Source organism: Struthio camelus, chromosome 21 (assembly GCF_040807025.1).
Source record: "Struthio camelus isolate bStrCam1 chromosome 21, bStrCam1.hap1, whole genome shotgun sequence".
In the NCBI taxonomy this organism is placed as follows: Eukaryota; Metazoa; Chordata; class Aves; order Struthioniformes; family Struthionidae; genus Struthio; species Struthio camelus.
In genome coordinates, this window is record NC_090962.1 from 12530733 (window position 1) to 12652628 (window position 121896).

Below are 121896 nucleotides of genomic sequence, written 5' to 3' on the forward strand. Positions count from 1 at the left end.
CGCTAAGCCCATATTCACAAATCCAGAACAGACGGAGAAACCCATGCTACCCTGGGGCACCCTCCATCTCAACCCTGAAGATTTCAGGCTCGTGTGCCCAAAAGCTCCTGCTCCTTTTCCAGCCACACCAGCTGGCTTAATCGCAGAATCACAGAATCACCAAGTTTGGGAGGGATCTCTGGAGATCATCTAGTCCAACCTCCCTGCTCAAGCAGGGTCCTCTAGAGTACATTGTCCAGGATCACATCCAGACGGGTTTTGAATATCTCCAGCAAAGGAGACTCCACCACCTCTCTGGGCAACCTGTTCCAGTGCTCTGTCACCCTCACAGTCAAGATGTTTTTCCTCATGTTCAGATGGAACTGCCTGTGGTTCAGTTTGTGCCCGTTGCCTCTTGTCCTGTTGCTGGGCACCACGGAGAAGAGACTGGCCCCATGCTTTTGACACCCTCTCTTCAGATATTTGTATACACTGATGAGATCGCCTCTCAGTCTTCTCTTCTCCAGGCTGAACAGGCCCAGCTCTCGCAGCCTTTCTTCACAGGAGACATGCTCCAGTCCCCTCATCATCTTCATAGCCCTCCGCTGGACTCTCTCCAGTAGTGCCATGTCTCTCTTGTACTGGGGAGCCCAGAACTGGACACAGTACTCCAGGTGAGGCCTCCCCAGGGCTGAGGAGAGGGGCAGGATCACCTCCCTCCACCTGCTGGCAACACTCTGCCTAATGCAGCCCAGGAGACCATTGGCCTTCTTGGCCACAAGCCCACATTGCTGGCTCATGCTTAACTTGTTGCCCACCAGCACTCCCAGGTCCTTCTCTGCAGAGCTACTTTCCAGCAGGTCAACCCCCAGCCTTGTCCTGCTGCGTGGGGTTCTTCCTCCCTAGGTGCAGGACCCTGCACTTGCCTTTGTTGAACTTCAGGAGGTTCCTCTCCGCCCACCTCTCCAGCCTGTCCAGGTCCCCCTGAATGGCAGCACAGCCTTCTGCTGTGTCAGCCACTCCTCCCAGTTTAGTATCATCAGCGAACTTGCTGAGAGTGCACTCTGTCCCTTCCTCCAGGTCATCAAGGAATACTTTGAACAAGACTGGACCTAGCATCAACCCCTGGGGGACACCGCTAGCTACAGGCCTCCAACTAGACTCTGCGCCACTGACCACAACCCTCTGAGCTCGGCCATCCAGCCAGTTCTCAAGCCACCTCACCATCCACTCATCTAGCCCACACTTCCTGAGCTTACCTAGGAGGATGTGATGGGAGACAGTGTCAAAAGCCTTGCTGAAGTCCAGGGAGACAACATCCACTGCTCTCCTCTCATCTACCCAACCAGTCAGTGCAGCAGAGAAGGCTATCAGATTGGTCAAGCATGATTTCCCTTTGGTGAATCCCTGCTGACTACTCCTGATCACCTTCTTGTCCTCCACATGCTTAGTGATGACTTCCAAGATGAGCTGTTCCATCACCTTTCCAGGGGTGGAGGGGAGGCTGACAGGCCTGAGTTTCCTGGCTCCTCCTTCTGGCCCTTTTTGAAGACTGGCGTGGCATTGGCTTTCTTCCAGTCGTCAGGTACCTCTCCTGTTCTCCAGGACCTTTCCAAGATGATGGAGAGTGGCCTAGCAATAACATCCGCCAGCTCCCTCAGCACTCCTTGGTGCATCCCAGCGGGGCCCATGGATTTGTAGATGTCAGGTTTGCCCAAATGATCTCTAACCCGATCCTCCTCCACTCTTCTTCCTTTCTCCAGCCTTCCTCTCTTGTCCCCAGGGTGTGGAATTCCCAAGGGCTGGCCTTAGCAGTAAAGACTGAAGCAAAGAAGGCATTCAGCAACTCTGCCTTCTCTGTATCCTTTGTCACCAGGGCACCCGCCCCATTCAGCAGGGGGCCCACATTCTCCCCAGTCTTACTTTTGCTACTGATGTATTTGGAGAAGCTCTTCCTGTTGTCCTTGACATCCCTCGCCAGATTTAATTCCAAATGGGCCTTAGCCTTCCTTGTCGCATCCCTGCACACTCTGACAACGTCCCTGTATTCCTCCCAAGTGGCCTATCCCCTTTTCCACATTCTGTAGACTTCCTTCTTCTGTTGGGAGTTTGGCCAGGAGTTCCTTGCTCATCCATGCAGGTCTCCTGCCCGCTTTGCTGGACTTCTTACTCAGAGGGATGCACCTGTCTGGAGCCTGAAGTGATGCTTGAATATTAACCAGCTCTGCTGGATCCCCCTTCCTTCTAGGGCCCTAACCCATGTGATTCCTCCAAGTAGGTCCCTGAAGAGGCCAAAGTTAGCTCTCCTGAAGTCCAGGGTTTTGATCCTACTCATTGCCCTGCTTCCTCCTCGCAGGATCCTGAACTCCACCATCTCATGGTCACTGCAGCCAAGGCTGCCCCCAACTTTCACATCTCCAGCCAGACCTTCTTTGTTTGTCAGTAAAAGGTCCAGCAGCACACCTCTCCTCGTTGGCTTCTCTACCACCTGTGTCAAAAAGTTATCAATGCTCTGCAAGAACCTCCTGGACTGTTTGTGCCTAGCTGTGTTCTCTTTCCAGCAGAAGTCAGGGTGGTTGAAGTCCCCCATGAAGTCCCGCTCTTCATCCACCCCGAGGCAGAGCTCCATACATTCTAGTTGCTCCCTCACGCAGAGAGCAACTCTACCACCTCGCCTTCCTGGCCTGTCTTTCCTAAAAAGCACATAGCCATCCATGACAGCATTCCAACCATGCGAGCTATCCCACCATGTCTCTGTAATTGCAATGAGATCATGGCCCTGCGACCGCACACAGAGCTCTAATTCTTCCTGCTTATTCCCCATGCTGCATGCATTGGGTGTATATATATATATAAAAAAATACTAGCTTCATCCACACATTGTGTGACTTCTATCCATCACACAATGGCTACAGCATTGCCATCATCAGAACAAGCCCTGGGACCTGCACTCTCCAGTGAGCAGACTGTGTGTACCCCCTTGGGAGGCTGCTGCTTATTGGGCCAAGCTAACATCTCATGTGTTGCCAGAGGCCCAGCCTTCGTTGTCTGGAGGGAAACATGACTTCTCCACACTCTTCCTGCCTCCATATTCCTACATCACACACCCCTGAACAGGATTACTGTGCTGCTTTAAACATATAACCAGTGGAGCCACTATTGGAAGGAAACACTGGAGTATGGCCACAGAAAGGTGAAAGTCTCAGCTTTGGGGCTGTAAATACCAACAGCATGCAGATCTCCATCGCCTGAGAAAATGAATAGGGCTGTAAAGTATGCTACAGCCAGTTAGACTAGTTCCTTTTGCATATGACAACCACTGTACAAACCAGGAACCAAAACCCTCATGACTGGTCACCCCTCTCACCTGCCTTATCATCCCCAGGTGCCCAGATGGTCTCATAGAGGTACATGCAGCCTTTGCCAGCACAGGGCCACTGCTCACCAAGCGGGCGTTCGACAGGACTGTGACTTCTTGACAACACCATAACCAAAGAGACCTTGAGCTTCTCCAGTCCCCATTCTTTGGCCTGCAAGATGACTTTAATTAGAAGTATGTACAATTAACCTATTGCCTTGCTGGTCCAGAAACGAGAGATGCACAGTCTGCTCCTACCACATCTTGAAGGACTGTCAGAGCAATCGCAGTGGCCAGGAAGGTATGCAGCACATTGAAAGTCCTACTGCATCTTCCCCCTCATCTATGGTTTCCACCAAAGAAACTCAAGAGAATCAGCATCTGACAACAGGTGCCATTTACAGACTCAAAGCATCAACTCTTCTGAAGGAGAGAAACTTGGTACATGGAAGTTTATCAGCGAACAACTCCTGAACCCAAGAACTAGAAATTTAAAAGGGAATTTTCAGGCTGCCTCTGAAAAGGACAGCTCAGGCACCTGGTTGCACTGCAAAAAGTTGTTTGCTGAGCTACTGTCCAGGAAGTCGTGCAGAAAATTAAATGTGGCAGGATTAGAGACGCCTTCAAACTTGAAACTTGGCTATAAAACAAGATGTCCAAGAGAGACCACAGAAATATAAAACATGTTCAGAGCAGTGTCGGGGGTCAAGGCACTGTGGTTTGTATGTAGCTCAGTTGGAAAAGTGAAAAAATCCAGAGTGCTGAAAAAAAAAAAGGAACATCAGCATTCATGTTGCCTCACAGAATTACCAGGGAGAACAGACCTCGCACAGACAAATTATCTGAGGCCAAGCATAGGGTGACCCTCAACTTGCAGCCACCTCCCAGGGCACCATGAAGATCTTCTGGAGTGTCTACCTGCAACAGGATAATTTAGCTTTTTCTTGCACAGTAGCACTCCTGGCTCACAGAGGCCTGCAGGAAATACATCTCAGAAGGCTTCACGGAGGAACAAAGTTCTCTCCCTGAACATCACAGGCAAGTAAATTCAAGTACTTCATCTTTTGCTTCACGAGCAATGAGAAATGCTTCCCTCCACCCGGTTTGCTTCATCTTGGAGAAAAAAAAAAACAATTGTTCCAAGCCCATTGGTAGATATCACTAGATTTGCAGCAATAAAGACAAACAGAGAATGAGCATGAAAGAGGAGGTTTTGCAGCTGCAGTGCTGTGTCCTGCATACAAGCAGCCTGTTGTGATATGGCTGTGTCTTTGCCATTTCATCACAGCTGGGAGAAGAAAGACATCAGGTCTGGATAGAAAGTAGGATGAACGAGTGACCAATGAAGCTAAAAAAGGAAGAAAAGAATCAACCTACTACATGACAGGAAAATGCAAATTCCCAAGGGGACTGGAACCACAAGCGGGGAGAGTGGGACAGACAGGACTCACAGGGTGCTATTAAGAAAGATGAGTTTGGGGATGAAAATGGGGATTGGCAGAATGGCCGTGGTAGAGCAGAAGCAGTGGAAGCCCTGCAGATATGTCATTTGGGACTCAGCCTGGTGGAAGTGCTCTGCTGTCCATGGCCAGCTGGAAAATCTGCAGACATTTCATTTCCACCAAGAAACACAGAACATCTGGGAGGGCCTCAGGGATGAATTAGATGTAAAATAAATCAGTCCTTTGTGTCATCTTTTTCAATAAAGTCACTTTGCCATCTCAGTTTCACATGTGTTGCAGCTCAGACAAGTCAGGCTGATCAACAAGCACACCAGGATGACAGTACACCTCACAGTCCTTGCTCTGGGCTGCCTGCAGATTCAGGAAGGCAATGCTTCAATTACACTCTGCTCTTAGGCTCTTTTCTTTTACAGTCTCCTAGTTAAAGGAGGCTGAGAGATCAGTGTACCTCCAAACCAGACAGAGGCTTGAAAACAATCCTGGGCTCCTTGGCCAGTATCGAGGGCACTGGTCACTGACCACATGAGCCCTGATAAGAGGGGACAGTCCTGCAGTGGGAGGGGATCCCCCAGCACCATGCCAGGCCCTAAAAGCTTCAGCAAGTGAAGATGTTGGAGGCCACAACATACCATGTAGAGGAGTAGAAGTCAGGACAGAGATGTGGTTGGAGAGGTGAATGGAAACAGCAGGAGTTTTTGGAGCTGGAGAGCCTGTCTGGGCAGGAGGTTCAGGGCAGAGGCAGTGGTGAAGGTGCTGTGAATTGTTCACACCCTCCCCAGGCTTCTCACCAGCATTCACTGGAAACCTCCCAGAAGTGGGCAAACAGCCCAGGAAGCGCTGAGCTCCATACTAGCAAGGATGGTGCCTTGAGAGCAGATGAAGCTGAGGCTCTAAAAGCCAGTTAAGAGTGAGGGTAGTGGGGCAAAGCACGTGATCTTTAAAATCTACCCAAAATCTTCCTGTACAGCTGCACCACAGTTTTCAGAACAGCCATATGGAGGTACTACCCCTGCTGCCCAAGCACCCTGCTCCCCCAGGAAAGCAGTACTCCACTTCCCAGCCGCATCCTCTGCCTCTTCCGATGGTGCCAAGACCCGGCTGCCCGTGTACTTCCCCATGAAGGAGAAGGTTTCCCAGTGCCATGGAGGCAACAGCAGAAGCAGATGGTCACTTGGGTAGGTGGAAAACAGTTGTTTATCACTGCCAGAAAACACTCAGCATAATGGAGATTCGGAAAGAGCCCGATTCTGCCAGGTGCTGAGCACCCGCAGACCCAGAGCACTGAAGGAGAAAGGGAAGGATCTTGGCGCTTGGTCAGGGACGGCACTGGGAGTTTCACAGGTCATCTGAGCACAAAGGATGTTCTCGGACACAGTTACAGACTCTGCCGATGTTTTTCCAACCATACGCAGCTCGGGAGGGTCTGTTGCACCCTGACATAGCAGAGGCCCTGAGCTTAATTCTGAAAGTACAATAAAAATCCCCTTTAATAAACAAATTCACAATGGTCCTAATAATGCCAACCCCTTTTTTTTTTCCTTTGTAACAACCAATGGGAAAGACACGTCAAGCTGTTTTTTCCCCATCCTATTTCTGTCTCCATCTCCCATTTCCTTCTATCCAATATTACCTTCCAAATTCCTGCTCTGATCCTTGGATAATTCAAACATATTGCATTGCTTTACAAACTGTGTTATTTTATCCCTTTCACCTGCCACTTTTCTTTTAGATAAACACTCATAACTCCCGACATATCACTTTAACTCTTTGATCGTCACTGGAAATTGAACCAGCCGAGACTTTCACAGAGGAAATTCTTTCCTCTTCTTTTCTTCTCTGCTTTGTGCATTGAGCCAAGCAAAATCTCACCTGCCTTAGCACTATCTTCAGATCATTTTACTTAAGCTCTGTCTAATAATTTCACCAAATTCAGGGGTTATTGTAAATGTCCAGGCCAGACCTGTGGTGTAAATCTGTCTTAATCACAGCTTCTTGTTGAGGGCTAGTTATTTCTCTAATACTTCCTGCCCCAATGATCACCTCTCAAGATTGGCCTCTTACACCTTGTAGGATCTGCGTCCTGAGCTGTGTGCAGTATCCTTCATTTAGATGCAGGCACGCTCCCAGCAAAGTAGGGGGTCGACAGATCTCATACCCTTCTCCCATCCCAATGGGATGGGCACAGACAGCACCATGAGCAGCAGCTGAGCAAAGGGCACCCAAAAGAGGAGCGCTTTCCTGGCGCTTCACCTGTGTCTCACCCAAAGTCCAGCCATGCCTTGTCCTCAACTGTCAGATCTGAGTTAGGAGCTGCCCCAGCATCGCCTCTGTTATCAGTGGCTTCCCAGCGAGCCAGGACAAGCTGCGGTGGAGCTGGAGAGCAACACAAACATGGGACAAAGGAAAAAGTTTCCAAGCTAGATATCCCCTTCTGGGCTGTGCCTGCCATGCATAGGACCCAAATCGACCTCCTATAAACACAGAATCAGCTAAATTGGTCACTGTCCTTCAAAACAGCTCGTCCCCTCAGACTTCCCAATCTCAAGCACCTTAAGGTCTGCTGTTTTTCCCCAAATCTGGTCCTTTAGGGCCTGGAACAAAGTGGGTTTTGGTCAGAGCGTGGTAAGGCCAGGAAGATTTTGCCAGGAAGTCAGCTACCTCACGCCGAGTCCTTGCATGGGTGGGAGCCAACATTAGCTGTTCAGATAGGCTGCCTGGAGGCCAGAATCAAACATCTCCCTCCTTACCCTATGACAGCTGGACCACTGAGCCCTAGTGAAAAGTCCACCTTGGCCAATCATTGCTTACTGCTGGGAGGGCCGTGATGCCCTAAAAAGACCCTCCAGTGGGTGAATATCAAGGAGGTAGGCAGCCATAAGGTGGGAGGCAGCTCCAGATTCGACTGGGCATAGCATCTCTCCAGCCCCCATGGCTGGCAGCCTGGTCCTCTGCTTCCCACACCACCAACGTGGCATTGGGTTGGGTGTCATCTCAGTCCAGAGGGGCCACGGAAACCCACCACACCTGTGGGGCAGGTGAGATGCTGCAGAGAGAAGCTACTTGGAGCACAATGCTCTTGCTCTTGCATGAAGGCACCTCCTGGTACTTGCCAGTAGATGGAGTGCTTTCTGTCACCTTCCTCCATCTCCTCCTGAAGCCACGCTTAAGCCATCCTTCAGCCACTGTTTTGGGGGCAAAAAAAAGCCCCAACATCTGGGTCTGGGAGGTGACGCACTATCACATCATGTGCCAGCATGTTTCACCCCCATCCTGCCGACGCAGCCCAAACCAAACTCAAGAGACTATGTGGGACCAGACAGGATAAAAGCTTCACGTCGAGCTCAGGCATGAGAAGGAGGGCATGAGAGAGCCAACCAGCCTGGGCTCTCTGCAGAGCCACACGGCCAGTCAGAAACACTTCATGGTCCATGGGGACCCCATAGCCCTGAGAAACCTGCTGCTGTTACCCTCTTTGCCCGGAGCCTCAAAAGGCTGCCGGGAGGCGCCTGGGTTAACAGGGCTGCTTGGTGGAGATCCACCCGGTTAGCCCGGGGTCACAGCCGATCTGTGTCGCAATGTCTCTCTGAGTCATCCATTTCCTCCCAGTCACCGAAATGGCCTCAAAGTTTGCACAGATGGTGCTTAATCCCCGTTTGGACAATGGGTGTTTGGGCTTTTTACGACAATTTCTAAACGAAAGTAGGGGGAGGGAGGGGAGGCAGTGAGGGGTGGGAGAGGGCAGAGGCAGGACTGCAGGATGGAGGGCAGCAGTGCAGCTAGCTGGGCAGAACGAGCCCGAGAGGGCGTACAACAAGCCTGTTTTATCCCAGAGGCTCAAAGCAACAGGCAGCACGTCCACACTACATCCCAGAGAGATGAGGACCAGGCACTAAATGCCCCCCACAGAGATCTAGCTCCCCCCCCCCATCCCTGCAGGGCTTTCCATGTTTGACCTTCTTCTCCCTGCCCATCACCCCAGGGTAGGCATCCTGGGTCAAACAGCGCAGCAGCGGCTGCAGAAAAGGCAGCAGGCTGGTGCACAGTCCCGTTGCAAAGCCCATTCCCAAGGCTGAGACTGCATCTGGCAGCTGCTCCTCCTGTCCCGGCTCCTCCTAGCTCCAAGAAGGGACAGGTCTCCATCATCCCCTCCCCCAAGGATGGATGGCCAATGCACCAGGGTGAGTTTGGCCTCCTCGAAGGGGGATGATGCTGAAGGATGCTGCATCCAGCCTGCAAAGGGCAGCACTCAGTGCCACACAGCACGTTAGTTGTGTGGCTGGAGGTCTCAGAAATGCTCTGTTCGATACCTGCAGCTGCGCTTTCAAGGCCTCTCCTGCCCCCGCTCAGCCGGTCTCACATCAAGGAGATCGGACCCTCTTGTGCCATGGCAGGACCGGGGTAGAGCAATGTGATGGGCCCAGGACTGCTCTCCCACTGCAAAGATGGCGTCCATCCACGCTTGTGCAAAGGGGAAGCCCTTCTGTGGGGCAAATTCCTCCTCTCCCACCCTCTCCTTACCCTCCAAGCCATCAGTCCTGCGAGTCTGCAAAATGCTGGCGCATGGGGGATTTAAAAACGAGTGTGCAAGCAAACCAGGCCCAGAGACAGGGAAGGGAGAGAGAGCAGGTCTCAGCACAGAGATTTAGGGCAGGTGGTGGGGAAAAGCCTTCCAGCAGGAGGAGTAACAAAGCAGAGGGGTAAACGGCCTGGAGAGAGCACGGAGGATCGCCAGAGGATTTAAGGACAGGTCCAACAGATATCCATCTGCAGCGATGCAGGCCTGACATCAGCATCCTATTACTCCTTTTCTGACTTCCCTGCCAAATCCCCCTCCCCAGCCCAGAAAACCTGCGGAGGGGCAGGAGATGCGAAGGGAAGGGGGTTGCTCTTTCTCCACCTAAAGCAGACCATCACGGCTCGGCTCCGGAGCAGCCGGGTCGCAGCTGAGAAATTTCCACTCCCTGCAGGTTAAACGGGGCTGGGAGAAGGGAGATAACGAGATCTCGAGAAACCCAAGCGAAGCGGCACGGGGCCGGCATGTGCCCGTGGCGCGGTCGCCTCCGTTCGACAAGAGAGCCGCACTTCAGAAGCAATTAGCAGCCGAGTTGAACTAATTCCCCGCGCGGCGGGTCCAACACAAACAGCGCGCGCTGGCCCCGCGCCCCACACCTCCGCGCACATTCACCTCTGTGTTTCAGCGGGCCGAGGCTTCCCTGCCAAGAACAACACAAATAACCCGCCGCTTCTCCAGGTTAAGAGGCAGCCCTGGAGGCCTGGAGCTTGGTGGCCGGGCCGCGCGCGCTGGAGCCGGCTCAGCAGCCGGCAGAAAGGCGGCCTCTGTTAACGGCCCGGGTCAAGACCGAGGCAGGCAACAAGGATTCGTGTATTCAGCGCCCGTCCCCGGGGGCCGGGGCGGGAGAGAAACGCAAGGCCTGGAGGGAGGGGGGGGCAGGCGGCGGAGTCCCGAGCCGCGGTCTCCGCGCGCCGGGGCGCTCCGGGGGCCGTGCCGAGCGGAGAGGAGAAGGCGCTCGCGGGCAGCACCTGCGGGGTGTTTGTCAGCCCCGCGCAGGCACAGCCAACGCCGCCGAGGCTCCAGCAGCTGAAATAACAACCGGGTGGGGAGGAACGTTGCTGGGCTCTTGGGGCTCTGGGGCTGGTCCCAGCCACCAGGGACATGGGGTCACCAGGGTGTCCTGAGGCTCACAGGATCCCACCTGGAGCCAGCGATGTTCATGAGCTTGGTGATGGCCCCTGCTGGGGTTTTGGGACGAATCCAGTGACTCCTCCTCCTTTTGGAGCCTCGTGATGGTGTCACGCATATGGGGCTGCTGGTCACCTCCCAGGCACGTCGTGATTTGCGTGCAATAAGTTTGCCAAGTGAAAAAGTCCCCGTTCACCCCTGTCCCTTGCAGACACCACCCTGGTTTGGACGGACCCGACCCCATTTTACAGCATCCTCCTGCGCCAAGGCCCAACGGCCCCTGGCGACACACACGTAGGACGGAGGCCCCATCTTCTAAAGCGCTTGGAGTGTGGCACCTCCGTCCCAGCCAAGCCCAGGGCCATGATACGTTCACTCCTGAGATGCCTGGCAGCAAATCTGCCCTCAGGAGCTGCAGCAAACAGGGGGTCAGGGAAAGAGGGCCGATATATCAGAGCGGGACATTGCACGGACAGCGTTGGCACACACGTGCAAGCACATAGTGCCAGCCAGGGAGGAAGATGGTCTTCATGGCAAGCTTCGGCTCCAAGGAGAGGATGCAAGAGATGTCGCGTGACAACTGAGGATCCACAGACAGGCTGGTCCCCAGGAGACAAGCCTGTTGATGGCTGAAGATTGGAGCGGAGACGGCAGCCAATCCTGCCCCCAGCACTCCAACCCACACCGGGCCGCCTCTGCTTGGGGCCCTTTGGCACAGGGCACTGAGCTGCCATTGCCAGGCCAGGATGAAACCCACGCAGCCCCAAACAGGTCAGGGCCGGCCGTCTTGTGCAGACAGGCAGAGACGTCCCCAGGGCAGCAGCCGAGCACTGATCAGAGCTGGTGCACGAGGAGGCATGCCGAGAGCAGCTGTCAGAGCGCAGCCGGCAGGGTTATAGTGGTGCCAAGCGCCATGTCTCACCTGGGATCAGCATGTGCTGCGGATCCCAGGTGGTATCAGAAAGGCTGCGTCCCGGTGTGCCAGGTCCTCCTCGTTTACGGCTCCAGTAGCCGGGGCCAGGTTGGAAGATGAGGAAACAGCAACGTTTTCTCCCCACGGTGCACACCAGGACGTGGCTGCGTTCATGCCTGCTAGAGGAGAGGAGACCAGACTTGCTCTGCAAGGCATTCGCCCGGCACTAGCCCCAAATCCCCATCGCGTGGCCAGGGACAAATCCCTGACTCCATGGGGTCTCTTCAAGCACACTTGGACAGGCAGGAGGTTGATCACCCGTTCTGCTCGTGCTCCCCCAACTAGCCCCACTGCTCAGCAGATGGGTAACTGCATCCACCCCGAAGAAGCCAGGGGCATGCGTCCTGTCTAGACACGGGGACAGACATCTGCAAGAGGCACGGGTGCACAGACAAGGCCCTTGGCCTCCGGCTCTTCACTGTCACGAGCAGAGCTGTGCCCAGTTCCTGTCGCAATGCACCCCTGGAGATCTACCCCAGCACAGCGATGCCTGGCTCCAGCCACATTCCCACATGCGCTTCAAAATCAATCCGTGTGTCTCTAGGGAAGCCCACAGCAGCTGCCCCGAGCAGGCGATGGAGAGGTCCTGGGGTCAAGCTATTAAGCTTCCTATCTGTTTAAACCCTTAAGCTGTCCTGTGATCTTGGCCAGGCATCCCTGTGCAGGAGCCCTCAGCAGGGAGGGTGACGGGCTTTCAGCAAACCTTCCCGTTCCCTTACGTTGCTTCGTCCACTCGTTCCAGCAGCTCCCCGAGGAGCCAAGGTCTGGGGCTGCCAGGACCGAGGGGAGTGGTGGGAGGTGGAGAGCTTGGGGGGCTGCCAGCAGGCCGCGAAGGTCTGTGGCACAAAGCAGCCCCTTTTCCATCTCTGCCCAGCCCTTGGGCTCTTTTCCACCATGCCTGCGTGTGCCCAGCAGTTTCCAGGCCCTAAGCGCTTCCCTGAACGCACCTGCAAAGCCACAGGAGAGGAGAGAGAGAGAGAGGGGGGGGGGGGGGGGACCAGGGCAGAGGCCGGTGCACGGGGTGGATGCATGCACGTTTTGGCCTCGCCAGGAGAGCCAGCTGTACCTGGCAGGACCAGGCTGTACTTACAGTGGGCACCTACCCAAAGCCGCAGGGCTTGGGTCACTGTGCAGCGTCTCCTCGATAAAAAGAGCCACATGTTTTTCATTGCTCCAGTGCACCCAGTGGCTGAGGATCAGCCGCTGCCACATCTGCCCAGGGTCTGATCCTCAGTGGGGTGGGTGAAAGGAGGGAAGAAGAGGCCGTAAAACGTGGAACGTGCACTGAGCTCGGTGGCTGTGGAGGCAGGAGCACTCCTGGGAGACCTGCCCACTAAATCCGCACCCTGTCGCCCCAGCCCCACAGAAGGTCTTTCGGTGCAAAGAGGGAGCCGGGGCTGTAGAGGAACAAACCACTAAGCCCCACAGATAGACCCTGTCCTCCCGCAAGCCCTGGGCTGGCAAGGGACTGAGTCAGTACTCTCTGCCGCACACAGTGCTGTCGAGCGGACTTCCACCCCGGCATCACTAAAAGCTGCAGACTCCACTCAGCTGAACAGGGAGCCATCCAGTCTTGCTGTCACACAACTGCTCCAGCCACCGCCTCGGCTCTGGAAAGCTCAGATAAAACAATTTTTATGCTTTGCCTTGCTTTCCCAGCTGCCAACACCTCCCCAAGAAGAGGAAATCTTCCCAGCCAGCCCTACTGAGATCCCAGTATACAGGCATGCAGTGGACATGCAGCTGGGCCAGGACTTGGTCTCCAAAGTTGGCTACGGTGCAGGTCTCTGGTCCTTTGAGCTCTGATAGCCCCCAGAATGACCGAAACGACCCTATTTGCCATTGCTGTGACACTACAACAGATAAATTAGTGCGCTCTCCATCCATTTCAAACCTTCTGTGCCTCCAAAATGGTCTTTGGGAGGGAATCAGGCAAGGAAGCAGAGCTAGCTGAGGCAAGCAGGTTCAGGGGCTTTTTGGACAGGATGGTGTCACAAAACCAACAGACCCAGCCACATATCAGAGCCCTGGTTCTCTGAGCTGCTCTCAGAAATGAAATGATGGTGACACCGACCTTCCTAAACGAATTAAACTCTGTCCTGAGACATCCCCATGGGCTCATCAAAGCCAGCAGAAGCTCCTCTGAGCATGGCTTGTTTTCACGTTCCTCCCTTCAGATCAGTCTCTTACTGTTCCCCAGTCTCCAGCACCCCAGGACCTGCTAGATACAAGCATCACCCATAGTCTTGCCAACAGAGAAAGCTGCAGGATCGCCTGGGTACACCCCAAGCAGGGGACATCCACCCCAGCAAGGAGCCCTGATCCCCCTGGCTTTCTCTGGGCACCTGGTAGGGACCATTGCCTGTCTGGACATGAGAGGAGGGGGTCTGGCAATGAACGTGCGGCACCCCCCACAGCACGTGGGGCCTCCCCTGCAACTCTGGACCCAGCAAGATCCCGCAGGACGCACTGTGCTCCCTCCAGCCAGACGTTTGCTAACTCCACCCAAGACAGTAATAAAACGCATCTGGCGCAGATGGGGAATAACGAGGCTGCAGCTCTCAGGCAGGCTTCGTTATCTGTACACGATTAGATCTTCCCCCCCAAGGCACGGGGCAAGCAAGGAAGGAACTGGAAACCCGGCTTCATTAAGGGCACCTGCACGGAGCAAGTCTGGATCAAGTCCCCGGCTCTCAGGTTGGGCTGCGGTTCCTCCCCAGGCAAGGCAAGGCCGGGGCAGCGCAGCTGCACCGAGTCGCACAAGCCAGGCAGCCGGCGCCTCCGGCAAGCCGGGGTGCCGCAGGGCCTCAGCCGTGCTCTGAGCAAAGGGGCGCACAGCCCCAGCATCGCCCCCACCTCCTGCCGAAGCGTGGCATGGGGAGGACCCCTTCCACCCGCACAGGTCCTTTTGCGGACGGAGAGCTGGGGAAGGGTGACGCACCTCCCCGTACCCCACACGGCAGGCACATCCGCCATCGCGTCCCCTGCTCCCCTTCGCAAGCTGACTCCCGCACGTGACGTTAGTAGCAGGTTGAACGAGCGATACGTTTCATTTTGCCGCGTGCCAATTTTTAAATCCCACAAGAGTAAATTGAAGCTTTTCCGGAGATGGAGTCTACCGTGTTAACTCAGTTATCTTTAGCAACCAAACCTGTAATCTCCCCAAAGAATGAAATCAGCTCTGTTAGACAAGAACTATTGTTCTCCCACCCAAACTGCCGTCAGCCGAGGGACAGGGAGAGATCTGAGATGGTTTATTGTCTGGGTGGGTTTGTTAAAATCAGTATGACAGATTAACCCATGCTGGAGCCAGGCTAAAGCCAAATCAGAGTGAAACAAGAAGGGAGCAGAGACTGCAAACGCCTGGGTTTGGGGCAGGAGTCAAAATCGAGGTGTTCCTGCCCTGCAGATCCTGCGCAGAGGCAGAGCCGGGACATGCCTGCATGATGCAGTGGGGCAAGGACCCTGGTGCCGGGGGCAGAGGAAGGACCTGGGAGAGAAGTAAATCCCTATCTGCATCCACAGCAGAGCTCATTTTTAAAGGGCAAAGCAAACACCGCATCTGCCAGCTCTGTCCCTGCCCCACGGGCAGTGTGGACACATCCCGTAGCCCAGATCCTTTCCCATTCCCCTCCAAGTTCAGACGTGCATCTGAAGCATCCGCCTCAGCCAGAGATACAACCCTCTGCAGCACCGCAGCCAGCAGAGACAGGCAGCCCCGGGGCGACTCATCCCCCATCATGTCTCCAGACAGGGCTTGGGAGCAGGATGGGCTGGAGCAGGGCACGAAAGCTCACATTTCCAAAAGCCCCCTCGAGCAACACAGTCCGCCCTTCAAAAGTGATACTGCTTTCTAGGCACGGCGGCTGGATTCTGGCCAGACACCATGGCCAGATTTTCAAAGATATTTCAGCCCCTCAAGATACAGATTAAGGTCTGGAGAGATTTTCAGAGGCAGCTCTCTAGGCTCCCAAATACCTGCATCCATTAAGCTCCTGAATTACTCTGGCGACTTGAAAAGGCTCCTGCTCTGCTGCAGAGACAGCCACGTCCCCAGGTTCCCTGGGCAACATTTGTGACCGTTTGGAGCCGGTAGCAGCTCTTCCACGTCACAGAAGAGACACGAGCCTGGCGGGTGCCTGCTTCCTTGCTCTCAGGAGGCAAAAAGATGCTGAGCCCTCTAAAGTTTTGCTGAGCCCTCTAAAGTCTCAGCCCACAAATCTGAGTGGCATCTTTCCCTCCTGCGAGAAAGTCCAGAAGCCGGAGATAGAGGCACCAGTCTAGCGGCAGTGCCCTCCCTGGGACAAACTTGTCCCATCCACTTTAGTCATTTCTTTCACCAAAGAGGCCAAACCCTCCTAGCAAAAGCACCGCAGCTGGGACACCAGTAGATCCCAGAGGCAGACAGTAGATACCAGAGGTTTGCTACAACAAACCTGTGCTGTCATCAGAGGGGGCACCCAGGCAGCATCAGAGCTGGTATAAGCAACTACAAAAACACCGTTGGGGTACCCGAGAGGGGTGCACCGCCTTCTGCCTACCCTCTGACCCCACACAGACCCTTACCGCACAGGGGCATGGTTTCAGGGCAAAGGGGCATTTTTGGGAAGCGGGGAGAGGAGCCAGCTTAGCAAGCAGGGAGATGCAGGGAAACCCAGGTGGCTCAGCACAGCCTGTCAGTGGAAACAAACTCCCCTGCTAAACCCCCTCGCTTCACTCCTCTTCCTCCTTATCCTCTCGAAACCGGGGCCGGGTTCAGCCAGGGGAAGCCAAAAACAACAGAGCCTACGCTGCTCTCTGCAGTTCGGCAGCAGTCTGAGCCCAGCTGGACGCTGCTAATTCAGGCGCTCTCTGTTGACTGCGGAGCCCCGGCGCAGTTGTAAACAGCTCAGCAGTTTGTACACTCTCCAGTATTGATGTTATACAAAGGAGCTGGAAATGTAAATGATTGCACTAGACCTACAGCCGGTGGCTGCTGGTGCAGACAGCCTCCAGCAAAAAAAAATAAAAATAAAAATAAAAATAAAAACCCAACCCACTCCTTGGCACTGCAAACAGGGCCTGACTCCAGCCAGGAGCATGAAAGCAAAGCTTTTACATGTTTGCCATCTAGCGGGCTTGGGAAAGCCTGCATAGAGGTGCTGCCCAGCGACGCAAAGCCCCGCGGGGTGCAGGACTGGCACAAAACCTTTGTGGTTTGGCCAAGACAGGCCTGTTTTGTCACCCTTCATCCCACCGACACTTTGCAATGAAGGCAAGGGGGGTTTTGGACCATGACCTGGCAGAACATCCTGCTGATGCGACCCCAGACACACCCTCAGTTGGGACATGTCACGCTCCTTCCACAGCGCACCAAAGCATGAACTGGGGATGTGACCCAGAGGAGAACCAGAGCCCCAAGGGCCCTGAGCAAAATCTCCTACCCCAAATACAGGCCACAGAGACACAGCACAGATACTTCAATTTGAGGCAGATCTGCCCCTGATCCACCTCCCCGGCAGTTTTTTTGCTAGGGCCCAATTTTTCTGAGTTTTCTTTTGGCTACCTTTAGTCCTCCAGAACAGCTCAAAAGGAAAGGGGCACTTTTAGGGTGCAGATGTCCCGGCCTCTTTCAGATGCTGACGTTAGGGTGAAAAAAGGCCATTTTTTCTTCCCTGACTAAAAAAGGACCAGGTGAAGAGGTCCATATCTATGTGCTAGGAGCCTGAAAATCCACCCCTGGATAGTTAAGGTGGCCACACAAGACAGCAAGGATGCCACCTGCGCTACATCTGCTTTCCTGGTTTACAGGAGAGGTTAAATGCTATTTTTACAAATAATATTTTCATTTTTAAATCAGCTGTTTCAGGGGAAAGGGGCTTAACGTTTCCACCACATTCCCAGCCAACTTGGCTGCTAGCTAAATTAATAATCATTTGGGCTGTATGGACCTACAAAGCCCTGCTGCCCTCACTGTTAGCCTGCTAGAGCGTTTTTAGGATCGTAAAGAAAAGGAGACATAAAAAGGAAAGAAAGAAAAACACACGATACCATGCAACGGCACTAACAAGTAAACTGTTTTAATTTTCACCCGCATAATAATTCCTAAGGAGGAAAAACAAAGTTTGTTCAGCTGTAGTTAAGGCTGAGCAAACATGACTCTAATCGCTTTTGCTTCGCCTTCTAGAAAAGGCTCTAGAAGAGCGTTGCAGTTTAAAATAAGCCAACAGTACCAACTCTCAGCCCCTGGGAAAGCGCTGAAGAGCTGGTGCCACTTCGCCCCCACCGAGAGAGGGGTGTAAAAGTCTTGCCGTGTCTTGGGGCGACAGCCAGGCAGCCCAGCTCTCCCCACGGCCTCCTCATCCCTGCTCAGACCTGGCCTGCCCAGCTTCAGCAGGATGTTTTCACCATCTCAGAGACTTTGCATGGTCAATACCCAGCCCCACACAAAGGGGAAGGCAGCGAAAGCTTCGTGATCGTTTCCAGTGCCTTCACATGGCACAACTTTTTGCAGATCCCAGCCCGCTCTGGGCCACCTGCAAGGAAGCTGGAGTCTGTGAGATTGTAGTTACGGCCATGTCTCCTTAAATCACTTGCCTGTTATTTCTCCTCGCTGCTCCCTAAATAAAACGGCAGCAGGTCCCACCACGGGGCAACTCGATCCAACCAGGGCGACGGAGGGACTCCCAGCAAGGGTCAAAGTCTTCGGACAACAGAGGGCCTAAGACGACGCAGCTAAAAATGTCAAAATGCCATCTTTGGGGAGGGAAGAGAGGAAGCTGTGGAGTGAGGGACAGATGGCGACAAAAGGAGAACAGCAGAGGACGTGAGGTAAGTGCAAGCGGTTAGAGGAACAAGGAAGAGGAACTGGTCAGAAAACACTGGGAAGGCAAAGGAGCAACCAAGACATGGCAAAAGACAAGGGAAACCTACAGGAACCATCTCCTGCTTTCCTCCACCCTCCCAGGGACAGGCTCGTTACAGTGCAGGCCTGGTGTGGGATTAATTGAAGCAAAACCACCCCAAGAAGGAGGAATCTTGTCCCCTGCCTGCAACCCCATAACTCACCCAAGTAGGGGTCACCGCCTCCCCCAGGCCCTCGCTGCTGCCCACGTCCCTTTTAGCTCCAGCAGATCCCCTTGCTACTGCAGCCACCCTGCGTGGGGAAGGGACACAAGCAAGCGGGAAGGCTGAGAAAAATCTGTTCTGTCCCAGATGCTGGATTTGATCCCAGAAAAAGCAGCCATAAACACAGAGGAAGTGACAATATCAAGGTCGACAGGACGCCACAGCGAGATTAGTTGCAAGGGTACTAACGACCCCATGTGCCGAGCAGCAGTGAGAAATCCCAGATTATTCCTTGCAGCCGACTTCGTCCCTGCACGTTCCCCCACTGCTAAGTAAGTGACAAATTACCGTCTTTGTTATTCAAGCACATACCAAATCGGGGTGATCAGTATTTGTCAAATACGGGAAGAGAAATATATTGCGCAAAACATTTCAAGGTTTATTTTAATAGGCCTTTAAAAATCAGTCAGTGCCAGGCTCATAAGCACCTCTTGGGACCGTTTGCCCTGGCTTGCAATAATAGAGATTTATTTCCCCCCCCCCTTTTTTTTAATTGAAGGCAAGCAAAAAGAAAAAGTCTTCTGCCTCCTGGAGCGGCAATAAGGATGCTGTCCCATTAGAGGACCGACGCTGCGCTAAGCAGTGCCAGTTCTATAGTAATGATTTATTTACGCTCAGTCTGTGCTGTTTGCTGCCGTACCCCTTGCTTCAGCGAGGGCTCGATACAGCAAAGGCTAAATTCACACCCGTGCAGGGAAGGCAACGTTTCAGCTTCACAATCCTCAGGCAGCAACGGGGCTGGCCTTGCTTTACCATGCACCAGCAGCCAGAGTTCCCAAAAGAGATGCGAGTTGACACAGCAGAGGTGTGGAGCACTGCTCTGCCCCTCTTCAACACTGGCCACGACTGCCAAAAACACCAGCCTGACAAAAGCATCACAACTGCCAAAAATCCTCACCTATGTCTCCGCATCAGTCAGAGGTGTGCTCACCATGGGCGCACTCCGCAGCATTCATCCATCAAGCTCGCGTATCGACGGCAGACCCAACACAGCGGCCCAGATTTAACTGCTCAGATAAATACCCAGATTCCCCGTGCTGAGGCACGAGCCTCTGCGCTGCGTTGAGTCACCTCGCTTGAATTTGGCGGGGAGACCTCAGAGAGCAGCGCAGACCAGGTCTTCCTCTCGTGAGGTGTCTACAGGCACAGCGATGAAAAGGGCACACTGCAGCGAGCCCCAATAACAGCAGGACACCCGCGCACTGCCAGGAAACGAGGCCGTTTCTCTCACCAGGAACGACAGCTCAGGGACTGCATCCTGAAGGAATCCTTGCAAAAGTGCTGAGGCATGAGAAAACATCCCTCTCGCTTCAGGTCGTCTCTGGAGATGCCTCCTGCTTCGCCACCAGCCCCAACTCCCCCGATGACTGCATTTCTGCAGATAGCTTGCCGTAACGCTTATCATAGCGAAGGCAGTTTAGCCTGGCCATCCTCAGGAAAGGGCCCATTTCCTTGCCCTCAACCCAAAAATGCTGCAAGTGCCTCCCGCCAGTCCTTTAAAAACCTTGCCTATGGCAAGTGATCTGTCTGGTTTACCCTCCAGAGCTCCACTCATGGTGCAGAACAGGAGCAAGGGTGTACGCCACGGAAATGGTGTTTTCTTGTCTTTTTCTTGTGTTTCTTGTGCCAGATCTTCAGCTGCTAGAAAGCAGCTATTGCTGCTATCTGCCCTGGATGAATTAGGCTGAATGAACGTAACATCCTCTGCAGGATAGACCTCAGAACTACCCACAGATGAACCCTGACAGCAAGCAAAGGGTTCAGGGCCACACCACGATGCCCGGGAGATCTCTGGTTTGCTCTACAGAAGTCACAACATCCAGCTCCTGCTGCACAGTGAAACTTCTTTCTCTGTAGAACAGAGCAAACCCCATCTTCCCCCAACATCTGAGCCAGGACAAGTTCATAGCCAATGAGCCAACCGTCAGCTCATTTCACTCATGAATGTTTGTTAGCCCACCCTTCGCCGGCGCAGAAAGCTCCAATGTCTGTCTACGCAGGGCTGAGCACCTCCAGGGATCAGCCACGGCCCATCTAGCCACCTCCTGAGTTGCTAAGCATCCCCCCTGCTCATCCTCATGCCCAAACTCTCAGTGGCAACCTCAGCAGGCACCCGCCTGTCACGCGACTGCCACCGCCGCCAGGGACGCAGGACGCCAGGGTGGAGCAGCCGATGCTTCTGAAAACCAAACCGCAGATAAAAACAAACAGCAGCGTAGGAGCAAGCTTCTTCCTCGTGGGAGCAAGGGGAAGAGGAACTCGGTCCTCTCGCCAGCCCATCTGCGTGGGAAACAGGGCAGAGACCATTCACAGCAAGGGAGCTTCAGAAGCCAAAGGAAACAACCTGCCTGGCCGCACCCTGCCATCCAGCGCAAGGGATGCCGTCATGACAAAAGAAAACGTTTTCAGAGCTACGTTTGGAGGGCACAGGGTGAGAGCAGCAACCACCCAACCATAGCCCAGGCCCACCTCATCTATCAGCCCTTCCTCCTCTTCCCACTTCCGCTTTTACAGAGAGCCCGATTTCTTTCCCCCTCTACACAACACAACAGGAGCCACACTGCTTGGACGCAGGCAGAGCTCCCCGTCAGCGAAGGAGCGCGCCAGAGACTCGGCCCTCGCGTTTCATCGCAGGAAACGAGCAACAGCCTCTTGGCTGCCAGGGCGATTCCTCAGCAGTTTCTAAAAGCAGTGCCTGAGTCAGACACTCCCCAGAAGATAGAAAGGAAGAAGCCGTAGCATGTTTACAGGGCAAATCTTGCACACACAGTTAACGCTGACAGGCATTCAAGCGCACCCTCTATACCAGCGAAGCCCTGCCTCTCTCGCACCGCCGCTGCGTGCATACAGACCACGCCGGGCTTGAGGCACAGCGTGCTGCGATAACAGCCGGTTTGTGGGCATGCACCTGGAACAGCCTTAGTTGCACAGAGGGAAAGAAATCAGATGGCACCTAGACCTCTCTTTAGAGAGTTGTTATCACTGCCCTGCAGGCCCTCTCTGTACCCCCTGCTATTGTCACCCTCCCTCAGGTTTCCACATCTTGCACCAGCTCTCAGAGGACAAGGCATTTCCTAAAGGGGACATAAATGGGTTCAAGAGGTACGAGGGAGCCTGACGTGGAAGAGCTGAGACAGCAGCAGGCTGAGCGCAGGCTGCGCGGCTGGGATGCTCGTATGCCCAGCCAATGCATCGGGCAGGCCATCGGGCAGCAGGGGGACCCGGACCGCTCTGTCACCTCGAGGGGCGAGAGGTGTGCAGGGACAGCATGATGAGAGGAGAGCTGACTGCACTGACAGGCCACGGATGAGAAGGATGAAGCACTCCTATAGGGCCAAAGAGGCCACTCACCTCGCTGGATGACATCAATTTGCAGTTCAGGCACAGAAATGCTCCTTGTAAACTCCCAACAGCCATTTGTGGTTTCTGCTTTTGTATGGGTAAACCCCGCTCTGTGCTCACAGCGGCGTTTTAAAACAAATTGCGTATCGCTCTGTACCAGCCCTTCTGAACTGAAGAAGGGACAGAGGCCAGAATTGGGATAGACAGGTGAAAGGCAGCAAGGCAAAAAAAAATCTGGAAACCATCAAGGCACAGGAGACCCACTTCTTGCTGAGAGCTCTGGGAAGTATACTGTACTACGCTGGCATCTCAAGCTCCACTTAGCTATCTTGGGTACCAAGTTGTAAAGAGAGGGAGGTAGAATTGGGAGACAAACGACCTGCACCAGGACTAGCCAGAGAGCAGGGGTGCAGGACTTCTTGGAAGTCTTCCATCTGATGGGAAGAAGAAGAGACAAACAGCTTCAACCAAGCAGAGCGTCACGAAGGAGGGGCAAGACACCTACCTGCTTCATCGCTGCCGGAATCCACGGCGAAGGAACCTCCCCACCTACCTGATGCTCCCAGAGCGCTCAGGGAAGGTCAAGAGGTGCGAGTTTCTCCTCGGTGAGCCTTTGGGCTCTGTCTGGTTGTAACCATGTTTTTGGGTAACCGCTCCCTTCTTCATGCGTGTGACAGAAACTCCCTCCCCCTCTCATGCAAACACAGGTACACTTTAGTGGGCATCATCACCCCAAAATAAGAGGCGCTCGTGTCCTCCCACGCATTGAGCATTGTCTGTTGTCAGCGTCCTGGACCTGTACAGAAGCCTCTTATGCAGGAAACAGGGGAGCTGGACTGAACAGAGAATAGCAACTTTTGGTAACTGACTCAGTAGCAACATTTGTGCCTCCCTCCGCTGCCGGGTTTCGGCAAGGTGCCTGCAGATGTCTTTTTTTTTTTTTTTAAATATACAGCTTGTACAAAACACCACGAATGGGGAACAACTACCCCATCAGGTAACAGGAAGGAGCATCCTGGATCAGCCCAGTAGGAATAAACTACACAGACCTACACAAAACGTTAGTCCAAACCTTACCCGTATTCTCTAGTAAACACACAGATGGGACCACGAAACTCACTGCACGCTTCACTGCGTTAGGTTTTTTGCTTGCACACTTACAACTACAGCTGTCTCCTACGTGGAGAGAAATACTCTGAGAAAAGCAGCAAGCAGAGGCACAGGGAGCAATGAGCAAAAACACACATAGCCCTATAGCCCCAGGCCAGGCAACACAACCCAGGCCAGGCAACACAACCCTCAGCAGGGCCTTGACCAAAACAAAAAGAGTCAGAAATTCAAAACTAACAAAAAGAAGTATGTTCACACATGCATAAAGCTTGAAGTCAGGAACTCCAGATTTAAAATGGAACTGGATGTTTACTGTTTATCCATCGTAGCCCTGCATAAGTGCCTATGGCAAGAGCATTACTAGCAGTGATAATAAATCCGTGCTCAAGCCAATCTCTTACCAGAGAGCCCAGAAAGAATCTGCTGGGGAAGCCTTTGGCCCACATCTGCCTGCCTCAGTACTCCTACGCCTCGCCCTGAAACACCCAGTCATCTTCCAGGCAGGAAACTGAGCTCCGTGTGGCTCCTCCAGGTGATTCATTTTAGTCCTTTATCAGATTTTATTGGCAGTACACACATGACACAAGCACCTCTACAGGCTGGCCAGGAGCCCCAGAGGACTACTTAGAGCAGGAGAGACAGGCTGCTGGAGGCGAGCCCACCGCGTCCCACCCTGCCGGCTCCTGCTCTCTGTGTTACTCAGCGCCGGAAGTTCACTGGGGTGTGGTGCAGAGAGAGCACTAGTCCAATTTGCTGTGGAGGCTCTTATGAGCGGCTGACGTCAATAATGCAGGCTAATTTTTCAGCTCAGTCATTCAATCTGAAACCACCAGAGGGCAGCTTGAAATGTAACTATTTATGAACCGCCCTGTTTAAATACTGCATTTTTGAGCACTGACGCTTGCTTGCCCAGCTACCTTTCGACAGAAACTTAAAAGAAAGCCTCCACGCACTTTTTGCTCTTTAGGTAGGCTTCAGCTCTGGTAAGCTGAGCATTCATAGCTCAGGGAAGCACAGGGCAGCCCTAGTCCCTGATGCAAGGCAGTTCCAGCAGCCTGCCAGCTCGCATCCCAGGGAGTTTGTGCTTTGTTTTCGGGACGCAGGCCTTGGTCTGTGTCGAGTCGGCCCTTAGCAGCAACGCTCTCAGGACTTACCCTGACAATTCAAAGCAAAGAGCTCCTCTGGGTAAGGAAAAGGTTTTGTTGATTTCCAGGGACCACCAGGTTAGGGGGTGATCTGGGCCTAAGCACGTGATATTTTTATTTCACCTCACTAAAGTGAGCAAAAATTGGCCTGTTGGCATTAGCTGGCACAAGTGGAAGAGGGAGGAGGTCCTGGACTTGCCATTGCGTTTATGACGACGTAGCAGGATCTCTAGCTGCAATAACCTCGCTGTCGAGCTTAAGCCTGTGCCCTGTTACCAGATTCTTGTGAAACCCTGGGCAAGTCATTTAGGAAAGAGTTCACAGGAGAGCTCCAGTCAACTAACAACTTCCTGTTCACCTTTTTTTCAGGCTGCGTTTCGGGAACTCATTCAGCTCCCAAAAGGGAGAGATCACCACCTAGACTAAGGCAAGGAAAGCAGCAGGACTACGCAGCCAGGAGCAGGGCCTGCTCCTTTTGCCAGCTAGGACTAATTTCTTCTTAGTTTAGCCACTTTAGAATTTTTATTTCTTTAAAGCAATGTTTTCTTCTTTCATGTTTGCTCTTCTCTGTCCAATGTATATCCTTAATGGGAAGGTAACCAGCCATCCAGACTGATAACGCAGACCTCAGATAGGAGACTGGGGGTGAAAGAGGTGCAACAGTGAGCAACGTTCCTCAAAGGAAAATGAGAGGAGCATGGGCAGCAGGGGCAAGACAAGCAATGCACCTCGCCAGGATAGGACCTGCACAAAATAGCTGCATAAACACTGAGAGAAGCTAGTTAGAAAAATTAAGGCAACAGGAAGCCTGGGTCAGGGGCAGTGCTGACACAACAGCTCTCACACAAACCCCACTCAAAGTCTGTTTTTAAAAGGAGGCAGCTGCTACCAGCTGCAAAATGAGACCTAGAGGGTGGCCAAGTAACAGAGGACATTGCTGCCTTTTGGGAACAAGCCAAAATCATCAGTCTGTTTTTAGCTATGGCTACAGCAGCAAATAGCACAGCACAACAGGAGCTGATCTGCTGAGTAAAACAAGTACCCACCAGGCACACTGTGTGCTTTTTAGGAGGGCCCCTTCCAGCTAGCTCTAGCCTAGTCCCACAGATCCAAGCCCCGTTAGCAGTTGGAGCACAATACTCCATTTAATTTCACCCAGTACAAATCCAGCTAGCGCACTCCAAAAAAAAAAAAAAAAAAACACTCTGCAGTGTGAACTAAAGGACGCCCAGTAAGGACAGCTTGGAGATTTGCTTCAAAAGCACACTCTGATCTGACTTAATGCACGGGGGTAGACATACCTTGTCAAGCCCCCCTTTGCAGAGCCCCTTGGGAAAGGGAAAGCAAACAAGACCCGGGCAGAGACAGTAAGCAAGCAAGGGGACCATCTCCAAGCCAGATGAGATAACACACTGCTTGGAAAGTGTTTAAGGCAATACATGCGACATTCACCCAGCGCTGTACTGGAGTTTGGCTATTGCCATGAAGCAAAGCACGTAGCACTTCTAAAAAGCCTGAGTATTTTCTCAGTGGCGTCAGTAAAGACTCGGAGTTGCTCCAAAAAGCTCCTCTCAGCAGCCTTAATCAAATGTGCTCATCTTTCCTTACACAATACCCTACCCTTTCTTTAATAAGGACCACACCTAGGTAAGTACAGCGCATAGCAATGATGGCAAGAACCAGCACATTACTGGGAAAGTGGTGAGGGTGGATAGGAGCGAAGGAAACCCGGCTGAGTGGATGATGAACGCTCTCCTGGGAAAACTGCAGAGGCTCAGTCGATTTCACTGATGCTAAAAAGCTACCTCCCAGAAGCTTAAGAAAAGAGGACCCCAAGAGCATCTGGAGTGGCAGCCCTCACAGCACATATGTCCTGAATTGTGAAACAGATCCCTGAAGCTGTAGGAGTTGACAGCAAATATGGCAGTGAGCAATCGAGCTAGGAAGCATCCCCTCTTGCACTGTCCTGCAAGCACCTTCATATACGTGCTCTCCCTGCCCATGCACAGTTGTTCAGCAGCACCGTTTCTTCCAAGGCATAACGTAGCTTCCCATCATCCCACAGGGAAATGGCAAGGGAAAAGCAAAGAAAGCTTAGATGCCTCCAACAGGGATAAGCGGTGGCATGGCACAGGGGAAGCCCAGAGGATAAGAAACCAGCCACTGATTTGACACAATCTTAGCACCAGTCTGTGTTAGAGCAACCATGCAGGGATCATCCCTGCACCAAGAGCTACAGAAATAGTAGGGTTAGTTAGATCAGCTCATACATAGTGGGGAATTTTCACATATTAATTAAATCAGTACAGGAGGGAAAGAGTACGAGGGCGTGCCTACAGTTATCCCCTGCTAGGGAAAGGGACTGCTGCCCTGGAGCTCTCTTCCCCACCAGTCATCAGCCCTGGAGCCCAACCTCTTGCTTTGGATTTCCGATGCAAGTACATCCCTTACAAGAGAGGCAGGATTCTTCTCCATGCTAAGTACTCGCCCAGTAGTTGATACTCCTCAATTCCCATATTTCAACTCTGTTCGCAGCAGCCCAGTGGAAAAACAAACTGATTCATGCCATTTGTCACCAAGGCATACATGCGTTTGCATGATAGAGCTGGTCAGACTTTGTGTGTGCGCTCACACCTCCTCCCTCAGCCTCTACTCCAGCTCTGCTCTCCTGCCTCCTCCCTTGCAGTGGTTTTGGCATCCATCTGACTGGGGGAAAAAAAGGCACTAGAGTTCACTCAATTAAATCCAGCAGAAAAGCATCCTGTAAGATGTTACTTTTCTGTTCAATTACTGAATGTAATCATCTCCCTGTACAACCGAACAAGCAGCAGAGCTAATGTAAAGGATGGTGTAGGAGCATGAGGCCAAAGCAGGGAAAGGGGATGATCACTGCTTTTGGAGACAACAACAAGCTGCTGAGGATACAGAGCCAAATCACTTGTTAGGAGCGACCAGCAGAAGCAAGAGCTCCATTCGCTACCTGCTGAATTAAGCAAAACTGATTAAATATTAGGGAAACTAGAGGGTTTGGTTGAGAGCCATTTGAGAAACAGAACTGGCTAGCCTATTCCTTATACAGGAAGAAGTGGCAATTTAAAAATCTTTTAGTTAATCATGCAACTTTCCTATTAAGAGAGTGCTGTACATCGCAGCCCTGTAGCATTAGCAAACTGTGATTTTGCCAGAGCCATTAAAACAAGAGCCTGCTCTGCTGTTTCCACATAGCCTGCCATCCCTGGAAGAATTTTAACACGACTCTGGGATGCTTTCCTATTGGAGACTTGTTGGCCCTTTATAAGGGACACCATCAACACAGGGAGTACTTCACTAAACAGCCAGCCCAGACCTCACGTACTAGCTTGTGTTCTGCTAGTGAGTCACTAAGGCTACCTTAGAAGTCTTCACAGGTGAGCAAGCAAACAGCACTTGAGCTGCAGGCGCATTTTCAGATAGGAAAGTCCTCTATTTTAAAAGTAGTAACATGAGACAACCCCACTAACACCAAGTAATAGCCTGCCACGCTAGTATCACAGGAAGTGCCCAAATACACCCCTCACCCACCCCCCCGCCCCAAGATCTTTGCTTTCAAATCTGCTAGCTGACAACTGCAATCCCAAAAGGGAAAGAAAGCGACTTTTCCACTTTTGTCCCCATTTTTCCAAAGCCTTCAGCACCCTTTCATACAGGAAGGGAGACAGTTAACCAAGGAGCTCTTACTAGCTGCTAGTGCAATCAGGCAACATAGAAAACCTCGCATACCCAGCATGAGAGGGATCTCACTACTGAGCTCAAGAGAAAAAAGGAACTGTTGTGAAAAAGCCCACAAGGCAAACTGATTGAATTTGTTTTGCCAGCTGTAACAACTCTTCCTCCTCTTTCTGGATTGGGACAGGTACATATTAAGAAGGTTATGGAGCTATCACACTTCTGCGAAGCTAATACAACACAGAGAGGAAGAAAGCAGCAGTGTTCCTTGAAAAGCATGTTTTCCTATTATTTAGTGCCCCAGGATTCCTTTTAGAACCAAGTTTAATCTTGTGGCACCCATTCTACATACAGCACGGGTTTTTTGGTTAGCCAAATTGAGCTCTGTGAAAGGACTGGCACGTATCGCTTTCAGAGACAACATACACAAGGAGACCAGGTAGCTGTAGGCAACTCCAATGTAAAGATATATCCAAGAGAGGAAGAGTTTGACAGGGTAAGCCTGCTAGGCAAAGAAAGAGTCCTAAGGCACCCTCCCCTCCATTTTGAAGGCAGTTTCCTGCCTGGTTTTATGCAGGCAATCCTTGGTCACCAGTCTCGCTGCCGGGTTTAGACACATGAATTCAGTTTAGCAAACAGGAGATGCAGTAGCCCATTTATGCCTGCTACAAGTACACACAGCAGCCATCAACACTCAACTGTCACTAAGAAAAGCGAAAAGTACACATTTTACGTCGAGCTTTTGGACTGCAGTACCCGCAAGTCGGCTTAAAATAAAAAAAAAAAAAAAAAAAAAAGGACCTTTAACAAAGCTCTTTGGAATGTGTTTTAATGGTTAATACAAATCACGCATCAGCAGCGCAAGACTTCACCAATTCTTTGGAGAATAGGCAAAAAAGGCAAAATAAACCCCGTGTATTTTTGAGAGGGAGAGAAGCATGGCGTCATTTGCCCCTCTTGCTTCTTTGCTATCTGCCCATGAACAGGGAGCAACAGAAAACTTCTGCAAAGACTAGCTTCCAGACAGAAGAGGTGCAAGACCCAGATGACCCCAAGAGCCTACTTTTAACATGCACAATAATGAGTATTCCCTTCTATCATATTTAAGGGCCACTGCGCCCCTCTCCAGGGTCTGCTATGACAACAGTGATCCCGTGTCAAAGATCAGAGCAATCTTGACAGAACAGAGGCCATCAGCAGAGATGAGGGAAGACACGAAGCAATGGGATTAGGGGTTAAGAGGAGACCAAAAGTGACTTGCAAGGAGGAAAGGGGGTGCTCACAAGGTATTAAAGCCATATTCATAAGTCCTTCAAACTCAAGAGAAAGGCAAGGGAAATAACTACCCTCAGGCAGGCTTGTGAAGATATTTTATGTTTAATACATCTGAAAAGAATGCATATACAAAGAACTTCGACGTGAAAAGCACTGGTTCAACACTAACGAATCTACAAGAATTAGAAATGTGGGAAAATGGAGAAGATTCCCTAAGTCTTAAAAAAAAAATTTGAATTTGCAAGCCAAAATATAGTTTTGGTAAAATCCCTACAAACACTGCAGTCTAAGCAAAGATCTCGCACACAGTCCCGATTGGGCTGGAGCCCATCTTACAGGTTCCAAGGTTACTTACAAGCACAATGCAGAAAAGGGGGATTCCTTTAACTGGTCCCTATATGGTGCCACACTACACACTAGAAATCCCTCCCTGCAGTTCCTTTCCACTGACACAGGTCTATCTTTCCACCCCTCCCTGAAGGAGGCCAAACCATCCAGTAAGAGATGCACCACAGCCACAGCTCCAAAACTCATTTTAATATATACCAGGTCCTTTCAAAGTGTTTGAGCAGCAGTGTATATGTTGGTAACTGTAAGCATTTCCCTAACCATTAAGGAGTGGCAGAAGATGGATTTGTTAAAAGCCAACTAAACCAGTCGGGCACGCTTAAAAAGGTACAGTTATTTCTTTGTAACGTGACAAAAGTTTATGATGTCAAGGTTAAGGAGAAGACTGGCAAGCTAGCTTCAAGTCTGATGGTGCATCTAGAGAAAAGGATTCTCCTGTTCTTAAAACTTCATAACTTAGAGGAACGTGTAGAAATTTATGACCTGCACAGTGGAAAGCCAGGGGAAGAGATACAAGGCAACTTCAGAGGAGGTGCAGATACGTCTTCTACACTCCTCCTTAGAGGAGCACCAGGTTGGGACTTCTTACGTTTCCTGAATTTGTCTTTAGTACTAAAGTATGCTCACTCCCAGGCTGCTGGCTGGCTGTAGAACAGCCCCAGAAGTTCTTGAAACCAGAACCAAGTCTTGCCAGATTGGCATAAGGGACAAGGCTTCAGTAAAAGAGCCCAGAATTAGTCTGTTACAGAAGAAGTCATCACAAGCATGCCTGGATTTTAAACAAAAATTAGAAACAGTAAACAAAATAAAAAAAACTAGTACTGATCAGTGTTTTCTGATAATACATAATTATTCAAAATTAACTAGTCTTTAACTGAATTGAAAGGGCACCGGGGAACAAACACTAACATTCTCATCTCACACAGGGATCGTGTGGGGGAGATGGGAGTGCAGGGCATTTGTCATTATTGCAAAAACAAATTTTAAAATTTGTATCTTTAGTTTGATTTAAACATTGCTTTTAGTATGACATCAAACACCAGCTTTGCAGAAGGGGCTGTGGAGGGACGTTCATAGCAGCACACACCTGCGAGTCTTCTTCGGCTCCGGAGGCTCCAGGGCAGCCAATATCGCCTCGTCAAATACATTCTTTAGGCCTTTCTGAAAAGGGGCAAAGAGAGAAAAAGGGGCAGTCTCATTTTTGAGTTTTGATACAAACAAAGCCATAAAAAGCCAAGCGGCAGACAAACCCCGCTAATGACGGATCAAGGTTTGCCATCTAGAATTCCCAGAGAGTCTTTTGCTCAACTAGGCTCTGTCCAAGCTGTGTTGCTGTGGTTAGCAGTTCCTTAGCAGAGCATCGGATTTTCTGAACAGGAATGCAGTCTTTGAGAACAGGCCAATAAACTTCACAAGAGGCAAAACACACGTACTGAAGTCATTTCCTCAAGGCAATTTTTATGATTACTTGGCTAGTAACACATTTCACATGCTAATGACAAAGCAGAAAGTACTGCATTCAAATGAAACAGCTGGATCTGGAGCGTACCGGGCGCGGTGGTGCAGATACCCGTGTGTCTAGGGAGAGAGGAAGACACAAGGCAAGCATGCAACAGTAATTCACAGTCCGGTACACTCTGCTCAAGACTTCCAGCCCCGCATACTCGGTGGTTAGAAGCAGCCAGGTAGAGCTCAGAAGCTATGCATGGTATAAAGAACTCAAGATGGGAGAAATACAAAGTGGGCACTGTACATTGTATAAATGTTAAACTGAAGCCAGGAAGAGCAAATCGGAATAAAGCTTCAACAGTCATTTATACAAACAACTGCAATTTTTAATTTCAAAATTTAAAGATAACTACAATTGACTTTTCTCCTCAAAACAATAAAAATCAGAAGCATGAGTGTAAGAAGCAGCTTTACATCTTACAGTAACAGGCTTTAAGGATCTATTATTGAAATGAAGAGGTCATCCATGTTAGTGAAAGCAAGGATTTTAACAATTCATAAAGCAGTAGCAAGTACATTGATATTTCCTTCCCCAAGGACCAACAAATACTCCACTACAGCACAGACAGCCAAAGCAATAGCAACGGAAAGAATCTCACTGCACAAAGGAGAACCAGAAAATCCTTCACATTACAGTACAACTTGCAGATCACCGTTTCATGTACTTTTGTCATGCAAATACAGTTAACAAGAGTCACAAGTAGAAACTGAAAAAAAACCACATTGTTTCTTCCAGTTGGATTCGGGAAGATCAAACATCGCGTCTTAATTCTTTCATTGTTTCTTTTAAATAACGCTATAACCAGGACCTTTCTCCCCCCCAACAGCCTCAATTATAAAGCTACCCACACCTGCCAACCCAGGCAGCAGAGAGTTAAGCGAGTCCAGTTCATGTTCCACAGTCACAATGTTTTACTAAAGAACTTAAGTACTTTTTTCAGTCCAAAAGCTAATACAGAGGTTGCTCTAAGATGGTAAGCAGACACAACAGCTTTCAATCAAGGCAGTTTTATTCATTTTAACCAGATTTCTACAGTAGTGGGACAGAGGAAGCAGCAGCAAGAGGGGAAGGAGAAAGTTTAGAATATACAGCACTTCCTTTTGGGCTGAGTTTCCGGAGGCTCGAGGGCAGCTAGGATAGCCTCATCAAACACATTCTTCAGACCTCTCTACAAGACAGAGGGGAGGAGAAAAAACAGCAGCCAGGTTAGAGGATTAGAGAAAAACAAGCAGATACACAGAGCATTCAGGATCGACCAGGCTGAATTCACAGAGGCAGTAAACAGATTTACTTTGAAAAAACAAAGTAGATCTCAGGAGGAAATCTCATTTAGATGCCCCAGAAGTCAAAGTTAGAGACAGACAGAACACGTGACAGGCCGCCGCGTTAGACAAAATGAACACCCAAAAGGGCAGAGGCACAAACATAGCAGCAACTGGCAAGAACACCAAGGAGGGGGAGGGAGAAGGGAAATTTTTGGTTTCCACTTAACTGCTGAATATATTCTTAGCAAGCGTGGAGAGCATTTGCCCCTCCGCGGGTTTCCAAAAGGTCAGGTATACACATCTCCTTTTCTAGTCACCCACTGTGGATAAGCAAGTGGGTCAGATGCACTGACTTCTTGCTCCAGGCTAACACAAGGGCAGATAGTTCAGACTGAAGGCTTCCAACAACCACTCTATGTGAATTCAGCCCCTGAATAACTGAAGATCTCCAGATGGCTGGCAAAGTACCATCTGGCATTGAAGCAGTACCTGCCTGGTAAGCCATTGTCATCTTCAGACATTAGCTATCCGATATTTAAAGAGTGATGCAATACCTTACCAGCACTGCTATTTTGACATTGACAGTCAGCTATGGAAATGGTGCATTTCAGTTATTCAGTTTAGTTACCGAAGCAAGTAAAACCACTCAAGTTACAGGAAGACAGAAATGGTGTTAGAATTGGAAATAACCGAGATCCAACACCAGACAAGCAGTCACAGAGCTTTAAGAAATCTGCAGGGATTACACCAGAGCACAAAGCATGCATTGCATTTGCTATAAGCAAAACAGGAACACTGCAATACGTTACCACTCCTACCCAATTCTGCCAAGTTACACGTGAACACTAGAAGTGAAACCTGGCTCGGTCTGTGCTAACTGGACTCGCCTAAATCCACTGTCATGAGTACAACCTTCCTAAGTTCAGAAAAATTGCCTTACACCAGTCAAAGAAAAACAGAAAAGTTGAAAAAAATTCTTAATTTTGTAAAAGCTACAATTACTTACAGGAAGTAATTTAATCACTTAAATGAAATACATTTCTCCCTCACTCGTTTGACTGGATATATCCCTTTTAGAAAGTCTTTAATCTTGTTCTACTGAAGCACATACATGGGAAATCTCTAAGACAATTCCATCTGGAAACATTTAAGTCCAACATGTTCTATGCAAGACTATACTTGAAAGCCTAAAAGTTGTTTAAGGAAACGACCATGTGCAATCATGCTGTACATCCTCCCCAGCAACTTTTTTTTTTTTTTTTTAAATGAGTTGCAACCAAGTCTGACAAAAGAGCCAGACACTTCCAAAAATGCCTACAAGAAATTCAAGCACTAATTCGGTTTTCTGTCTCTGCAAGACTAAGGTTGTAGTATAAACTCAATTATGCACCGCCAGATAGAGTAAAAACCCAGGCAGGGCAAGAGTAAAGAAACCAGATTCTCTTAATTCTGCTACTCCATGGACTCCTCTGTTTTCCAATTGCATAGGAGAGATTTATTTAGAGATCAGAATTTGGGATTTGTTTTGAAGGAAATAGGAAAAAAAACAGGGATAAAGGACAAAAAACAAGACAGGGACAAAACTGTTGTGCAAATGAGACTGGATCACAAGCCTGAATGATCAGGAGTAAGCATATTATGGAAGCTCTACCTGACATCCCTGGCAAGCAGGCCACAGCCATGTTACTTTAAACCAGAATACTCTTACACTACAATGGGGAGCCATTTTAGCTCAGGCTTCCTTCCCCCCCCCCCCCCCCCCGGCTTTCATGAGCGGTTTAAGATACTTATGAATCTGGCTGCGTCCAAACTCTCAGCTATGCTCAAGCCAAATATCAGGAAAAGAAAAGGAATTGAATTCAAAGTGTTCCGCTATGTTAGGTACCGGTCTTGAGCCTCAAAGTTTGCTCAGAGATTTGACCAGTAAATGCAACAGAGGCAACAATCAATCATTGTAGTTACAAGCTGTTTGTCAGTCATTCTTTCCTAATAGAGAAGTACTATCCACTTTTTACAGCTGTACTTGGGTACTATTTTGTAGAGAAAAGTTTAAGAAAGGCATTGAAACTGATCTAATCCACTACCTTCATCATAATCCACTACCTTCATCACAAAAAACAAAAAGATTCCGCAACCTGACGGGGGGGGGGGGGGGGGGGGGGAACTTGGCACTGAATCCTCAGCACTGCTAAACTCGAGCAAGAAGAGATATTCTGTCTTTTCTATAAGGACCTAGAAACCTAGCCTCTTATGACTCGCCTAGTACTTTGAGAACAAGACTCTTCTGCGCAGACAAGTGAAATCTTCATCCCAGGTAAGAAGAAAAAAAGAAAGAAAGAACCCACAACCTGGGTTCAGCATTTCGAGGTTATTTGCTACCATGGTGTCCAACCCATTTGCAAATTAGTTGCAAAAGCAAAAAAAAAAAACCATTCTAGATACTGCTGAGATGAACTGCATAGATGGAAGTCATGGTAGAGAGAAGATAGGGACTACCCAACTCACTCAAGCTTCAGCTGAAACCAACTACTACAAGAGTCCCTTGCAGGTTTGAAAATACCCCTCCTGGCTACAGAGGCCAGCCACCTTCTCTGTTTAGCAAGCTGCCGGCTCGATCACTGCTGGGAACTTCTAATATCCCTCCGCATATAATCTATCTTTTTGTTTGGTAGCTATTACTGACAGACTAAGAAAACATTGTCCTGAGAAGTAAACAACAAATGAAGGAAGAGGAATAGCGCAGAAGCAAACCGACTGGTCTTCCAGATGAGAAGCCTTCGAACCCCTCCTACCAGGTTATTCCTGATTTCTAAAACCATCCGAGGGTGTACAAGCACTAGCAGTGCTGCCGAAGAAATTCAAGCTGAGCTTCTGAGGGCATAAATCTGTTCTCTGCAACAGATCAACTAACTGCATATCTGGAAAGAATGGATAAACACTGACATTTCTACCACATCAACTCTATTCTGGCAACTTCAAGTGCTTCCATGCAATTTGAGCAAACTAAACAAGGCACATTTAAAGCTATAGGGTAGAGGTGTCTCAGTGAGCAACAGAGAACAAAAATCCTTGTATGCATTTATTCAGACGGCAGGTCCTACAGCCTAGTTAGTAGCAGCATTTACGTGGTTGTGCCACAGACAAAAATCCCGGAAGGTGAACGCTTCGGGACTAAACCAACCAGAGGATTTCAGCTCAAGCACAAATAACCCTCAGCTTGCATGCGGGCACTAAAGAAGCCAAGACTACCTTTTGATCAGGGATTCCCAGGATGAAATAAGTATGCCTTGCCACAACACATCCAGTGCCAGTGTCCTGCACGCTTCTAATCAAAGCCCCTTCTCAACAAATACTAAGGTAAAGCTTTGTTACAGAAGAGTCTCAGGATCCCAAATGGAAGGGCCATCATGCAGTCTGGGCAAAAGGTGCAAGATAAACAGAATTTCAAGCTTGAAGTTCAGCAATAAAGCTTTGTGCTCAAGGTACCACATTAACGCACGGCAAAACTGAAAAGAGGGTAAGACTTGATACTGTGCATCCCCTAGCTCCACGTACATCAGATAGGGATGTAAGCTCTGTACAGAGTAGCACAAAGTAAATTAAGAGTAGCAATTAAGTTGTATGCCTGCTCTTGCAGAAAATTAGAGTTTCCCAGGTACCCAAAGAGAAAGCAGCATTCCAGCCAGGCAGCCAATGGTTCCCATCCATCCCTCCCCTATTACCCCTAACTTAAAAAGAAAGGTTTCCCGATCTCAAGTCAGCAATTTTAGTTACGTCCTAGACTCCTTTTCCAAAGTTAGTTCGCACTCCGCCACTACGTTTAGGTCTCGAGAACCGTTTCACTGTTGTTTTCTGTTTCAGCAGAGCTTCCATCTTAAGGCAGACACAGGAAATGTAGCTCTCCACAGATTGCACAGGAAGAGAAAGAAGCTCTCAAGACTACGAATGCTTCTAGTCTTAAAATTAGAAAAAACTGATTTCTCCAAGAGGGAAATCACTCGCCTGAGAGGTTTTTTGTTTGCCTACTCTCTTCAGTAGTGAGCTGCTTTCTGTGCCCTGATCCACTTATTGTCCACAACACTTTTACCTAGTTTCAGATAATAAGGCAACATTTTCTCTAACACAAAAGCAAACTCAGTCAGCAGATCCTCCTCCCTCTCTCCCCTTTACACTACGCCTGCTCTTCACATGATTCACTTCGTACCACTTCCAACTCCTCGTGCCTTAGAACAATAGGACAAAGAGAAAGCTATTGTGTCAACAGCAGAAACAGAGCTCAAATCTTTTCACGTGCCATATTCAGCTGTTTTTCCCATAACTGAAGAAAGTATGGAACACAAGCAAGCAGAAATGGTCCAAGACCAACTCTCACCTGCGTGAGTGCAGAGCACTCCACATATTTGACGGCCTTCAGGTCGCGGGCCAGTTTTTCAGCCGTCTCTGGAGTTATGGGCTTCTGCTTGTTCTTGGCAAGTTTCTCAATTGTTGAGGGATCATCTCTGAGATCAATTTGGGTCCCAACAAGCAGGAAAGGAGTCTTTGGACAATGGTGAGTAATTTCAGGTACCCACTAAAGAGAGAAGAGACAGTCCTTGTTACTAACCAGCTACTGAGGTAATACTTCAGGCACTTCCCATATCGCTGCAGCAGCTCCCCTTTTAGGCAGAGTTCAACCAACCTTTTCTTTCACATTTTCAAATGAAGAAGGAGAGACCACTGAAAAACAGACCAAAAATACATCTGTCTGCGGATAGCTGAGGGGTCGTAATCTATCATAATCTTCCTGACCTAAAAGGGGAGAGAACGAACAGAGTATCAGAGAAGATCCCCTTTGAGCCAGGCAGTAACGAAATGCTGCCCTTTTACAGGTGGTTAGGATACATATTCCAGCACAAAAGCATTATTGTGAGTAATCCTAACTCTTAAGCAAATACACATGCCCTGAATCCAAACATTCAGAGAGTCTAGTTTGCAAATACAGAATTCATTCAGTTGCTATGTAACAAAGAGCTGCTTAACAAAGGCATAGGAGGGCAGGGAAGCCAGATATGAGCGCAACAGAATAATTTTTTGGATCAAACCCCCTCAGCCTGCAGAATGCTTTCCTCAATTATAACCCGAATTTGCAGAGTATGGGTCTAGTTATAAGACAATGAAGTCTTTTGCATCTAGGCTATTCATGAAAAAAATATTTTGCTAAATTACATTAACATGCAAAGACTGAAGTTACAGAAGCAGTATGGAAAAAAAGGCAATTTTGTTCGCTAGGATGTCTTGACTTATACGTGCAAACACTTGATGAAGTACCTTTTGAGTAATAACAGGGAAGAGGAGAATGCTGCTGTTACAGATGTGGGAGGAGTCAGTCCTCCTAGTAGCATTTACCTAAAAATGCCCCAAAGTCCCAGCACAGGACACATTTCAAAGGAAGCCAGGCTATTTCCTTCAGGTCTGTAAGAGGGCAGGCAGTTCCCACGGGGCACCATTAGCACTGTCCCACCAGTCCAACTCCACACAAGTTTTCAGTCTTACAATTCAGTAGCACTCTTTTTCAGAAAGCAAACCTGTCATTTAAGGAACCCCACTTCAGCCACTGTTCTTGCTGGCAACCAGTTCAGAAATATTTGTTCAAAAGGCCTCAGCCTCCAGCTAATACACTCTTGCTTATCACACAGGCTGAAGAGGAGCTGACTCAACACCTAGGACATCTCAGCAGAGGAAGATCTAGAGGTAGAGGAAGGAGGCCAGAACAGCTTTTTACAGCCATCATGCTCAGCTGACGTAAGGAAGAGCCTAAGCAGCGAGTGATATCTTGCTGCAATCAGTCTACCTCCAAAAGCTTTGTCCTCACACTTCAAGTTCTAGAGAGATAAAAATAATCAGTTTTTTCTTTTATTTTCCCCCTCTCTAAATAGGGGAGAGAGTCAGTAATACAGGTTTTATCTATTTAAGTTCTGTAAGTCAGACTGGCTACTACTTAGCAAAAAGTTGGGCAACTTTTAAAGAGCCAAAGCCTTCCAACTCCAGAACTCTGCCTCCAAGAGGAAGGCCTTTCTATTCACAGGTGTGCAAGATCACCTACATGCACTAAGGCACTTGGTAAGTTTTAAGAAATACTAGATGGGTTACGCCACTCATGGATTGAGAGATAGTACATGAGCATGCATGTTTTTAAGATAACTACAGAGGATGCTAGAAAGAGTGAACACCTTCAAGGAAAAAAAGTGAACATTAACCTGGAACTGTTTCCATTTAACCTGGAACTGTTTTCCAAGAACAACAAGACCAGCTCCCAGGGGCCCATTCAGAATTGAACCCACTTGACCTCAGCAGGACAACAAGCAGAGAAAGACTGAACACAGCTTCCATCCACACTAGGGAACAGCTCCAAATCCAAGCAGGTACCAGGTGTCTAGAATTAAGACGCCATCTGAGTATGTATTTGTCCCTAAAGCAGCCTACACAGATGGGTTTCAGGAAGGAGCCTCTTTCTCTTCAGAACTCCTTATCCTAGAACTGAGGAGTTCACAATAACTAACATACAGTCACATTTAGGAGAACAACAGGAAGAGTTGACTTCAGCTGCTAGTGTTTATTTATGGGAGCACAAGATCAGATCGGCAATAAGGCACTAATGAGGCATTTAAAATCTGACTCTTTCCAGCTTTATTTTTAAGTTCTGTCACGGCAATTTTAGATGAGTTTATCAACCAAGCTCTCCATAAAGGCTTTCTTGAAGAATACATTACAATATTAGGTACTGGCATACCACTTTGTTATTATTAGGGGCTGGGGATTGGATAGCTAGTGATTGATTAAACCTGTTATTCCCCTTTCTTGCTATATTTTCATATTCGCAAAGCAATGAGGCTAGCTGCTTAATCACTGTACATTTCTCCAGCCAGAAACTGAAAAATAGCCTTAATAACAATGAACAATCCAAAAAAGCCTGCAGATTTACTTTTATTTAAAAAAAAAAAAAAAGCAGTTTCATGCAACATCATGAAACTTCATATATCAGCCTGATTTTATCCACCTTAAGAGGGCAGAGATCTGAGATGTTCTAACGTCAGGCCACAATGTCAAGACAGGGCGACTAAAACTAGGATAGTTACAAAAATAAATACAATTAAAAACACACACACGATCCACGTTTTATTCACTACCTCCTCTTTTAAAATTTGTTGAAAGGGAAAACCTCTCATTCTCCAAGTATTACCTAGATTAAAGGCAAACGTTTGAAGTTTGTCACCCGGCGTCACAAAATAAAACAGCTCTAGAAGCCGCCGAAGATTTTTAAAGTGAACTCAATTTAGCAACTCCCCAGAGGTCAGGGGAAAAGAATCAAGAAAGATTTTTCCCTTTTGAACATGAAGATACACAGGTTTGTTTGTTTTTTTTTTTTAAATCGACATCCTCAACTAAATTTTGAGAAGTTACAATAACACAGAGGTTTGACTGCTCACCTGCAGTATCAAAGAGGCCTAAGGTGTAAGGCTCTCCTCCAATCATCACTGTTACAGCATAGTTATCAAACACCTGATGATAAAAAAAAAAAAAAGAAACATGTTTAGAAGGATGTGAATAAGCCACCTGTCAAACCACCATCATCCTACCCACCTTGCCAGACCACTTCTAATTCAAACAAGTTTCATTGGAGTTGAATAACAGAATAACAGGGTTACAACACTACCTTTAAAACTGTTAATGGGACAGTTCAGTTTAGAATGGGGATGTACGAGCTGGTTTCCAGGAAGAATCTAAAGCAAAAGATATGCAGTGGTGTACCTGGTGTATAACAGGTGAAAAAAAAAAAAAAAAACAAACATACACACCTAACAAAACAGCTATAGCAATCTTGGTTGTAATTGCAAGGAGGTTTCCCACATTGCCACAAGTGTTTCGGCCTTTACACCTAGCCTGACACAGTAAACACATCCCTACAAAGACAAAACAGATAAACTGAAGCCTTGCCCCACTTGTAGCCTTTAGGGCACAGAGCTATGAGGCTACTTCTCACCAGACTTCAGTTCTTTAAAATTCATCTTTCTGGACATCTAGGGATGCCCAGAATTCAATAAGGAGTGCATCTTTTCAACAGAAATTTCTCTTCCAGCTTTGGAAGAAGTATCCTCTACAATTTAGTCAGTTAAAATCAGTCCACATCAAATCCACACTCTCAGTCAAAATGAATAATCCAACTCCAGAAGACCATACTCATCATCAAGGAACATACCGTCCGAGGTCAGCATCCTGAATTTCAGACAACTCCATTTTATATGCAGAACCTTGACAGACAACATTTAGAGAAAGTAGCTTTGGTAGAAATCCTGCCCACTGGAGGTCAGGAAAAAAAAAAAAAAAAAAAAATCTCTGCATCCTGTGCTGCAAGATTAGAAAGGCAAGATGTCCAACTAAGGTGTTGAGGCAGAGCCTCCGTATCAAAACTGAAGTTTTCTTCAACTCTGGGTGCTGCTCAGACTGCAGCAGAAAGAGGTTAACAATCATCTCAAAAACTTTTCATGGAAACGAGGAGGGAGAAACGTGGAGGAGCAGCAGCAGAGTCACATGTATATATTAACAGGGCTTTAGTAAGGGCTCAAGTCCTTGAAAAAATCCCAAAACACAAGACTGACATCAGTAAGACAGCGCTTCAAAGCTGAACTTGCGATAGTTCAGAGCTGTCTCTTTTCTGGCTGACCATTCTGGCTAAAACAATACCTGAAATCACTTCTCCTCCTCCCCCTTCCCCCCCCCCCCAACTTTTAACGCATCATAAGTCAAAGTAACTGGAAAGGAAGCTATGGCCACAGGAAGTTTCATATCCCCTGGAACATCAGCTAGAAGCAGAAGTTCACCTCTCAAACCATTTTGGACAGAGGTACTGTAAGAGATTGACATTCATCGCCACTATTTGCAGGCCAATCCTTTACCAGTTTCCTCGAGTCTGCTTTACTAAACCCCTCTAGCAAGCGTCCTGCTAGAAATAAGACGTTCAGGCTGGAGGAGGGTGGAAGTCATTTCACAGGGCATACTCAGTGTACGACGACTACTACTGTTTGAAGACTCTAAAGGACTTCTCAGGCTCAGAACCCAACTGTTGCTAGGTATAGAACAAGAAACTTGTATGCTCCTTGCTTAAGGTCAGAGCATTTACTCTTTCAGATGTCAGCAGCTTAAGTCACCTGAAGATATTTCTCAATAAGCATTCTTCCACAACTCTGACCCCCTACTACCACCTCATTTCTATCCAGTGACCAGAAGTCAGTAATGTTACTTGTAGCTGCCCTTCTGGGAGGATTAATGTGCATTCTCGCTCCGATTTCTGCCCCAGCTCCCCAACTCAGAAATGGGAATTTTATAGGTATAACCACTATTAAAAAAGTCGGGGTTCAGCACTGAAGAGGCAAGGGTTACAAAGCTGGCCTTCAGATAAATCTGGAAGCTAGAGTCCCATAGTGCGATTCACACGCAATTTCATTCTCCATGTGCCAACTGGGCTAAAACCCAGAGCAGCAATTAGCCCAATGAGAAGTTTCAACTCCCGCCGGTGCCAGAGAGCCTTCCGTAGCAGGTACCTCTAACTTCTGGGCTACAGGATTAACACCTGAGCTGCCATGGCCCAAGTGCTGCCTCAGTCATTCCACAGACATCCCCCTTGCTGCCTCTGTTGAGGCTGGGAATGGTGCCAAAAATATGCATGTGATGCAGCTTGGTGCCAGTGTGAAACCCATCTCCCACTGGGAAATACGTTCAAGGAAGAGAAGGAACTGCAGAACACAGAGCCAAGTGAAAGCAGCCAATCTATCAGTCTGAACTGGTGCGTTGCCACCAACGCCTTCTCCATTGGTGTTTCTGCCACACTGCTGCAGAGCACTGTCTGCTAATGGTGTACAAGTACAGCTAAACAGGGCAACAGTGCAGGCAATTTACATCCGCATCTTCAATGTCTGTGTGTGCAGAACAGCTCCGTTTGAAACGGACAGACTGTTACTACATTGCTTAAGCACAGCCTCTTCCTCCTAATTGCTTGGTGCCCCTGCACCATTAGATACACTCAAGGAAGAAGGATGCCACCTTCCTCTCAAGGAAGGCTTTGCAGTAGCTGCTACAGGCGATTCCCTGTGTTTGTCAGGGCCCTGGCCTTGAGCTACTACCCATATTTACCAGACTCTTACAGCAGAATTTTATCTCTGGATTCCTTTCCTGTCTAAACATTTTTTGTTAAGCAGCTTGAGAGCTTGAGTCCCCATCCGCTTTACTCTAGGGTCCTTCTTATAGTTTCTCTTTATTCAGCTACAAACATTTTGGTAACACTGAGGTTTGCTGACTCTCCCGACAGCTTGCTTTCATTTTGGGAACAATGCTGTCTGTTGTATGTCTTTGTCTGCTTATTACTAGAAGCATTAGCCAGAATAATCAGAGGTTACTTACCAGTTTCCAGAGTTTGAAATAAGCCTCTAGGTTACTCACAGAATTAGAAATAGGCCTGCAGTGCTGCAGAACTCATGCGATATTCCCAGAACAGCGAGTTCCTTAAGCCATGAGGTTCAGATGTAAATATTATTCCAGAAACATGGACAGTTTTAACAGGTACTGTAAATAAGCCTGCACACTTCTTTAGCACACTCTACTGGCAAGTAGCCTTGGGTTTTTTTGAGTAGCTTCTCCACATTGCTTGTTACCAGGGGTTTATTAGAAATTATTATTTATTAGAAAACACTACATATCCAGGATAGCAGGCTTATACTTAATCTCAAGAGGTTTCAAACAAAATTAAGATTACAGCACTTCTCAACATAATTAAGGGTCATTTCACTAGGGGCAAGTATAGAACTACTCATCACCTGAACTCACGGACCACTTTTCACTTTGTCTTGACCATGAATAGCTTAAACAGGGCAAGCAGCCTTCATTAGGTTCAGCGCAGGATGTTATCCTAGAACAGCACCCACAGCAGGATGCACAACACCACTCAAAAACGTGAAAACGGCAAAACAGCTCCAAACACAACTTCTCTGCTATCAGTCCATAACGAAAGGATCTCTGTGAGAGGCTGAAGATAAGTCTCCTCACCTATGGCCTAACCTTCAGGATCGTAACAGTGGTCACAGAATCCCACCTGAACACTCAAGTTTGGGAGTACTTTCACCAGCTTCCTACTGAGCTCCACATTTACAGCTAAATCCAAACATTTTTGTTCTGTGGAAGTCTACCCTATTCCTAGCAAGCCTCAAAGTTAGCAAGCTGAAGGTCTTCGGAAAACGTACAAAGCCAATATCTGAAGAAAGAGGCAAGGGAGTTTGCACTGTCACATCAGTGCTCAGTTTCACTGCAACTTCTCTTCCCTAAAGACAGGAAGTTTGTGAAAGAAAATAGCTCCTCTGAGATGTCAAGCAGCTCCTGCCTGATACCTCTTTCTTTCAGAATAGCTATCTGTTCTTTCAATCCTGAGCCGCTCCACAATAGCGGAAAAGAGCACTGACCCTTTCGCCAGCAGGCATTCAACCTCTTTGTGATGAGCTTCCAGATCCAAGTTTTTTTTTTTGGGCATCGTGGTGTAAACTCTGACTTGAAGAGGCCATCTTCTCCTAGCCCAAATATTAAGTCCATAACATTGAAAGTTAATAGAAAGAGAATCCAAATGTCAAACCATCTTGCAGAAAGCTCACTCAGAATAAACTGCATCACCTCAGTGCCAGCAGGCTAATCTTGCATACAGAATACATACAGAGCAGCAGCACTTTTCTTCCAGAGGAAAAAAAAAAAATGTATGTATAATGAGCGTGTGCCTTGCAGGCTGATAGCCCACTGCTCTAAACTTGATCTTTAGATGAGCCAAAGAATTCGTTATCTCAGAAAACTGAGCCTGTAAGACTCAAGATTTCTATCTTCATTATAAAACTGAAGAGTAATAACCAAAGACTGTATACAAAGTTGGTAGATGTTTAGAGGTACAACTGAAATAAGACTACACAGTCTAAATCTGATCACGACTTCAGCTAAACATGAGATAACTAGCCACACTCCGCTGTTCACTGCATAACCTCTGGACCATTTGGAGCTGCAAAGGAAAACCTTGGTCACAAACTACCCTAGCAGCATAAAGCACTACTTCTAGAAATGAAGATGAAGCAAGAACTGAGATCAGTTAAGCTGGAGAGCATGTGTTCCTACTGCTTGCTCTTCACTTAGCAGTTCTAACAGCTGAAAATAATCTTATTCACAAAACCCAGCTGGTAGCTATCACCAAATGGAAGCCCAGATTCTGTAAAGCAATCAAACAGCAGGAACTGACCAGATACCAGAAAGGCATCCCAGCATTACTAGGAAATGCAACAGATATGACCAGTGAGTTTGGTACACTCTGCTGCTACCTTAGTCTTCCATGAGGTATCACTCAGTCTCCAACAGGAAAGCAGGCTATAACAGGTACTAAGGTGTACATGCTGTAAAGGTTATCGAAGAAGAAAACTCATGCTGCGCTACCCCAGCATGCCAAAGAAAAACCGGAGCCATTCTCATACTCACCGTTGGTACATATTCCGATGGGAATTTATTTGTTGTGTACGAAATTAAGAGACATGTTTTACCAACAGCACCATCACCCACGACTACACACTTAATCGTCTGCATAGCTGAAGTCTGCTAGAATGTCAGCTCCGATGTGAACCTAAGCAGAAATAAAAAGATACACAGTTAGAGGTTTCTCATTCTCACTAGATAGCTGTAGATGTCATTGATGAGCTTCACCTGGAGCCCAAACCATTGACAGCATCTATAGGATACAAAACCAAGATATTCCTAGATCAGTTGGTAAATGTATTCTCTCCTCCAAGCACATGTAAGCAACTGACTATTAGTTCCACAAGCCCAGGAATCAAAACCAAAACTAAAAAAACGCTAATCTTGCCAAAAAGTTTTCCATAAAATCTCCAGTTTTACAGAGCCCAACTGATTAGTTTTAGGCAGATAAATTTGCTGATGTATTTCTTTTTTTTTTTTTTTTCCCCTCCCCCTTCATTCAAACTGCAGTTTACATCTGCATGCATACCTTTGTCTTTTGGGCAAAATGGCCACTTAAACATAACCTGTATATTCATGGCCTTCGTGAAGATGACGACTACGTGTATAGCAGCACATGACTAACCAGGAGGTTTTTACAAGCAAGTAGGAAGTGACAAGCAGGTATCTTGGCTTCTAGTGCCAAAAAAAAAAAAAAATTTAATAGGAAAAGGCACTGTGAGTTACTACCTGGGGACTCAGCTACAACATTTCACTTGTAATGCAGCGTTCCTGAACGGAGGTCATGTAACTGTGGCAAGAAAGCAGCAATTTCATTATTCTTTAAAAAGTATTTTAATCAACTTGCAATTCAACACACTACAAAAAAAGCAAGTTTTTCCTTTTCTACTTGCACATTACAAAGACAAAAGGTCTCCTGCATGTCCAAAAATTATGTCATTCAGTGTCTTTTAAACCTGAGAACAGGAAACCCTCAGCAACACAGGTAAGTTAGTAACCAGATACGTGCCAGTTCTTGAGTCTGATGCTCTGGCAAATCTGCATTAGTTTTGTTAAGCTGACAAAGTGCAACTGGTGCTGTCCTTCCACAAGAGAGAGCAGGTTACTTACTTTCATAAATTTAAAATACGTCCTCCCTACAGACAGCCTCCCTGCTACATACAATTGTCAAGAACCAGCTAAGACTACGTCCGACATCAACACTTTTCACACTGGGAAATGAGAACTAGGTAATTCCAGTCACCGTAAGACGCAGTGCGGTTTTTTGCTGAGTCACTTAGAATTAGGGGGGGGGGGAAAATTTTTAGATCTTTTCAGACTTGGTTTTTAAATACATGAAAGGATCTAGCCTTAGATGCATTCAAAGCTGGAAGTACAAGCTTTATGGGATAAAGTTATGGGACAAGTTTATGGGATAAAAATACACAGGTACAGTCATTTAAGTATGATTTTTTTTTTTGAAGGCCTAAGTACTGTTCTACAATCTTGCGGTTAAAGTTGCTACTTAACATGCATCTTGAGTCCCACTCTGAAGTGGCTAACAGCTGAGGAGCTCAGCAGGGCATCTAGTTCCTAAAGAATCCTATTACTCTCCAGACATTGCAAACATCATGATACAGCCAGGTACTTCAGCACTGTCCCAGCATACAGACTTCAGCACGTGAAATCGAATGAGTATTTGCCACTAAAACCTCTTCCAACCTCTTCCGTGCCAGACACAGCTGCCCTGCATTAACATATTACTTTAAATGGAAAAGTACCAGGATTTTGACCATTCTTTCACACATAGGTGTGAAATCCCGACCCCAGCAAGCCTATCAGCAAAACTCCCACCGACTTTCAACATTTCTGTCTTACTTGAAGTAGTATTTATTTACAGCAGTAGACTCTCAAACTGAGTTATCCCCTGCCAGGGTGCGGGTAGAGAGGCCAGGAAGTGACACCCATGAGAGCAACTTCACAACCACAAAGGTGGCAATGCTTTATTCAAGCAAGGATGTCGCCATGGCTCTCATTTCTGGGTAACTACATGAAAAAATATCCAGTACATCCCCACAGACCTAGGCATTTGGACACTTCCTATGGATTTGGCTTTTTAGAGTGATCTGGAAAAGACAGCAATGCAACTCCAGGCTTTTGAGTGCTCTGGTCTTAGCAACATGATTCGATACTGCACATCCCACTGTCATGCTGGTCAAAGTTGGCAAGGGAAGCAAATTGCTAATGACTTGAAACACACCATATTACCAGCTTTTCTTTAAATGCTGCAGAGAGCCTCGTGTAGATTTAGACACAGCTAGCTATCTTCAGAGTAAACATTCTCAAAAGTTCCCAAAAATAGTACTTGTAAGGAAACTCTAATCACAACCTTTCCTACCAAGCCAGGAACAGATCCACAAGCAGTCAGTTTTAGGAAATGGCAGCAAAGATGCTTTCTCGGGACAAGCTGTCAATCAGCATCTGGCAAGTCACCCGCTCAGAACACTGCCATTTACGCATCTTCTTTCAATACCCACAGAAACCTTTACTTTGAAGTATTTACATGGGCTTCAGGCAGTATCATTAGTCCTCTGCTTGAAGCCATATTTCAATATTAAAATAAGAGAATGTGTTGACTTCTGCAGACCCCGATTTCCACACAGGAAGATCAGCAGTATGCACACTAAAGCCATATGAACAGGCCCTTCAATAATACTACAATAAGCGCTAACAATTTGGCCCCGAAGCAAACACGCATCTATTCAAACAGACAAAGTTACGAGCTCCATTTCAAAAGGTACGTCCGATGTTCGGGACAGCCTGATTGTTTATACTTGAGTAATATTGCTCAAGTATTTCCCCTACTGCAAATGTACTCGCATAACTCTGCCTTGCCACACAGGTGCACTAATCACAGAGGAAACGTCAAGTTCTAGAACACCAAAGCCAGTAGCAAGAAACCAGGCCATGGAACAGACCTGCTCAGGCCCAGACTAAGACAGAATACACATTTAGAAAAGGTTAAAAGGGATGAGTAATCTGTTAAGCAGATTTTAAAGAGAGTTTGTTCCTTTCAAGGGAGAAGGACTGATTGCACAAATGAGGAGTCAAATGCAGCTCAGCATACTAACTTCACCAATGCTGCTGTGCAAGCGATACTGTAACACAGTAGAAATAACTGCCTGTGTTTACATACTGGGAAAATAATGCAAAGGGGATACACCAAAAACATAGTCAAGAAATGGCAAGAGTTGTCTGAACTATACAGCACAGAAAATTTCACAGGAAAAGATTCTCCCGTTCTGTGTGAAAGCGTAAGGCATGTAGTTGTGTAGCCATACCAGACTGCTATGCTTTCAAAACTGACACTGGGTCCAACTAACCAACTCAAGTGCACACCAATTTAAAACGGGCCTAATTACTAGTGTGCCTCACTAGCTTGCCAGTCTTACCTGTTCAGTAAGGCACTATCATCTGCCTTTTGCTTGGGACTGACCCAAAAATAACTTTTCAGTTGTGTGGCTACATGGCACAAGCAAGGACTGAAGAGCTTTTGGAAATTCCTTTCAAGGTTAACAAATGAAATAGGAAATAGCTTTCCACATGGGATTTCCCATCCATTTCTTGTATGCTTTTCCACTTTCAACTGATACTCATTACTCCACCCCATCCAAATTCAAGAAATCTCTGCTCCTGCCATCCTTGGCCATCCCAGGTGTGATCACAACAAATGAGAATACCCATCTTCAAGTTCACATCACTGTGCTTACAGCCTCAGCACCCCGTGGGGCCACCCCTTAGGGGGAACCTAATCTCACTTTCCAGTCTGTCCTCCCACTAGCAGAGAAGGACTCCTTTGTTCGGTATTCTTTCCATCTCTTCCTGCTCTACCTTCCTGGTCCCTCCCACCCCCTCCAAAAGAACATGCATTTCCTTGTTTACCCATAATTTGCATCTACTTTGCATCTACTTCAAGTTAGCTTTTCCATAAGCTGGCAAGTGCACAAAATGGAAGAATCTAGAGCTCAGAAGCTCATCCTATCCATTACAATTTATCAATCCATGATTAACTATAAATCTTCGAATGCTGTATATGCACAAGTACAAGAGAAGCTCACATATGCCATCATAAGAAAGGAAGTTTTTAATGCTCTCTAGAGAAATGAGTTCAAAAAATAAAGTGCACAGTAACAAAATTAAGTCAAAATACCACAAAGCCCAACAGATCAAACGTCTGTCCCACAACCCTTCACTCTTTCCAAGTGAAGTGGCCAAGAGCTGCCATACTGGCTCTGCAAAAGAAGCTGTTATATTCTGGTAAGAGCTCACGTCAAAAATTCTTAAGCTAAAGATTAAAAATACAAGCTATATATATGCTTTGCACTTTAGACTGCAATATGCTTGCATTAGCCAATTTTGATTCTTGCAATGAACAATTAACTTCATCTACATCATTAGTCCTGTACAATTCAGAACACCAGCAGTATAAAAAGCATTTCATACAAAGGTACTGTTACTCTCACCCTGCACCCTCAACTTCACTCCCAAAGCAAAGGGTTAATGTGATACCTATCGTTCTGATTCAAATGTGTATCACCCTGCATTACATGTTACTGAGCGTGAGGAAAAAACTGATCTCATATCAGACTCCACTGCCCCTTTCTCTGCCAGGTGACTTGATCCTTTAAGCTTTTTGGCAGTGAAAACAGAAGAGAGTGTAAATAACCTTAGGCCTTACTCTGATATCAGTACTTTGCAAGAACTTGAGTACAGCGCAGCACCCTTAACTGCACAACAGAGGATCTGGACAAGTAGCTTGTTTTGGTTTTTTAAGTAAAGAAATTAACAACTTCCCATTAAAAAAAAAAAAAATTAGTCAGCCCACTGCAAGTTCTCTACGGGCCAAGTGACTACCACTTCTCTCACATAGCTATTTAAATCCTCCCACATGGAAGTGAAACCCACTAGACACTTCAAGGTTACTTCTGTAAAAGATCAAGAGGCATCCACACTCATACAAGTATATCTAAAGGAAAAAAGCTTTTATATATACTTTTATATATATATAGTTGGCCCATTTTTAAACAGATGGTGTTTAAAGGTGGTGGTCCAACTTTTAAATAGATTTAGAATCTTAAGTATAGGCCTCCTATAGAATAGTCTTATTCAAGAACTCCACTTTCCCACCAATAAATTACTTTACTTGGATTAGAAGGCTTTCCAGATTAGCTGGATGAACTAGTTTTTCGTGGACCTGTTAGGCGCAGAGAACACAACACAGCTAAAAAACAAGCTCACTGTCAGAGGGCTTAGATTCACTATGCCAGGGCGTACTCTTTCACAGGAAGACATTTAGATATACATATACCACTGAAAACTTTAAAAAAAAAAAAAAAGTCCAAAAGTCCAATGTGGGATACAAGTAGGGAATTACTCAAGCGAAACACTGAAACACTGGTAAAGGGAAAACAGAGAAGTTAAGGGGTTTCTTTGCTAAAGCACCTAATATAAGAAAGTTTATGCATACAACACCCAGGGGGGCTGGAAAATACTTCAAGTAACCTTGAATATCTGGGGGAATTAGACCAGAAAGTGGTGAAATCATACCAGATTGAGTGCGGTGAGTAGACAGTAAGCCATAGAGTTGTGAGCCATCTGGCCAGCCCCAGACAGGAGACCTGACAAAGACTGGAAATAGAATGCAGAAAAGGCAACTTTTTTAAACCTACATTGATTTGATTTTTCAGTCCTCTTTGGTATTCCCATCACAAAATTCCTAATGCTTCCGTGAGGCACATGTTAACTGATCATACTTTCAAGATCTGTTGCTTTTTACCTCGTTCAACACATGATCACACTGCTGGGATTTCACAGAATTCAATAGTATGTAGCACTTGATCTAGCATCCTGGAAACTGTGGATTACAAAGACCACTAAATTTGATCCAATTCATTAGATGGGCCTATTCAGTCTGCAATAGGACTATTTTACAGAAGCCTGCTTTAAAGCCTGGTTGTACCTGGGTACGTTTAGGATTAATCCCCAAAAGTGGTAACAGAGATTTAAGTATTATAATGAACAGTGAAATAAACCTCCAGTACAATATTGCAATAGGAAGGACTGCTTATTTTTGTATCTACAAAGAAAACTTGAAAATTTTGCACTTTCTCCACACAGGTCTGCGCATACACCAGAAGACACTGATATTTTTTCAGCCCTTCCTGCTCTGAGAATCTATGTGATACCTATAGCACTCTCGCATTCACTAAGCACACGTTGTGAGAAACACTACTTCAGATACATCTGGCCACTGAGGGCCACAGTCCCTCTTGCACTACCCTAATTTTCCCATTTTATTGGCAAGCACATGAAATGTCATGTTGCTATGGGAACTTCTTAGTTTTTAAGACCTGCCTGCAATTCAGAGTAGTTAAAACGTTCTATGGGTCTTCACACATAATTTGTGCTCCCTACTAACCCAAGAAGTAGGGATCTGCATTATCTTCGCCTTCACTCTTGCAGTACAAGCAACTTAATTGTTATAGAAACCAAAAGCCTTTAAGCTTCTGAAGTTTCTTTTAAACTACTAACGTCTTTTTTCAGGTTAAACTGTGTACATTTCTTCTAGCCAAAGGAAGTCAAGCTGTCAAATCTGTCTGCACATCCTGTATTAGTTTCCTGTCAAGCCACAGCAGCATCGCAACTTCCTCTTTCATGCAGTATTGTAACGCTACCATTTCATCACGTGTACTGGCTAAGCTCAGTTTGCTGCAGATAACTGCCAGCTGATGACCAAGAACCCATTTCATGATGCTCTGTAGTACACACCATTAACTTGCAAATCTAAGCTTAACCAGTCTGTCACAGCTTCAGATCCTGTTCTGAGCGCCTGGTCCACACTAGAACAAGAAAAGCAGAACCATTTCCTGAAGACTAAAAATAAGCCATGAAGATTTTTTCTTTTCTCCAAACAGTGCAGTTTTACAGTAAACTTAGGTTAGCCATTCAACTCCTCCGGGGTCAAAGCAGTCATGAGTCCACAATGAAAGGAACAACAATAGTTACAGGATTTTATTCATGCTGACCTCCATTATCCACTTTTACCCCTTTACCCAAGCTACAATCAGTCCATATCTTACATGGAAAAGAAGAATAAAAGAAAAATACTTGCATTTACTTAGACACGTATTTAACAATTTGTTCCTAGATGAATCACACCCACTTTAAGGCACATCACACAAGACTGGGAAACTACTCTTTCGCACAACAGAGGGATCCTTCCCCTATGCCACCTGCTCTACCTCCACCACAAGGTAACGTTTTTGCTTTTTAAAGCAACAGTGAGCCTCCCAAATCAGAGGCACAAGGCATAGCCAGGTGCTATGAATCGAGCAAGGAAGCATTCCCCATCAGAGACACTTACCAGTATTCTGCAGAGAGGGTACTATATTGCATGACTACATTACAAGCCTGGTATAACAGCACCAACTGCTCCACCTCAGAGATTCTCAGCACGTGATGTGCCACTTCTCTTTAAAGATCAGACGGCTAACACAGAGGCAGCATGAGTTTAGCTGTCAACACTACAGTTAAAGGACCTTGGACTGCTTGATAACAACGATACTGTCGCAAGCATAAGCTGGGAAACACAAGCAGAAACAGCTCTCTGATTAAGAGCTGAACTCCAGAAAGACCATAACAGTCACAGAAAGCAAAACTGCTTTCAAGAGCAGTATCACCACGGTATTTTTCCCTACAGGTGCGCAGCAGCCATTTGCCAAGTCATCTAAATCTTCCAGATCACAGCTCAGTTTTCACCTTCCAGCTTGCTAGGAACCTTTCTTCAGAGGATGATCTGACTCCAGAAGACGTTCACTTGCCACTTCTAGGCTACTGACGTGGTAAGTGGAATTTATAAGATTACATTTTATGCTCTGAACCACCTGGGGCCTGAAATTGCCTGTCCACAGCTCAGACTACTGCAGGCACACAAGGTATACACACAAAGGCCTACACTTGCTCCCAAAGGTTCCAAGTTCAGCTTAAGTCTTGGGTATTTAATTTCTTAAACAGCTGGAGGGGAAAAATTAAAAAAAAGTAAAGCTACAAACCAGTACAATAGCTGCACTCCCTTAGAATAAGGCAATTCAAAGTTCAGGGTAAAGCCTGCAAAGAGCAGGAGGGACCTGCTTATGAAACAAGCCTGTAGGTATTACCATGCCATTTCAAGGTCTTGACAAGATATCCTTCTCTTTGATAATTTTCCCCCCATCTGCCACTTATTTAGACAAACCATTAAATACTATCCCAGAATTTGAACTCCACAAGGGAGAACTCTCTCTAAAAACAGCGTTGCTATTTATTTGATATGTAAGTGGTCTAATAATGAGACATACAGTCCAAAAAAGCTGAGTTATACTATAAAGCTGAATCAAAGACTAACATAAGACTCTGGTAAAAATCCAGCATCTGTCATTATCTACAGAATCCCAGTCTGCTAGCCTCAATCAGAAGTTAAGAGGAATCATAGCAACAAAGCACACTGACAATCCCCTTCTCACGTGCTTACGCACACCTACAATCTCGACCTAGTATTAGGCACAAGAACGGGAAACCCTCAAGTAGGCCCACAACAGCAAGCTGTCTCAGGAGACATCGGAGCTGATGCTAAACTTATCACCAAAATAGCTTGGTCTGGCACCAAGACAGACCTAATTTAGCTCTCAAACTGTTTTCATACCATAAACCCACAAAAAAAAAAAAAAAAATTTGCTGTCCTTACAGAAACCTGTATTTAAGGTACAGGTGTCCCAAGATCCCTAACGCCAGTTTACAGAGCTTGCATATCCAAACGTTTCTCCTGCTGAGGTCCCACAGCGGTGTTTTGAAGCAATCATTTCTGAATAAGTTAGCTTGAAACAGCAAGGGAGAAGTACAAAATTTCTTATCCAAATACAACTATCTCATATCAACTGATATTTTCTACACCTACAAGCAATTTGGTTTTTTTGTTAAGTCCTCTATGTAAGAGGTGACAGCTACTTTGTACAACTCTCCACAACAAACCGGTAAACTAGAAACACCAAAAAAGATAGAAAGGGAAGACAACTGAGGAGGTAGGGTGGATTTTAAAAATCTGAATCTAAAGTATAAGTAGCATTTCAGATGCTTCAGGCTCTACAACATGAACAAAAAAAAAAAAAAAAAAAAAGAGAGAGAAGAGGATAGCCATATCATTGCATTTTCGTCCTAGGTACACTGAAAGCAAGCCCATGAAGCCTGGTCAGAGTATGAACGGGCTCACCACACAACAGCTTTAACTTGTGCGACAGCAGCAGTGCTTGCGTTTGTTCACGTGTTTTTACCACGGACATTGCCAAATCTAACCCACTTCATTGCACGGAATGCTTTTGCCTTTTTCTGTTGAGTTTGTTATAGAGTTCTTAGTTATTGTTCTGGTTAAAGTTACCCTGTCTGTCAGAACCAGTTGTTACAAGCAGGAAAACCCACCCCCAGAGCTACCACAGAGAAGTGAACGTGCTTACATTTTAAGTCCTCTTCCGGCAAAGGCATTTTGCCTTAAATTATTACTCTTGACTCAAAACTTTTATACCCTACAGGAAGCTGTTTTACTCTGCCATGCAACAAAACCCTGTTCAATACTTTAATACCACATTAAAAAGACCCATCTGGATTAACTTAGTTTCATACTGCTAACATTTAAGAACACAAGCCGTATTCTACCTATTACCATGGGCACATACTAACAGATCCCTATGCACACCAGTCTCAGTGTTTCTCTATTAACTGTAGTTGGCCAAAGGTAAAACAGGCCACAGGCAGAAGTTCCTCTATTTCAAGGCACATTTTTGCATAGTGGAAGTTACCCTACATGCATAAACTGCAACCACTCTTCATTCCCATTATGGCCAGGGAATGGGATAGCTGCTGGTGCTCCATGCACACAGACTTCCTAAAGGGTGTCTTAAGAAAACATCATGTTTTGGCTCAGGCCTATTAGCAACATACTAAGGATTAAGGAAATAAAGCTTTATTAAAAACATTCCAAAAGAGACTTTTCCCTGACACTGAGCTACCTTGGTATATCTATTAAAGCTAACAAAATAGCTGGAAAACCAGCTAAATCCAGAACGGAAGAAACACAGGTTTCACAGCACTTACCTAACCACAGGAAGGAACCAGAGCAGCTGGAACCACCCTTCCCTTGTACAGCAGCAAAGGCAAACCACCAGCACTGCAAGGATTGATGGTGGCCTAGACAGCAAGATGAAAAGCCTGTTGGACAATGGGCAGTTTTCCAGCAGCAGGTAAATGCAGGTGCCAGTCAAGACAAAGTAACACCCCCCCATACACACTCCACCCCAACTAGGAAATAGAACAGGATCCTTCCGGGAGTCCCTCTACAGATATTCAGGAACTAAGCCTTTAAATCTGCAGTGCTCCACTAGCACTGAAATCACCAAACTCAAGCTAACTGTTCCAAACGCACAGAGGGTGAACTGCAACGAAAGCACGTCTCCCATCAAATCCAAAACCAAGACGTAAACTTTCCACAACAAGGCCTACTCAACTCTCTACGTTCAGTTGTTCACAGACCATAACTGACCCAATGCAAACAGTTTTCAAAGTAGCAGGTGCCTTTTTCCATACGTTCAAAACTGCAGATGCATTTTTTTGTCATTTTTTCCAAAACAGCGCTCATTGGCCAAAAACATGGCATAGCATCTTTCAACTTGACAAGAACCGAGCAGTTCAAAAAAAACGTTGTTTCAAATCAAGCTAATGCAAGCAACTATAGCCATTACTACCAGCATGGCACCACAAGTGAAAATAATCTCCTCTAGCTGTACCCAACAGTCCACTTCTGGACCTTCATTATTCCTGCTCCCCACTAAACATGCTGAGGTTTGCATTAACACTGTAAATGGTTTCACAGAAGAATCTTCACCATCCCATAGTTTGGTCAGCATTTAGAAGACATGCAGATACCATGCAGTCTGACCACAAGCACAGAAGAATGTGGTATCCTCACACCACTTTCAGGCAGAAAGGCTCAGAGGATGCTGCTTGGTTTCCGTAACACATGCCTCTTTCTGAAGCACTGTATTTGTCTCTTTTACCCAGAGAACAGGTGAGAGCATCTTTCATGCTAGGAATTACGGCATAACGCTCAAAGCAATGGAGTGAACTAACAGCACGACAGCTTAAAAATAGAACAACAGCTCTTAAAAGCTTTTGCAAAACTGATCCTTCATTTTCTCTTTATAAAGAGTCACTTGTTTAGAGGAAAAGTCATTCCCTCTCAAGAAAAGGACAGCTAATTTACCTACAGATGAGAAAACAGGTCAAATACTATTTTGATGATTTAAAACACACACATAAAACCATTAACCGGAACTGGAAAGGAAAATTACAGAGATCAACTACATGGCAACCATGCTGAAACTCTGCTTCTCGCATTCACTGTTTTAATTTTACTGCATACTTAGGAACGGGCAAGCAAACCCAGCTCTTTCATCCAACAACAACCTACAGGAAACACGACCAGAACCTCAAAACATCTTGCCTTAATTCCAGTTCTACCGCTTTCTTGCTTCCTCTAACTGATTTCAGGTATTTATCTGCATACTACCATAAAGATATAGCACGGACTCCAGAAAAGTTTTTCAAGGCAGGTAGGGACTACCTACAGGTGGCTGCACACATTCAGGGAGGAATAATTTCAGGTCAAGTTTTAGCCCTCTGAAATACTCTGCAAAAATGTCTCATATACCAATTCCAGCAGCAATCTTTTCTGATGGATGTCCTTAGCTAATGTTACGTATGAGCTTCCAACAGAGCTTAAAGGAAGCTTGATGTCCACCTCGTTAAACGAGGACAACTTTCTGAAGTCTACCTACTTTAAATTTCTTTAAAGCCTCAGCATAAAAACTTACCTTGTCAAGAAGTTATTTGTCATATATTAAATACTTAAATTTTTTTTTGTCATGTGTTTAACATAGAGAGGTGACAGGAGCCAAGCTAGAAGCCTGCAGTACGCTAAGTGGGTAAGAAGGGTTTCTTGCTACCTGGCGTACTAAAAATCAATTTCACACCCATTTAATTTGGCAGCACCCTAATCTTGTACAAAAAGAAGTATTCTACTTTCCCCAGGGGGAATTAAGCCTCAAAAGTGAGGATAACAACATCCCCTTGCAATTTCTTCACAAAGCCTGCTACTGCAGAAGCTAGGGACACTGAAAAACCGTAAGATCTAGCTTAACGACACAGTGAAAGTTTGTCTGACCACAAGAGGCAGGCAGAGGAAAGAGGGGGCTAAAATGCAGAAGTTCAGATATTTTTTAAAAGCTGTGAACACTCACATTCTAGAGCAAAACGGGTTACACACATATCTAAACTGCAGTGATGCATGTTTCAGTATGAGTTCCCAGAAGGAGCATTGCGACTCAACTATACCAATAATTTCAATGAACTTTGAAATTTCTGGTGCAACAGACAGCTGTTGAAAAAGCTTTAACTAAATGTCTATTTGTCTATGCTCACAAGCCTTTGAGATTTATTTTAGTACTACAGCTGCGTTTCAACCAAAAGGAACTTTTATACTAGGACTGCAGGTCTACTTAGTGCTGCATTCAACAGCGACCTTGCACATGTTTTACAGGAAAGTTAAGAAAATCACAGTTGCACACTCATCAGGGAAATCCCTAGGAGCTTCAGATGTACTCCATTTCCATTTACCGTTGTTCTTTTAGTAGATCTACAGTTCCCCTTTTGGGTACTCCGACACGGTAGGATTTACAGAACACTTCTATATTAACACTGCAAATACACTAAACTTCCCCAAATCAGCCATCATTTTCAGGCCAACAAACACCACCAAAGCAGGACGTATAACGCGCTAACTAAAAGCATCAGTCACAGATCATGAATAACCAAGTTCAAAGTACATAAATCTAACAATTAAAATTTCTGTCCAGAACAAGCTAGCAAACCGTGAACATGTTTTATCTTGCACAGTGGTAGTTATTATTTCTTGCCAAGACTTAAAAATGCTCTGCCTCATTATTACTAAAGCATATAATAATTGAACAGTTTGAACACACAGAATCGTTTCTACAGTTACCAATATATTGATTCAAGCCTTACATATACCCATAAGATTTCTTTCAAATATGCATTTGCCTATACATTCCCATAACTGTAAGCTAACAAAAAAGAGCACTTTATAAAGCAGAACACCACACTTTCCACACGTAGCTGTCCGAATACAAAAGCCTTCTACCTAAAGTTATTTTTACATAAGAGTCTTTTACTAACTGAAAGAGACAAGCTTTAAGTACTTTGCCGAGTTATTCCAATTAGCAATAGGAGAAGCTTGATCCAGGTTTTTAATTCCCCTCTAGAAAAGGGCGTGTGGGCCACTGCAATTTAACACTTGGAATACAGACAGTTAACACCTCCTTTTCTAGAGCGAGGAAACATTCGCAGATGAACCTGAGACAAAGACAGCCACAGATGGCCAGACTGAACTACTTTTGCCTACACAGTTGTCATCTAACATGGCCTCCTCATTAAGGCCTTGTCTTCACCATGCTTTTGTCAAGAGAGCAGGGCAAAGCTGCTCTGGCTCTACTGGTTGCAGTAGCCACACAGACAAGGCAACGCGATTTCTGGCCATTCTGCAATCCTTCACGAAGCACCCGTTTCACAACGCTGGTTATTTACCTCCGCGCTACCTGACTACACTAGCGTCCTCCCATGGTTGCCTGCCTACTTATGAGGGAGATTACTAACAAGCCACGATAGGACGCTTTTAAGCGCAGCGAGGGAAAAGGTGACTTGTTGCAGGAGTTTACAGGCAAGGAGCTGATAACTCGGAGGAAGGGGTGCGCCCTCGCAGCGACCCTCACCGTCACCCTGGCTTCCCACCCCAGGCCAAAACAGCGACACCGGTCGGCACGGCTACAACGACAAGCCCAGGATGGCCGGCAGGCAAACCGATGACCCAGCACCCAGGGAGACAAAAAGCCAGGGAGCGCCTCCCAACTCCTCCCCGGGCCGCAGCTCACTTTTTGCGCTCTACCTCCAGCGTTAGGCACAGCCGAGCCGCATCTCGGGAACCGCTTCAGCGCTGCTCGCTCCCGGCAGGGCCGACCCTCTGCACCCCACAAGCGCGGACCAACCTTCGCTTTTATTCGTTGTTTATTTATTTTTACCGGGGAGGGTTCCCCCCTATCCACAAGCGCTCCCTTCACCTCCCCCCCCAACCCCGCGCGGCTCCGCGCCGCCGCCCCTCCCCCCCCCCCAAAGGCGCTCGCGCCCGACCGTTGCCAACGGCCGCCCCTCCCCCCCCACCGCTGCCCTGAGGGGAGGGGGGGAGGGGAGACGAGGCGGCCCGGGAGCCCCCCGCACCGCCCGCGGGCGGCGGCAGGGCGGTTCCCCGCACGGCCGGGCCCGGCCCGCAGCCCGGCAGCGGGTGCTGCCCGCACGGACGAGGAAAGGATTTGGGGGGGGGGTGAGGAAGAGGTCGGGGGGGGGGTCGGCGGTCCGCCGGGGGGGGGGGGGGGTGTCGCGGTAGCGGCAGCGCCCGGCCCGCCGCGCGCTCTCTCTCACCTCAGAGTCTCCGCCGGGCGTTGGCAGCTCGCTGCGGGGTCTCCTCCGTTCAGGCACAGGGGCACGCCGCCGCTGACGTCATCACGCACCGGGCGGGGCGGGGCGGGGAGGCGGGGCGCCGCCGAGCCGGCGGAGGGGGAGGTGGCGCCCCGCCCCCCCGCCCCGCCCCGCCCCGCCGCGGGCGCGCGCGCGCGCGCCGCCGCCTGCAGCGCCGAGCACCGGGGCCGAGCGGAGCGGCCCGGAGCTTGGTCTTGGTGGCGATAGGACCCCGGCCCCGGGCCTGCAGCGCCGTGCACGCGGCCCGGTGGCGGGACTCGCAACCTGGCCGTTTTGGCTGAAAGAGGAAACTTGTCTAGATGAATTAAACGCCCGAAAGCGTTTAAACCGGCCCGAAAGCCGGGTCTCGCACCGCGGCTCGAGTAGGCAACGTGGAAGGAGCGGGAGGAAGCTGGCGGCGCAAAATCCCTAACGGGGGTGGGGGGCGGCCGAAAACCATCTGGCGAGGCTGAAAACCACTGCCGTGGGGCGGGTTCAGCCTGCGGCGCCCAGCCCCGCTTCTGTGCTTTTGCAAAACGTGCAATCCAACGAAGGCTGCAGACAAGAGCTGAACCGGTTTTATCACATCAGACGGACGTTTCCCGCGCTCTCAGCACCGTTTATTACCATCGAATAAATAATAAACCCCCCCGCTCAGGACCAGGAGAAGGCAACAAGGCTCGCGGCATCCCTAAGAGCCAGCAAACGTAGGCGCCGGGCCGTTCTCGTTCAGATCCCGCAGCGACGACAAGGCGGGCTGAAAAGGGCCTTTTCGAAGTTGAAACGCAGCCCGATAGTTTCTTTGCTCGCAGAAGTGCCAAAAAACCAAACAAAAACCCACATCCCCAGCCCACCTTCGGCGAGGTTTTCCGACGTGAGTCACCAACGCCTGCCGCCCCGTTCGCTCCTTACCCGCGGGTTTGCTCCTCGGAGCGAGGAAGGCGGCACGCGTTCGCCCAAATCAAAGGCGGGGGGGCACGCGTAGGAGCAAGACAGGGCCAACCCCTAGCGTGCCGGCAGCTCAGGCCTCTTCCCTTTGGCACCGGTATCCCGCCCGCTCCTCCCGGCTGATTTTTGATGCTTCCTACCCCTTCGACCCAAAGAGGCGGCGAGGAAACGGCTTGCCAGAGGTCGAGCCGAGCGGATGAGATCGCGAGCCTGGAAACGCCTAGGGAAATCCTCCCCGGAGCTCTTCCCGTGGTTTCGGCAGGGCCGGCTTCTCCGTTTTCACGCGCTGTTTGGTTCAGGCGCTGGGCGACGCTGGGACAAAAACCGGCCCTCGGCTGCGAGCGCTGCAGGAAGCTCGAGATCGGCACGTCCCACTTTTCTGCCAGCGGCCCCCTGCTCGCCCTTTTCCCCCAGGACGGGCTGCGTAAAAGCATCTCTTGACTTATCTTTCGGTACTTCTGACGTCCTTCCAGCTCTTTGCTTTTGATTAGATGAAAGCGGCCGCCCGCCGAGACGGCCAAAAGCCAGCCTGTAAAATCACAGGCTCGGCAGCTACGAAGGGCATCACCCCAATCCCCTCGTACGTGTACGTCACCGTACGGATTTTAATGATGAAAAACGATCGCTGTCACAGAAATAAAACTGGGGCAGGAATACCTCTTCCCAGAGGAGCGTAAATCAGCACACATGGAGATCTCTGCTGCTGCTGTAATTAGCACTGTGGAAAAGCCCATGCAGTAATTAACTTTCTACCTTCCAAGTTGAGATTTAATAACATGCAGTAAAATAATGCCTGGGGCTATGCAACAAGGGGGGGGAAAAAGCCCCATCCAATTAGGCACTTGCCACTTGATAAGGAATTAATTATACCCTGATCTTTCTTATAATAATAATACGTTGCTTTTTATCTGCTCAGTGCTCTAAGTGAGGGAGGGGTGCGCTGGGAAAACCTCCTCGAAAAGTCCCGCATCAACTCCGAGGACCAGGTTTCTGCCAACCAAAGACTCAACCGGAGAAGGATGGGGCTGAGCTGCTGCATCCGGCAGAGCTGGAAGGGGAAAAAACTAGGAAAGAAAACGCTCGGGCTGTCGGGGAGCTCAGCCTCAAACCTCCCATCCCTCCACAGGACCGGGACGTCTTCTGGTGGGTCGGATCCAAGCAGCCAGGATGGCTCCCAGCACACACGGCTGTGGGATGAAATAGGAGTCGGCCCCCCATCGAGAAATCAGGAATGAGACTTGCTCCAGGACAGATGGTCTTTATCATCTCCAGCATCGAGGCGGCACCAGGAGAGCTGAGCAGGCTGCATGTCCTGACTCCCAGGGCATGCCAGGGGTGCGAGGGCCAGAAGAGAGCGATCCCGAACGAGTAGGCGCATGCCTCTCGCTGGGGCAGAAAAGCTAAAAATCTGCCAGCTAAAAATCTGCCTTTAGGTAACGCAGGGTTACAGGTAGTGGAGGCTGCGGAGGCTGCAGTGAATATGACTGCCTCACCTGGGAAGGCCGGAGGAGCTGCGCTGCCGGCAGCCACGGCCGGTAAAACCGGGTGTTCGGGAGGCGATTTGCAGCTCCTCAGCCAGGATTTGCTGATCTTGCAACAGCCAGAGGGCAAAACTGCAAAGCTCAAAGGCAAGCTCAGAGAGGGGGGGACTGCACTTGCACCCGGAAGAGAAAGCACAAGGCAAGAAAAGAAAAGCCTGCCACAGCGCATGCAGGCTGGAAGCCGAAGGAGAGGCTGTCCCCTGCTGAAGGGAAACTAAACTGGAGGGAGAGCTGCTCTCCTGCTGGCAAGACCCGGAGCAAGAGAGACCCCCAAGGAGCCCTGCACCCCCACGGCATCTACATGCCTGGATGGATGGAGGGCATCTTCTCAAGAGCGCTGATCTTTGCATCTCCCCAGCACCCGGCGCAAGACAGAGAGACACCAGCGAGCCTCCCTGGTACAGCAGGAGAAGGGACGTCAGCCATGCAAACAGGACACCGGGCCCGTCACGGCAGTACATGTGAGATCAAGATAAGATTTATTTCATTTTTTCCAGTGCTCTGCCACAGCCACACTCAACATAAAACAAGAGTGCAGGGCCCGGCACGTTCCCCGTCACTCCCTGGCAGCTCAGCCGCTGAAGCCAATGGAAACCCGTCCTTCAAAGAGCGCACAGCCTGCTCCAACCCTCAGCAGCCAGGCCAAGGGCCTGAAGCTTGCGTGGTCCTTTTGAGGATGCTCTTCCCAGCCAGGAGAGCTCCAGGGCACCTCATATGGAAGTCACAGGCTCTTGAACGCTGTTGGGAGAGACCCATAGGCTCAGCTCACAACACACCCTTCTGCATGGGGCTTTAACTGCTCTTCCCCGGCCAGAGGGCTTCCTAAATATGTGCTTTTTCATCAGGGCCGAAACCCAGCCCTGAAATGATTACCTAGCGCAAGACGCAGAGTCGTACACCGTGGCTGGACAGGCAGGACGTATTTCATAGCGCTATCACATCTGCGTCAAGTGATTTTGCTTTTTGCCCCAAGCCCTCTTGGACTGACTCCATCTGATATCTGCCTCTCGCTAGAGCTTGGCACGAGTCAAAGAAAGAAATTACTCGATTACCAGAAAATCCAGTAAGGCTGATTTTGGAATTAGTCTCATTAAAGTACAGCGCAAGTATCGGCGGCAGCAGCGTTTTCATTTCTGGATCTCTCTCCTTGCCCCGCCTTCGGCAGCGTTCGGGCACAGCCGGCCTGTCCTCTCGCAGGGGCTCTGCTCAGAGGTCCTGTACGGTCACGGCGGCTCACGTCACTTGGTGAGACCCTGGAAGTTGGGCTCTGTACACGGAGGCAGCGCTGCCTGCTGGCTCAGCAGCTTGTCCAGGATGTTTATTTCAGCATCTCGCCTGTCGATGTCCTCAAAGGGAGTCCAGGACATGTCGTGCTGGAGCTTATAGGCGCCGAGAAACTCGTGGGGGCTGGTCCCCCATTCCTGGAGGAGAGAGGACAGATTCACGTCACAACTCTTGTTTCCCTCGGGGCCAGGCTATGCTGGCTGTCTTTTGGCCTCTCTACCCGTGCCGGATTGCCATACCACTGTTGAGGCAGTCCCAGTTACACACAGCTGTCTCATTTTCTAACCTAAAAACAGGATGAAGCTATCCTGAGTCCGAGACCAGGCTGACTTACGGCACTGCTGACGTGGGGAGGTTTGGGGACGGGTTATCAGCCTGTCCCCTGCCCAGTTCCTCCAGCCGGCTCAGTGCTTTGCTTTCTGTTCTCTTTATAGAGTATTAAAATCTGCTTCAAGCGCCCATTTGAGCTCTTACCTGGACACTTCAGAGGAACTGCCCACTCTCTCAGGGAGGGCAGCCCACACCGGGCTAGCCCACCAGAGGTGGATTGAGATCTTTGGTCTCAGCTGGACACGGAACGGAAAAGTGACCCACAACTAGTGACGGAGCTGTGGCGCCTTTCTAGCCATAATCTGAGGATGGCAGCAGGGCACAGAGGTCACTACAGTCCTTCATTTCATCATTAAGGACCTGGCTCTGGAGCGTCCAACCTACTCGTGAGAAAATGGATAGCCTGGATGGAGGACCGGTTCTCCAAGACCAACCCCAACACTCAAGGGTGCAGAGGTCCTCGTTTCTCATAGAAACAAAACACCAGACTGCAAACAAACTCAACCATTGGGCTGAAGCATCTGAGGAGAGCGTTGCCAGGTGGCCGCACTGGAACAGCCTACAGAGAAGGCCCAGGGCATGTTTGCAGTTTGTTACCTCCAGACAAAGAACTGCCAGGACCAAAAGGCAGAATTCAGGTTTTCTTGCTCACTTTCTATTGAGAGCTAAGAGAGCTTCATGATATCACTCTTACGCTAGCAGAGTAACTCTAATCAAGGACAAAAAACTCCACCAATTGAACAAGTACCAGCAAACACCCCTCACCAAGCCCAGTACTTTTGCCTGAGGTCCAGAAGTGCCCAAGCATGTTGTTTTTTCCCTTCCCTGCTTCCTCAGAGGCTGTTATCGCCCACCTTAGGAGACAGGATGGAGAAGTATCGCTGGCCACTCTCCCGCCTATACATGTAGTAGATGTTTCCTGGCTTCTTCACAAGATTGCAGGCCACGTGGTGCAGATCAGCATCTCTGTTAGCTTCGTCCAAGACCTAAAAACAAATGTAAGATGTCCACACGTGAAATAAAACCACAACACACTATGCCCTTTCAGTCCAAGCCTGAGGCACACTGCTTGACACACAGGCTTTGCCTTCCACAGCACAAGGCTAGCTTCATGCAGCACATGTGTATTTGCCCCAGGAAGTAGATGCTTTCTGAGGAGGCAATTTTTCCTGCAGATTCCCCCCGCTTATCTGGACCTCAGAGCTCCTGCATCCCTTCACAGAAGTAGAGATATCTCCAAGCAGTAACAAACCCTCCATCACAGCTTCACTGCAGCCCCATGTTCACATCTGCCTGACCCCACAGGCTGCTGGATCCGTTCTGCTCCTCCGCACAGAGCCACCACCGCATCCCTGGGCTTCCCTGCTGAGGTCCCCTTGGGAAGGCATAGCAAATCTCCCCCAGCAAACAAAGGGGAATTCAGCTCCCTGGCTCCATGAGCTGACTGCTCCACAGCTCTGGCTTCACCAGTTAACGAAAGGGATTACATGACACAGCTGCCTTGATGGCAGCGGGCCAGTCACAGTGACCAGCAGATCCCTTCCCATTCAAAGATATATTTTTGACTCCAGATTTCAAGCGCTGTGATTTCACCACCAAAGGCGAAGCCAGAGCCAAACAGGACAATCAGCCCCGGTAAGGCTTGCTCCTGGAGCTGCCTGCTCAAGAAAACGAGCTGGGACAAACTGGAAAGCCGAGATCCGGCCATCGCTAGATAACAGCTCACTTCTCCCAGGGGCTCAGACCTGTCTCAGGGTGACCATCCAGATGGCTGCAGTCACCCTGCTCTGCCAAGTGCTCCCAAGAGCACGACCCACGAACTATGGGGACAGGAGTTTCCTGTCCCGAGCCAGCCCAAAGTCAATCTCTCCTGACGCCGGAGCTGCTTTTGACTAGCCGTCAGCTCCCACCCTTCTTGTGAAAGATGATCATCCACGTGAAAAGAAGTCCTCACTGATGTGCAGAGGACTAGGGGAAAAAACCCAGAAGCATCCCCTATCCCCAGCCGATACCAGACAACAAACCCTCTCTATCTCGCCACTGAATCTTCTCTACTTGGCTTCTGGCAATGATTCACATCCAGGCCACACTTCCTCCCAGACCTCTTGCAATGAAGAGCGTGATTAGAAGAACGCTCATCTTCCTCCCGTTCTCCTTGCAGCTAGCGTACAAATACCCACTTCATCCTGCCTTCTTCGCCTAGCCCGGCTATCGCTGGCTTCCCTGTCAAAATCCCAGAACGGGGGCAAGCCCACACAGGGAAGACAAAACCGAGCACCAGACAGCCCTGGTCTTGCAGAGCGCGTCACGTACAGCGCTACCCCGGAAACACCCGTATTAAACGCAGGCGGCTGTTCAGCGCAGGAGGGAGAAGGTTTCTTGCCGAACGGCCGGAAAGGCTGAGGAGGCCGAGGCGGCGAGCCTCGCGCCGCCGGCTGCGCCCTCACCTTCCGAGCCTGCTCCTGCAAGTGCCGGATCTGTTCGGCGATGACGGTCAACCTGTTGCAGGCGTTCGCTCGGATGAAGTCGTCCGCCTGCGAGGAAGAGCGGGGTTCGGTCAGCGCAGGGGGCAGCCGCGTCCCCTGGGGCCCCGCCGGCGCCCGGAGGGGACCGACGGGGCCGGGGAGCCCTGCGCCCGGCTGGGCGACCCACGGGGCGTGCACCCTGGGTGGGTGGGGTGACGGCTGAGGAGCAGGGCCCGGCTGCTGGGGGGGCACCGGGACGTACTGGGAGGGGGGCAGCAGGACGTACTGGGAGGCGCTGGGGTGCACTAGGAGGTATTGAGACATACTGGGAGGCGTACAGCGGGGCACATCGGAAGGTACTGGGACATGCTGGGACACACGTGGGGACATTAGACGGTACTGTGGGGCACTGGGAGGCATGGGGACATAGTGGGGCGGGGCAGAACATACTGGGAGGCACTGGGACATACTGGGGCAGCCTGAGGGAAAGCAGAAGGTACTGGGGCACACTGGAATGACTGGGAGACGGCGGGACACGCACGGGGACGCGAGAAGGTACCGTGGGGCACTGGGAGGCATGGGGCCATACTGGAGGGGGGCAGTAGGACGCACGGGGAGCCGCCGGGGGGGGGGGCAGTGGAAGATACTGGGACATACTGGGAGGCAACGGAAGGCGTTGAACCGTGCCGGGGGGGGGGGGGAACAGCGGGATGAACTGGAAGACACGGGGACATACTGGGGGAGCGCTGGGACGGGCCGGGGAGGCGGCAGGGCGCTCGGGAGGCTCCGGAGGCCGCCGCCGCCGCCCGCCCGTCACCCACCGGGGCCGCCCCGGGCCCTCACCTGCTGCACCTGCCGGGCCAAGGCCACCAGGTCCCCCGGGTCGCCGACGCGGGCGGCCCGCCCGGCGCCGCCCTCCACTAAGGCGAGACCCGCGGCGGCGGCGGCGCCACCGCCGCCACCACCGGGCTCCGCGCCGCCCGCCGCCGCCATCTTGCCGCGCCTCGCCCCGCCCCTTCCGCCGCGGGGCGGGGCCGCGCGGCGCCAGGGGGGCGGGATGGCGGCAGGGGGCGGGGCCGACTGCTGATTGGCGGGATGACGCGGTGAGCGAGGCCACCGGCGGGAAGAGCCGGAGGGGGGGGCGGGAGCCATCCCGCTGGGCGTGGCCTCGCTGGGTGGGGTGGGCGTGGTCCGCCTTCTGATTGGTGAGTGGGCGGAGCGGGGCGGATCCCACCGGGGCTTAGATGAGGGGGGCGGGGCCTGGTTAGGGAGGCGGGGCTTGGTGGAGGGGCGGGGCCTGTCGGAGGGGCGGGGCCGAGGCGCGCTTCGCCATGGCGCTGCCCGCGCTGCTCCCGCTGCTGCTGCTGCTGCTGGCGCGGGCGGCGGCGGCGGAGGCGGAGGGGGGGTCGGCGGTGCCGCTACCGGCCGAGCCCCCCGACGCGCTGTTCGCCGCCGGCTCCGAAGCGTACGCGCGGGGCGACTGGGCCTCGGTGATCCTGTACATGGAGCGGGCGCTGCGGGCCCGCGGCGCCGTCCGCGCCCGCCTGGCCCGGTGCCGCCTGCGCTGCGCCAACGCCACGGCCTGGCCCGACGAGCCACCGGGTGCCGGTGCCGAGCCGGTGCTGCGCGACCTGCTCTTCTTCCGGCAGCTGCTGCGCCGCGCCGCCTGCCTGCGCGGCTGCGGGCCCGCCGCCCCCTCCCGCTACCGCCTGGGCGACGAGCTGGAGCTGGAGTTCCGCAAGCGCAGCGCCTACAACTACCTCCAGGTCGCCTACTTCAAGGTGGGCGGCGGCGCCGGGCGGGGGGGCCGGGGGGACCGGGGCACGGGGGGTCCCGGTGCGGCGGGAGCGGGTGGGACCCCGGGAGCGAGGGGCGGGGGGGTCCCGGTGCGGCGGGGCGGGCGGGGGGACCGGGGGGGGGTCCTGGTGCAACGAGACGGGTGGGGGGACTGGGGGGGGTCCTGGTGCAACGGCACGGGCGGGGGGACCGGGGGACGGGGGGGGGGGTCTCGGTGCAACGGGATGGGCGGGGGGACTGGGGGACCGGGGGAGGGGGACTGGGGGACCGGGGGGGGGTCTCGGTGCAACGGGACGGGCGGGGGGACGGGGGGGGGTCTCGGTGCAACGGGACGGGCGGGGGGACTGGGGGACCGGGGGGGGGTCCCGGTGCAGCGGGACGGGCGGGGGGACAGGGGGGGGTCCCGGTGCAACGGGACTGGCGGGGGGACTGGGGGACGGGGGGGGTCTCGGTGCAACGGGACGGGTGGGGGGACCGGGGGGGGTCCCGGTGCAGCGGGACGGGTGGGGGGACTGGGGGACCGGGGGGGGGTCCTGGTGCAGCGGGACGGGCGGGGGGACCGGGGGACAGGGGGGGGTCTCGGTGCAACGGGATGGGTGGGGGGATGGGGGGGGGTCCCGGTGCAACGGGACTGGCGGGGGGACTGGGGGACGGGGGGGTCTCGGTGCAGCGGGACGGTCTGGGGGACAGGGGGGGGTCCCGGTGCAACGGGAGGACCGGGTGGGACCCCCGGGACCGGGTGGTGGCGGGGGTCCCGGTGCAACGGGACGGGTGGGGGGGCGGTGGGGCACAGGGACTTCTGGTGCAGTGGGACTGGTGGGGGCGGGGGGACCGGGGGCCGGGGCGGTCCCGGTGCAACGGGATGGGCGGGGGGACCGGGAGCGAGGGGCAGGGGGATCCCGGTGCAATGGGACCGGGAGGTGGTGGGGGTCCCGGTGCAAGGGGACTGGTGGGGGGACCAGGGGACAGGGGGGTCCCGGTGCAGCGGGACCAGGGGGCGGCGGGGGTCCCGGTGCAATGGGACTGGTGGGGGGACCAGGGGACAGGGGGGTCCCGGTGCAGCGGGACCAGGGGGCGGTGGGGGTCCCGGTGCAATGGGACTGGTGGGGGGACCAGGGGACAGGGGGGTCCCGGTGCAGCGGGACCAGGGGGCGGCGGGGGTCCCGGTGCAAGGGGACTGCTGGGGGGGGGTCCCAGCGCAACGGGACGAGCGGGGGGAGTGGGGGATGAGGAGGTCCCGGCGCAACTGGACCGGGTGGGGGGTGGGGGGGTCCCTGCGCAGCAGGAGCGGGCAGGACCCGGGAGGCGGGGGGGTCCCGGTGCAACGGGACCACAAGGAGCCCCGGGAGCGGGGGACGAGGGGTTCCCGGTGCAATGGGGTGGGTGGGGCCCCCGGGACCGGGGGATGGGGGGGGTCCCGGTGCAACGGGACCGGCGGGAGCCCCAGGACCGGGGGATGGGGGGGTTCCCGGTGCATCAGGATGCAGAGAGTCCGGCGGGTCCCAAACACCGGCGCCGGGGGGTCGGGGGCGGCCCCAGCGGCCGCCCGTCGCCTCCTCCCCGCCGCGGCCCGCTCCCACCCCCCCCCCGCGCGCTGCCACGTCGGGCCTGGCCCGGGGCCCAGCTCTCGCGGCGGCGGAGGGAAGGGGAAGGCTCTCGGCGTCCTGGCCGCGCGCGGCCGAGCCGGGTTTCTGACCCCCGGGACCTCCTCGCCGTTCCTTTGCCCGGCTCAGATCAACAAGATCGCCCAAGCCGTGGCGGCGGCTCACACTTTCTTCGTGGCCAACCCCGAGCACGCGGAGATGAGGCAGAACCTGGAGTATTATCAGATGATGGCGGGCGTCAAGGAGGCCGATTTCACGGACCTGGAGGCCCGGCCCCACCTGGTGAGATGGGACCGCCGCCCCGCGAGCATCCTTGCGGTGGGCTCGGGTCGGGTTTCCTCCGTGGCCTTCGACGACCAGCATCTCGCTGGGCGCAAACGAGCCAACGTTCCTAATAAGCCGCAAAAGCGGCCAAGGGGCTCCGGGTCTCCAGGAGCCAGAAGTGGGGCGGGAGGATGGATCCTATCCCGGGTTCATGCCTTCTTCTCCAGAAGGGGTTTTCCACGGACCTCCTTCCCCAATGGGGATGGACACCCTGGCCATCGCTCGCGGTAGCTCCGCCGAGAGCTCGGCTCATCAGCCAAGGGCCGTCGTGGGGGAGCGGGACCAGCAGGCCCCTGGGGTCATTTCTCCGGCCGGCTCTCTGCAGACCGAGTTCCGCCTGGGCGTCAGGTTTTACACGGAGGAGCAACCCGCTGCCGCCATCCTGCACCTGGAGAAGGCGCTGGAGGAGTATTTCGTGGCGGACACCGAGTGCCGCGCTCTCTGCGAGGGGCCGTACGACTACGAAGGCTACAACTACTTGGAATACAACGCGGACCTTTTCCAGGCCATGACAGGTGAAAACATATCTGCAGAGTCCCACCTGAAGGGCTTTTGGATGCTCTTAATTCCTTGAGGGTCGTAGTGAGCGCCAGCTCCCACCGCAGAGAAGGCAAGTCCCGTATTACATTAAGCCAGCAAACCACGGGAGCTGTTTTCCTCCTTGCTCCACGTTGGAGATGCTGCCTGGGAGTGCTGGGGCCTCTTTGGTCCCCCTGGTTCAAGAGGGATGTGGAGAAACTGGAGAGGGACCAGCGGGTGGTCACCAAGATGCAAGCTGGGGTGGTTGAGGCTGGACGTCGGGAAAACATCCCTTCCTCGGAGACTGCCGCAGCCTTGGGGCAGCTCACGTGGAGGTGGGGGGTCACCACCCCGGGGGGTTTCCAAGCCTCGAATAAACACCGCAGCCTGACCTAGCATTGGCGGCGACCCCAGAGGTTGGACTGGAGACCCCTGAGGTCCCATCCCGCCGAGGCATTGGGTGATAACGTGGTGTTTTCCTCCTCCAGACCACTACATGCAGGTGCTCAGCTGCAAGCAGGGCTGCGTCACAGAACTGGCCTCGCAGCCCGGCCAGGAGAAACCGCTGGAGGATTTCCTACCCTCGCACTTCAACTACCTGCAGTTTGCCTATTACAACAGTAAGCCGCAGTCGCCTTGCCCACGCCTGCCGGCCGCGATTCCCCGGCGCTGCTGGCGCCGGCGGGCGTCTTGCTCTGTGCTGGACATCTTCATTTTCCAAGTGAAATAACAGCCTAGAGAAGTGGGGTTTTTTCCCCTTGCCAGCTTCCCGCCTCCCGCTCCAAACCACAGAGGCCCCTCCGAAGAAGTTATTTATAACTGAGAAAGGCATACCCGAATTTTCTTTCTTTTCTTTTTTTTTGTTCTCCTCTTAGAAAAAAAGTTGAACAGTTTCTGTGCAAATTTCTCCAGGAGGAGGAGGGGAGGAGGAAAAAAAAAAAAAAGGAAGCCCCAGAAGATCCAAAGGATGGAGTGTTATAGATGAAAGTGGGTCACAGTGCTTAAGTGGCTGCAAATTGCAGGTTAGCCTGGAAACGGTTGGGTCTTGCTGCCTGGAAATAGGCTTTAAGAGATGTTTTCCAAGCGGGAAAACTACCCAGCTAGTAGCACTGATTTCTGGTGAGGTGGAGGTGGAAGAGGGCCTTGGACTCTGTTATTCTCCCTTGGTCTTTGTGGTGGCGGTTAGCTTTGCTCCGGGGTGTCTGCTCTGCCTCCAAGGAGAATTTTCTCCTTTGCAGAATAACAGGGCTTTTTCTCTTATTTCTCCTCTCCGTTTTCACTTTATGCTGCCTCTGCTGCGCTTTTGCAAAGTCTCCAGCCTTGGAGTCTGTTCGTTCTGGGCTTGCGAGTGTAACTCATCCCACCGACCAGCCTGTCCCTAGCACCCGTCTTCCTCCCCGGTCTCCATCCCAGCGGTGGATTATCGCCCTTGCCAAAGCCAGTGCGGGCAAGGCCGGGAGAAAGATGTCTCCTAACGGGCCCGTCTCTCTTTGCAGATGGGAATTACGAGAAAGCCATTGAATGCGCCAAAACCTACTTGCTCTTCTTCCCGAACGACGAAGTGATGAACCAGAACTTGGCCTATTACACTGCTGTCCTGGGGGAAAAGCTGGCTGGGCCCATCGAGCCCCGAGAGGTGAGTGAGTGGCTGGGATGAACCCCTCCCAGGACCTTCCTCTTGGGCTTTGCAAAGTTTTCGCATCTGGTGCCAGGCTTATGTTGGGGCCAGTCGTCCTCTGTAAGCAGAGTAGGGAGGAATGGATAGAAGCAAGACCAAAAAGGGGAAGAGCTCTCTCATCTGTGCTCACAAATGCACTTTACAGCTTCCTCTGACTCTCATCCCAAGCAGGATGATAGACCAGGTGGTTTTGTGAGCAGGTCCCCAAAGCAAATCTGTCTTCTGTGCCCTGACACCCAACAGCTTGGAAGAACGTGCAGGTAGGAGGCAAAGCAGCCTGGGAGCTGGTAGACACAGGCTGAAGTCTCTGCTCTGCCTCAGATGGAGCAAGGATGGGAATCAGGTTTTCCAGAGCCTCCTGCAGAAGGGACGCATGCGTCCCTCCATGTGCCAGTGGGAACGATCTGGGTTTGCCAACTTGGCTGCTTTGTGCGATGCCCTGACCCGTCCCTCTTCCCCTCACCCTAGGAGATCCAGGCATACCGCCAGCGAAGCCTGATGGAGAAGGAGCTGCTCTTCTTCAGCTATGATGTTTTTGGGATCCCCTTCGTGGACCCAGTGAGTGGCGCTGGACCAGGCGGCGCGCATTGGGATGTGGATCCATGCTGGCTGGGCAGGATGGGCTGGAGATGAGGGGTCTGGGTCCGAGGAACATCCTTGCCTAGTGCCTGACGGTGTCACTGTGGTTATAGGACACGTGGACGCCTGAGGAGGTGATACCGAAGAGGCTGCGAGAGAAACAAAAGTGAGCACCTTTGTGGGGATCGATGGCAGGTGCCCTCTGCCTCCCCAGGGGTGGCTCGGGAGGCCAAAGGCTGCGCTAACATGACTCTCTCCAGCCCCGGGCTTGGTCACCGGGCCCCTACACATGGCTAGTCCTTCCCGCGGTGCACCTCGTCCCCAATGTGGGGACCATGGGGCCGTGGGGCTGACGGCTGCTCTGTGCCCAGGGCGGAGCGGGAGACGGCGGCGCGCATCTCCGAGGAGATCGGCAACCTCATGAAGGAGATCGAGACGCTAGTGGAGGAGAAGGCCAAGGAGTCCGCCGACATGAGCAAGTTCATCCGAGAAGGTGAAAGGGGGCTACAGGCTGGGAAGGGGGAGGCCAGGCCCTCCATCTTCCCCCAACTTTGCACTCCCAGGACCAGCTGCGCGCCCTCCTGATCCCCTCTTGTGCCATAGGTGGCCCCTTGGTGTACGAGGGCGCCAGTGTCACCATGAACTCCAAGGCCCTCAACGGCTCGCAGCGCGTTGTGGTGGACGGGGTCCTCTCCGCCGAGGAGTGTCACGAGCTGCAGAGACTCACCAACGTGAGCATGGGGGACGGGGCAGAGGGGACCTGAAGGGACCCATCCGGCAGGTCCAAAGTCAGATCACGACCCTCTTGCAGAAGGGCACCCAGCCTGATGGACTCCTTTGGGAGGTCACGGATGCCTCATGCTCATTCTGGCTTTTGCAGGCAGCCGCCTCGGCTGGGGATGGCTATCGCGGGAAGACGTCGCCTCACACCCCCAGCGAGACGTTCTACGGTGTGACTGTCCTCAAGGCCCTCAAGGTTAGGCTGGTTGCAGGGAGCGGGAGAAACAAGCTGGTGGGTGAAGGCGACAAGCCAGGGTGGCCAGCTCTGTACAGCTCCATGGAGGGCTCCTGCCCCAAGGATGAAGCTGTCAGCTAAGCCGGAGCGTGCGGACCTGCTCGCGGCTCAGGCCATGTCCTGTCCCCCGCAGCTGGGCCAGGAGGGCAAGGTGCCCCTGCAGAGCGCTTACCTCTACTACAACGTGACGGAGAAGGTGCGGCACATGATGGAGTCCTACTTCCGCCTGGAGGTCCCACTCCACTTCTCCTACTCCCACCTGGTGTGTCGCACAGCCATCAATGGTGAGCGTGGCCCCAAAGAAGCTGCACCTTCCCGGTGACCCCGTTTTTCAGATTGAGGGAGAAGCCATTCCCCTTCACCCTGCTGGTCCGTCCTGGTCCCCTCTGAGACCCTGTGCTCGTGCCCTCGTCATCCCTGAGCCCAAGGTGTTTGGGGACAGACCGTGGTCCTGCAGGGACAGGGGCATCCTGACGTGCCGGTTCTCCTTCCACCCTAGAGAAGCAAGAAGGCCGGACCGACAACAGCCACGAGGTGCATGTGGACAACTGCATCCTCAATGCAGAGGCCATGGTGTGCGTGAAGGAGCCACCAGCCTACACTTTCCGGGATTACAGGTATACGGGGTGCCTGTCCCTCCATCCTGTCTCCCAGGGCCTCCCCACCTGAAGCCACCGCATCCAGTGGGGATGCGGTGGGAGGAGTGGGATGGAAGAGCAGCCCAGCCTCAGTTCTCCAGCCTCTGGCTCTTGTCGTGGTGATGGATGTGACCTGTCCCGGGCTTGGGGTGATGGATGTCACCTCCGCTTGTCCTCTGCTTTTAGTGCCATCCTCTACCTCAACGGGGACTTTGAAGGGGGAGCCTTCTACTTCACAGAGCTGGATGCCAAAACTGAGACCGTAAGTAACCCGGCTCCTTGTGGACCTCAATTTTGGCCGTGCTACCAAACCCAGCTCCTGCTTTGACTGCCCAGCTTCTGTCTCCGTCCCCTGGGAACGTCCTTTGTGCCAATGCTGGGGGGGAATTAGGGATGGGACGGGGGCCAACGCCATCCAGATTTACCCCGTTGCCCCCAGCCTGGCCACAGCAGGTCCTGACCGTGGGCCTCCCCCTCGCAGGCAGAGGTGCAGCCGCAATGCGGCCGTGCCGTGGGCTTCTCGTCCGGCTCGGAGAACCCTCACGGGGTGAAGGCCGTGACCAAAGGCCAGCGTTGTGCCATCGCCCTGTGGTTCACACTGGACCCTCGACACAGCGAGCGGGTAAGTGGCTTTTTGGGGACAGCCCTACCTCCAACCAGCCCGGACGAGGGGCCGGAGTGCAAGCTGTGACACCCGCTCTCGCCCGCAGGAGCGCGTGCAGGCGGATGAGCTGGTGAAGATGCTCTTTGGGGCCGAAGAGGTGGATCTCCCTCCGGAGAAAGAGCCGGAGAATGAGCCGCCGGCTGCTCCCAGCGTGGAGAGGAAGGACGAGCTCTGACGTCCCTCCGGGCAGCGCCCCGTCCCTGCGCGGGCCTGCCCTGCCGGGAAGAGGTGCCCGGCTCTGGCGTTTCTGGACTCAGCCCTGTCTCGACTGCAGCACGCGGTGGTGGGACGCTTGGCTGAGGCCACCATCTGCAGCTGACACGCACCCCATGTGGGAGCAGGAACGAGTGGATGCCCTGCGCCTGCGGGCTGTCCAGCCTCCCTCTCCCCACTGCCACTGACCTCGGGGGATCACAGAGACGAGCAGCCAGACTTTGGGGGGGACATGGGGAAAAGGGGGGGGGGAGGGGTTTTTTTTTTAGGGCTGAAGTACCAGCGTGGAGCTGGTCCATGGTGCTGGGAGGATGCTGGGGCTACCCCGGCCACGTGCCTTTCTCCTCCGCTCAAGCTCACTCCACGTCACAGCTATTTAAGTGCCTTCTGCAGACAATCGGCAAATAAAGGGGTTTTTGTTATTTTGGTTTTTTTTCCCCCCCGAAGTGGCTGCTTGCCACCCGGCCGTGCCCCTGTGCCATGCTCCCCGCCGCCCTTGTCCAGCGTTTTGCTTCTTGCACCCGTTTTGCCGAGGAGGGTTTGTCCAGGCGAGGGCAGCATCCTCTGCGCCGCGGCCGAGTGCCGCGCTGTGATTTAACGGAGGGCGCGCCGTAAAGCCCGGCGCACGTTCCTACCGGGCCCCTCGCGCCGATAACCGGAGGGTTTGCTGGCGAGAGCTGCCAAGAAACAGCCGCCCCGGGGCTGCAAGTTTTGGGGACAAGGTGATGTATCAAGGAGTCGAGGGGCCCCGCGCAGGACCTCTACACCAGATGCACCGCGATGTTGCATGATTTTTTTGGCGATTTGCAATGCGCCCTGGCTTTCCTGGCCCCCAGCGTTGGGGAAGGGGTGCAGCTTCGGGTAGGAGGCCTCAAACGCAGGGAGCAGGGGCTGCCGGGGCCGGTTCGCCCCCGTTTCGGCTCGTCGCCGCCCCGGGCCGGGCGCTGCCCTCGTGTGCTGACAAGAAGGGCATTGAGCAGCGGGTCCCAACAGGGTGGCAAATTGTTCCCGGCTGGAGTTGGGGCCGCCCCGGCCATTACCATAACTATCCGGAGAATGTGAATAAATCAAAGTCCTGCATAAAAAAAACCCGCCCAAACCAGGGCACTGCAATAACATTTGCAGAGAGCAAAGGGACGGTTTATTAACCAAGCCTTGCTCGTCGCACGGAGCAGCTGGGCACGCCAGGAGAGCTTTGCGTCCCTTCGCCCCAGGACTTCTGCCGGTGGAGACGCCGGAAGGCGGCTTGGAGGAAACCTTCTCCAGATGATCGAGAGGCAGCGGGCGCTGTCGCAGGCGCGCGGTCCCATTCGGGCTCTGCCTCCCGCGCCCCATCATTTCGGCTCCGAAAGCGGGATGTTGCAAATCCCAACTGTTCGCTTCGCCTCCGTTATCCCCCCCATCTCCTCTCTGGAGGTGAACGGGGCCGGTTCTCCCGGCGCCACCGTCTTTTTACCCTGCTGGGACCGGGAGCGTGAGCAGACTGCTAATGAGGTCCGCGAGTTAAATATTGCCAAGGTGCGGAGCCCGGCCGGCCACATGGAGAGGCCCATCAGAAAGAGCGTTTTTGCCCCCAAAAAATGTCCGGGGAGGTTTGGGACCGAGGTCACAGCCCGGGTTTGTCGCCTGCCGCAGGAGGCGGTGGCTGTCCCTGGGCGCCTCCTCGGTGGGTGGCCGGGGTGACCCCAGCGTCAATGGGAGGTTTTGCAGAGGGCGGCGGTGGCACGTCCGGATCGCTGCCCGAATGCCGCCGCGCGCCCCCGCGGCCCCAAGGCAGAGGCGAAGGTCAGGCCCGGCCTCGTTTCGGGTAGAAATCCCCCCCCCCCCAGTCCCCTTTCCCCCTCCCTTTCTTTTTTTTTTTTTTAAAGTGCTGAATTCCCGCGGTGGAGGTCCCTGGGCTCCCCCAGGGCTTCCTGCCTACCCTAGGGTCCCCGTCCCTCCCCCAGACCCCCCCCTTATTCCCCAGGGACCTCATCTCCCCTATGCCCTCCATCTCCCCAGGCTCCTCTTCTCCCCTAGACCCACCCATCTCCCCCCAGGCCTCTCCATCTCCCCTAGACTCCCATCTCCTCCTAGACCCCCATCTCCCCTAGCCCCCCATCTCCTCCCAGCCCCCATCTCCCCTAGACCCCCATCTCCCCTAGACCTCCATCTCCCCTAGCCCCCATCTCCTCCCAGCCCCCCATCTCCCCTAGACCCCCATCTCCCCTAGCCCCCCATCTCCTCCCAGCCCCCATCTCCCCTAGACCTCCATCTCCCCTAGACCCCCATCTCCCCTAGACCCCATCTCCCCTAGACCCCCATCTCCTCCCAGCCCCCCATCTCCCCTAGACCCCCATCTCCCCTAGACCCCCATCTCCTCCCAGCCCCCATCTCCCCTAGACCCCATCTCCCCTAGCCCCCCATCTCCCCTAGACCCCCATCTCCCCTAGACCTCCATCTCCCCTAGCCCCCCATCTCCCCTAGACCCCCATCTCCTCCCAGCCCCCCATCTCCCCTAGACCCCCATCTCCCCTAGACCCCCATCTCCTCCCAGCCCCCATCTCCCCTAGACCCCCATCTCCCCTAGACCCCCATCTCCTCCCAGCCCCCATCTCCCCTAGACCTCCATCTCCCCTAGACCCCCATCTCCCCTAGACCCCATCTCCCCTAGACCCCCATCTCCTCCCAGCCCCCCATCTCCCCTAGACCCCCATCTCCCCTAGACCCCCATCTCCTCCCAGCCCCCATCTCCCCTAGACCCCATCTCCCCTAGCCCCCCATCTCCCCTAGACCCCCATCTCCCCTAGACCTCCATCTCCCCTAGCCCCCCATCTCCCCTAGACCCCCATCTCCTCCCAGCCCCCCATCTCCCCTAGACCCCCATCTCCCCTAGACCCCCATCTCCTCCCAGCCCCCATCTCCCCTAGACCCCCATCTCCCCTAGACCCCCATCTCCTCCCAGCCCCCATCTCCCCTAGACCCCCATCTCCTCCCAGCCCCCATCTCCCCTAGACCCCATCTCCCCTAGACCCCCATCTCCCCTAGACCCCCATCTCCTCCTAGCCCCCCATCTCCTCCCAGCCCCCCATCTCCCCTAGCCCCCCATCTCCCCCCAGCCCCCCATCTCCTCCCAGCCCCCCATCTCCCCCCAGGCCCCACCTCTCCCCCGGGACCCCCTCCCCCGCCTGGCCCCGCGGGCCCGGGAAGGCGGAGCGGGACACGGCGACGCCCCCGGGCCGGGCCGGACCTAGCTGTGCCCCGCGGGGCCGCGCCGAGCCCAGCCACAGCGAACCGAGCCGAACCGTGCCAGCCGCGCCGAGCCGAGCCGGGCCGGGCCGGAACCAGCCCAGCCGGGCCAAACCGAGCCGAGCCGCGCCGAGCCCAGCCGAGCTGAACCAAAGTGAACCGAGCCCAGCCGAACCGAGCCCAGCAGAACCGAGCCCAGCCGAGCTGAACCAAAGTGAACCGAGCCCAGCCCAGCCCAGCCGAACCGAGCCGGGCCGCGCCGAACCGAGCCCAGCCGAAGTGAGCGGCGCCGAACCGAGCCCAGCCCAGCCGAGCCGAACCGAGCCCAGCTGAACCGAGCCGAGCCGAACTGAGCGGCGCCGGGCCGGGGCGGCGGCGCGAGGCGCGAGGCGCGAGGCGCGGCGATGGGCGGCGGGGCGCTGCAGCTGGCCGGGTTCGCGGCGGCGCTGGGCGGCTGGGCGGCGGCGCTGGCGGCGGCGGCGCTGCCCCAGTGGCGGCAGAGCTCCTACGCCGGCGACGCCATCATCACGGCCGTGGGGCTCTACGAGGGGCTCTGGATGAGCTGCGCCGCGCAGAGCACCGGGCAGCTCCAGTGCCGCCTCCACGACTCCCTGCTCTCCCTCGACGGTGCGTGCGCCGCCCCGGCCCCCCCCTCCCCAGTCGGTCTGACCCCCCCCCCGTGGGGCTGAGCACCCCCTATGGGTCTGAGCATCCCCCCGTGGGGCTGAGCACCCCTATGGGTCTGACCCCCCCCGTGGGGCTGACCCCCCCCCGTGGGGCTGAGCACCCCCTATGGGTCTGAGCACCCCCCCCGTGGGTCTGAGCACCCCCTATGGGTCTGAGCACCCCCCATGGGTCTGAACCCCCCCTGTGGGGCTGAGCATCCCCCCGGGGCTGAGCACCCCCTATGGGTCTGAGCACCCCCCCTCGTGGGTCTGAGCACCCCCTATGGGTCTGAGCACCCCCCCCGTGGGTCTGACCCCCCCCGGGGCTGAGCCCCCCTCTGTAGGTCTGAGCACCCCCCATGGGTCTGAACCCCCCCTGTGGGGCTGAGCACCCCCTATGGGTCTGAGCACCCCCCCCGTGGGTCTGACCCCCCCCGGGGCTGAGCCCCCCTCTGTAGGTCTGAGCACCCCCCATGGGTCTGAACCCCCCCTGTGGGGCTGAGCACCCCCCCGGGGCTGAGCACCCCCTATGGGTCTGAGCACCCCCCCCGTGGGTCTGAGCACCCCCCCGGGGCTGAGCACCCCCTATGGGTCTGAGCATCCCCCCGTGGGTCTGAACCCCCCCCGTGGGTCTGAACCCCCCCTGTGGGGCTGAGCACCCCCCTCCGTGGGTCTGAGCCCCCCCTCATCGGTCTGACCCCCCCCCCCCCGTGGGTCTGAGCATCCCCCCGGGGCTGAGCACCCCCTATGGGTCTGAGCACCCCCCCCCCGTGGGGCTGAGCACCTCCTCGTGGGTCTGAACACCCCCCCCGTGGGGCTGAGCACCCCCATCGGTCTGAGCCCACCCCCACCACGTGCGGCTGAGCACCCCCTATGGGGCTGAGCACCCCCCCATGGGTCTGAGGCCCCCCCATGGAGCAGAGCACCTCCTGCGGGGCTGAGCACCCTGCCATGGGGCTGAGCCCCCCCCCATGGGGTTTAGCATCCTGCCATGGGGCTGAGCACCCTGCCATGGGGCTGAGCCCCCCCCATGGGGTTTAGCATCCTTCCATGGGGCTGAGCACCCTGCCATGGGGCTGAGCCCCCCCCCATGGGGTTTAGCATCCTTCCATGGGGCTGAGCACCCTGCCATGGGGCTGAGCCCCCCCCCATGGGGTTTAGCATCCTTCCATGGGGCTGAGCACCCTGCCATGGGGCTGAGCCCCCCCCCATGGGGTTTAGCATCCTTCCATGGGGCTGAGCACCCTGCCATGGGGCTGAGCCCCCCCCCATGGGGTTTAGCATCCTTCCATGGGGCTGAGCACCCTGCCATGGGGCTGAGCCCCCCCCCCATGGGGTTTAGCATCCTTCCATGGGGCTGAGCACCCTGCCATGGGGCTGAGCCCCCCCCCAAGAGGCTGAATCCCCCCCCTCCGTGGCTCCGCACCCCCTGCATAGTGGAGCCTCCCGCGGGCGGTTTTGGGGGGGGCGGTGGGAGGGCAGTGGCGGGAAAAATCCCAGCGAGGAAGAGCGGGGCCGGGAGGAAGGTCGGGGCGAAGGGCAGGGTCGCGCGGCCGAAAGCGGGCAGCCGGCGACCCCCCCCCTCCCTTTTTTTGACTCCTTCCCCCCCCCCCCCCCGGGCGCCGCAGCCCACCTGCAGACGGCGCGGGCGCTCATGGTCGTCGCCCTCCTGCTCGGCTTGGCCGGCGCCGGGGCGAGCGTCGCGGGCCTGCGCTGCACCACGGTGGGCGAAGGCGATCCCGTGGCCAAGGGCCGCGCCGCCGTGGCCGGCGGCCTCCTCTTCCTCCTCTCCGGTGAGCCCGCCCGCCGCCCTTTCCCCCCCCCCCGCCGAAGGGCCCGACGTCGTTCGGGTGGGGTTTTTTTTTTTTTAATTTTTTCTTTTTTTTTTCTCCCCAAAACGGGGGGGGCGACGTCTTCCCCCCCCCCCCCAGGCCTGGGCGCGCTGACCGCCGTCTCCCTCTACGCCAGCCGGGTGACCTACGAGTTCTTCAACCCCAGCACGCCGCTCAACGCCAGGTGAGACCCCCGGCCAAGCTTGTCTTCTAGTTATCATCTCTATTTTTGTTGCTGTTGCCATGATTGTGTGGGGTTTTTTTTATTTTTTTTTGGGGGGGGGGGTTGTTTTTTATCCACACCCCCAACTTTCTCCGCTCCAGGTACGAATTCGGCTCGGCGCTCTTCGTCGGCTGGGCGGCCGCCGGCCTCACCGTCCTGGGCGGCTCGCTGCTCTGCTGCTCCTGCCCGGCCCGGCAGCCCCCTTCCCGCCGGTCGCCCCCCTCCACCGCCCGCCGGTACGTCTGATCCCGCGCCGACGTCGGGTCCCCCCCCCCTTCCCGGCCGGAGAGACCCCCCAGCCCTCCTCCTCCGCCTGCTCCCCCGGGGCTCTTCCACGTTTCGCCTTCGCTACACGTCTAATTTTTCCAGCCGCTTTGGTTTCTTTTTTTTTTTTTTGCCCAGGGAGCAGGAAAAAATATATATTAAAAAAAAAAAATGTATATTTACATATATATATATATATATTCTTTTCCCCCCTGCACCAGCAGCCCGGCGCAGCGGGGAGCCCCCACCTGGGCTCTGCTCCCCGAGCCCGGTCGGTGCCCCAGATCGACCCCTTTTATTAATTTTTTTCTTTGTCATTAATTAACTCATGAGCTGCACCGCACGAGGACGGTTGTTTTTTGAGGGCCGTCGGCTCAAATCCGGCTTTTTTAGGCCGGGGGGGGGGGGGGGGGAAGGAACCAGACGCCGGCGTTGGCCAAATTCGAGCCGGCGAAAAAGGTTGGGTTTTTTTCCCCGCGTCAACCCCGCAGAGGCTCGGCCAGGGACAAACCTTTTGAATTTTGGTGTTTCTGCCCCGGTTGCGCCCTCCCCTGCTGTTCGCACGCCCCCTTCCCTCGGCAGCATCCCCTGGGGCTGGCGCTGAAGCGCCCGAGCCCCGAAACGCTCTTCGCCCCCGGCAGCCCGCGCCGCCTCCCGTTACTAACCGCTCCCTCCGTCCCCGTCTGCAAGTGCCCTATCTCTCGTTTTCCAGCCTGGTTTTAGTTTCCAGCCTGGTTTTAGTTTCCAGCCTGGTTTTCCAGCCGCTTCCCGCCGTTCCCGCGCCCCCCCCCACGGTTTTTTCCCACGGTCCCGTTTCCTCCCCCTGCCCCACGCACCCGCCAGCATCGCGGCCCCCGAATCGCCCTCGGCGGCTGATCCATCCCCCCCCCCACCCACCGGGACCTGCCCAAAAATTGCTCTTTTTTTTTTTCTTTTCCCACCCCCGTTTACACCCATGCGCTGCTTTGGCCGGGGGGGGGGGGGGGGGGCAGCGGATGAATTTTGCTCAGTTCTCCCTTTTGCAACGATGCACTTAAAATACGGCCGATATCTCCCGGCGCCGCAAGGGAAGCCGCTCTGCATCCTTTGGGGAGATCTCGCTCCGAAACGCGGGACTAACGGCCCTCTCTTCCTCTTCCTCTTCTTCCTCTTCCTCTTCTTCCTCTTCTTCCTCTTCCTCTTCTTCCTCTTCTTCCTCTTCCTCTTCTTCCTCTTCCTCTTCCTCTTCTTCCTCTTCCTCTTCTTCCTCTTCCTCTTCTTCCTCTTCCTCTTCTTCCTCTTCCTCTTCTTCCTCTTCTTCCTCTTCCTCTTCTTCCTCTTCCTCTTCTTCCTCTTCCTCTTCTTCCTCTTCCTCTTCTTCCTCTTCTTCCTCTTCTTCCTCTTCCTCTTCTTCCTCTTCTTCCTCTTCCTCTTCTTCCTCTTCCTCTTCTTCCTCTTCCTCTTCTTCTTCCTCTTCTTCTTCCTCTTCTTCTTCCTCTTCTTCTTCCTCTTCTTCTTCCTCTTCTTCTTCTCCCTCTTCTCCCTCTTCTCCCTCTTCCTCCTCCTCTTCCTCCTCCTCTTCCTCCTCCTCTTCCTCCTCCTCTTCCTCCTCCTCCTCTTCCTCCTCCTCTTCCTCCTCCTCTTCCTCCTCCTCTTCCTCCTCCTCTTCCTCCTCCTCTTCCTCCTCCTCTTCCTCCTCCTCTTCCTCCTCCTCCTCTTCTTTCTCTTCTTCCCCTTTTTCCTCTTCTTCTTCTTCTCCTTCTTCTTTCCTAAATTGCAGATCCCACATAAAAATATCTTCGCCCGTTGTCGGGGGAGAGCAACGCTTATAGTCTGTCTTCCCCCGCCGGGGGGGAGCGGTGCTCAGCCCCGCTGCAGCCGGCCTGTGGGTCTCCTTCCCAAAAATAAACCAATAAATCAGAGCAAAGCCGCTGCAGCGAGGATTTAAAAGAAAAACTGTGCAATTAAAAAAAAAAAAAAAAGAAAAATTGGAAAGGTGTTTTTTTTTATAAAGAGCGTCGGGCATAAGGATGGTCTCAGTCTTTTGATGCAGAAACGGCCTTGAGTTCTCTGCGGCGGCAGGGTTGGGGGGGGATTCTGGGCTTTGTCGGCTGCGTTTCTCGGGGCGTTTGTATTAAAAGGGTGATTCAAAGGCATTAAAGCCTACGCGGTTACGGCCGCTTTTCACTTCCGAGCCCCGTGGCGCGAGCGGCTGCGCCCAAAACGCAGAGTCCCTCCAAGCCGGGCTCATTTATTTCCCTTTCTCGGCGCTAGAAAGAAAGCGTTAATCACCCCCCCTCCGCTCCGCCGCACACGGTGGGGGGGAAAAAAATCACCCTGCAAGGTTTAATCTCTTTTTCCATGAATTCAGGGCCGGATTGTGCTTAATTGGGCCACGGTCTCCACTTGGCTAATTTAAACCGACTTTGGGCGGGCGGCTGGGCAGCGCGACCCCCCCCCCCCCCCCCCGGTGCCTGTTTTCCTTGGCGTCGGGGCTGCTGCTGGCGAGGGGCTATTTTTTTTTTGTTGTTTTAACGTTATCAGCAGGGATGGCCGGGAGGTTTCGGCCTGGAAAAACATTCATTTTCGAATCACTTTTTTTCTTCCCCCCTTCAAACAAATGTGTGTATGTACAACCACCACCCAGCCGGGCAGTCTGGGAGGCAGCGCGGGCACCAGGCTTCCCAGGGCCAGAGGAAAAGAGGATTAAAAATTGCTTTGGCCATTCTAACCATTGAAAATGGGAAATGCACCAGGTTTTGGAGGCCCCCCCCCCCCCCGGTTAAGTGTCCGTGTAAGTGCTTTTTTTTCCTTTGAATTTAGGGGAGCCGGAGGTGGGACCAGAGCCTGGTTTGACTATATCGCCCCAGAGATCCCGGGACGTGGGAGCCGTCGATGAGGGGGGTCCTGGCCTGGGTGGGCTCCAAAGCGGTGGCAAACGCTTCGATTTCCTCTAGAAACCCCCCCCCCCCCACACACACACACACATTGCACCAGTTTTGCTGCTTTTTGGGTTACTCTCGCTGCCTACCCAACATCCGTGGGAGATGAAGGTTGCACCGCGCCGGAGCTAGCCCGGGGGGGGGGGCTGCAAATCTCCCCCGCTGCAGCCCGTCAAAATACCTGCTGCATCGCGCTAGTTTTCCACCCTAATGGGGAAAAAAAGGAGGGGAAAAAAAAAAAAAAAAGTCTTAATTATTGGACCCAAGGGGTCGAATTACCCCTCCGCGGGCATTTTGGCATCTTCCTCCCACCACCGCCAGCCTCTTGCACCACTCCTGGGCTTGGGGCACTTGCGCGCGGTCATTAATTAAAAGACGTTTATTTTTTTTTTTTTGGAGGTTGAACACCATTTCCAACCTATGACCGCGTTAACCGCAGGGACCCCCCCCCCACCCCCCAATCACGCCTTAGAGCACAAAACACATCTGACATGTCCTGGAAAAAGTTTAAATAGCCCGACGGGGGCATTCGGCGCTGCCAGGCTGCGGCGGGCGCTGGGTTTCCCACCGCCGTCAGGTGACGCCTGGTGCCCGGTTGGGTCCACAGCGAAACCCCTTGGTGGTTTAAAGCCTCCAGGACCCCGTTCCCCAGCCCCGGGTGGCTCCGAAGAGGTTTCGGCATCTCGTCGGCTCCCCCAAAAACGACGATGAGCCCCACGCTGCCGCGGTGAAGGTAACGCTCCCCCAAAGCCCGCTTCATCGCTAATGGTTTGGGGGGGGGGGGGGGTCAAAGGCAGTTTTAGCCTGGGTTATGCAGAAGGTCCAGCTTTTCTGGAAGGTGGTTTCCAGCAGATAGCTTCTGGGCAAAACTCATTTTAAGGCCTCGCTTCACCCGTAACGCTCTTCCCGCATTGCATCGCTGCTGGGAAATCCCAGCTTGGAGCCTGCTCCGACCTGCCTAGAGCCCGGCTCCTTTCTGCTTCCTACCAAAAAAATAAAATAAAATAAACGAGTTAAAGAGCGTTTGCTAAGGGGACGGTCCGTTCGTCTTGTCCTGAGGTCGGTGAGGGTGAGAAACAGGATGACCTGAGGGATGGCGGCATCTGTCCCTCTCGTGGCTCAGTGCAAACGGGCCGGCTGGTGACACGCCGGCCAGATGGGGACAAGGCGACGGGGACCGCTGCACCCGGCCATGTCTCAAGTGTTAAAACTAAGTTGTTCTGGAGTTATCCAAGCGCAAAGAAAGATTGTTTGTCCTTTGGAGATGGATTTTTTTTTTTACCCCGCCCTCCCCTTGCTCACATAACTCAAATGGCTGAAGAGATTTTCTTCAAAGCCTCCAAAACAGCCAGGGTCTGGCGGAGGAGAAAGGTTACGGAGAGTTAGCTCAGAAGGGGGCCTGGGAAATTAAAAACTACTGTAAATTGGGGGCTAAGAGGCTGCCTGGAAAGAGCATGCAGGCTGGCAGAGGGAGGCTGATGGAGATGCTCCCAGCGCTGCTCCTTCGCAGGGCATCATTTCGAAAGGGGTCCCGAATGGGCAACTTGAGGCTGTAAACAAATTTGGCGGTGCCAAGACTTGGGTTGCACAACACGCTGAAGGAGGACTCATCGCCAGGCTTTGGAGATACGCTGTCCTCTGCTCCAACCCTTGGGCATGGCTCCCCTCTATGCATTTAGAAAAGAGACAGTCTGGTCACCTCTGCCCCTTGGGACACAGTGTCGTGGACATCCATGTCCAGCCCCAGCAGCCTTCATCCACCTCCAGAACAGGAGAGGCCACGGAGCTGGTCGTCAGGAGGAAGGGATACACCTGCCTGTTGAGGGCCAAGTGGTGAAGAGGACCCTTCCCACCAGTGAGCTGAGCTGCACCAGTCCCCGTTCAGGTCCCAAGGGTTTTCCCTAGGAAAAGCAGGTCCTAGGTTTGCTGTTTGAGCTTTGGATGCCTCCATGGGACACTCTCTAGCGAAGCCTTTGCGCTGGTCTGGATGTCCTGACACTTCCGAAAGAAAGGCAAGAAAAGGCGGATGATCTACCCACCAAATCATGTGGCGGCAGGGATGGAGGCATCAAGAGGACTTAGGAGATGGACTACCACATCACAGGCTCTGGCAACAGTAGGAAAGGTAGTTTCCAAACGGCTCTTGATTCTCAAAAGAGCCGTACTAGGTTTGGTAACTTTGGATGGTCTATTTGGAAGATGCGGTTTAATGGCTTAGCGAGCAGCTCAACGCGAGCACGTCTCCACGGTAAAATGAACATGCCCCTCAACTGCCTGCTTACCTACAAACCTGGTGGCCTCAGCACAGCTAAGGGCACTAGAGCAGATTGGCAGTGCTGAGGCCCATGAGATGGGCCCCAGATGTCTGAGCAACTCATCTGGGTCCAGAGACCACCCTGCCCCCGGCACAGCTGTGCCCTCAGTACCTGATCAAGTACCTGGGAAGTTCTGCCGTAGGCAGGGCGGAGGTGGCAGGAGTCTATACCCTCACAGGTGTCCCCATGAGCGTGGTCTTGCAGATGACGGCGTTCGGTATTGCTCTGCTCTCAATCCTCTTCCTGGTCATCGCCACGTGCACCGACTGCTGGATGGTGAACGCTGACGACAGCTTGGAGGTGAGCAGAGCAGCGATGGGGCGGTTGGGACCCCGTCTGAGCCTTGCTACCTGCAGGATTGCAGCGTGTCTCCACAGGCCTAGAGAGAGGCGCTCTTGAGATAACCCACCACTCTTTACTTGACCTGGAAAATTAGCCAGGAACTAGAGCAGAAAGGAGTCACTGGGACATGTCTGGCCATGGTGGTGAGATCAGGCAGGACTGTCTTACTGGGTTGGGATATCCCTGGGGAGCTGGGGGGGGGCCGTATGGTGCTTTGGGTTTTTTTTCTGACCCTTCCAGGTGAGTCACAAGTGCCGGGGGCTTTGGAGGGAGTGTGTCACCAACATGCAGGATGGGGTCAAGACCTGTGACCAATATGACTCCATTTTGGCAGATCACCCAGGTAAGTTGGCCTGGCCATGGGGGTGGAGGTGTGTCCAGGGGACTGCTGGTACTGCACAGTATTAAACGACCCGTTGCCAGCACGGGGACTTCACTAAGGCAAAGCATTTCGCTATTCCAGCCACCGAATCCTTCCAACATCTCACAAACATCCCCAAAACCATTTCAACTTCGTGGCTAAGAGCATTCCCTCTTTCCCTTTCGAGAAGATGATCCTCATTGCCAGGGCTGACTCTCGTCGGGTAGCAATGCAGGAGCTGGTCTTTTCTTGATCTCTCGCCCCATGAGCACCCATGGACCAGTGACCCATGGACCAGCCATGGGATGATGGAGCAGGAATGAGGCCATGAAGCAGTGCTGAGAGGCCACCTTACATCAGAGAGGGTTGCTAAAGCATGCAGAGCCCACCCCTACTGCATGGTGGGATTGCCTCCCCTCTCAACCAATGTAGGTGACCGGAGAACCCAAAATGGGCCGAAGCAGGTTGCATTGATGTTGCATGGGGTCGATGCAGGTATTGAAGTCAGTGGGGTGAAGACCATTCCCATCAGCCAAGGACTCGCCTCCTCTGCCCATGGACAGTCACATCATGGTACAGAGACCTCTCCTTGCCTTGCCTGTGCAAGAAAGGTCTCAGGGAAGCGACTTCATCCCAGGTGTTGGCTGGTGCCCCTAAAATTGCTTGGTTTCTTGAGCTGGTCTGCTAACAGGTTTATTAAATCCCGTCCCAAGATTTCTGGTAAGCCTGCTGAGCATGTTGTCTATGGTGCACAGTGGGCAGCACAGAGCTGAGAGGGGACAGCGGGTTTGCTTGGTCCCAACTTCGACATCTCCTGTGGAGATGCCCACCAGTGAACCAGCTGTCTCTAGTGAGGACACAGAGACCAGCCATGGAGCACAGAGAGCAGATCCTCTGACTGTTCCTCAGCCCATTTCTGCTTCTTTCCCCACCCCAGTGAAGATCGTGGTGACGCGGACATTGCTGATCACAGCGGACCTCCTGGCAGGCCTGGCTTTGGCTACGTTGCTCCTCGGACTGGATTGCATCAAGTTCCTCAAGGAGGAGCCCCGCGTCAAACTGAAGATGTGTTACGGGGCTGGCGTCATCCTTGGCATCGGGAGTGCGTGGCCGGACCACACGCAAGGGGTGGCCTTGAGCAGCCAGGGGGACATGGGGAGCTCGAGGCACCCCTTGGAGAGGGTCTTGGGGAGCAAGGGGGGTTTTCTGGTGCTCTGTTCATTGGTCCCGTTCCTCCTAGGTGTCCTGGGTCTTGTCGGCTCGGTGTGGTACGCAGTGGACGTCTACGTGGAGAGAGCCACGCTGGTGTCACACAACATATTCCTGGGAGTCCACTATGACTTCGGATGGTCCTGCTGGCTGGGGATGGCCGGCTCGACGGGCTGCCTCGTGGCGTCCGTCATGCTGACCTGCTGCCTTTACGTCCGCACAGGTCGGCAGGCCCCGTCCCGTCCCATCTCGGCTGCACGGGGCCAGCAAGCCCTCATGAGGGTGACGCGGCCCCGAATTTCTCCTGCCAGGCTCCAGCAGCCGCCCGGGACCCCAGAGGCCCGCCTACCCCGGGGGGCGAACGGCCACCGGCAAGATGTACGCCATGGACTCCCGCGTGTGATGGGTGGCACCACGTCTCCCACGCCCACGGCGGGAAGCTCACCCCGTGCGGTCCCCCACCCCATTAAAGCACCATCGCCTACGCCGGGCCGTCTCTCTGCGATTGCTTTAAGACGCCGGTTGCACATCTCCGGGCAGGGCTTGCGAAATAACACCGTTCCCACCAAACATTTTCCCTTTGTAACGTTGGCGGAGCCGTTCGGGACCTCCGGCATCGAAATCCTTGCGGCTACAGGTAACGAGAGGCTGCGAAAGGCCAGAGGAACCGTTCAAAGGCCAGAGGTAACCGGTGCCGCGCGTCTCCCGGTTTGCAGCGCGCACGAGCCGCTGGTAAATCCCAAATCCCGACGTCCTGAATCGCCTTGCAGAGCGGGGGGCCCTCGCTCCCTCTGCTAACAGCGGCAAAGCAGCTCTTCCAGATACCGCCCGGCTGCTGCTTCGCACGAATTTAGTTCGAAGCATTTTCAGCGCAGAGCAACACTGACTCCACGTGGCTGGTGGCCCAGATAACGCCCCGGCCCGCTGGAAATACTCCCCACGCTCGGGAATTTGGCAGCGCTGAGTTTGCATTAAAAAAAAAAAAAAAAAAGAAGAGGTAAAGCTAATAGCCTGGAGCATTTATTAACATTATCGTGGGGTGGCACTGGTATAACGGCATCCATATGTAGCAGGAACCGAGGGAGGCGAGTCTGTTCGGAGTAGGAGCAGCTCCCCCTGCAACGCTCGGTTTTGAAGTCTAGGCAAACGGGGAACTGTTTTTCCAAGTGAATTATTATCCTTCTTCCCTTGCAAACTGCTTTAAAAACAAGCCAGAGCCCCAAACCACCACCAACCCCCACCTCAACCGGTGAGAATAAAAAGATCGTCCCTGATTTTGAGCTCAGCCTCCCTGTTCAACAGCCAAAAGTAATTTGCAAACGAGGAAAAGCCTCACAGCACAAAACGCGCAGCCCGCTCCTGTCCCCTCTGGGGATGCTGGTGTCCCCCGAGGCGCTTGTGGGGGCTGAGAACGCTCAACTAACCGGAGGAAGGAACCCAGAGAGAGAAAAATCAGTCCTTGCTGCTCTGCTTATCCTTGTGTTTGTCTCTAAAGTTGATCCGTTGCCAACTCTGGAAACATCGAAGGCATCAGAGGGCAGAACCGGCAGCTGCAGGCACCTCCGCTATGGTTTGGAGATCAGAGGCAGCTACGCGGCCAACCTCCAGGCTCGCTGCTCCTCCAAGCTCACCCCTGCTTCTTACCCAAAGATTAGCGCCCAGAAACCATCGCCGTGGAGGGAGGGCAGACTAAAAGCTCCCCGAAATGGGGTTTGTGGCCCTAAGAGACAGAAGATCGAGTCCCCAGCCTAAAGGCAGGAGGCCCCTGCAATAGAAAGGTGCGGAGGGCGCTCGGCCTAGACAGTCTACAAAGCGCGTATGCACCCCAAAAAGCGGAACGGTTGCGAAGGTCCTGCCAGCTTCCCGTCCCCAGAGCAGCCAAGGACATCCTTCTCGTCTCGCGCAAAGCAGAGAAGCGGCGAATAAACCTGTCTCCTTACTGCAGCTCCCCGCTTCGGGGGCTGGGCGGAAACGACGCTGGCCGACCGCTGCGTCCCGCAGCGCGGGAACGGGCCCGTCGATATTACCGGCGGAGGCTAAGGCAACGCCATGGAGACCTAAAACATCAGGAAGCCTGACGGCTAAAGCCACGTGACAAACAAAGAGCAGCTCCAGTGCGTGACCGACGGTCACATATTGAACAGTCGATATTAAACAGCAGGATGCCTGCAATCCAAAAGATTGACAGGGGTAGCATTTAGAGATACAACCTCGCCTAAACGCGCAGGACTGCTAACAGTTGCCACTTGAACACACAGGAAAGCAATTAAAAAGAGCAAGCATTTGCATGATTCAAGTGGAGAACTCATTAATGCATAGAAAGGAAAGCTACAGTCCGCATTCAAAGCTGCTAGACAATCAGACCCCACCGGGCGCTCCTTGATGGCAGAGTTATATTTGTTACCGGTAATTTATAGCCTGTATTACAAGGGCAGGGTGAGCTGAACGGCAGGGCCGGGTGAGACTGAACGAGCAGCGCCCGGGATTATAAGCAGCTCTGGATCTCCAGAGAGTCCCAACACACTCGTCTCGGTCCCTGCAAGGTTTTAACTGCGGTGAGAAGTGGTTTCACCGCGAGGCAGCAGCTCCCGCTTCCAGTCTCATTCGCACCCAGCGGGACGCCGCCTATCACCGCCTCAGAGCGCCTACGGGCGGCAGTTTGGGTTCTCCAGCAACGGCCTCCTAAGAGGAAGCAGCCCCCACGGGGCTGAGGGCCAAGCCCCACGCCCACGTGATCTTGCGCTCAGTAGATATTTGCTGCCAGAGCCCCTGGGTTTCAAACCCACCCGGACACTTCCATTTTCCCTGACTCGGCCTAAATTCCCCTTCCAGGCATTAGGACACCGGCAAATTTGGCAGGACCTCACCTGTAAAAACACAACATCAGTGCCATTGAGCAGCAGTACTTTGCGCACGTCCAATGACAAGCTGAAGCACCCACGCATCACCTCAGTTCTGCGATGGCCCTTTTCCAGCAGGGATGCAGCTGAGCTGCTCCAGCAGCTTCTAGAAGTGCACTCAGCTGACACCAAGCTCCCCCATCTTCCTCCTCTGGAAACCTTTTCACCCATTTGCTATAGGATTACTTTAAAAAAAAAAAAAAAAGAAAAAGAAAAAGCAGCCGCCACCCACAAGCTCGCCGACAGCATGGACTGTCCCTTTCCCAGTATGAAGTATGTTTTGAAGGATGGTCACAGATTTCCATTTCAAGAACTTTACTCAAGAAGATGGCCGGAAAGAGGTGGGGAGAGTTGGTTCAGCAGGAGGAGGGAAGCCTCAGCCACCTGCTACAGAGCTCTGCCTCGAAACAGGAGGAAGCAGAGGCTGCCTGTCGCAGGTTTTACTGTGTGAGCAGAGTTCAGCCTCTGCATTTGAATCACTAGTTCTACACCCTGCACGTTACCCCTGCTAGGTAGCACCTGCTATCAAGGGTCATCAGCACCTAACAACCCCTGAGCCATTACACTAGAAAACCCAGGGCACCAGTGCTGAAACAACCCGCACAATTTGCACAATCCTAGGGAGCACCCAAGCAAAAGCCCAGGCCTTTCTCCCCCTATTACAGCCCACCAGCAGAGGATTGCTGTCACCTCTTGCTGCCTTGGGTCCAGGTGCTGTAACTTTCCCCAAGCCACTGTGCTCAGGGGAAGAGGCTCCACAGGCCTCCCTGGGTATTTCCCCACAATAACTTGCGTGCAGAAATATGTTGCAAATGCAGTTAACTCCCACTACAGGAAAGTAAGGGAAAGGTAGCCACAAACACACTCCAGCAGGGCAGGAGCAGGAAAACAAGCGCCTTGCAGTTGCACAGATTTCACTCTGGTTTCATAGAGCTTCAAAGTGAAGAGTGCAGGAGCTCAGCATTTTCATAAAGACCTCTAAATAGAAAATAAAGGCATTTTTTCAATCCTCTTATGAACACTTAACTCATCCCCTTCCATATAAAAGGGGGTTTAAAATAGCCAAGCACACAAGGTAATTCTTTAAGACCTTTATTAACAGATGCTTGCAGTTTGACTTGAAAAAATCAGGTGTACATTTCATACAAATTAAAAATGAGGTTCTTAAAAATCTCAACTTGACCAGATATGAAACAATTTAAAAACCTTTAAAGGTGTATTGAGAAAAAACAGGCTTTTAAAAAACGTGTTTATCGTTTCCAAAAGGAGACTTCTTTAGGTAAAAATAATAAAAACCCCATGCTGCATAGATAATGCAGATAGTTCTAGTAATCTGGTCAACAGCAAAAAGCAAGCACTTAAGGTCTTCAGTTCCAATTCTTTTGTTCATTTCTTATTGCTGGAATTTCATTTTCTTTTCTTCTTCATTTCATAGTCTTTTCTTTGATGACTAAACTGAAAAAGAAAAAAGAGTCATCAGACAGATACCACAGGCCTGACTACATGCTTTGTCTACCAAGACCCACTTGCAACTTCAATTCACAGAGCTAACATTCACCACCACACACGTAGAATATCTTAGCTACAACTTTCACACTAGGAAGACACATTCCCCTTATCAGACCACCTGCCAGTGACCGAACTGTCATGACCAGAACTGTCACCTCACGTGCAAAACCTATGGCAATGGATTTCAGAGAAAAAAGTCAAAATTCAAAGTGCACATCTCTCCCCTCACTGGCCTCCTGTTTCAGAGACCGTTTCGTGACAGCCTACTGGACTAGGCTGCTCTGGACTAGGCTCTGCAGACAGACACAACTGCAGCACTCTCCCTCTCTGCTGATCTCTGTGAGCAGGTCTAGAAACTCAGCTGGTAAACTCTGAGCAAGTCCCTGGAAAGACATGGGAACAACCGCTGAGATTTGCAAAAGGTGGTGGAACAGCATATTTCTACCTGTGGCTAACAGAGGCAGAACAGCTTCAGTAAGCTACTTCCCAGCCCACAGAAGCCACAATTTATATTCTCCGATACTACTAATAGGCAGAGAAGCAAACAAACATGTTATCTTGGTGTTTCTTTGAAGTTCATGATATAAAGAAGTCACCCAGCTTGTGTTAACCATTAACTCCAAAGGTTCACATCAAGCACACATAAGATGCCGCGGTAAGACTTAAGGAGGTATCAAATAAGCAATCTGCATGACAAATTCCGTAAGATCTAAGCCCTTGAAGAGTTCCTAAGCAGCTGAAAGGCTTGTAGCTGCAGATGACAAACTACTCTTCATTGCCAACTCTTGCATTTCCTATTAATCTCAATAACGTGACCATTTATTAGAACTCACACCAGAGTCTAAACGCGTCTTTCCGTTTGCCTGCCTTCCAGGCAAAGGGTGGCAAGAGAACACAATAGGGATGGGATATGAACACTGGTAAAAGAGGAAATAAAAAAGAAAAGGGAGGAAGAACAGACAAGGACGGTGCCAGAAAAAGCAGAATAGAGGACAAGAACAACCATCCTAGCAGGGAACATATTCCCGAGCCAGCAATAACGCGTATTAGAAGACAGCACCAAGTGCCAAATCACAGCTAGTCTACCTTGCAATGAAGACGTTTTAACAATTCACCTTTACGCAATCCTCCCATAAACAGCAAGCCACGCCAGTACTTCACCCTGGGAAAGCCGGGCCCCAAATTGAATGCTACCTCAGATACACCAGATGCTGCATAAAAAGGACTCTGTTAGTTCTTCCAATACTTTTTTTATTCAAATATAAAGCTGCTACTGAGACACTCTTGCAAATCCCATGCCAAGTTATTAGAAATTAAGGCCTGGAGGCCTTAATTCTGCTCACATCCCCTCTGGGATGGGGCAACAAAAGCCAAGATGCTTACACCCGGGAGTAAATCCTAGCGATTTTGCCCAGCTTTCTCCTAGCAGAGTACCTTCACTCACTACACTGCACTAGTACCTCTTGGATTACGACTTACGGGGCTGTCTTAAGCTTGAAACACTGAGTTCATCCAAGATTTTCAGATTAGTAGCGTTCTATGAAATGGGCCCACTAACAAAACAACAACAAAAAAAGTCTGCTGGTAACCAAGTCCTCCAACTAATCTGCATTGGACAGTAAAGTCTTACAGTTCAATTCTGGAGACAATAACAACTACGCTCACAACTGCAGCTAGTTTAGTTGCTTACAATAGGCTTTAGTGAGAACAGTCCAAACTTGTAAGGCAAAAACTAGAGGGAAACGTCAACAAAAAGTCAGTCCTCAAATCCCACCCTCCAAAGCCTCTGGACACACACCCGGATGATGGTAGAGATGGTAAGCCGGTATTTACTCAGCCCCGCCCTGCTCGGCCTCGGGAGCGGACGTGTTCTCAGCTGGTGGTTCGGCTGTCTTCGTCTCTTTGCCATCTTGTGGTTTAGGGTTCTCTGGGCGTCTGCGTCGGTAGTTGAAGTTACGACGGTACCGACGTTGAGGTGGCTGCTGACTTTGGGTCTCATCCCCTTGGTTCTCTTTATCTTCTTCGTTTCCATCCTCCCTTGGCTGTCTTTGACGAGGAGGACCCCTGAAAGTCAAGCTAGGCTTTAACAATGCAGCATCTGACCATCGCGACATTCTGTCCGTGATGCTAAACCGCAAGGTAACAAAAAGCTGATCTGCAGCATACCTGCGAAATCGTGGTCTATAACCTCGATACATGTTCTGCCTGACTGGTCTGCCTTGTTCTCCTGCACCCTGGTTGTCAGCACCCTGGAAGACATTGGGCAACGAGCCACCTTAGCCACATGCAAAAGCGCGATAACAAGCCAACCAATCCAGCTAAGTAAAAGGCTGCAAGAGGGGCAGTGGGGCTGTCAGTTGAGCCTGAAGAGTACAGCACAACGCACAGTGGGCCTAGAGCACAACAGTACACACTGTGTAGAATTTCAGTGTTTTTTTCCAGTGACTCATACAGAAAGTTGATATCCATCTGAACACGGCCCACTTTTTGGGCCACTATGTTTCTAGGACTCCCAGCATACTGACATCAGTTCAAACATTTCACCTTACTGCTAAACTTCTCTGAATGTCTTGAATATATATATATAAGGGGGCAGTGGGGGAAGCCGCATCCCATCACCCCGCTCCGTAGGAATCAAGCCAGCTTGTAAGATCAGATTTTTATGTAATTTTTACCTCCACTATCTCTCCCTGCACGGGAGGGTTGGAATATTGTGGTCGACGCCCGTAGGGCCTACGCATATAGTAAGGTGGGTACCGCCGCCTGCGATAAGGACGGCGTTGTTGGGCTTGACCTTCTGGTATGTTCTCTGCTCCTTCGTTCTTTTCCCCACTCTCACTATTCTGGTAGTTTTGCTGGTAGTTGCGTGGAGGACCCCTACGACGTGGATATCGTCTGTAATGGTTACGGTCTGCTGCGTATTTACTGCCTTGCACTGGAACTCCACCAGGACCTGTAACATTAGCTGCCTCCGCGCCCTAAAGAACAAGGATGGCATGAGGTAAACAATGCGCATCAAATCAGTCATAGCATATTATAATTAAGTAGCAAGCAACGATTTACATCCACATTGTACAGCAATGAAAAACCATTAATCTCCTAGGAAGTCATTAGGCATCCTCTCAAACCGCAGACACCACACCAAAGTCAACAGACCAGGTTTTCTGCGCATACTGTAACACCCGAGAGATGCGCTTACCTTTTCTCCCTCAACCACATCAAACTCCACGGTCTCTCCATCTCCTACGCTGCGGAGGTACTTCCTGGGGTTATTCTTCTTTATGGCAGTCTAACAACATAATATTCCAGAATTACATTTACAGGCATAGCATAAAAACACTATTTGACATGTCTGAAGTCTTTTAAGATCAAGGAGTTTAAGCAGCTAAGTTCTTAGGAGGAAGACGTGTCCTCTTGAAGGAGCAACCAAACCATACTGAAAACTACAAAAAGCCATTAATTTTAACTGCATTACGATAGTTTTGGCACATCTGAAACACGTACAGGCCTTTTATGAACGTCTAAGGACAGTAAGGGAAGCAGTAAGAGCAATGCATAAACGCTGTGTCAGACAAAGGACACTGGGATGCAAGAACCTAGAGTCCTGTGTGTTAAGCATCATCAGCTAGAAATATAGCTTTCGGTATACCTTCTGTTAGTGTTTAAAAAAAAAAAAAAACACACCCACCCACACACACTCTGAAGAGCTACAAAATTGATACAAACTGGCCACAGTATTCCTAACTGAGGTTTAGCCCAGAGTTCTTCAAAGTATTTGTACATTCCTCTGGAGTGTTTACTTCTAGTCAACATAAAAGCCTGCTTTGGCCCTTCCAGTCACGTGACTCAGATTTCTAGTCCTCTGCTATTTCCCACAAAAATAGTTTGCTGCAGCCTGCAATGTGGTTGTCCCAAGCTATGTCTTCACATCAATGGCCAGAAATAATGAGATTTCCTCAACTTTCCCCATATTGCAGCAGAAGCCCTAATATTTTTCGTCAATCACAAAGCTATTCTAGCTGTGTGGATTAGCCCATCCGTGGGGACAGCAAAGCTGCCTTTGCATGTATGTATACATATATAATATCTCTATGCTAAATGGCATTACTAGAAAAAGTTCAATTCTCTGTGCTATTCAACAACAGATAACATTTTTGACAAGGGTGTTAATGCTCAATACACACTGCTCTCAAGCCATTTTCTGTTTATCAAACACTAACTGAATACAAGCATAATTTGGCAAAAATGAAATACCACTGACAGCATTCTGCTAGCTTCATGCCCTAAAGGGAATAAAATCCACGGCACAACACAGTCACAAGTTTCAGCCTATAGAGTAGTCATTTTAGAGGGAACACAGGAAATCCTATAGCACTAGTAGCTGAGCATAACATCTTCATGAGAACCAAGCTTGATAACTGGATGGGAAGATACATACATAGCCATAATTCCTAGACAAGCTGATATATTTCAGGTTAGACCCTCTAGAACTCCTCTATCATGAAAACTGTTGAATTAAAACAAGCCACTACCAAGTTGTGTTTTTAGAAACATGCACTGTAGTTACAGGTTACTGTACTTGCAAATCAAGTAGTAAGACAGACTGCTTTCCTTCAGGGTATATATTCCTGCCTCAGTACAGAAAAACCTAGCATAGTCTCTTGGACTTTCTCCACTACCCATTACAGAATAACCTATTATAAACAAACGCCTCTACATTTGTATAAGCAATAATTCAGATGTAGCACAGGCAAGAAATTTAGAGCTGGCAAATCAAACTGAAGCCGGAACGCTTTTCCAGAGATTACTTTTTTCTCTCTCAGTGTTTACAGCATCAGCAGTATATGCCTTAGCCAAAGCAAAAGAACAATCCATGGACTTCTAAATGCAAAAAGTAAACCACACTGCTTGTGTGCTGCTTTACCAGGACTCTGAACAAGAGCACCTGAGCAGAAAGTGTATAAAAAAAAAAAAAGTGCTGATCTCAGATTCACAGGCAGTCAGACACAAAGGACTCAAGTCAGTTTGTGCAACACATCTGCTTTTTTAATCTCGCAGTCTCACTGATCAGAATCCCACAAATCTGGTCTAGTTCCCAGAGGAAAAGGAAGAGTGAGTAGCCTCTAAGGTTAATGTGGTGTATATAGTGTCCTCAGATTGTATTTAAGCGTATTTATCTCTTAAACTGAAAAAGTACCTATTAGAGTTGATCCTTGACTTTTAATTAAGGAAAGTTTGGAGCAACAAATTCCATAAACAAGAGTTTTCCTGAAAAATTTTCACCAGTTCTTCATTCCTGTTAGAGCCTACTGCATTATTCTCACACTGCAAGCTTTCTGTTTAAAGTTCTTTCCATATGCTTACTTTCTAACCATATGAACCTGCAATACAACTTAACTGGACTTCAGACCGTTGTCCCCAGACAAACAGTACACTTGGGGACACAGTGTAAGTATCACCACTAGACAGAACCAGTCTGCCCAATCCCATAAACTTCATGCCCTCATGATGGATGCATGTGGATGTGTGGAATCCCCAAGAAGGCTCTACTTGGAATTCAGCAGCGAGAAAGTTTTGTTAAGTACCTTCTTTTGAAGAGTGCGTAGCTCTTCCACAACTTCAATCCTTTTTAGGTAAGGTCAGACAGAAAAGATTTCAGAGAGGCAACGTTTCAACTTTTAAGAGAGGCAAAACTTATTCTCATAGAAATCTTACCTGATGGACAAACACATCTTCCTTGGTGTCATTCCTGCAAGACAACATGAAATTGAATTTCAGATGAGAAAAGCAGTACGTTAGCCCAGTTTGGAATCAATTGCATGGAACGGGGAGAAAACAGGGAACTGTCAAGACAACTAGCTTTTAGCATCAACATTGCTCCTCCACCTGCTGTCAGCTATTCCCTCAATAGTCTATTGCTTCCAAGCAAAGAGGTGTTGTCAGCTAACCTACGCAAGGTTCAGAGTGCACACGCAAGTCCAAAAATGTCTCATATGAAAGCATTCTTCTTCCCTCATCCCCTGTATATACCTCTATCCTTCATATCCCACAAATAGAGCAGTTTGAAGAAACATCACCTCACACTGATCAGTCCACCATTTCTGATAATGCCCTCAGTGTGTAGGAGACAAGCCATCAAAATCTTTGAAAAAACTACCGTATAACCCATAGATTATGGATTGGAACTAACTCTGAAGGGTCCAGAGAAGGCAAAACAGTCAAGCAAACCTAGTTGGCTAATGTTTGTCAAATAGAAAACACACCTCCACTGATATATTTTTCTTTTTAAAGACAGCTTTACCCTAAGGCAGTAGTTAGAAGGAAAGAAATCAATTCCATTTTAGTATAGAAGGAATTAAAAAAAAAAAAAAAAGCTATAGTATCACCACTCAAGCATGTATTATCAGATTTCCCACAGGCTACAACAATGAGTGTTCAGGAAGAACCTGGACATGAAGACAGTGACCTTGAAAAGACAGTTTCATTGATATAAACTAAGCACAAAACGTTTTTGATGGCTATGATATCCAGCACACAAGATACATTACTGCCAGGATGGCAAAACAAGCACCGCGTGCACATGAATCGTATGGGCTTCTTACTACCTATTCACCTGTGATCTCTTTAGCATTACATCCTCTCCATTTTGATGTTCCTTCATTTAAGGAGTCATAGCATGAGCTGGTCAGTGCTCCACCCAAGAAAGGCAATATGGATACCCAAGGTGCATTTGTAAGCACAGAAAGAAGGGAAGAGCTTGGGTTTGTCTACTGAGAAGAAACAGAAAAAGTCTGTACCTCCAAGAATAACCTAAATGAGTATCCAAAAACATCCTTCAAAATAGTCTTGCTAAAGTTTCCACAGTTAACATGCGGAGTTAGACAAGATAGCAAACCACAACACTGTACTGAAGTCAGTCAAGTTTCTGTTCTGCAATTAAGATGCACAGCCAAAACAGCCTCAACATTGGTTGGAGAGCTGTACTCGCCATTTCCACCGCTCATAATTAACTCCTCTAACAGCCACCCATCCAAGCTCACATCATATCTATCAAACCTCACTGTGAAATTAGTGTCGAGCTATTCCACAGACCAATCACTCAACAGCAAAGTGGGTTTTTATTTCCCAGAATGACTGGTTAAAGCCATAGCAAAGTAAGCTTATATTAGAACTTGCTCATAACTGGAGAAGTTGCAGGTATGGTTAACAGAATCAAGAACTTGTCTCTTTTTAAGATACAGTCAGATATTCCCCAGTCTATTACTACTGGCTTTGAATCACTAATTGAGTTTTTCCAAAAAACTCAAAGCCATAGCTAGCCTGTCAGACAGCAGTACAAAAAAAACCAAATAAATGTCAACTAGCTTGCTCATGGAATTGACGCCTGGAAACATCTCAAAGGCTACAGGAATAAGATAAGCAAAAGGAACACCGCATAACAAGTTTGATTATCAGGAGGCAGCTTACCTCCTGCCCCTAAGATGCAGCATACAGAAGCCCTTGTAAAGCTAGAGCCTAAACACTTTCCTCTTAGCAATGCAAGATCTCTTATCAGATGCTCCGAAAGCTGAAAACTTTCGGAAAAGCCCAGTGACAGGTTCCAAGTAAAACTGCTTAGCACCTTCCTTCCATCTCAGCTGAAGAATGGCTTCAAGAAGCATTTACCATCTATGCTCTAGAAGTGCAGGCACGAGACATTCTTGCTCAACTTCGATTTTGAACTACCACAGCAGATGCTTATCTTTGATTTAAGCCTTTTTGAAAAGGCTGTTTCCATTTAACAGCATATTGGAATTTTACACAAGGAATGGCTGAATTACACAGAGATAATTCAAGGTGCATATATGCTTAGTTAAAAAAACCATACTGGTTGAGTTTTTAAGAATAGGACCACATGAATTCCAGCACCCAGATGGCGTTTTCCAGCAACAACATCTAGAAGCCATTAGTGTATTGCCACTTGGATGGGGTGGGAATAACAGCTATCACTTTACCAAAGAAAACATGAGGAGAAGCCCCATTCTGAAGGCCTAACAAGCCATTTAACTTATCTTTCCATTAGATGACTCTCCCCTCAACATCTTAAAAAAAAAAAAAGCAGAGAAGCAAACAAACTGATTAAGAAAAAACCACTGTTGAATCTAGCAGAATATAAAGCCGGATATCAACGTGAAGCTCCTATTATGGTAATAGGACTAAGTCAGTGGCCTGCACATTCATTTATTATTTTGACAACTGCAAGAAAAAGTTGACAGATGCTCAGAATTTAAACTAACATTTCAGAATAGAAACGCGCTTCTAACATTAAAAGACAACAGGAAATATTTGAAGCTAATATGCACCCCTATCCAAGCTGAACTTATCTGCAAGCAGACCCAGTTGAGGCAAAGACAAGCAAGATCAGGAGCTCTTGCAATGTCTTCCTTAAAGCAAGCCAGAGAGATTCCTGAGCTGTGGAAATGTCCTCAAGTTCAATTCTCAGACTGCAGCTCTAATCTCTCGATAACATGAGATCATGCTGGGTTTCTCATTAAAATGGCAACCTCAGGGATCAAACAGCTGCCAAATTAATATGAGTGGGAAAACTATTCAGATGTCTTAACTACCTGCTGTTACTTCCTTGCTTGACTCACATAACTGAGCATTTCCACCACTGAGTGGAACAGGAAAAAAGTCTTCCCTAGAGGTAGAGTTTGTGCCCTTTGACTTTATAGCCAGTTACAAACGTCACAGATGCTAAAGCTCGTAATACTGACAACTGTTCAATACTTAACATTCAAACTACACATGAAGAATGCATTTAACTTAAACTGGGCAGACTCAGAGTCAAGTTTTTAAAGTTACAGACACAAAACCAAGTAAGGAGCTTGGTAGATACTTAAGACTGGGTCACAAAGTAACACAGAGAGCTAAAAGGGCAATACTTAAAGCAAATCTAAATAAAAAACCCAATAAAATCCCCAATACCTTTGCTTGCATCCCCGAGTAAAGATTTCCAAGTCTTTTGCCAATTTCTGAAACATTTGTTTTGAGGGCTCACAGCTCTAATTACATCTTTCAACTTGTTTCAGTCTTAACTTGCTAGAGCTTACATGCAACGCTTATTCTCATTCGAGAGCCCTCTGTTTAGAAAGGCAAAAACAACCTATAGGAGGAACTACAGGTATCTTGTGGCTTACCCCATTAATTAAGTTTCTAATAGATGCTTCGCTCCAAAGGAAGGAAGTGGTATTAGGTGTTTAAGGACAATAGTTTTTAATATTATGGCCTCCAAAAAATAAACCGCACTGAAGCACTCCAGACTGGTAGAAGAACATTACATTTTTCCAGAACTGATTTGTAGAGCAATTCTAGCACACCTCTGCCAAGTCATCACTAGACAGCTCACTGCTATGTTAAGAGTTCAGGTAAACACCTCAAACTAAGCACTGAAATTCTCAAGTCAATCGCTGAATCTTTTAGGCATCTTTTTTTTTTTTTTTGAGAATTTCTTACATGCTCTAGTTTCATGATATAAGGAATGAGTTTTACACATTTCCCCAGGCATTCAGAGTTCCCTCAAGAGAGCAACTACCTAGTGTCTCAAACAATTGCTTGCATTGATGTTACTGAACTCTATACAGAAGCTAAAGAAATATTTTGTGCACATCAGTTGATTTTTATACTCTAATAGAAAAAAGGAAAAAAAAACACACATACACTTAATATAAGAGGTAGCACTACGAAAACAAATCCACTACATCCCTTTTGGTAAGAGCCTCGCTGAAGTGCTTTTAAAAAAAAAAAAAAGAACAAAACAAACACACAGTAAGGGTGAATGATCATGCAACAGAGGTAGGACACACCTTATCAGTTGCTCCTGGAAAGTGTCACCAAGCAGGCACTAGAAGTGATAAAGGTGTTTATCTGCAGCCCCTGGTGTTATACGAGCCTAGTGCCCCAGCGTAAAACAACCAGATATGAACCACGCGCAGCACGCACGTGTTACTCAGAAGTACACTTGATCTTGGGTCCAACGTCTGCTTGGCCCAGAGGGCAAGTCAAAGCAACGCTCATTGAAGAAAAAAATAGCACTAGTAATAAAAACAAAAAAAAAGCCCTCTCTCCACACACTCCAGCAAGAAACCCTGCTGCCCTCCTAGGACTTCTCAGGGGTGCTGGTGGGGGCAAGGGGAGCTCTTGTTAGAGTTCCCCCCCCCGCCCCGCCGCGCTAAACACCTAGGAAGGAACGCCAGAACAAACTGGGCGCGTGCTCGGGGCGGGGAGCGGGGACAGGAGAGCCGTTTCCCAGAGCAAGAACTCCCTCAGAGGGGAACAAAACTCCAAGCAAGCTGCCGAGCCCGGCGGCCTCAAGGAGAACCCCCCCTCCCCACCAAAACCCGCCTCACCTGTTGATGAAGCCGTAACCGTTCCTTACGTTGAACCATTTCACTGTTCCCAAAACCTTCGTTGCTGCGAGAAGAGGCAGAGAGAAAGAGCCGTAAGCTGCGGGTAGGCCCGGCGCGGCGGCCTCGCTTGGTTTCCCCCCCCCGCCCTTCACTACCCTCATCATCACCTCCCTCCCGCCCCCCCCCCCATCCGCTCGGCCCGCTGGAGCCGAACCGAGAGGAGCGGAGCGGGCAGGCCCGGCCCGGCCCGGCGCTGCCGGCGGCACGTGGCGGGGCGGGTCTCACACAAAGGGCCCCGCGTGGCGGACATTTTGAGTCGCTCCGCGCCCGCTCCGCCCCTCCCCTCCCGCCCCCACCCGCCGCCGCCGCCGCCACGCGGGGCCCGGCGGCGCGCGCGGGAGGGGAGGGGGGGGGGGCGCCCAACGGCCGCGCGCGAGGCGCCCAACGGCCGCGCCCGCGCGCGCGCGCGCAGGGGCTCGCGCCGCCCTGAGGGGGGAGAAGGTGGGGGAGGGGAAGGGGGGGGCCGCGCCGCGCCGCCCAGGCCCTCCCTCCCCACCGCCGCCGCGGACCCCTCCCCTCACCGATGACCTTCTTGTCCCCGCCGGCGGGAGGCGCCGCCGAGGCCAGGCCGCTGGCCCCGTTCCCGGTGCCGCCGTTAGGTTTGGAGTCGGCGGGGGCGGCGGGGGCCGCCGCGGGGACGGGGGCGGCGGGCGGCTGGGTCTCGGCCTCGCTGCTCATGGCGGCGGCTGTTCGGTGCGGACGGTGGTGGTGACTAGCTGTTTGCGCCGCCTCCCGCGGTGTGATGGTGACTGAGGCCGGCCGTTGGGGGGGGGGGGGGGCTGCTCCCTGCTCCGGGCTCGCTGAGCTCCGCTCTCCGCTCCCGATACCGATCGAACTGACCACAATGGCGGCCCGCACCGGCTAGCCACTCCGCACGCCCCGCCCCCCAGCGCGGCCATTCGCCGAGCGGCCTGCCCGTTCGGCAGCGCGCGAGCTCATTGGCCTTCTCCCCTCCACCCCGCGGCCGGCGCTAAAGCTCCTATTGGGGGAAGCACCTGCCCTTTACCAAAGCCGCAAGCCCATTGGCTGCTCTGGCTCGGAGCTGCCAGGCTCCTTTTTCTTGCCAGCCCCCTGGCGGGACCCGCCCCCGCAAGCGGATTGGTCAGCTCCGCCGTTGCTCCCGCCCCTCTCCCCCGGCCAGGCCGGGGAAGTGCCCGAGACCACGTGGCCGCGGGCGCCTCCCGCCGCCGCCGCCGCCGCCGCCGCCGCCGCCGCCGCGCCCCCTGCCCGGACCGGCACCGGGACCCGGACCCGGACCCCGTCCGCTGTCCCCGGTGCCGGTCCCGGTCGGTGCCCGTCGCCCCCGGTCCCAGACCCGGGATGTCACCGGACCGTGCTCCAAAGGACGCACCGGTGGCATTTCGCCTCGCTTGAAAAATGTGGGACAAAGTGAGCGGACGTGCTGCCCCCGCCTGCCGCCCTGTTACAAGAGCGAGATGCAATCCCAGCTTTTCCCCCGAGGCAGGCAGCTCCCATTAAAAAAATAATCATCGTCGTCGTCGTCTCAAGAAACAAGCCTGCGAGTGTTAATTAAAAGTAGAAAATAATGGATCTGGAGACACGACAAAGCTTTTTTCAATATATAATTATATGCAGTTAAAGCGTTATAATCCAACCTCCTGAGAAATAGCGTGCTCCCAGGGACCGCCGCGCTGCCGGATAACGAACTGCGAAAGCGCCGCGGTCGGCGTTCGAAGCGACGCCGTGGACCCGGTCTCGAGCCCCGCGGCGGGAAGGCGGCGGGCAGCGGTCGGCAGCTCTTCGCCGGCTCCCGCGGCGAGGAGGGGGGAAACGGGCCCGGCGTCGCCCGCCGAAAGGCGGGAGCTGCCCGACGCACCCTTCAAACCTGGTCGTGCATCAGCTCGCCCCCACCAAAGTCTCCTCGCCGGGCAGGGACTGCGGAAAGCGTCGGCGTGGGGTGTTTTATCTTCACGGAGCCTTGCTCAAATGACCATGTTTTGTCTCCATCCCTAATCTTTGCCTTCCAGCGGCTCAGAGCGATCCCAGAAAGCACCCGTTGGACTCTCCAAAAGGAAGGTGCAGGGAAAACGAGCCTCCTCGTGCGCCGAGCATCCCCCCGGCACCAACCCTTCAGCATCGGCTTTCCCCATCCCAGGGCCAAAAGGACGAGCCGGGGGCCGCGGCCGCCGACGCTGCGCCACAGCCGCCTGCGGGGCTCGGGTAAGGTAGCGCTTAGCGATGCCGATCTCCCGCGGAGACGTTACCCTGAAGGGAGGATTAATTCTCTGCTTGGCCACGTGGCAGCTTCGCCCTCGCTGAGCCCCACAGCCTTCGCCTCTCGAGGATTCAGCGAAGAGCCTGCTCGACCTGAAACGTCCGACGGGCGGACCTGGAGCCCGCGACTGCTCCCGCTGGTTCAGGCTGCCCTGCATGGCCGGCAATCTTCCATAGACAACGTGAGCGAGGCAGGGAGGGCACCTCAGTGCATACGTACCACAAACCTGGGTAATTAGAGGCCGGTCTGACGGCAATTCCCAGGCAAAATAAAGGGACGGCTGATACAGGCCTTGATTAACGGACGATTTGCAGAGAGCACTATAATTGCCGCCAGCCGATGGGGGTTTACGGACATAGATCTCATCAGACCAACTTGGTATCTTCTCCGTGAGATCTCCAGCTCTGCCAAGGCAGGGAAGAGCGTTAAGAGCACTTCTGCAGGGCATTTGCCTCAGTGTCACGACCCTGATTAAGAAACTAGAAAGATATCAAAGCAGGATGATGCTTAGTAATTCAATTAAAAAACATGTCTTAAAACGTAATGGCAAATGGGAGTCCACCAGGCAAGAGACCCTACAAGGACTCTTATTTAGTTAGTTATTTATCAGTTTTATCAAAGATTGGGAAGATGTTTTCAAATCCCGATGATAAAGCCTGCAAGGATGCAAGGGCCTTGCACCTACAGAAGAAAACGTGGCCTTCCCAATGGCTAGTGACTTTACTCCAGGACACGGCAGTCTTTGGGGGGGCAACACTGCAGGACCGAGAAGTTAATCTGATCCTCAGATGAGTAAAGAACCGGACTGCTCTGTGGACTGCTCTGTCCACAGTTCAAGGAAGATGCTGGAGCTCAGAGAGAGAAGAGTGATCACAAGATGGAAACATCTGCTCTACAGCGAGAGATTCCAGGATTTGCTTAGCATGACATGGCTGAAGGGCAACTTTGTCACTGGGAATTAAACCTGAAACGGCGGTATTTGAGAGCGCTTTCAACCTGCAGATAAGGAACAGCAAGATCCATAGGCTGGAAAGCTGAAGCTCGACACGTTGAGTCACAGACAGACATGCATTGTAAACAGGGGATATAATTAACCACTGGAACAACTTCCAAAGAGGTTGCGATGGATTTGCCACTGCTGGATATTAATTTGGGGAAGTCCTGTGACCAGCGCTATGCGGGAAGTGAGACTAGCTGATCACAGCGATATAAATACATCAGGCTGTGAAAGCACTGCTGAGCCTGGACCCAGAAATAGGCTGGTTTCCCTGGTGAAAAAGCACGGTGAATTTGAGTATCCACAGCCAGAACTGCGACCCTCCGCACTGCAGCTGGCGAAAAGAGCTCCCTGAGCAGCCTGGAGCTAAGCTCGTGCCTCAACCCCATGGGGAAGGGGTGTTTGAACACGTTCCCTGAGCAGGAACAACGGGTAAGTTTATGTCTTTTCAGCCACCACTACCTCATAGCTATTATCTGGGCCCAGTCTTCTCCTCCGTGTGGGGAATTTCAAACCCTCAACTCATAGGATAGAGCCCTAAGCCGTTTGTTTGGGCCTGGGGAGGAAAGGGATGGCACGCTTTATGTTTCCTTCATCCCCTGATGTACCACAGGAAGGAGAAGGTGAGATGACTCGGGCTGGGGAGGAGGGAGGGCAAACGTCCTCTGCAGCCAAGCAATCCCAGGAATTGGGACATGGAAATCCTGACAGCCAGAGCCTGCTCCAAAGACTTTAAATAGCCAGGAGATAAAAAGAGCACGCCAAAGCTTGCCTGCAGGATCTGTCCTCCGGTACATTACTGCCTGCTATCTAATACACCCAAGCAACGCACAAGCCAAGTGTGCAGACTGCTCCTTCCCGCACAATACACCTTAGGCAAAGGCCATAAAGCAGACTGCTGCCCAAGGAGTGACGAGGCAAATCAGGATGGGCTGGAGCCGTTGCACGTGACAAAAGAGACTTTGTCCAAGCTCCTTTATATTTAATCCGCCAGATGAGAAAACTCACCTCGAAGCTCATCCCGCAGCAGGGAGATGAGCTTGCAACCCTGGTCTCCGAGAGGAGGAAGGCAGTTTTCCCACCAGCCTGCAGCCCTGCCACCAAGGGGAACAAGGAGCCCAGATTTCTCCGCCTGCTGCATAATCACTCCCCAGATCCCAGCCCAAAGACCTGTTGTGCTCCCCGCTAAAAGACATGCCCTAAAACATATCATCCCCACAGCCTAGCACTGAGATATGCTGGGGAGGTTTTACAAATGCTTGTTTACAACATAACTCACCTCTGGCTTTCTATACCGCTACAGAGCCCAGCAAGCTCGTGCTGCTGAAGCCTTTGCGCCATACCTATTTCTCGTGCTTCGAGAAGGCTGAATGCAAAAGGTCTCTAAGATTGCTGGGATACCACGAACCTCTCTGCCAGGCAGCCTTATTTACCTGGTGGGAAAAGAGCTGGTGTAGCACAGCTCTGCCATGCTCCTTTCACCCCTTCAGACCCCTTTCTTCCCATTTCGTGAACGCCCAGCAGCAACGCCCCTCAATGCCACACACGAGAAACGTCCCCTACTGAACTGAACAGAGATAACGCACGTGGCTAAAGAAGCTATAAGCCCTGCTAGCCAGAAGAGTCCATTCCCAAGCACGTTAACTGACTTGTGCTGCACACGTTTACCAAAATGCTTTATTTACATTTCAACGTATAAAAAACAAAAAGGAAACATGATAGATGCCAATTATTAAATAATTTCAGGAGAACGTCAAGAACGCGGGTCTAGCCTGCAGAGAAGACTGGGGCAGCGGGGGACTGGAACTGCTCAGAGCCGGCACAGGCCTCACCACCAGCAAAGGAGCACTGAAATAAAGCAGAACAAACAGCTCTGAAATGCTAGATAGCCGTCCCTAAGTCATCCTACAAGCAGCGCGACTGTGCAGCGACACTGGGTACCGCTCCAAGTGAGTACTACTTGCTGCATGTAGTAGCTCACGTCAAACTTGCCCATGTGACCTAGGGTACCCAGAAGTCTTCCTGACATCTGCATCTACCTTGGGGCTTATAACCAACAGCGCCTGTTTCTCCCTGCTGCTTTTAAAGGAGCTTGACAAGTAGCTGATTTAGCTGTCTGAAGCAGGTGAGAGGCAGCAGGGTGCAGAAAGGCAGGTCCCAAGACCTGGCTAGAAAACAAGCGAGGTGGCACCAGCCCTCAGACCTAGAAATGAAGTAGATTTTTCAGTTGCAAGTTGGCGATCAGCCAGAGGTCACATACAGGACCACCGAATAGAAATGATCAACAGGTTTGGGCCAGGGGACCACCCTACGGGAGACTCTACCCCGCAGCACAGGTCTACCCATCTGCAAGGGCATCTGTTACTAATGTTGTTCCCATCTTCAGAAGCATATAGATGCCACAAAAGTCAACAGGAAAATGGAGGAATGGTTATATTCCCTATTGTCACTTCATCAAATAGAAGGAGCTCCCAAGTATCTGATGCGCAGCAGATCTGAAAGCCTTTATTATGGCAGCGGGGATGCAGCTTCATGAGAAATTCCAGATGTCTTTGGAAATCATTTCATGGAAGGTCAAGAATTGTGTGGAGTTGGCTTTTGTCACTGCCTGCCTGCTGAAATTTGAAAAATCAGCAACCAAAAGGCTAATCCAGCAGATTTTTGACAAGCTGCAGCCTGACACATTGAAATCTGCACAGATTTGTTTAAATGGCTGTTTTTTTATGGTAAAGTGGGCGGACAAACGGAAACAGAATACTGTAGCTTAGCCTCAGCTCTGTCTCACGCCTATCGGTTTACCCACAATGAAGCCTGACCAAAGACCACGCAGAGTGGAAGGGTCATAATAAACGTTGGAAACATCACCCTTTGGGCGAGGACAGTAGTATTTTTGTGAATTAAGGGGAGACGATATAACATGCTAATTCTTGGCCCTTCAGTGGTGGCACGAGCACAGTCCCATGGCGGTGCTAAGCAAGGAGGCTCGAGTCCTCTTTTCCTTCAGCTTTTCTCTATCCTCGTCTCTCCCACACATGACAGGAGGCTCTGCTTTCTGTAGCAATCAGAGAGTTAACAAACCTGCAGGTCAAAGTGAACGTCCTCCAGTCCCCCCAGACTGCCTAGGTAATACCAGCTGGTTTCCGGTTGCAGCCTCCTCTCATCCACTGGCTTCTGAAGCTCAGACTTCAGGGCAGCCAAACCTCATCCAAGCCAGGGTTGCCCCGACCTCATCTTCCCCTCGGCTGCAGCTGCAAAATCCTGTCCTTCTCTTGTACTGCCTTTGGTACTCGTGCAGCTCAGAGGGAAGCTAGTTCAGGGAATTGGGCTGGCAAAAAACAGCCCTATTGGAGAAGAGTTTTCTGGTGGTTCAGTGAGCTGAATCAGCTCTCTGCAGGCTCAGGTGAATGCGAAAACAAGTCAAGAGAAAAGTAAGGAGCACAGTAGCCCACCGTTCAATTGCACGGGGTGCTGCAAAAGACTGAGAGACTTACCACATTTCTCTTTTCATTGCTTTACATTTCCCCACACTGAGAGATCACAACTGGCAGCTTTGGTTTGTTATTTGGACCCGTAGGCACATTCTGGCAACAAACAAATATATAACGTTATACATTAGAAGAACACAGCAAAGCCAGTGAGCAACAGGTACTCGAAGACTGGCTAGGAGGGGCCCGTGCAATATCAGGAACGTGGAAATCTGGACGCAGCTCCGAGTAACTCGCAAGCACCGTCACGCACTTTGGCAAAGGACCCTGCCGTGAGCCAGTGAACCCTCTGTACGCTGAGGTTTGGGATACAGACCAGACTCTGATCTTTTGAATGGCAGGGAAGGAACAGAGCAAAAGCTAGAGAGCTTCTCATGAGCTAACATGTCACTTGAGGCTGCTCTGACTTGAATTTTTAAAGCCACTAACTGCAGCTGTTACAAGCAAAGCAAACTTTTTGCACAAAAGGGGAAGCTAAATAAGAGATAGGCACAAAGCATCCTGAAAAACTATGCAGCTGAACCACTCTTTCTGCTGGACCTGGCTGCTTTTAAGTCTCTTAATAAGTCTACGTATTTCTGTTAGTTCACCCCTCACTGCAGTGACTTGCATCCTATGAAGCAGGACACCATGATCCTTCCATCAGTGCTCGTAGAAGTGCTTTTGGCAAAGGGAATCCGCAAGGAATATCTCCTCTTTCACACGTAGCCACATGGCAATTTCTTCTCTAGTTTAGCAATGCTACACCTCCAACTAGCAGTACGACCGACTGTGTAACTACACTATTCGGGTAGCTAGAGCGCAAGCCCAAAACAGTTCAAAACCAGTCCCTAAAAGAGGGTTAGCAACAAGTGCATTGTACCATGCTGTACAGTTTCTTGCATGAGACCTTGTCTCAATACCTAACAGTTTTTGGCCCTGTGTTCTCCCCACTTTCTGGATTCTCCCATGGCGATCAGAGGCCCTTGTGCATTTTTCCCCAAACGGTACAAGACTGCACCATACAGTTAGCCCTGCTGTCTTGGAGAACACAGTGCTAACTTATTAAATCTACTCACTATCCTGCTGTCACACCCAGTCATAATTATTTCAGACAGGGTAGCAGCGGTCACCCCTGGGTGTATTTATCTGCAGCTCCTGGAAGCCCATCAGAAGACTTGTTCAATTCTTCTGATTAGAAATGCTGATCACAGACCAGCTGAACTGATGATTTAGCATCCACTGAATAATCCCATGCAATGACACAGAAGCGATCCGCTTCGCATTCTTGTATGAGTTGCTGAGGGAACAACTTTTCAATTCAGCTTCGCGAAAAACCCCAACGCATTGCAAATAATGTCACGAGAACACAATCCCTGCTCAAAAACTAACTGGCAACCACAGGGGCACAGCATTTCTAAAATCAGTCTATATGACAGCCTCTGCCTCAACAGACCTATTATTTTATAATGATGACAACTGATAATACCATTTACCATCACTATACTCCCTGGTATCCTGTACATAGGCAGAGGGAGAGAACAAAAGAACCCTTGTTTCTCCCCCATGTTACTTTCTAACATGGGCATTCACAGAGAAAAAAGGCAAATTCAACTTACTTCAATTTTTCTCATGACCAACAGCCCATCGATGATTTTGCCTAGAATGGGAAAAAATATCCATTTCAATAGGATCTATTTTTACCTTCTCTGGCTCCCAACTCATCACATCTACATGAACTCCTATGCTTCCAGAAAAGCCTTGTGCAGTGTGCAGCTATTGGGCGCTTTGGAGTTTTTTCAATGCTCTCTCAACTGATAAAGGAAATAATGCCTCTTCAAATAGTTTCTGCGTCCAGGACAGATTACGCATATTTTCCCAAGGATGACACGTGTGTAGAAATCTCGGTTTTGAGACCTACCTTTGCCAGTTGTGTTGACATACAGCACAAGCTACGTCTCCATCGAGATGATATTTGCAATGATGCAAAACTGACAATGACTGATCTCAGCGTGGCTTAAGAATTGGAAGAAGTAGTTAAGTAGGACATTGGCTTAATGGCAGGCCTTGAAATCCTACAGCTCAAGAGGGGCAGTACATGAAAAGTAAGCAGATGTGGTTTTGTAAGGTTACTACCTAAAAACCTCTGCTGAAAGCTTAACTCGGGTGCCAGTCCCACTCTCTGACAGTAGAGAAGACAGGTACCCTTCACCCATCTGTCCCTCTGCACTGGCCCAGTTTTTTACACGGTCACACGATACACTGATCAAGGAACTGATCTGGATTAAAGCTAACCTGGGGAAAAATGTTTCATGTCCACAGTGACCCACCTCAACATCTGGCTGCACAAACACCTCTGCCTGCATAAGGAAAAGGGAAGGAACAAGCAGTTTGCGTTTCTTTCTTTTAGCAGCGGGGTCACACAGGACATCCGCGAGCAGGTACGCCAGGCCTGCCCTGCCGGTACTCACCAAACACGACATGTTTCCCATCCAACCAGTCACATTTGGAGCACGTAATGAAAAACTGACAGCCATTGGTACTTGGACCACTGTTTGCCTGGGGGTTGAATACACACAAAAGTACTCAAATTAGGCCTTCCCAAAGCTGAAGGCAGAAGCATCTCACATGGGAAAGAGCTGTTGCTCTCAAGCTAGCCTGGGGTTATTCTTAGCTTCTTGCTACACATACCAAAGGAAGCAAGATATACATCTGCAGGAGAGTACATTGTGCTGGGAAGTAGCGCACCACCAAGTCTGATCCTGCCGACGTGCGCAAGAGTCAAGTCACCAACTTTTTCTTATACTTCTACAAAGGCATGATTAGCACAAGATTGTGCTGAAACCTGGGCTCTAGAGCATGTTCCCGAAAAAAGGCTCAACTCTGGTGATCTCTGACTTACTCGGAAGGTAGCTTCAGGATAAAAAGGTTTCTGTTCTAACGATCAGGATGAGAAAGCCAACAATGACATTGGCACAGGTTTCACAGGAATGGCGTGATGAAGGGAGCAATTCACACTTGAGCGCAAGGCCTAGAGCATGCATCCTCTCCTGGGGAAACATCTCTGCAACTCTTAAGGCCGTTGTGTTTTTCCAAAGCTCTTTTGCCAACCAGGAGATACAAGAGCATGTTTCTATGCCGAGAAGTGAGTCACACAAGTCTTGCAGCTGCAGGACAGCACAGGACATGGTCACACTGAATCTGCTCTGTAGTGCTAACCAGCTTTGGAACAGCTGGTTTGGTCCAGCAGGATGACTCCGGAGCCATGCTGCTTCAACATAAAACCAGCAATACCAGCGTGGTATCCTTGCTCCCACGGTATGGTACGCTGGTTGCTTAGTTGTTTCACGACGCCTCTTTTTGGGCCGTGCTTTGGACTGGATGAATAACTGATCCAAATGGTAAAAGCCCAGAACAAGTGCTTTTAAGGGCAAGACAGCTAGAAGAGCTGGGGGACAAATGATTGCGGATAGCAACACTTAAGCACTGGCCCCACTTGTTTTCGTTGCAAAAAATAGCATATGGTTCCTACCAAACAACATGCAACAGTTGCAGTTTCTCCTACTATGCTGAGCAGGAAGTATGAATTACAAAAGATACCATGGTAACATTGCTATGGCTTTGAAACTCCCAAATCTGTTTGTTTCATCCTTGCTGAGGTCAGTGTTTGACAGCGGTATCAGGGATAAAAAAAACCACGCACTTGCCACAGTACAAAATCTGCAAGAATCCAGCCGTTCTAAAAGCAGATCAAACCAAGCCTGCCCCAGAAACTCCAAGAGGTAAGGAGAAAACAGTGGTGCAGGATCAGGACTTTTGTGTTACTCAGCACATTAACCCCTGAGTAATCTTCTCACTAGTACTTGAGAAGCAGGTCTTTCCGACCTGAGAGCCAAAGGTGCAGATTGTTTTTTGTCTGGCCAATAATTTATACTTGTAACAAAAAGGCACTGGGAAAGTGCCAAAACCTTTTTAGTCTTATGGTTTCATTGTTTTATACTTACCATAGAGAGCAGACCAGGAGCAGAGTGTTTGAGCTTAAAGTTCTCATCTGCAAAAGGACCCCGGTATATACTGGCTACACCGGTGCCATCTCCCTGCGCAAGAGAAGTGCCCAGTCAGCAACAGCATTTGTTCTGTAGCATGAATTTAAAATCCCCCAACAAAAGAACGTTGTAAAATTAAGCCCAAAATCGATGCTGTACTGCCATTTAAACACCACTGGTGAGCACATTCAGATGTTTCATCTCTAAAGAGGAACAGTGACTGGTTTCTAATGACACAGTACATTATTTGTCACCCCTACATCAGGTAGAAATTTGCGCTCAGCGTCACATGGGAGTGACAGACATGGTAGGGGTTGAAGGGGGTCGAAGGGGTCAAAGCCTCCAAGAGCGAGGTGGAGGTTATACCAGGTCTGGTACGGACCCACCTGGACTTGGCAGGCACTCCAGGGAAAAAGAGAGGGGAGACAGGGCTATGGGTTGGGGTGACAAGGAAAGCGGAAGTGGTTGCGTGGAGAGAGACGGGTGGATGATGGTACATTCAGTTATTTCACCTTATTTTCTGCGACTTTACTGAAAACAGGGAAGTGATCCCATCGTTCAGTTTTTAGCAGATCCCGTCTGCGAAGGCATGGTTCATGCCAGAGACGTAGCTCGCGGGAAGGCTGAAAGGCCGCCTTGCCCTTTTCTCCAGCATTGCAGGGAGACTCCTGTACGGGGCAAAAGGACCCGAGCTGGGTCCCTTCAGCAGCGCAGCCTTAAGGGTGCTGCAGGGAGGAACCCTTCAGAGAAAGCTGCCGAAGTAACGCAAACACGTACTTCTGGACGTGTACACGTACTATTTGGATAGTAATTTCCCTTTCTGTGCTGATTTAGTGTTTCCTTCAGCCCTTTTTTTCTTCTGCCCTGCTGCATCTCGTCTCCCTTCATTACCTTTCCACTTAACTTTTTTGCGTGTGTGCGTTAAGCCAGGCTTAAACAAGGAAAATAAGATGCCAGTAACATACCACTTGCAGCGCTGCACCTTTTGCTCTACTTGCCTAGTCTCTGCTTCTTTTACTGCTATGTGGCTTATTCAAACTGTCAGCTACAAGGCAGGATCGTGTACCCTATTTCAGGGCCCAGTGTGGCCGTTCTTGGTCCCCAAGTAGCTTTATAAGAAGCGCAATTAATAAGTTACAAATACCAGTGCAACCTGTAAAGCTTGTTGAGCTTTAGTGAAAGTAATAAAGCCACGGGGACATTTGAGCAGCATGATGATTAGGACTAGCTGCAAACCCAATGTGACTAAGCCACACACTTTGCAGTCAGTTCTCTCAGCTTTCACAAAATTGAGTTTTGTGTTAAAAAGCTTTTTCCATCATCCCCCTCCAATTGCAAGTGGTTTGGGAAATGAAATAATTTCCCCAGGTCCTAGGGTAGCGAAGAGACCCAGTGATCATCCAGCATCTCCCCAACAGTTGGCTTATCCGAAAGGCACAATACTGTAGGTACAAAGTCTTTTCTACTTTGAGACAATTCACTAATAATAGAAATTAATTTTGATTTAAATAAATCCTGGACTAGACGCTAGGATTTATGCTCAGAGTCTCTCTCCACAGAGCCAAAAGAAATTTGTAGGGTTTCTTGCCTGGGGGACAGAAGAAAGGAGAAGGGCAACAGGGTAAAAATTCCCTGCAAGTTTGAAGAGTCTCTAATGATGCTATCATGCTGTTTTAAAGGGGAAATATTTTGGGAGAGAAGAAAACGTGCTTGCCCAAGTCTCCGGATTTCTTTCCAAGTACATTGTACTTGTACTGCTGCAGTAAGATCGTAGGAACATTGTAAGGAAACCTCCAGTTATTACTGGCTGCCTCATAAGAGAGCCAACAGATATTGCAAGTAAGCATGGACCTTGGGAAAGAGTCGCATATTATACCACGCAGCAAAAGTACAAAAGAAATACAGAAGTACATACGTTTACAAAGTCACCTCCTTGGATCATGAAATCCTTTATTACCCTACAAAAAGTAAAACGATACTTACTTCTCAGTCAAAAAATGCCTCCAGAAGCTTACTATGTCAGAAAAGGGAGTTAGTTCTCACAACCAAAAAAATCATAAGGGTCTGTAAGTACTACAATGCAAAATCTACACTGAATATTAACTACTGGCTGATATAAAGTAATTTGGGATCCACTGCTGTTAAACATGGGATAGATTAGGTGATATATGCAAGAACATAATCTCTGACCTGGCAGACCAGGAATGGGGGGACCCCCTGCAAAGTGACCCCTGTGTGTCAACTCAAAAGCTCCAAGGAGACCATGGTTTCCCTCTGGTATATCTGAGGGCAACCCCAAATCCCCCAATCCCCCCAAAGGACAGACATGCCAGAGGCTCTGGAAAGATGATACCAGCAGTGACCAGTCCTCCATGCTTAAAAAACACCTCCCAGACTAATAACACCTTTGAGGCAGCTCTCAAAACCAGGCCCAGCTCACACTGCTGTTTAAGCATCTAAACAAAAGCAGAAGAGTTACCTGTGGAAAGTGCTTCCCTTATAACCTATAGGGACACCATCTTTCCTAGGAGGAAATAAAAAGGAAAATCATTGCAGTTTACTGTATATCCCAACACAAAACTCTCCCATGGGATTTGCTGGCAGTGCCAGTTACAGCAACGTACCCAAACCCGTACCCGACTCTGGCCGCACCCAAAAGGGAAGGCTGGGTAAGTCTGCCATCCGTGTGACTGAGCCAGTCGTGTTTTCTCTAACTTTTTCGTTCTGTGTTGATGCACTAAGAAAAACTTCCAGGTGACCTCTCTTTCTAGTCCCCCAGCCCTCTGCTCATCTGAATATTTTTTAATACTATTTAGAAGGAGAATCTAAGCACATACCTGAATTCACCTGTACAAAACTGCCTGGAAAACAAAAAGTACAAAACAGCAGAGCATGAGTCACATTTGTATTCCTAGGAATGCCAAACCGCTGCGCTCTGAATGTTTTACAGAAGAAAAACTGCAGGATTGTCCTTAAAGCATCAGGAATACCACCAAGGAAAAGGGCAACTGTCAGGAACTGCTCATCGTTTCCATTTCAAAAGGGGCATTTCTGCAGTTGGGGAGGGTCAGCTGTTCAACACCGGGGTTGTAAGAGACGGCGAGCGTGGCGTGCGGCACCGTTTTGCACAGAGGGCAGGGTATATGAATGTCTACTGTGGGACTGAGATGACCACGGAGAGAGGCGCGAAGGGGATGCAGCGGCTCTGGCAAGGAGGTGGTTGCTCTTGCACCGGAAACGCTCCCGCAGCACGAAGCGGCGCCGGCTGCCCCTTACCTGAAATTCTCCGCCGTTTTGGGCACGACATCAGCGAACAGCTCGATTTTCATGCGGCCGACCTCCTGCGGGGGGGGGGGGAAACGTGGTCAGCGCAGCCTGCCGGACCCCCGCTGCACCCACCGGTATCCCCGCGTCCCTCCCCCGGCACCCGAGCAGCTCCCTCCAGTTGCACCTCCTGCGCCCCCCTACTCCTGCTTCACCCCTCACTGCGCCGCTGCAGCCGTCTCCCCCTGCAGCCCCCCCACAATCCCCCCCAATGCGCCCCAGCCCCCTCCCACTGCAGCTCTGCCCCCCCGAGACCTCCTCCCGCTGCAGCCCCCTCCCCAATGCAGCCCCCCTCCCCGCTGCGCACCCCCCACCACCCCCTGAAACCCCTCCCCATGGCGCCCCCTCCCCGCATGTAACGCCCACCCCCACGCAATCCCTTCCCCCCCCCCGCAGCCCCCCTCCCCCACGTAGCCGCCTCGCCCACCTGCCCGCCGATGGAGACGTCGAAGAAGACCACGGGGTTGTTGGGGTTGGACGCCAACACCGCCATGGCGCCCGCCCGCCCCCGGAAGCGGAAGCGGCCGCGGCGGCGCGGAGAGGTGCGCGCGTAACGGCCGCTCCCGTCACGGCCGCGCGCGTAACGGTCGCTCCCGTAACGGCTGCTCCCCTAACGGCCGCTCCTGTCACGGCCGCGCGCGTAACGGCCGCTCCTGTCACGGCCGCGCGCGTAACGGCCGCTCCCCTAACGGCCGCTTCCATAATGGCCGCGCGCATAAGGATCACGTGTATAACGGCCACGGACGTAACAGCCGCGCCCCTAACGGCCGCTTCTATAATGGCCACGGGCGTAACGATCACGCGTGTAATGGTCGCTCCCTAACGGTCCCTCCCCTAACGGCCGCTTCTATAATGGCCGCGCGCGTAACGATCACATGCATAATAGTCGCTCCCCTAACGGCCGCTCCCGTAATGGCCGCTTCCATAATGGCTGCCCGTGTAACGATCACGCGTGTAACGGTCGCTCCCGTAACGGCTGCTTCCATCACCGTTGCTCCCGTAACGGCTGCTTCCATAATGACCACGCACGTAACAGCCGCTCCCCTAACGGCCGCTTCCATAATGGCCACGCACGTAACGATCACGTGCATAACGGCCGCGGACGTAACAGCCGCTCCCCTAACGGCCGCTCCCGTTAACGGCCACTTCCATAATGGCCGCGCGCGTAACGATCACGCGTGTAACGGTCGCTCCGATAACGGCCAGTTCCGTAACAGCCGCTCCCGTAACGGCCGCTTCCATAATGGCTGTGCATGTAACGATCACATGTGTAATGGTCTCTCCCGTAACGGTCGCTCCCATAACGGCTTCCGTAATGGCCACGCGCGTAACGATCAGGCGTGTAATGGTCCCTCCCGTAATGGCCACTTCCGTAACCGTTGCTCCCGTAACAGCCACTTCCATAATGGCCGCGCGCGTAACGATCACGCGTGTAATGGTCGCTCCCGTAACGGCCGCTTCCATAACGGCCGCGTGCCTAACGGCCGCTTCCGTGTCAGCCACACGCGTGTATTGACTGCTCCTGGAGGGCTTGGCGCCCCGGAGCGGCTCTCCTCCGAGTTCCCCCTGCCGCTGTCTGCAGGCCTCGCGGGGTTGGGGCAGGAAGGAAAGGCCCGGAGGTGCCCCGAGGCGCCGTCCCCTCGCTGGCCTGCGAAGCCGTTGGCAGCTTTGGCCAAGGAGAGGATGAGGTGCGGCGAGGAGGATCTGCCAGGAAAGGAAGCGTGAAGAAGGCTGAGGTGCCCTGGCCTCCAGAGAGCCTGCTGGAAACGCGCTCGTTAGGGGTGGCTCGTTTCCTTCGCAAGACCTTGTAGTTCCTTCTGCTGAGCTTGGCTTCTTGGAAAAAGCTAGCCACCGCCTCTGGTTTCTTCTGGGATCCGCTTGTGCCTCCAGAGCAGGGAAGAGGCTGCGACCTCGGAGCCCCCTTCCCCTTTCGGATGGGAGGAGCCCCTCGTCCAAAGCCCTTCTCGTGCCTTCGTTTCAGCTCCAGACTTCTCGTGGGGTCAGCAGAGGGCTTCTAGTCGGATGTCAGGTAAAAACTCAGCTCTGCAGGCCCCTCCGCCGCGGGTCCTTGCGAGGATGCTGGTGGTGGTGGGGATGATGCTGGCATCTTGGAGCTTGGTTTGGAGCAGGTGGGATGGTGGTGAGCTTGTCTGACTTCAAGCATGGCATGTCTTCCTCTTGCTCCCCAGATGTTGTTAAAATTTGGGACAGCATCTCTGAATGCTACTGCCAAGCGCTGCTGCTGAACCAGGTGGGTCTTGTCTCCTCACCCTCCTTCCAACCCTCATGAGTGCTGAGCCCCCGCTTCCATCCTGCCATGGAGCAGCCTTATTCCTTGCCACCGCTGAAAGCAGAAGAAATGCCCCAGCAGGAGCCTGCAGTTTTGTGTCAGTTTTGCCCCAGAGCCACGTCTCCCTCAATGGAGAGAAAAAGCAAAGCCCAGCTGGAGAAGCAGACTGTGAGCTCGCTTCTTCAGGGCCTTCTCGAGCTCCTCCTGGCAGGGCAGAAAGCCTGGCGCACTGTGGAAGGCGAGTGCCAGCGTTGTTGCTGGCCCTGCCAGCTGCCTTGTGGGGACAAGGGGCCTAAGCGAGCCGCAGTCAGGCACGAAGCAGAGACGGGGGAGCGGGTTTGCCCCAAGGCCATGGAGAGCCCCAGGATGCCCTTGATGGTGAGTGTGGAGCAGCACGGGGTGGGGGCTGTGTTTGGAGTGGTTCTTCCCTTCCACTGATGCCATCTCCTCTTTGCTGCTGAGAGCAGGGGGTGTGGGGACGGGGCTGTGGCCCCCGCAGGCAAGACGTTGGCTGCTCCATGGAGAGTAGGTGGGGTGGAAGGGGGGGGCGAGAAGCCTCCCGAGGGGCTGTCTGTTGTGCTGCAGGGTGTTTGGGGTCTGCTGAAGGGCTGCTCAAGTCACTTTGTTGCTCGGTGCTTTGTTTCCAGCCTATTCCCAAGCTGTGGAGTTGAACTAGGCCCAGCTTGCACTGCGGCCGCACGTTCCGAAGGGGAAGGTGCTGAGACGTATAGAGGCGACCCTGAAAGTCTTTGTGTGGGCCTTGTCCACGAGCAAGGATTTGGACTTTGTCTTCAAGAACTTCAGCATCCTGGAGTGCTGATGAGATTCTTTGAAGACTTTATTTACAAAGTAGGTAGGACCAGGAACTTGGCAAAATCTTTCCTCAGCGTAAGTCGGGCCTCTTTTCAGCACTGCCTCTCCTGCTCCTGCTTCCTGGTCAAAGCCTTGGCCTGCCTCGTCCCCTGCGCTCGCCTTGATTTACAGGAACGCGAGCTCTCGGCAGACTTCTTGTCTGGCCTTCAGGAGAGACTTGGCGACACAGAAGCCCTTCTGAGAAGCTGTCTTTGGTCAGAGCAAAGATCCAGCCCGGTAGCCCATGTCCCTTTGTGCTAGGAAAGAGTATAAGCCCGGGGCAGGTTTGTCTTGGTGCTTCTCCCAGTGCCTGCCCTCCTCCTCCCAGAAAGCGACGCTGTAGAGATGCTGTCTCTGGGCAGGACGCAGAGGCACCAACGGACCAAGGCCCTGCCGTCCTGCTCTGCTGGTGTCGCTGCACTGACCAGCCCTTTGCAGCCTGTGCTGCAGTGACGGGTCTCGGACCGGGCCCCCCGCTTGCTGTTGTTCCAGCTCTCGGGGCTTTGGCTGTCCCAGGTTTCCCTGAGCGTGCCAGGGAGGAAGGAGGGCTGCGTGTCTCTCTTCCTGCAGCTACAGATGCAGCCGTTTGAGTGTCAGCAGAGACTTGGGGGTTGGCCGCACTGCTTGGACTCCCTGTTCTGTCTTCAGCAATGGTCCGTGCAAGCAAAGAGAGCAAAGGCAGCCACCAGAGAGGCCAGCTACCACAAAGCCTTGCGTCGTGCTAGCTTCCGTTGACTTCTCCTTTAGGCAAGACCGAGTCTCCTGAGGGAGTCTCCTGATTCTTGCCCTTGCCCAAAGTCTGGCAGTGTTGCTGCCCATTCTCAGGGCTTTGCTGGGCTGCAGGCACAAGTTGGGAGAGGGGCTGATGTTGGTGCAAGAGCACTTGGTGAGAGAGTTGTGGAGAGGCAGCTTCTCATGTGGCTGGTGGGCAACTGTTTGCCTTGTGAGCAAGGGGCTCATTTCCTGGGGGTGGCCTCATGGGTCTCGGTCTCTGTTGCAGAAGCCAAGGCTGAGGCCTTTGATCATCACCCACAGGGAGACGGCTGTTTTCCAGATGCCTGCTGGGGGGTGTCTTCTTGTTCCCACAGAGAGTAGGTTTCCTTCTGCAGCCCTTGACGGACCGAGCATGCAGCTTCTCATCTCCCACTTGGTAGAGCCACCGAGAGCTGCCGAGGGCCTCGTTGCCAGGGCTTGTCTCCTCCTGAAGCTAGCGGGGAAGAAGTTTGTCAGACGAGGGCTTCTCAGTGAAGTGCGTGGTCAGCCATGCTTTGTTGGGAAGCCCTGTCTGTTGGGGTGAAGTCAGCTGGAGGAGGGCCTGCTTTCTGTTCCCGCCCTGTGTGGGAGAGGAAGTTAGGCCCCACTTGGCGCAGAGCTTCTTGTGCTCCTGCCCTTTCTTTTGGCTGAGGCTGAAAAAGA

The 121896-nt window shown here is 51.5% G+C and overlaps 7 protein-coding genes across 21 annotated transcripts; 3 read left to right on the forward strand and 4 right to left on the reverse strand.

The window, feature by feature from the left end:
* Positions 1 to 29241: 29241 nt before the first annotated feature.
* Positions 29242 to 59540, reverse strand: CDC42 (cell division cycle 42). 8 transcript variants are annotated; one of them, XM_068915856.1, is made up of 7 exons: positions 59420 to 59513; positions 54968 to 55060; positions 44813 to 44954; positions 39748 to 39820; positions 36960 to 37069; positions 36654 to 36851; positions 29242 to 30667 (listed from the first exon to the last, which is right to left on the reverse strand). In XM_068915856.1, the coding sequence occupies exons 3-7, from the start codon at positions 44915 to 44917 to the stop codon at positions 30578 to 30580; spliced, it is 576 nt and encodes a 191-aa protein (XP_068771957.1). In that variant the 5' UTR covers positions 44918 to 44954; positions 54968 to 55060; positions 59420 to 59513; the 3' UTR covers positions 29242 to 30577. The 8 variants fall into 8 exon arrangements, with proteins under 8 accessions (XP_068771957.1, XP_068771958.1, XP_068771956.1 ...); XM_068915857.1 differs by lacking the exon at positions 54968 to 55060 and adding an exon at positions 58876 to 59099 and having other exon boundaries at positions 59380 to 59422; XM_068915862.1 differs by lacking the exon at positions 29242 to 30667 and adding an exon at positions 30945 to 32184 and having other exon boundaries at positions 59420 to 59500.
* A 2866-nt stretch (positions 59541 to 62406) lies between these two features.
* On the reverse strand, positions 62407 to 67040 carry C21H1orf50 (chromosome 21 C1orf50 homolog). Its single transcript, XM_068915863.1, has 4 exons — positions 66867 to 67040; positions 66006 to 66092; positions 64413 to 64544; positions 62407 to 63365 (listed from the first exon to the last, which is right to left on the reverse strand). Exons 1-4 carry the CDS (start codon positions 67014 to 67016, stop codon positions 63183 to 63185), a joined length of 552 nt encoding a protein of 183 aa, XP_068771964.1. The 5' UTR covers positions 67017 to 67040; the 3' UTR covers positions 62407 to 63182.
* Positions 67041 to 67298: 258 nt separating this feature from the next.
* On the forward strand, positions 67299 to 75476 carry P3H1 (prolyl 3-hydroxylase 1). The gene is made up of 15 exons (XM_068915864.1): positions 67299 to 67804; positions 69554 to 69706; positions 70074 to 70263; positions 70756 to 70887; positions 71764 to 71903; positions 72414 to 72503; positions 72638 to 72690; positions 72896 to 73017; positions 73128 to 73255; positions 73405 to 73500; positions 73673 to 73823; positions 74039 to 74156; positions 74364 to 74439; positions 74659 to 74799; positions 74888 to 75476. Exons 1-15 carry the CDS (start codon positions 67355 to 67357, stop codon positions 75014 to 75016), a joined length of 2169 nt encoding a protein of 722 aa, XP_068771965.1. The 5' UTR covers positions 67299 to 67354; the 3' UTR covers positions 75017 to 75476.
* Positions 75477 to 78686: 3210 nt separating this feature from the next.
* CLDN19 (claudin 19) lies at positions 78687 to 83211 on the forward strand. Its single transcript, XM_068915818.1, has 5 exons — positions 78687 to 78909; positions 80576 to 80740; positions 80879 to 80963; positions 81104 to 81238; positions 83026 to 83211. The coding sequence occupies exons 1-5, from the start codon at positions 78687 to 78689 to the stop codon at positions 83075 to 83077; spliced, it is 660 nt and encodes a 219-aa protein (XP_068771919.1). The 3' UTR covers positions 83078 to 83211.
* Positions 83212 to 86507: 3296 nt separating this feature from the next.
* On the forward strand, positions 86508 to 88817 carry LOC104153656 (claudin-16). Its single transcript, XM_068915934.1, has 5 exons — positions 86508 to 86802; positions 87085 to 87187; positions 88143 to 88307; positions 88446 to 88637; positions 88726 to 88817. The coding sequence occupies exons 1-5, from the start codon at positions 86689 to 86691 to the stop codon at positions 88815 to 88817; spliced, it is 666 nt and encodes a 221-aa protein (XP_068772035.1). The 5' UTR covers positions 86508 to 86688.
* A 3573-nt stretch (positions 88818 to 92390) lies between these two features.
* Positions 92391 to 104292, reverse strand: YBX1 (Y-box binding protein 1). 6 transcript variants are annotated; one of them, XR_011135752.1, is made up of 8 exons: positions 103793 to 104243; positions 103212 to 103275; positions 98539 to 98572; positions 96023 to 96112; positions 95499 to 95801; positions 94990 to 95072; positions 94514 to 94887; positions 92391 to 92861 (listed from the first exon to the last, which is right to left on the reverse strand). XR_011135752.1 is itself a non-coding variant. In XM_068915821.1 (8 exons), exons 1-7 carry the CDS (start codon positions 103947 to 103949, stop codon positions 94653 to 94655), a joined length of 966 nt encoding a protein of 321 aa, XP_068771922.1. In that variant the 5' UTR covers positions 103950 to 104292; the 3' UTR covers positions 92391 to 92769; positions 94622 to 94652. The 6 variants fall into 6 exon arrangements, 4 of the variants coding, with proteins under 4 accessions (XP_068771922.1, XP_068771923.1, XP_068771920.1 ...); XR_011135751.1 differs by having other exon boundaries at positions 92391 to 92896; XM_068915821.1 differs by having other exon boundaries at positions 92391 to 92769; positions 94622 to 94887; positions 103793 to 104292.
* Positions 104293 to 104583: 291 nt separating this feature from the next.
* PPIH (peptidylprolyl isomerase H) lies at positions 104584 to 118113 on the reverse strand. Of its 3 annotated transcripts, none has more exons than XM_068915825.1 (10): positions 117766 to 118050; positions 117291 to 117355; positions 116852 to 116875; positions 116494 to 116538; positions 115930 to 115972; positions 113973 to 114065; positions 112440 to 112527; positions 111588 to 111628; positions 109996 to 110085; positions 104584 to 105986 (listed from the first exon to the last, which is right to left on the reverse strand). In XM_068915825.1, exons 1-9 carry the CDS (start codon positions 117829 to 117831, stop codon positions 110017 to 110019), a joined length of 534 nt encoding a protein of 177 aa, XP_068771926.1. In that variant the 5' UTR covers positions 117832 to 118050; the 3' UTR covers positions 104584 to 105986; positions 109996 to 110016. The 3 variants fall into 3 exon arrangements, 2 of the variants coding, with proteins under 2 accessions (XP_068771926.1, XP_068771924.1); XR_011135753.1 differs by lacking the exon at positions 104584 to 105986 and adding an exon at positions 108154 to 108352 and having other exon boundaries at positions 111588 to 112328; XM_068915823.1 differs by lacking the exon at positions 104584 to 105986 and adding an exon at positions 108154 to 108352 and having other exon boundaries at positions 117766 to 118113.
* Positions 118114 to 121896: the final 3783 nt, after the last annotated feature.

Bases quoted from the DNA above. Each gene is read 5' to 3' on its own strand.
- CDC42 (XM_068915855.1), bottom strand. From the start codon at position 44,917: ATGCAGACGATTAAGTGTGTAGTCGTGGGTGATGGTGCTGTTGGTAAA. The intron at 37,070-39,747 runs GTGAGCAGTCAA...CTCCCCTTTTAG, and splicing joins AGGCCTCTTTGATACTGCAG to GTCAGGAAGATTATGATAGA. The intron at 36,852-36,959 runs GTTGGTTGAACT...TTCTCTCTTTAG, and splicing joins TTGAAAATGTGAAAGAAAAG to TGGGTACCTGAAATTACTCA.
- C21H1orf50 (XM_068915863.1), bottom strand. From the start codon at position 67,016: ATGGCGGCGGCGGGCGGCGCGGAGCCCGGTGGTGGCGGCGGTGGCGCC. The intron at 66,093-66,866 runs GTGAGGGCCCGG...TCTTCCTCGCAG, and splicing joins TGGCCCGGCAGGTGCAGCAG to GCGGACGACTTCATCCGAGC. The intron at 64,545-66,005 runs GTGAGGGCGCAG...ATTTGTTTTTAG, and splicing joins TGCAGGAGCAGGCTCGGAAG to GTCTTGGACGAAGCTAACAG.
- P3H1 (XM_068915864.1), top strand. From the start codon at position 67,355: ATGGCGCTGCCCGCGCTGCTCCCGCTGCTGCTGCTGCTGCTGGCGCGG. The intron at 70,888-71,763 runs GTAAGCCGCAGT...CTCTCTTTGCAG, and splicing joins GCAGTTTGCCTATTACAACA to ATGGGAATTACGAGAAAGCC. The intron at 74,157-74,363 runs GTATACGGGGTG...CTCTGCTTTTAG, and splicing joins TACACTTTCCGGGATTACAG to TGCCATCCTCTACCTCAACG.
- CLDN19 (XM_068915818.1), top strand. From the start codon at position 78,687: ATGGGCGGCGGGGCGCTGCAGCTGGCCGGGTTCGCGGCGGCGCTGGGC. The intron at 78,910-80,575 runs GTGCGTGCGCCG...CGGGCGCCGCAG, and splicing joins CTCCCTGCTCTCCCTCGACG to CCCACCTGCAGACGGCGCGG. The intron at 80,741-80,878 runs GTGAGCCCGCCC...CCCCCCCCCCAG, and splicing joins CCTCCTCTTCCTCCTCTCCG to GCCTGGGCGCGCTGACCGCC.
- LOC104153656 (XM_068915934.1), top strand. From the start codon at position 86,689: ATGAGCGTGGTCTTGCAGATGACGGCGTTCGGTATTGCTCTGCTCTCA. The intron at 87,188-88,142 runs GTAAGTTGGCCT...TCCCCACCCCAG, and splicing joins CATTTTGGCAGATCACCCAG to TGAAGATCGTGGTGACGCGG. The intron at 88,308-88,445 runs GTGCGTGGCCGG...CGTTCCTCCTAG, and splicing joins CGTCATCCTTGGCATCGGGA to GTGTCCTGGGTCTTGTCGGC.
- YBX1 (XM_068915819.1), bottom strand. From the start codon at position 103,949: ATGAGCAGCGAGGCCGAGACCCAGCCGCCCGCCGCCCCCGTCCCCGCG. The intron at 95,802-96,022 runs GTAAGCGCATCT...CTTGTTCTTTAG, and splicing joins ATGTGGTTGAGGGAGAAAAG to GGCGCGGAGGCAGCTAATGT. The intron at 95,073-95,498 runs GTAAAAATTACA...AATGTCTTCCAG, and splicing joins TGCAGGGAGAGATAGTGGAG to GGTGCTGACAACCAGGGTGC.
- PPIH (XM_068915825.1), bottom strand. From the start codon at position 117,831: ATGGCGGTGTTGGCGTCCAACCCCAACAACCCCGTGGTCTTCTTCGAC. The intron at 117,356-117,765 runs GTGGGCGAGGCG...CCCCCCCCGCAG, and splicing joins ACGTCTCCATCGGCGGGCAG to GAGGTCGGCCGCATGAAAAT. The intron at 110,086-111,587 runs GTAAGTTGAATT...GTTTGTTGCCAG, and splicing joins TGGTCATGAGAAAAATTGAA to AATGTGCCTACGGGTCCAAA.